The sequence below is a fragment of the Taudactylus pleione genome, unplaced genomic scaffold (assembly GCF_031769625.1).
Source record: "Taudactylus pleione unplaced genomic scaffold, aTauple2 ptg000053l, whole genome shotgun sequence".
In the NCBI taxonomy this organism is placed as follows: domain Eukaryota; kingdom Metazoa; phylum Chordata; class Amphibia; order Anura; family Myobatrachidae; genus Taudactylus; species Taudactylus pleione.
The window spans coordinates 33,620,972-33,765,150 of NW_028284455.1; the positions used below are offsets into that span (position 1 = coordinate 33,620,972).

Consider the following 144,179-nt stretch of genomic DNA (forward strand, 5'->3'; position numbering starts at 1 on the left):
TCAGCAGCCAATGAGAGTCAGACAGACTCTCATTGGTTGCTTCTGCTGCACACACATCTCCGTCAGCGCTGGCGGCGATGTGTGTGTTAAACAGCAGCCAATGAGAGTCAGATAGACTCTCATTGACTGCTGCAGCGCCCACTGCAAGAGCCGGCTCCTGCAGTGGGTAATGGGAGAGACGTCATGACGTCTCTCCCATAATGCAGAGCACGCCAGCCTGGGAAGGCTGACGTGCAGACGGCGGCGGGAGCTGGAGCGTGGATTCAGGAAAGTATTTTTCTTTTATTTATTGCTTAATTTCAGTCTGTATCCGTCGGGGGTGGCACTTATGCATCGGGGGACGACGACTATTACTAAGGACGGGACTACTACTGGGGGCACTGCTTCGGGGGGGTATTACTAAGGAGGAGACTACTACTGGGGGCACTGCTTCGGGGGAGGGCTATTACTAAGGAGGGGACTACTACTGGGGGCACTGCTTCAGGGGGGACCACTACTGGGGACTACTACTGGGGGGGACCACTACTGTGGGGACTACTACTGGGGGCACTGAATCAAGGGGTACTCCTACTGGGGCACTATATAAGGGGCTTACTACTGGGGGCACTGCACAGGGGGGACCACTACAGGGAGCACTGAAAAGGGAAAAGCACTACAGGGGGCACTGCATAGGGGGGATAACTACTGGGGGCATGCATAAGGGGGACAACTACTGGGGGCTGTGTAGTTGTCCCCCTACTGGGGGCACTGTATAAGGGGCACTACTGGGGGCCTGCATAAGGGGGATCACTCCTGGGGGCACTGTATAAAGGGCACTGCATATAGGGGACCACTACTGGGGGCCTGTATAAGGGGAACTAATCGGGGGCTGTATAAGGGGGACCACTACTGGGGGTACTGTATAAGGGGCACTACTGGGGGCCTGCATAAGAGGGACCACAACTGGGGGCATTGTATACTGGGGCTACTATATAAGGGGTACTACTGGGGGCCTGCATAAGGGGGACCACTACTGGGGGCACTGCATAGGGGGGACTGTATAAGGGGCACTGCATTAAGGTGCACATGGAAAGAAATGTCCCCAGTGACATGAAAGGGGTGTGTGTCATGTTGACACGCCCCATTTTTCTGTGGCCACGTCCCTTGTGACCATGCCCATTTTTCGCTGCGCGTGCACATAGTGTGGGGGGGGGCCCTCCATTTTAAAATTTGCCCTTGGCTCCAAATACCCTAGTTACGCTACTGGCATTAACTAATGGCTGCAGGGTTGCCATCAGAAAATGTGGGCCCAGGACAGACAAAATAAACACTCCCCCCCCTTCCCACATAGTGTGAAAACCGTGAGCCGAAACAGGGCGCGGGCTTCAGCCGACGGTGGGTACGGCAAGTACCGCCCCAGGAAATCCTGTCCTGTGCGGCCGCATACCCCTCCTTACAGCCCTATATATCGATATGCAGAGCTGTATGAACTTCAAGATGCAACTGCATTTGCACATGCAGGTGTCAATGATATATGTGCCTGGTTTGCTGCTGCTGGGTGCCAATGATATGCCCATTGAAAAAAATGACAGTTACAAGCTGATAGGTTGCCTTGGGCTGCTGCTCCACTTTATATCTCTCTAAGCTTTGATACATCTCCCCCCTTGAGTCACACCTCGCATGCGTACCGATTGTGCAGTAGCGATTTTAGACCCATGCACACAAAAGTGTATTAAAAATGCATTGGGTGTTCCTATGCCTTGGTTGGGCGGTGAGATGAGAATTCAGACGCAAGAGATGAATTGTCTTATGGGTGTGTTATGGGCGTGTCGTGGAAGTGGTTGCGTACACAGGTGCTTAATTGCTCACATTGGAGGCCAGACTCAGAAAGGAAAATCTGCACCCACCATAGGGCTGGTGTAAGTTTAATTTGATGCAACTGATGGTGGTGTCTAAAGATACACCAAGCAGTATAACAGCGTCTAAAGATGCTCAAAGTGCCCTTGCACATTCAGACGCACGGCTGTACAACAGGGGAAGGGCTTTTACCAGAACTAGCATATAGTTGCAGACACGAGTATGGCAAACATACGCTAACACAGTCACAGCAGCATGCTACACAGAATCAGCCTCTATGTGTGTGTATGTGTGTTGTTAATATAAAAATAATAATACATCTTTCATAGGTTTATGTGGGATACAGTCAGTATCCCAGCAGCCGCGATGTCGGCACTGATATTACCGGTGACCAAAATCCTGATGCCTATCACAATCCCGGCGCCGACATCCCGACCGCCGGGATACCGAAGGTAAGTAGTGGGGTGGGGGGGAGGGTTAGGGTGCGGGGTTAGGCACTAGGAGGGTTAGGCACTATGGGGGGGGGGATTTGGTTTAGGGTGCGGGAGGTTAGGTTCAGGCACTAGGGGGGTGGTTAGGGTTAGGCACCAAAGAGGCAGGGTTAGGGTAGGGAGAGGGGGAGGGTTAGCATACCGACCAACAAATGTCAGTTTGCTAGCACTGTCGGGATGCCATACAGATTCCGTGTATGTTGCCTATCCAAATTCTATACTGTTAATAAAATCTATTTAATCTTTTGCATGATGACGTTTGTGCAACCCAGTGGTTCCCAAACTGTGGGCCTGATTCGCTACGGATCGCTATTCTGCTTATATGCATGCAACGCAGTTGCTAATATCAGCGGTGATATTTAAATGTTTGCATTCGCATTGTGATCGCATCCTGACATAAGGACGCCCACTTCCCCTTACTCACATCTGTATACTTGGCCAACATAGAAAAACAATCGGTAACATCGAGTAACATTGGATCCATACGCAGTTAATGAAGCCCAGACCTTAGTCAGGAATTGCTTACCTCTGTGCACGCTATGAGACCTTAGCTGGCTAATTTATGCACGTCCATACAACGCCGTTGAAGCGCACTGGCATGCCTGCGTTCGCCCGACCACCCACAAACGACACTTCCTGTCAATCACTCTGCCATGGGTCTGCGTATGCTCTGCGATCGCATTCTCGATCGCAGTGTCTGGTTCACGCACGCGCATTGCGATGCGTATGCATGCGTAGTGCAAAATAATCGGTCGACTGCATGTGTATAAGCAACTGCGTTCCTTGCTGAATCAGGCCCTGTGTGTCTTGGCACCCTGGGGTGCCTCGGGACACATGCAGGGGTGCCTCAGGCTGGTGGTCCAGCGCCAATTCAAATTATTTATGGTCAATGTAAGAGGCAAAAATATAAAATATGTTGTCATGTCCACAATCACACAAATGAAGCTTGGGATGACAGGTAAGCACAAGCTACTTAAGCAATCATTTTTTTCTGAATTTTCTGAATCAATGACAAACTTTTGGCTTAGGGGTGCCATGACAAAAATGCTGATACTTTAGGGCGCTGTGATTCAAGAAAGTTTGGGAACCACTGGTGTAACCCATTTTGTGGCCTATGGTCTCTGATTACTTGGGCTACAGGGCCTGATTCAGAACCGGTCGCAAGCGCTGAGCGCTCGCAACCAGGTTAATGGTGGTCCAGAGCGCATGTGCACGATGGAGCCGGCTCCATCGCGCGCATGCGCGAGACCCGGATAGCGACGGGCAATCCGTCGCTCCGGGTCTCGCACCAAAGGGGGCGTGCTGTTGATGTTGAGTGACAGCACGCCCCCTTTGGTGGGCGGGCCGGGGGGTGGCTGCCCAGACGGAGGCGTTCCCATGAGAACGCCTGTTTGGGGGCGACCCCACTGACATCACAAGTGATGTCAGTGGGAGAGCTTTTGGCTCTGTTTGAGCCGAAAGCTCTCTGGGGCTTGCGGCCACGAGACCCTACCACAAGGGTCTCGTCGCAAGCCCGATGGTTGCGTTGGTCAAGACCATCGCGACCATCATCCTGGCCGCTCGTATTAGCTGTGGGCGGCAACCCACAGCAATGCGAGTGGTCAGGAGGCCGCTCCATAAAAAAAAAAAAAAGACGCCCTGATTCAGAGCGAGCGCTCTGTCAGAGCGTCCGGCTCTGAATCAGGGCCACTGTTCTGTCATCCCACCTAGGTCCTGTATGAATGTAAATTGATGATTAATGCAATGCTTCAATTAAAATATGTTCAAAAGTAATCCCTAATGTTACTAAACACCATGTTGGTGTTTTCCCTAGCATAAGCAGGTAAGGACATTTCATCTATATAATGGAATATATTTGGCTTAACCATTTGCCTTGCATCAGATGCGACCACGCCAGGCTGGGCTTTCACTGACATGGTCGCATCTGATGTGACCAGTTACAAACACCCAGTGGGCGGCTGCTCGAAGATAATCTTTAAAAAAAAAAAAATTATATATATATATATATATATATATATATATATATATATATACGACTCTGCAAAGTGTGGCACTCCACGCAATAAACACACAGGATACGGCTTGTAGAAAACGGTTAACGTTTCAATGCATCAGCATTTTCGTCAGAACAAATTCGCAGTGTAAAAAACATACCTTATATACATAAGCATAATCACCCAGTGATAATCAGCATGCTTGCTAAGGCGCGACCACACGCCCAAACTCCAGCAGCTCCCTAATGACGTCATCACGTCGCTCCATGAGTGACACATTCCCATAACCATAGTAACACAGTAACCAAATACACTGACTACACATACAACAAACAAACAACGCTGCACCATACATTTTGCAATGATGTTAACAACATTAAGTGCATTAGCACCCAATAAAGTGTAGAAGCGCTACATATATTTTGCCTACTCACCTCTATGACGGCACATATCGTGCCCAAAGACGCTGGCTATATCAATAGATATAAAGACCTATGATGTAAATCTAGCCCACTCACATATACCTATTCAATCAATTCTACAGGAATGAACTTAAGCCCAGTTGCTCATTGAGCCCTCTTGGTGCCATAGTACCCAGACGGTATATCCACCTAGTCTCACGCTGCATTAACAATCTACTTCTATTACCACCCCTAGATAGGGGGGGAACGTGATCAATCATGCGATACTTAAGCACGGACAAAGCATGTCTAGCACTGGCAAAATGCCTTGCAACAGGCTGATCACTTCTACCTCCATTGATTGCCGTTCTAATGGCACTTCTATGCGCAGCCATGCGTTCCTTGAATGTCCGCTCGGTCTTACCAATATATGAAAGACCACACGGGCATAAAATTTGATAGATTACATATTGTGAATTGCATGTCAGTTTATGCCTAATGGTATATCTAAAGCCCGAGTGAGGATGGTAAAAACTGTCTCCAGGGATCATGTATCTGCAAGTAGTGCACGTACATCTAAAGCATCCTAGTTTACCGTCAGACCTATTATCTGCCATGGGAACAGGGCTCGATATATCTGCTTTAACGAGAATATCTTTAAGACTACGTCCACGTCTATAACATGACATAATGCGCGTGTCATTAAGTTTCAAATCATGGTCACTTTGTATAATATGCCATAGCTTTTTAGATGTTTTGTTAACATAATGACTATTGCAATTATATTGGTTAACCCATGGTACACATTCAGGTTTATTAGTGCGCTGACCTTGTGCCAAAATTGCATTTCTATCAAGATTAAGCACCCTCTGTTTGGTTGTTTCCAACTCTATAGGGTCATAGCCCCTAGCGATAAATTTACGTATCATATCATCCATCCCCATTTCAACCAATTGTGGGTCAGATGTAATACGTTTAATCCTCATCAATTGGGAGTAGGGTAGCCCCTTCACTAGCGGCCTGGGATGACAGCTATCAAACCTAAGTAAATTGTTTTTATCAGTAGCCTTTTGATACAGTTGGGTTGTGATTTTGCCCTGCTTAATCGAAATATTTACATCCAAATAATTGACATATTCATTACTAATATTGTACGTAAATTTCACTGGGCTATCACTGATGTTATGTGACTCAACATGGTCAATCAGGTCCTGTTTGGGTCCCAACCAAAACAACAGCAAATCGTCAATATAGCGTACGTAAAACGCAATCCTATTAGCAATATTCTGTTGTTTGAAAAACACTTCCTCCTCTACTACAAACATGTACAGATTCGCATACGATGGGGCCGCACTGGACCCCATCGCGCATCCAACTTGTTGTAAATAATACTTATTGTCATAGAGGAAGAAGTTATGAGTCAAAATCAAATTCAACAATTCAATAACAACATCGATATGTGGTCCTTGATACAATGGATGATTAGTCAGATACTGTCTACTGGCTGCAAGACCTTCCCCATGAGGGATAATCGTATATAAGCTCCCCACGTCCAGGCTACACAGCCAAATTTCTTCATTATATGTGGGGAGTTCCACCAATTTCCTAAGCAAGGTTGACGTATCCAAAAGGTAATATGGGTGGCTCCGTATACAGGGTTGCATCAATGAATCAAGGTATATGGCTGTCGGCTGTAGTAGAGATCCCCTAGCAGTAATTATGGGGCGCCCTGGTGGATCCACCAGACTCTTATGAATCTTCGGCGTACAATACAGCAGTGGTACCACAGGATGTGCGGGAATTAGGGCATCACGGATGCATTTAGGTAAGCTTCCTCGCTGTACTGCAGTGTCCAATATCCCGATCAATTTATTCCGTACCAATCTCATTGGATCAGTAGATAGCAATTCATATGTCCTTACATCAAGCAGATGTTGGTTCACCTGTTGTTTATATTTACAGAGATCCTGGATGACCAGCGCACCACCCTTATCAGCAGGGCGGAATACCAGCTGATTGTTTTTAGCTAGATTCATCAGTGCTTGCTGTTCAATTTTAGATAAATTAAAGCGTGTAGGGGGCAACGCAGCTACAGTGGTTTCCACTTCCATTTGCAGCAGTCTCATAAATGTCTTAATAGACGCATTTGACGATAGTGGCTCAAATGTTGATCTAGGCTGTAGCTTTTGCAGTTTAGCTGGTAACTGCACAACATCGCTATGACTTTGGTCATGGGGTTTAGAAAAATACTCTTTCAATTTCAGCTGTCTGTTTAAGGCAAATTGTTCGATTTGCCATTGTAAGGGATCCATTTTCACTGTTGGCCCGAAGGACAACCCTCTGTTAAGTACTGCTAGTTCTGTACTTGATAGAGTGTAACTTGAAAGGTTCACCACTAGGTCTTGCGGGATATCGGCGGCTTTCTCCCACTTCCTCTTCCTTTTATATTGCCCACCCCTTCTGGTGTGGCACCTCCACCTGTCTCTTGGGATCTGGTAGTCATCCCTAAAGGGTAGACCCGCTGCTTATTCCTTCGTCTAGCACCAAGTTGTTCATATTCACTGTCTGATGATCTATGTTCAAAAGGTGAATCTGAGTCATGCCACTTATGCCGATTTCTTCTAAAGAATGGTTTTCTACCCTCATTGTGCATATTGCTAGTCCATCTATACACAGTGTGCAGTTCATAGTCAAGGTCCACTTTAGTGCGTTTTTCTTTTTTGAATTTTATAATATCACGTTTATACAGCTGTATCTGTGCATTGAGTTTTACAAGCCATTTGGTATCAGGATCGTTCTCTAAAGTCCCATAATGTGTTGCTTCAAAGCTCTCTATTTTTTCTTTCACCAAATTGAGTTCCTTAGTGGATTGTTCAATAATATGCTCCTGATTATTGAACAATCCACTAAGGAACTCAATTTGGTGAAAGAAAAAATAGAGAGCTTTGAAGCAACACATTATGGGACTTTAGAGAACGATCCTGATACCAAATGGCTTGAAAAACTCAATGCACAGATACAGCTGTATAAACGTGATATTATAAAATTCAAAAAAGAAAAACGCACTAAAGTGGACCTTGACTATGAACTGCACACTGTGTATAGATGGACTAGCAATATGCACAATGAGGGTAGAAAACCATTCTTTAGAAGAAATCGGCATAAGTGGCATGACTCAGATTCACCTTTTGAACATAGATCATCAGACAGTGAATATGAACAACTTGGTGCTAGACGAAGTAATAAGCAGCGGGTCTACCCTTTAGGGATGACTACCAGATCCCAAGAGACAGGTGGAGGTGCCACACCAGAAGGGGTGGGCAATATAAAAGGAAGAGGAAGTGGGAGAAAGCCGACGATATCCCGCAAGACCTAGTGGTGAACCATTCAAGTTACACTCTATCAAGTACAGAACTAGCAGTACTTAACAGAGGGTTGTCCTTCGTGCCAACGGTGAAAATGGATCCCTTACAATGGCAAATCGAACAATTTGCCTTAAACAGACAGCTGAAATTGAAAGAGTATTTTTCTAAACCCCATGACCAAAGTCATAGCGATGTTGTGCAGTTACCAGCTAAACTGCAAAAGCTACAGCCTAGATCAACATTTGAGCCACTATCGTCAAATGCGTCTATTAAGACATTTATGAGACTGCTGCAAATGGAAGTGGAAACCACTGTAGCTGCATTGCCCCCTACACGCTTTAATTTATCTAAAATTGAACAGCGAGCACTGATGAATCTAGCTAAAAACAATCAGCTGGTATTCCGCCCTGCTGATAAGGGTGGTGCGCTGGTCATCCAGGATCTCTGTAAATATAAACAACAGGTGAACCAACATCTGCTTGATGTAAGGACATATGAATTGCTATCTACTGATCCAACGAGATTGGTACGGAATAAATTGATTGGGATATTGGACACTGCAGTACAGCGAGGAAGCTTACCTAAATGCATCCGTGATGCCCTAATTCCCGCACATCCTGTGGTACCACTGCTGTATTGTACGCCGAAGATTCATAAGAGTCTGGTGGATCCACCAGGGCGCCCCATAATTACTGCTAGGGGATCTCTACTACAGCCGACAGCCATATACCTTGATTCATTGATGCAACCCTGTATACGGAGCCACCCATATTACCTTTTGGATACGTCAACCTTGCTTAGGAAATTGGTGGAACTCCCCACATATAATGAAGAAATTTGGCTGTGTAGCCTGGACGTGGGGAGCTTATATACGATTATCCCTCATGGGGAAGGTCTTGCAGCCAGTAGACAGTATCTGACTAATCATCCATTGTATCAAGGACCACATATCGATGTTGTTATTGAATTGTTGAATTTGATTTTGACTCATAACTTCTTCCTCTATGACGATAAGTATTATTTACAACAAGTTGGATGCGCGATGGGGTCCAGTGTGGCCCCATCGTATGCGAATCTGTACATGTTTGTAGTAGAGGAGGAAGTGTTTTTCAAACAACAGAATATTGCTAATAGGATTGCGTTTTACGTACGCTATATTGACGATTTGCTGTTGTTTTGGTTGGGACCCAAACAGGACCTGATTGACCATGTTGAGTCACATAACATCAGTGATAGCCCAGTGAAATTTACGTACAATATTAGTAATGAATATGTCAATTATTTGGATGTAAATATTTCGATTAAGCAGGGCAAAATCACAACCCAACTGTATCAAAAGGCTACTGATAAAAACAATTTACTTAGGTTTGATAGCTGTCATCCCAGGCCGCTAGTGAAGGGGCTACCCTACTCCCAATTGATGAGGATTAAACATATTACATCTGACCCACAATTGGTTGAAATGGGGATGGATGATATGATACGTAAATTTATCGCTAGGGGCTATGACCCTATAGAGTTGGAAACAACCAAACAGAGGGTGCTTAATCTTGATAGAAATGCAATTTTGGCACAAGGTCAGCGCACTAATAAATCTGACTGTGTACCATGGGTTAACCAATATAATTGCAATAGTCATTATGTTAACAAAACATCTAAAAAGCTATGGCATATTATACAAAGTGACCATGATTTGAAACCTAATGACACGCGCATTATGTCATGTTATAGACGTGGACGTAGTCTTAAAGATATTCTCGTTAAAGCAGATATATCGAGCCCTGTTCCCATGGCAGATAATAGGTCTGACGGTAAACTAGGATGCTTTAGATGTACGTGCACTACTTGCAGATACATGATCCCTGGAGACAGTTTTTACCATCCTCACTCGGGCTTTAGATATACCATTAGGCATAAACTGACATGCAATTCACAATATGTAATCTATCAAATTTTATGCCCGTGTGGTCTTTCATATATTGGTAAGACCGAGCGGACATTCAAGGAACGCATGGCTGCGCATAGAAGTGCCATTAGAACGGCAATCAATGGAGGTAGAAGTGATCAGCCTGTTGCAAGGTATTTTGCCAGTGCTAGACATGCTTTGTCTGTGCTTAAGTATCGCATGATTGATCACGTTCCCCCCCTATCTAGGGGTGGTAATAGAAGTAGATTGTTAATGCAGCGTGAGACTAGGTGGATATACCGTCTGGGTACTATGGCACCAAGAGGGCTCAATGAGCAACTGGGCTTAAGTTCATTCCTGTAGAATTGATTGAATAGGTATATGTGAGTGGGCTAGATTTACATCATAGGTCTTTATATCTATTGATATAGCCAGCGTCTTTGGGCACGATATGTGCCGTCATAGAGGTGAGTAGGCAAAATATATGTAGCGCTTCTACACTTTATTGGGTGCTAATGCACTTAATGTTGTTAACATCATTGCAAAATGTATGGTGCAGCGTTGTTTGTTTGTTGTATGTGTAGTCAGTGTATTTGGTTACTGTGTTACTATGGTTATGGGAATGTGTCACTCATGGTGACGTCATTAGGGAGCTGCTGGAGTTTGGGCGTGTGGTCGCGCCTTAGCAAGCATGCTGATTATCACTGGGTGATTATGCTTATGTATATAAGGTATGTTTTTTACACTGCGAATTTGTTCTGACGAAAATGCTGATGCATTGAAACGTTAACCGTTTTCTACAAGCCGTATCCTGTGTGTTTATTGCGTGGAGTGCCACACTTTGCAGAGTCGTATATCTCACCAATTCAGTGGGGGCAACCAGCTAAGTAACCATGTTATTTTGAGTGCCGGACCTTGGTATATATATATATATATATACAGTCAGGTCCATAAATATTGGGACATTGACAGAATTTTCAGATTTTGGTCTCTATTCACCACCACAATGGTTTTGAAATGAAACAAACAAGATGTTCTTTAACTGCAGACTTTCAGATTTAATTTGAGGGCAATTACATCCAAATCGGGTGAACGGTGTAGGAATTTCAACAGTTTCAATATGTGCCTCCCACTTTTTAAGGGGCCAAAAGTAATAGGACTATCAACTCAAAAGCTATTTCATGGACAGGTGTAGGCTATTCCCTCGTTATTTCATTATCAATTAAGCAGGTAAAAGGTCTGGAGTTGATTCTAGGTGTGACATTTGCATTTGGAATCAGTTGCTGTCAACTCTCAATATGAGATCCAAAGAGCTGTCACTATCAGTGAAGCAAGCCATCATTAGGCTGAAAAATCAAAACAAACCCATCAGAGAGATAGCAAAAACATTAGGTGTGGCCAAATCAACTGTTTGGAACATTCTTAAAAAGAAAGAACGCACCGGAGAGCTCAGCAACACCAAAAGACCCGGAAGACCACGGAAAACAACTGTGGTGGAGAACAAAATAATTATTTCCCTGGTGAAGAAAAACCCCTTCACAACAGTTGGCCAAATCAAGAACACTCTCCAGGAGGTAGATGTATATGTGTCAAAGTCAACAATCAAGAGAAGATTTCACAAGAGTGAATATAGAGGGTTCAGCACAAGATGCAAACAATTGGTGAGCCACAAAAACAGGAAGACCAGATTAGAGTTTGCCAAACAACATCTAAAAAAGCCATTACAGTTCTGGAACAACATCCTATTGACAGATGAGACAAAGATCAACTTGTACCAGAGTGATGGGAAGAGAAGAGAAGGAAAGGAACTGCTCATGATCCAAAACATACCACCTCATCAGTGAAGCATGGTGGTGGTAGTGTCATGGCGTGGGCATGTATGGCTGCCAATGGAACTGGTTCCCTTGTATTTATTGATGATGTGACTGCTGACAAAAGCAGCAGTATGAATTCTGAAGTGTTTCAGGCAATATTATATGCTCATATTCAGTCAAATGCTTCAGAACTCATTGGACAGCGCTTCACAGTACAGATGGACAATGACCCGAAGCATACTGCAAAAGCAACCAAAGAGTTTTTTAAGGCTAAAAAGTGGAATGTTATGCAATGGCCAAGTCAATCCCCTGTCCTGAATCCGATTGAGCATGCATTTCACTTGATGAAGACAAAACTGAAGGGAAAATGCCCCAAGAACAAGCAGGAACTGAAGACATTTGCAGTAGAGGCCTGGCAGAGCATCACCAGGGATGAAACCCAGCGTCTGGTGATGTCTATGCATTCCAGACTTCAGGCTGTAATTGCCTGCAAAGGATTTGCAACAAAGTATTAAGAAGTGAAAGTTAGATTTAGGATTGTTTACTTTGTCCCATTACTTTTGGCCCCTTAAAAAGTGGGAGGCACATATAGAAACCGTTGTAATTCCTACACCGTTCACCTGATTTGGATGTAATTACCCTCAAATTAAATCTGAAAGTCTGCAGTTAAATCACATCTTGTTTGTTTCATTTCAAAGCCATTGTGGTGGTGAATAGAGGACAAAATATGAAAATTCTGTCAATGTCCCAATATTTATGGACCTGACTGTATATATATTTTATCAAAATCGTGCTAGATAAGTTTTAAATAGATGTACTTCACTAATTCAATCATAAAAAAAACAACAATTTCTAAGCAGTTTTAGGAAAAGAATATGTGCCAGTCAAGTGGTTAAGCAATACTGTACAGTGTGCCTCGACCGGCTGTCAAGTACACCGCGTGGGGTCAGCCCAGTTAGGCCACCTTTATTAATACTTTGGGGCGGGTAAGCTCGGGGCTCTTCTGGGAGGCTCATGCAGGCCTGGGCCGTGACCTATGGAGACGTGGCGATGTGACATCATAGGTCACACACTCCACGTTGAAATTGCAGGATGCGAGGGCTCTCGTGTATGGCAGCAAGATGTCCCGCTCAGAGGAGATGCACAGGCTGACCGAGAAGGTGTATAAGGTGGAGGTCGCTGCATTACCTGCATCATGTTACCTGCTGCTGGGACAGTGCTGGGTGAGGGACGCTGTAACCCCAGGAAGCACAGTGTTACTGCAGCTCGGTGACCGGATACTTGTTGTTTCCGGGTCTCTGCGACATGCATGCAGTTCTCTCTTACCTCCAGCCCTGAGCGTGTTGTGCTGTGTGGATGTGTGCGGGGTACTCTGCTGTTACTCTCGGGTCAACTAGTGCTGTCCACTGTTCGTTTGCTGATTATTCTTCGGAATGACCCATGCAGATGAGGAACAGTCTGGATTTATCACTCTGGAAAATGTGCTTTTATCTAATGTTTGTTTTATATGGCAGAATCCTGTAAACTTGGATGTGAGATCTAAAATGCCTGCAAAGTTGCATGCGCAGCACATAGGGCTCATACATATCGCCGCATCGCTCAGTGTGTACCAGCAACTGCATGCATGGGCGTAACTACCACAGGTGCAAGGGATGCAGCTGCTATGGGCAGGTCTGTCAAGAGCGGCAGTGGGCCCGGATAACAGGGGGCGTGGCCTAATCGCAGGAGGCATGGCCACGCCCCCTCTGGGGGAAAAAAATTCAGTGGCGCTGCGCGCTGGCGAGGGAGGCGCTCTGAGCCCCCTCAGCACGGAGCAAAGCCAGGGGGCGCGATCAGTGTGATCGCTCCCCCCCAAAGGCATAGGAGACTACTGTGGTTGCTGCTCAGCAGCCATGAGCAGTCTCCCACTACAGCTCAGCACACGCTGTGTGCTGGGCTGCTGTGAGGAAGGGGGGGTGGCGGCGGACCCGGGCCCCCCGCCGGGCCCCTCAGGAAGCCCAGGCCCGGGTGATTTGTACTCACTCCCCCCCTCTTGGCGCCCCTGGCTATGGGGCCCAGAGCTGAGGAGAGCCCATCATCCTTGTCAAAGTTGCATGTATTATATATATTTTTCACCATTGGGTGGTACATAGGGGCCCTTACAAACTTCTGCTATGGGGCCTTCAAATACCTAGTTACGCCCCCGACTGCGTGCTTGCGAGGTCGCTGTCGCCAGTTTTGATGTGCTGCACAATGAAGTAACGGTGATTGTTCCGACGTTCATTAAAGTCATCCAGTGTTGATTCACAATCGCTGTTCACAGGCATTCGTTCCAACGCACAGGCATTTGTTCCGATGTTGGAACGAATGCCCGTTGCTCCAGTGTGTACTCAGCCTTATTGTGTTCTACGTGACTGGCACTTTTCTGTGCTAATTTCATCCCCGCTCCTCCTCCTTACATATGCTTTTTTATGAAACGGAATCATTTTTTTTCTAAATTAAATGGAATCTTTTGTAGAATTATTGCAATTTGCAATTGACCAGCTATTTTTATAATACATACATGGTGTTGATGCTCTTTATTTTTATTTATCTATTAGCATACTTGTAGATATTTATTTGATTATAAATTAATTACAAACATAGATTTACTGACCAAGTTATAACAATAGAAAAAAATCTATCTATAATCCTTCTTTATTGTGTTATATATCAGATCACCATCAGAACAACATAAAATCGTACATTATCATATCGTTCATAGGTCACGCATGCCGTATCGCAGAGCCGTAACTAGACTTTTTGGTGCCCTGTGCCAGAAAGAGCATTGGCGCCCCCCTCATTTTTCAAAGGGACATAATGCACCCAAAAAAGTGGAATGGCCTCATGGGGAAGGGCCAGGGAAGAGATAGGGGAGGCCAGGAGATGCTGGGGATGAAATAAGAGGAAGCTACAAGTGAGAATGATAATAAACAAAAAATTGACATTCCCAAAGAGCGCCCCCTGACCTGTGGTGCCCTGTGCGATGGCACCGGCCACACTACCCTAGTTACGGCCCTGCCACATCGCGTGCCTTGGCAATTTTAAAATCTTGTGTAGTGTGCCTCTAGTTGAAAAAGGTTGACAATCACTGCTGTACAGGCTCCTCTCCACTTTCCAGACAATATTTTTTTTTCTGCAGTTGTGTAAAAATATCCCCATTACACTGACTAACATGTAACATACATTGTAACACTTATGTCACTTAACATATAGCACACTGTGACTCTAGTATCTCAGTAGTGACAATATAAGATGTGCTGCAGAGGAATGTGAACCAGAATTACTGTATCTACCTGCTGGGAACCTGATACTGTGACCGAATCTCCCCCATTGCCTCTAAATGAACGTGATGGTTACTCCCCTGCTGGGGGTGTGACTAGCAGACGGCAGCTCTGCTCTGCCTGTGTAACACAATGCATCACTCTCACACACACACAGTGCATCCTGCCTCATTCCCACTGTACTCCGGGACAGGAGCACTGTGTATCATTTATACCTGTATCTGTGCTCTGCCTGTGCCGCTCTCAGCTACAGGCTGCTTGTTCATTGGGCTGAAGGGAACGGTAAGCACCAGATAAGTAAATATATCTCTTTGTATATGTGCAGCCCAGTTCCCTGGACTGCTTAATGTACGGCATGTACCAACTTGGAATTCCTTTAATTTACCCTTCCTATGTAAGCTACAAATATGCAAAGGAAGAAGCCATATATTAGTGTTTGTTATGTCCATTAGCTGAGAATAACATTAGTGTTCGTTATGTCCATTAGCTGATAATACCGTCTTTTTGTACCCAGCTCAGCTACGTACCGTATACCTCTGGTGTCTGCAGGGCTGGCAGTGATTGTAATTGTAAAGGTATAATCATGGTTTATTCTGATAGATTATTCCATTTTCATACTTTGGATTGTGTCATCATATTACATACACATCTCAGATATAGCTGCAAATGATAAATATGCTATAGGTTCTGTATAGTGTTTTTAAACCATGCGTGTAGCAGAACCCACTTTATTACAATGCAGGTTCTATTAGCATCTCCCAAACTGGTTGTTAAATATTACTGTTATTAGATAAGACAATTTACATCTGCATTAAGTAACATGTTAACTGTGCCTTGGTGCACAGAGTTTACTGTAGTATTGGGTTTATTGTCTCCCTATTTATGTCCCACATACCAGGAAAATACCATTATTTGTTTGATCAAGCAGTTTAAATATGCAAATGGTTTTACAGCCTCTTCTGCAGGTGCTGGATTCAGGGGCTCTGTAATACACCTTTTACACCAGAGCGAAAACCCGGGTTATTGCAGGGTTAGCCCTGGCAGCTCCTTGGTGTAAAAGGGGACAGGGTTGGATTTCCGAGTCGAGTGACCCGGCAATCCAACCCAGGTAACTTGCAGGGTTTAACACGGGAATAACCCGTTAAACCCTGCATTGTAAACGGCGCGTTCCGGGTCACGATGACCTGGAACGCGCCTCTTCCTGGCCGATTGGCCGGCTTCAGTGGCGCTTGGAGATGACATTAACTCCAAGTGTCCACTTCCACGCCGGAAGAGCGGGTTCACTGCAGACCCGGCTCCGGTGTGAACGGCGCCGACTCTGGAATTTCCTGGGTCGGTGCCGGCTAAATTCTGGTTTGCAACCCTGTTCCAACCTCCGGGTCAGACCCCGAAATTAGGTATAAAGGCAGTATTAGCTGCTATCTCAGTGCTCCAGATGATGTATTCTGCATACAAAGGGTCTGCATGAGTGTTTTAAGGTGGTAATGTGCCTCTTTTTTCAGTACAAGTCATAGTATCATTCAAGTGGGCATATAAAAATAGTTGAAAACAAAAAACTGGTTAAACATTTTTATTTCCGTTTATACCATTAGCATTAGGACATATGAACTTGATTAAAAAAAAAAAAAAAAAAAGCTGCTTGCTGAGTACAGGCAGCCACACATTGTGCTCAGATACATTGTGTACAGGCATTATGTTTCTACATGTCTTGCTAGACACCTGGCCATTGGTCCATAGCATTGGGCCTGATTCAGAGATATATACGTAATTGCGATGTTTGCGCAGTTTGGTGAAAATCAGCAATATGCGCATGCATCAAGGTACATTACTGTAGTTGCTCTTAGCGACTACTCGCAGTGTGATTGTCAGGGAGCGTTTGGGGGAGGTAACGAGGGTGGAGTCAAAGAACGTAGGCGTGTCGCAACCGTTTTCAGGGCTTGTTACTGCCTGCGTCTGCATTCCTGTACACCAGTGGTGTCAAACTCTGGCCCTCCAGCTGCTGTGGGACTACATATCCCAGCATGCCCTGCCACAGTTTTAGCATGCCCTTATAGCAAAACTCTGGCAGTGCATGCTGGGATGTGTAGTTCCACTGCAGCTGAAGGGCCCGAGTTTGACACCACTGCTGTACACAGTGAAAGTGGCTCCAGCATCTCAGTACACAAAGCCATTCTGAGCGACCGTAGGGGTACTCGGAAGCCCAATAGGAAGGATATGTGACCGATGCTGCATCTTTGTACGTAGATGTTAGGATTTGCAAAGCCGCAGGTGGGCAAAATACAATCCTCAGTGGCTGCAACATGTGCATATGTTCATACAGAAGCTACGTACGGGACCGCAGCTGTGATGGCATTAGTGTACAGTACCAGTCAAAAGTTTGGACACACCTTCTCATTCAATGGTTTTTGTTTATTTAAATTATTTTCAACATAGTAGATTAATACTGCAGACATCAGTAAAAAATAAAGCTTAATTACTCGGCGTTGCCCAGGTTTAAATCTTCAAGTTATTAAATTCTATTATGTGATGTCGTCCAGATCAGTCTACTGGAAGGCGCACTCCGCCGTGAGGTCCGACCGGGATCCCAACCACTCTATTAGGCATCCCAAACCAATTGCCACCCCTGTGTGATGTTTCTATCCAGTGGAAGGCCTTGAACAGGCTCCCCGGGTCAAAGTTCTGTCCAGCGTACACCAATGGGAGGTTCGACTGGGACCCTAGCCCCCCTAAAACCTGGCTAGGATCCAACTGGACCACCTCACGTTGGTTTCATCCCGATTGGTGCTGCTGTGTCCAAATGCATAACAGGACAAACAAAGAAACACACCAATTTATTATTATTATATATAAGATTTGTTGCTATGTGGTCTAATAGCTTACTTTTTTGATACTATGCGCACTCCAGTGGCTTCGTACGTCGTATCTTCAGATCTTCTCTACATGTAGGAAGATCTGTCAATCTTGTTAACAATTCCCCTCAGATTGTGCAGTGTGTACGCACTACTGGACGACCAGGCGATATGGTTACATTATATAGTCAACAATCTAACCACCGCAACGATGCAAGATATATTGTTTGGTAGATTGCACAGTGTGTACGCACTATATCTTTTGTCTGGGAGTTCAAGGGAAATCGTTGTCGACATTGCATTGTTTGCAAGTTGTCTAGTCCGTACCAGGCTTAAAAGTGCTGGAATAGCCTCCTGGTCTATAGGCACATGAATATATGTATATGAAGGGTCTTTGGAAGATAGGTAAATTTTTAATATTTTGTAGGAGGTTCGTTAATGGAAAGCACATGGTGGAACAGCAGACCACCTGACTGCATTATGTCATCATGTGATAGCAGGCTGCATGTGCCACACTTGTGAGGGTGCGTTTGCTCTAAACATATTTGTTGGTCCCAATTTATCATGATATTTGCAATTTCATGACTATAACCAATTAAGTAAACCTAGTTAGATATATCTTTGTATGTTGAGTTTGTAAATTAATAAAATGTATTTTCAACTGGAATTTTAGGGGCAGATTCAATCCTGTTAAAGAAGAAGAAACTTCTTGTGCACCCCATGGCCCAAACAGACACTCTGCAAACCCGTTTGCACCCAAAGTATTCCCTAATTCAGAAAGTGCGTGTTTGCCATTGGTGCCAGAGTTGCCAGACCTCATAGGAAACATTTGAGGAATGACTAGCAGGGAAGTAAGGATGTAAAATTAGGAAAAGTCATACTTTAATAACTTTGTTATGAGGGAAGTACAGATGCCTCTCCTCCTAGCAATCATTGGTGATAGGGCCCCTAGCAGCTTAGCCCTCGGCTAGCTATTATGCCAGAGTGATGCCATCTCTCCAGGCACTTCAATCATTCAGTGGTGGCAGTGGCTTATCTATTAACGTCTCTGAAATAACATTTGCACATTGCGGAGCCTAATGTATTGCCGTTTGTGATGCACGTCTTTGTGAATTCACACTGTGCATGCTCATAAAGTAAAGGCACATATATGCGGCTATTCAGACCAGAAAACATTTTACATGTGTCCAACCTTACTATACCTCCCAGTTTTAATGATTTGGTATCCAGGAGTTATTCACGCTCTCAGACATGTGCCTCCACAAAAAGGGTTGTGGCCTTGTGGAGGGGGCATGGCCTTGTTGGAAATACTGCACCTGTGAGCCACACCCCCATTTTTATCACGCTGCTGCTAATACCCCCAGACCACTCATACCCCCCACCCCACAGCTGGACACTGCAGCCCTCGGGTGGGACAGCAGGACAGTGCCCAAAGAGGGGACTGTCCCACCAAAATCTGGACGGTTTTGCCATATGACCAGAGAGGCAGAACAGTAATATGATGGGGTATCCCCATGTAGGCATGTTGCGGCCCAGCTAGGGTGTCCAAGAGGCTACTCTTCACCGCCCCAAAGTAATAGGCAGCAGCACGTCGGACAGGGAGAGAGAGGACTGAGCAGCAGCAGTCAGTCCTCTCTCTCTCCCTGCATGATGTGCAGATAGGAGTGACAACCCCCCCCCCCATGGATATGTCCCGTACTTGCCAACTCTCCCTGATTTTCAGAGAGACTCCCCAAAATAGTAGCAATCTCCCTGACTCACTGAAGTGTCTAGCAATCTCCCTAATTGTATCTTACCCCCATTGTATAAACTGTTATATACTTGGGAAGAAAAATAAATCAGAGATATATACATTCAAATGGTTTAATCAGTGCCATTTCCCTGCATTGGTTATAACTATAAGGCACAATAATCCCTAACATCATGGTTGTCGACATTCTGGCTGCCCCAGATCGGCATGGCAGGGGGCGTGTCCGGTGCAAGGGGGCGGGGCCGGACAGCTTACTGCCGTTTGTGGGCGGGGCCACGCAATCCCCTCTTTTTGCCCCCTTGCTACATAATGCTGATATCACAGTCATTGTGAAGCAGAGGACGGGGCCATAATGACGTGATTCAGCGTGAATCGCGTCACAGCCTCCCCCCCCGCTGCGGGGGTTTCTCTAGTTATCGCTATCGCGGGAGGGGTTGCCGGCCGCCGGGAGTCTTGCCTGCCTTTCTGGGGGTCCGGGAGTGGCACCCAATTTTCGGGAGGCTCCCGGTGGATTCGGGAGGGTAGGCAAGTGTGGGCTACATGCATTTTCATATGAGGTTTCTCTTGGCCACTTATATGGTACCACTTGTAAAACAGAATTCATGAGCAAGCCCTGAAAGGATCAGTGTATTTTCATCAACAAGTAGATCTTACTAACTGCTTTGGGGCTCGTTTACATTTAGATGTAAGTCAGTTTTATGACATACCCCCCAGATGTAGCAGTACACGCCCACTTTACCGCCGCGCTCATACTGTAGGTGCTGCTTTCACAATCTCCCTGAAATGCTTTTTCAAAACTAGGCAGGTATGTTAATGTGTTCATCTTAACATGCCATACACAGGCCGGTCACCGCTCACCACATAAGATATATACACCTGTTAGTAGATGTATCTTTTGCACAGTAGTATAGGGCAGGTGCAAATACACACTGATGATAATGACTAGCAAACCAGGTGTATATGCTATCGATGTACTGTACAGGCATAGGAGAGATGTGCTATTTTTTCGTTCAAGTTTCTTTTGAGTAATGTATGCCCATTTTACCTCCATCTTTGCATCAGCCCCATTGTGTCTTGTCTATGGTTGTAGAGAGCTGGACTATTGCCACGGTGCGCCAGAGTTCTGTTAGTTGTTAGATGTCCTCATCGCATGAGTGCAGCATACTGTAGGTGGTGAGTAGCATCTAATGGCACATAAGACCAGGACGTAAAGGTAGTTGTACAGTAGCCATTCAAAATGAAACGTATGTATGTTAATTTTATATTTTGACAAATGTAATAAGAAAATATTTGTGTTGGTAGTACTTTAAAATAGCACTGCCCTTCATTAGAGCTGTACATGAGTTCAGTACAAATTCTTGGCAGCAGGTGATTCCACAAATGAATTGAAGTGTAAAGGTGCATATACACTACACTAGTGTAGAACGACTGTACGATTTCAACATCGTAATCGTTCATCAAACTGTGCAATGGATAATGTGCCCACACTGAACGATATGTCATTCAGAGCAGGCACCCTCCCTCATCCCCGAACATGCATGACCTGACAATCTCGTCAGGTTGGCCTGCATGTTCAGACGATGACAGATGCTGACAACGACCAGCGGGAGCGCGAATCGCTGGTCGTTGCCGGCATAATTACTGCACGATTAATTAACGATAACAATGTCGTTATCGTTCATTTTAATTGTGTAGTGGATATGCACCTTTATACATCTTACAGTTCATAGACATATAACACCACACCAATCTGAATAGTGCATGTTTTAATATATGAATAAAACCATGTATATTACATGTCTTCATTGTTAATGATGCTGTAGGTGAGACGTATCAAGCTTTTCAGAGAGATAAAGTGGAGAAGTTGCCCAAAGCAACAATTTGGCTTTAACTGTCATTTCATAGACAATATTTGAAAAGTGACAGAAGCTGATTGTCACGATCAGGGTGACAGGCTGCCGAGATCGCGGTCCTTACCGCTCCGGGCGCTCTGGCATGGCGTCTCCGGCGGGGTGCAAGGACCTGGAGAGCAGCGCTAGGTACTGTGAGCCTCCGCAGACTAATGGCTTCCATCTGGAGGAAGGTGAGAGAGGTTGAGTCTGACAGTGCTTCTGCACACTGACCACTGAGCGCGGCCATCTTGGATTTGGGTCACATGTTGATTTGGGCCAATCAGCTAACAGCCTGGGCTAGGGAGGCTAGCAGCCAATCCTGCACTACCTGAGAGTACTAAAGGGCTGTCAAGAGGCTCCTTAGTTGCCAGTGCAACGTCTATCAGCGCATTCTGTGAGCTAGTTCTCTGTGCTCCCTTGCTCCTTAAAAGTGCCATTGCTCCAGTGTGTTCCTGCAGATTCACCTCTCAGCCTTGGTGCGGTTCTGCTCCTGTTACTACCTGTCTCCTGACACCGGCTACCCATTGTTTACCCAGCCAACCCCGGTTCTCCGAGTGCCGCCAGTGTCTCCCAGCCTGTCTCACCCCTTTGTGTAAACTATTCCTTCATGAGTCATACCCCCCTAAGGCCGGCTGCTTTCAAGTACCAGCAAACGAACCCTCACTCGCCATCCGACTCCACTCCGGGTCCAGGTGCACGCCAAGCCGTGACAGTTTGCACTGGCCAAATGGATTCGGCTAGTGGACAGGATTTGAGGGCCGACCTGCTCCAGGGTATTGCCAGTCGCCTAGAGGGTTTAGAGGCGTCGCAGCGACAAATGGCTCAGTTCCTGCAGGAAATGTATCTTCGTAAGGACACATTACAAGCCTCCCTGGTTACCGTTAATATGCCTGCCGCCACAAGACAGCCAGCAGCTCCAGTCGTTCCTGTTCCATCTGCACCTTCCGACTCCCAATAAATTTGACGGAAACCCCAAATTGTGCCGAGGGTTTCTTAACCAGTGTGACGTCCACTTCACATTATAGCCTGCGAACTTTCCATCTCCTAAATCCAAAGTGGCATATATTGTGACTCTGCTGTCCGGTTCTGCCCTAGATTGGGTTTCGCCCCTCTGGGAGAGGTCAGACCCCTTATTAGAAAACTACTCTGAATTTCTCACGTCCTTCCGAAGGATCTTCGACGAGCCCGGGAGAACAACTTCAGCTGCAGCGGAAATCCTGCGACTTTGCTAGGGGAATCGACCGGTCAGCCAGTACATCATCCAATTTCAAATGCTGGCCTCGGAGCTAAAGTGGAATGAGGAGGACCTGATTTCTGCCTTCTGGAGTGGGTTGTCAGATCATTTAAAGGATGACCTAGCCACTCGAGATCTGCCGGCTACCCTCAACAAGCTTAGCTCTCTCTGTAATAAAGTGGACCTGCGGTACCGAGAACGGCAGAGTGAGAAAAATAGGGGAGATCGCTTTAGGTTCCGGCCAACCACCCCTCTATCTGAACCTGTGGGAGACAAACCCATGTAGATTAATCGGGCTTTACTTTAGAGATTTCCCATGGTTCTAAAGTTGTTCTTTCACTCCTTGATTCAGGGGCTGCTGAAAATTTCATCACCGCCGAACTTGTCCAGAGATTTCTGATTCCCGTCTCCTCTCTCGACCATACCGTCACCCTATCTGCAGTGGATGGCACCCAGATTATCAACGGAGTCGTCTCTATACGTACTCTACCTGTGCCAGTTCGTGTCGGGGCTCTTCACACAGAAACTATCCAATTCTTGGTGATTCCGAAATGCCTCCCATGAAGTCATCCTTGGATATCCCTGGTTACGCAAGCATTCTCCCAATATTGACTGGGGTACCATGCAAATCTTGTCCTGGGGAGAAACTTGTCGAGCGTCCTGCCTTCCTCAAATCAAGCCCGTCAAAGAAATTCACATTGCAATCACTACTCCAATTCCCTTCCAGTACCGCTCCTTCTCTGACGTCTTCTGCAAAACCGGGGCCGATATTCTGCTTCCTCATCGGGAGTGAGATTGTCCCATTGAGTTGATCCCTGACAAAACTCCTCCACGTGGTCGTACTTACCCACTCTCCCTGCCCGAGACCAAGGCCATGTCAGCGTACATCCAGGAGAACCTGCAAAAAGGGTTCATTCGACCATCCTCCTCACCGGCAGGGGCGGGATTCGTTTTTGTATCAAAGAAGGATGGAGGTCTGTGCCCTTGCATCGATTATAGGGGTTTAAACGACATAACTGTCAAAACCGCTACCCGATACCCCTCATTACCGAACTTTTCGATCGAGTAAAGGTGCTGCTATTTTTACCAAACTGGATTTAAGAGGGGCCTATAATCTCATTAGGATACGAGCCGGAGACGAGTGGAAAACAGCATTCAATACCCGGGACGGTCATTTTGAATATCTTGTAATGCCCTTTGGCCTCTATAACGCCCCTGCTGTTTTTCAGAACTTCGTGAATGTGATCTTCCGGGACTTACTATATATTTCTGTAGTGGTTTACCTAGACGATATTCTGATATTCTCCTCCAATATTGACAAACATCGGTCCCAAGTCAAGGAAGTGCTAACTCATTTACGAAAGAACCACCTGTACTGTATAGCTGAAAAATGTGTGTTCGAAGTTTCCTCGGTTCCCTTTCTAGGTTACATCGTCTCAGGTTCCGAGCTTGAAATGGATCCCCAGAAAGTACAGGCAATCTTGGACTGGTCTCGTCCGAATTCTTTGAAGGCGGTACAAAGATTTCTAGGCTTCGCTAACTATTATCGTAGATTCGTCAAAGGATTCTCCACCCTCATGGTACCCATTTCCGCTCTGACTCGCAAGGGGGCAAACCCATCTCAGTGGCCTCCCGAGGCCGAAACCACCTTTCAACTTTTAAAACAGGCCTTCATTTCCACTCCTGTACTGAGACAACCTAACATTAATTATCCATTTTTTCTAGAAGTGGATGCCTCTTCCGAAGCAGTAGGGGCAGTACTATCCCAGAAACTTGAGGATAACAAGTTTCATCCTTGCGGGTTCTTCTCAAAGAAATTTTCCCTAGCGGAAAGGAATTATCCCATTGGAGAGCAGGAATTGTTGGCTGTGAAGTTAGCCTTTGAAGAGTGGCGTTATCTTCTCGAAGGTGCTACGTTTCCCATCACCGTTTATACGGATCATCGTAACCTCCTATATCTAAAGAATATCCAGTGCCTCAGTTCTCGTCTGGCCCGGTGGGCGATATTCTTCTCCTGTTTCAATTTTACTTTGACTTTTCGCCCAGGCTCACTGAATCAAAAAGCAGATGCTCTCTCTCGTTCTCTCTCCTTCGATGCATCCTCCGAAGGTCATAAGGAGACTCCAGTTCTGGACTCCAGAGTATTTGCTGTCACTCGCATTCAACCCCCTCCTGGGAAAACCTTTGTGACCCCAGATATGCGCCAACAGCTTTTGAAGTGGGCTCATACTTCTCGTTTTTCGCCGGACATCCGGGCATACGCAAGACCTTGGAATTCCTGCAACGTTCATATTGGTGGCCTGCTATGAAATCTGAAATTGAAGCTTTTATTTACTCCTGTCCACAGTGCGCTCAGCATAAAACATCCAGACAAGCTCCTGCCGGCACATTGCAACACCTGTCGATACCAACCCGTCCTTGGACACACCTATCCATGGACTTTGTAACGGACCTACCCGTTTCCAACGGGTTTACCACCATCTGGGTTGTGGTGGATCGTTTCTCCAAATTGGCAATTTCTTGAGTGGAACGTAATGAACCATCTGCTCCAGAGTTGGCCCAGCTGTACATCGATAATATCTTCCATCTCCATGGACTCCCAATTGAAATTGTCTCTGATAGAGTGGTGCAGTTTGTAGCAAGATTTTGGAGAGCTCTGTGTTCTGTCTTCCAAATTAAACTAAAATTTTCAACAGCTTATCACCCTCAGTCTAATGGATCTACAGAGAGGGTCAATCAGGACCTCGAGACCTTTCTGCAAATCCACATGTCTTCATCACAAGACAACTGGGCAGATACTCTGCCCTGGGCCGAATTTGCCCATAACAGCTCTTATCATTCTTCTACGGGGCAAACCCCATTTTTTGTAGTTTTTGGTCTGCATCCCAGAGTACCAGAGTTTCAAAAATTGCCAGTCTTCAATGTACCAGCGGTAACCTCCACACTACAGAAATTCTCTCAGATTTGGACTCAGGTTCATTCCACCTTACAAAAAGCTTCTGTTCGATATAAATTAGCAGCTGACAAAAAAAGGAGAGCGGTGCCCAACCTAAAAACGGGTGATTTAGTGTGGCTGTCTACTCGTAATCTTCGCCTTAAAGTCCCGTCCATGAAGTTTGCTTCCCGCTTCATCGATCCATTTCCCATCACTCAAGTGATCAATCCAGTGGCCTACAAATTGAAACTCCAGTCCTATCTCAAAATACCAAAGTCCTTCCATATCTCCCTGCTGAAACCTCTCATCCTGAATCGCTTTTGCAAAGTCCTGCCACGCTCTCCCTAAGTTCTAACTGAGAAGGGTGTAGAGTTTGAGGTCAAACAAATCCTGGACTCTCGTTTTCATTATGGTCAGCTTCAATATTTGCTGGATTGGAAAGGTTATGGTCCTGAAGAGCGTTGTTGGATGAAAGCTGAGGATGGCCATGCTCCTCGTCTGGTTCTTAAGTTTCATTCTGAAAATCCTGGTAAACCCAAGAAGTGTCCAGAGACCACCCCTAAAGGAGGGGTACTGTCACGATCAGGGCTGACAGGCTGCTGAGATTGCGGTCCTTACCACTCCAGGCGCTCTGGCATGGCGTCTCCGGCGGGGGTGCAGGGACCTGGAGAGCAGCGCTGGGTACTGTGAGCCTCCGCAGACTAAGGGCTTTCATCTGGAGGAAGGTGAGAGAGGTTGAGTCTGACAGTGCTTCTGCACACTGACCACTTTGCACGGCCACCTTGGATTTGGGTCACATGTTGATTTGGGCCAATCAGGTAACAGCCTGGGCTAGGGAGGCTAGCAGCCAATCCTGCACTACCTGAGGGTACTAAAGGGCTGTCGAGGCTCCTTAGTTGCCAGTGCAACGTCTATCACAGCGTATGCTGTGAGCTAGTTCTCTGTGCTCCCTTGCTCCTTAAAAGTGCCATTGCTGCAGTGTGTTCCTGCAGATTCACCTCTCCGCCTTGGTGCGGTTCTGCTCCTGTTACTACCTGTCTCCTGACACCGGCTACCCGTTGTTTACCCAGCCAACCCTGGTTCTCCGAGTGCCGCCAGTGTCTCCCAGCCTGTCTCACCCCTTCGTGTAAACCATTCCTCCATGAGTCATACCCCCCTAAGGCCGTCTGCTTTCAAGTACCAGCAAACGAACCCTCATTCGCCATCCGACTCCACTCTGGGTCCAGGTGCACGCCAAGCCGTGACACTGATTTGGTTACTTTAGGCAATTGTATCTGTCTCCAGGTTTGATAAATCTCCCTCTGTATATTTTACTAACACTTTAGCATTATAAAGCTAGCATTCCTAATATATGGTACTAGCAGAGTAGGTCATTGCCAATTGTCCGTTATGTATGTAATTAATAGCTTGGAAATAAAGCAGCAATCACAGCAGTTGCAATTTCAGTTATGCTATCATGCTGCTACCATGTACATGGTCAGAGAACACTCTGGTATATCATTACTACAAGCAATATGCATGTTTATTGGCTATAATTGTACATGTGCTTTCTCATCCATGAACTCAGATCAGTCCAACAGACACACGTAATCTATAGGCATATATAACTTTAATGTACCACTAATTAAATAGATATAAGAAGTCTAGATTCTTTTCAAATGTTTTGAATGGAGACCAAAGCATATTTTAAATAAACTTGATTTAAAAAAAATGTTTCTAATAGAGAAATGAAAATAACTGAAGACAAACACCTAAGACCAGTGGTCGGGGAACAGGGGTTAATTACCCCATTTGGGGTAAAACTGAAATTCCTGGGGGTAATGGACAAACAGCCGGGCATGCATATGAATCATTGCATGCCCGGCTGTCCGTCCATTACCCCCAGGAAAGGAGGTCACTGGCGCCGGGTGCAGCAGCGCACCCGCTGCACCTGACGTCAGTGACCTCCAGCCCGGCGCCGCAGAGAGGCTCTAAGCCGGACGCCCACTGAGATCTTATTACCAGCGGGTGCCCGGCTCCTTCCCTGCAGCGCTGTGATAGCCGGAGGCTGAAGTTCTCTTCTGAATTTGGCATAAATAATGATAAGGGCTGGGGACTGAGGATGGGGTCAGGGGATGGGGAAAGGTGATGGGGGGCTTCTGGGATGAGGATGGTGATGAGAGGCTGAATTTGACAGAGGTGATGAGGGGCTGACGACTGATAATGGCTGGCTGCAGACACCATCCCTTCTACCCCTGAGGCATCCACAGCACTGACCTCAAGAAGACCTTGCAAGAGACGGCAGACGAGAACTACAGTCTGCATCATCAGTGACAGAGAGACAGTGTGGTAAATCATAGTGTATGTTTTTTTACTTTATGTAAAGACTGGCATATCTTTCAGTTAATATTATCATGCTTCACATATAACACATGCAGGGCAGGGATGTGGGGATCGGGGGTGGTGATGAGAAGGTGGGGCCCACAGAGACAGCAGTGTACTGGGGCCCAAGATTTCTGTTGCCGGCCCTGCTTACAGACCCCTGTCACTCCAGCCTACAGACCCCTGTCACTCCAGCCCCTTAAAATATCAGTCCCCGTTATATATCAGTGTCGCCAACTCCCCCTCCCCACTGATTGTAGCGGCACTAATACCAGCACCATCCCCTATAAAACCCCTAAGTCACTGACTGCATTAAATATATAAGTGCACCCTGATTATAGCAGGCCAGCACCATCCACTATAAAATCCCTCAGCCACTGATTTCTCCTCCCTTACGCAGGGGGATGTAGTCAGCATCCCGGCATTCAGGATGCCGACAGGCAAAATACTGGCGCTGAAATCCCGACCACCGGCATCCCGAAGGTAAGTATTGGACGTTAGGGGGAGGGTTAGGGTGCGTGGTTAGGCATTAGGGGAAGGGTTAGGGATAGGCACTAGGGGGGAGGGTTAGGTTTAGGGTGCGGGAAGGTTAGGTTTAGGCACTGGGGAGGGAGGGGTAGGGGTAAGGAATAGTCTTACCTTCTGTCCTTATGGGTGTCAGGATTCTAACTGTCGGGAGCACAGGTGACCTAAGCATGGATATCCTTAAACCTTGGATTCTAATGGTGGCATTTGGGAAACTGCGTTATTGGTACAATTCTTTCTTTGACTTGTCTCTATTACAACATGACATGTCCGGGCAGGGCCGGATTATAAGGGGGGCGACAGGGGCGGTCGTCCTGGGGCCCCCACACATAGGGGGCACACACTGTTCCCGATCACATCCTCTTTATGAACATTTTGTATGAACTTACACTGAGCAGCCTGCCGCCAGGACTCCGTGCCAGTTCCCGCTTGGCTGGTGCCTTTAGTGGACGGCGGCCGCTCAGCCCATCACTTACTGACCCCCTCCCCGGACTTCCGCTGCTGCGATCGGAACTTTAAGCTCCGAACGGGCAGCTAGCACAGAAAAAAAAATGGCCGACGGGGAGCTGCCGCAGCAGCTCCTTCCATAAGCCTTTTCAGTGCCCCGGAGCCATCAGTGCCACTGACGGCTCCGCCTCCAGTTCCTCCGCAGCCCACCTCCAGCAGCCACCGACTTCACAGCCAGGCAGCAGATGCAGAACACAGCAAGGCTGCCAGCGTCCACCGGTGAGCTCTGTGAGTCCTCTCTCCCCCTCTATACTCAGCTACCTCATACATTATGCCATATATCATATATGATATAATCCACCTAATGGATGGCACTCCCATCAGCCAGGGTGTAAAGGGCTTCTGTGTATGTCACAGCAAAAATATCCTCCAATGAGCGGCACTCATCTGGACTTAGAACAAACTTCAAGAGACAGTAATGATGTTCCAACGTTTCGGATATCACTCCTTGTTCATGGAACAGACAAATACAAATATAATAAATAATTGTATTTGTCTGTTCCGTGAACAAGGAGTTATATCCGAAACGTTGGAAAAACATTACTGTCTCTTGAAGTCCAGATGAGTGCCGCTCATTGGAGGATATATATATCATATGATATGTATTACTTTATATATATATATATATTAGGGGTGTGCATCGGCCACTTTTCGTGTTTTGGATTTGGATCTTTCTTCGTGTTTTGGATCTGGATTGGTTTTGCCAAACCACCCTTCCGTGTTTTGTGTTTTGGATCTGTATTTTTTTTAAAAAAAAGCATAAAAACAGCTAAAATCACAGAATTTGTGGGTTTTTCTGCTCCTATGCTATTATTAACCTCAATAACCTTAATTTCCACTCATTTCCAGTCTATTCTGAACACCTCACATCTCACAATAGTGTTTTTATGTACAAAATCTTGCACCGAGGTAGCTGGATCACTATGCGAGTGGGCGGCACAAACACGTGGCCCATCTAGGAGTGAAACTGCAGTGGCAGACAGGATGGCAGTTTGAAAAACTAGGCCCCAAACAGTACATAATGCAAAGAAAAAAAGAGGTGCAAGATGGAATTGTCCTTGGGCCCTCCCAGCCACCCTTATGTTGTATAAACAGGACATGCACACTTTAACAAACCAATCATTTCAGCGCCAGGGTCTGCCACACGACTGTGGCTGAAATGATTGGTTCGTTTGGGCCCCCACAAAACAAGCTGGCAATTAATCTATCCCTGCACAAACTGGCTCTACGGAGGCAAGATGTCGTCCACATCCTTCTCATCCATCGATTCCTCACCCTCTTCAGTGTTGTGTACATCCTCATCCTCACAGACTATTAACTCGTCCCCGCTGGAATCCACCACCACAGGTCCCTCTGTACGTTCTGGAGGCTGGTCTCCCTGGAAAAGTTGATAATTAATTTTTATGAACATCATCTTCTCCACATTTTGTGGAAGCAACCTCCTACGCCTTTCGCTGACAAGGTTCCCGGCTGCACTAAACACTCTTTCGGAGTACACACTGGAGGGGGGGCAACTCAGGTAAAATAGAGCCAGTTTGTACAGGGGCCTCCAAATTGCCTCTTTTTCCTGCCAGTACAGGTACGGACTGTCTGACATGCCTACTTGGATGCTGTCACCGATGTAATCCTCCACCATTCTGTCAATGGTGACAGTATCATATGCAGTGACAGTAGACATGTCAGAAATTGTTGCCAGGTCCTTCAGTCTGGACCAGATGTCTAAACTTGGTCCTGCCTGCCTTGCATCACCGCCAGCGGGGTGCTTAGGATACTTACGTTTTTTCCTGGCAGCCCCAGTTGCGGGAGAAAATGAAGAAGGAGCTGTTGACGTGTCACGTTCCGCTTCAGCTGAAAGTGTGTTCACCAGCAGGTCTTTGCACCTCTGCAGGCTTGTGTCGGCCCGAAAGAGAGACACCACATAGGCTTTAAACCTAGGATCGAGCACGGTGGCCAAAATGTAGTGGTCTGATTTCAACAGATTGACCACCCTGGAATCCTGGCAAAGCGAATGAAGGGCTTCATCCACAAGTCCCACATGCCGAGCCGAATCGCTCCGTCTTAGCTCCTCCTTCACTTTCTCCAGCTGCTTCTGCAAAAGCCTGATGAGGGGAATGACCAGACTCAAGCTGGCAGTGTCTGAACTGACTTCACGTGTGGCAAGTTCGAAGGGCTGGAGAACCTTGCACAACACGGAAATCATTCTCCACTGCACTTGAGTCAGGTGCATACCCCCTCCTTTGCCTATGTCATAGGTGGATGTATAGGCTTGAATGGCCTTTTGCTGCTCCTCCATCCTCTGAAGCATATAGATGGTTGAGTTCCACCGCGTCACAACCTCTTGCTTCAGGTGATGGTGGGGCAGGTTCAAGAGTGTTTGCTGGCACTCCAGTCTTCGGCACACAGTCGCTGAATGGCGAAAGTGGCCAGAAATTTTTCGGCCCACCCAAAGCGTCTCCTGCACGCCTCTGTCGCTTTTCAGAAAATTCTGCACCACCAAGTTTGTTGTGTGAGCAAAACATGGGACGTGCTGGAATTTGCCCAGATATAATGCCCGCACAATATTGGTGGCGTTGTCAGATATCACAACTCCCCAGGGGAGTCTAAGTGGGGTAAGCCACTGGGCGATGATTTCCCTCAGTTTCTCTAAGAGGTTGTCGGCGGTGTGCCTCTTACTGAAACCGGTGATACACAGCGTAGCCTGCCTTGGAACGAGCTGGCATTTCTGAGATGCTGCTACTGGTGACGCTGCTGTTGTTGCTGCGTAAGGTGATACATCTACCCAGTGGGCTGTCACAGTCATATAGTCCTTAGTCTGCCCTGTTCCACTTGTCCACATGTCCGTGGTTAAGTGGACATTGGGTACAACCGCATTATTCAGGACACTGAGGACACTTTTTCTGATGTTTCTATACAGTCTCGGTATCGCCTGCCTAGTGAAGTGGAATCTAGACGGGATTTGGAACCGGGGACACACTACCTCCATCAATTGTCTAAATCCCACTGCACTAATGGTGGATACCGGACGCACGTCTAACACCAACATAGCAGTCAAGGCCTCAGTTATACATTTTGCTTCAGGATGACTGCTGTCGTACTTCATCCTCCTCGCTAGGGACTGTTGGAGGGTCAATTGTTTAGTAAAAGTAGTGGTGTTCCTACTTCCTCTCTGGGATGATGAACGACTCCCAGCAGCAGCAACAGCAGCAGCGGCAGCAGGAGGCGTAGCAATGCAGGATCCTCCGGAGGAATCCTGGATAGGAGAGTCAGTCATGCCAGTGACATGGCCTGCAGGACTACTTCCGATCCTGACTAAGGAGGAAATTGACGAGGAGGGAGTTGACGGTGTGGTTTGCAGGCGCTTGGATACAACAGGACAACGTGATTTAGGTGTCCCTGGACTGCTTACGGTCTTAGCCAAAGTTTCTGAACTTGACAGTAACTTTTTATGAACGCGCTGCAGGTGCCGTATAAGGGAGGATGTTCCTAGGTGGTTAACGTCCCTACCCCTACTTATTTCACCTTTACATATGGTACATATGGCAAGACAGTTGTTGTCCGGATTTGGATAGAAATATTGCCAGACCAAAGAGGTGCAATGTTTGGTCTTCTGCCCAGGCAAGACCGTGATGGGCTTTTTCATCCCACGGACAACAACTGTCTCCCCCGGAGCCTGATTTAAACAAACCACATCACCATCAGAATCCTCCTCGCCAACTTCCTCCTCAGCACCAGCTACACCAGTATCCTCATCCTGTTGTACTTCAACAGTGACATCTTCAATTTTCATTTCAGCAAGTGGACTGTGGGTGCTCCTTTCAGCACTTGCAGTGGGCGTGCAAATGGTGGAAAGAGTCACCTCTTCCCGTCCAGTGCTGGGAAGGTCAGGCATCGCAACTTCCACCACACTTGGACTCTCCTTGGGGATTTGTGATATCTTCTTAGAATGCACAGTTCTTCACTGCCAGCTTAACTTTTTTTAGCGGGAGGAGGGCTTCCATCGTCATGTGAAGCTGAACCACTAGTCATGAACATAGGGAAAGACCTTAGCCGTTCCTTGCCACTCTGTGTCGTAAATGGCATATTAGCAAGTTTACGTTTCTCTTCAGATGATTTAAATGTTTTTTTCAAGGTCATTTTCCTGAACTTTGGCATTTGGGATTGTATGTGCCCTCTACTATGACATTGGGCATCGGCCTTGGCAGACGACGTTGATGGCATGTTATCGTCTATGTCATGACTAGTGGCAGCAGCTTCAGCACTAAGAGGAAGTGGTTCTTGATCTTTCCCTATTTTATTTTTATCGGAGAAAGTTTGGTCCTCCATTTATGTTATATTGATATATACGTGCGGCTAAGGCGCACACAAACACAGAAAATATTTTTTTATTTTTGTTGGAGACTAGTGCACTTTGAGGGTTACACCACCCTTTAAGAAATGAGCCAGCCGGCTCTTTACTTATGGGACACAGGTGCACGCTTGGCACTGCTCCTTTGTTGATGCACGTGCAGCTACAGCCCACACAATTCACAAAGACAGAAGATATTTTTTTATTTTGTGTGGAGTGCACTTTGGGGGTTACAGCACCCTTTAACGGTCAAGCCAACCCGCCCTTTACCCATGACACAGGTGCACGCTTGGCAGTACTTTGTTGATGCACATGCTGCTACTGCGCACACAATTCACAAACACAAAAAAAAAATTTATTTTTTATTTTTATTTTTTTACTGAGTGCCGCCAGTTGGTATTGCTCATCTCATCAGGAGCGAGTGCCAGGAATTTGGAAGATTGGTATATATATATATATATATATATATATATATGCTAATCTATAAACACAGATTAAATGAGCTCTAAACGCTTATCACAATGGTATATAGCAAATGCCAATGTATGGCTAATGGCAAATACATGCGTGTAGATAAGTGATGAGATCAAACTAAATGTAATAAAGATATTTAATGAATAAAGCAGAGTTGTACAAAGACTTGGAGTAGTGACCGTCCACTGAATAGACCAATGGCAGTCAAAGTTCATATACTATAGAGTACTGACTGTTAAACAGTGTTCAATGGCTATTCATATAGAATGCTGAAAAAAAAAAAAGTCTGTAGAAAAACGAAAAATTAAAAATCAATAAGTGGAATTCAAGGTCTGAATTTGTATGTGGGAGCAAGGACCGGAGACCCTGGAGCTCCTGATCGGAGGTGACAAGTATCGTGGAAGTGTCAATGCTGGTGCGGCGTCCCGCACTTTAGCTTTAGGTAATTGCTGCTGGATTGCAACGGGTGCCGATGATGTCAGTGGTGTTCTCGGGGTAAGTAGTACGGAGAGCTGCCTGAGTGTATGGAGGTGTGGTGCCAAGCCCGTGTGTAACCGTGGGAGCGCGTGACGGATCTTAACCCGGGGTCACCAGGCAACCTCCGGCGCGTCCCGTCGGCCCACAGCTGGGTGTGCAGAAGGAGGGGGAGAAACGGATGTGGTGCTGTGCACCAGACGCCGTACTCACTTCCTCGACTGTGGACTCACGTCCCAGGGACTCGGCAGAGTCCACTCTTCCCCTAGCCGGCTTGTTGCAGTCGCTCCCTTCCTCTCGTCGTCACTTTCTTCCGTGTCCTTCGGTGGATGAAGCTGCTCGTCAGGTGCTGTGAGTCAGATGATCGCAGGGTGAACTTTCCGGTTCCTTGCTAGATGGACAAGTGTAGCCAACGCGTTTCGACCCACGTGGGGTCTTCCTCTGGGCGGGATTGGTGAGCTGACTGTGTCTCAAGGTTGCTTAAGTTCAGACACCCTGGGTATACCTCATCTTGGATTGTTTGATCGAGACCATAGCTACAGTCCTATGTTTAGATGGACCACAATCCCTGACATATATGGTTAATGCACTTGATTTATATGTATTCTTTGCTGATTAATTGGTTCAGATGATTATTACTAATTCTGACTATCCTTCTTGTTTTCTGTGTGGTGATATATTCATCAGACACATTATTGCTATTATGCTTGTGGTCAATTAAATCGCACAGAGAGATCACTTTATAAACATTATGATGCCAATCAGTGCAATTGATTTTATATAGGTTATTGTTTTCTATATTCCCTTAATTGTAAGGGTTAAATATGTGTTTTATGTATGTTTGTATGTAAAGTCTAGCTTCTTTTTTAGAAGTACCGTATATACTCGAGTATAAGCCGAGTTTTTCAGCACAAAAAATGTGCTGAAAAAGTACCCCCTCGGCTTATACTCGAGTCAAGTGTAGCGCTGACCGGACGGAGTTCGGTCAGCGCTACACAGTGCCAAACACACAGCGGCGGGACCAGGAGCGGGAGTTCAGGTAAGTGATTTTTTTTTTTTATCTTTTCAAGTCTCTCTCTACTAGGGGGGGGGGGACTACAGGGGGCACTACCAGGGGGCGATGACTACAGGGGGCATTATCAGGGGGCACTACCAAGGGGCATTATCAGGGGGCGATTACTACAGGGGGCACTAAAAGGGGGGATTACCACTGGGGGAACTACAAGGGGGGATTACTACAGGGGGCACTACCAGGGGGAGATTACTAAAGGGGGCACTAAAAGGGGGGATTACTACAGGGGGCACTAAAAGGGGGGATTACCACTGGGGGAACTACCAGGGGAGGATTACTACAGGGGGCACTACCAGTGGGGGATTACTACAGGGGGCACTAAAAGGGGGGATTACTACTGGGGGTACTACCAGGGGGGGATTACTACTGGAGGCACTGAAAGGGGGGATTACCACTGGGGGCACTACCAGGAGGGATTACTACTGGGGGCACAACCAGGGGGAATTACTACTGGGGACACTACCAGCTGCTGCCATTTCCAACACTAGGCTTATACTCGAGTCAGTAAGTTTTCCCAGTTTTTTTGGGTAAAAGTAGGTACCTCTGCTTATATTCGGGTCGACTTATACTCGAGTATATACGGTAATTTAATAAAAGTAATATTTTAAATTATTCAATAATCATATTAAGTAGTGCCCCCAAAAAAGTAGTCTTCTTTCTCTCTATTAGTTTATGGTAATTACATCCAAATCAGGTGAACGGTGTAGGAATTACAACGGTTTCTATATGTGTCTCCCATTTTTTAAGGAGCCAAAAGTAATGGGACAAACTAAACAATCCTAAATCTAATTTTCACTTTTTAATACTTTGTTGCAAATCCTTTGCAGGCAATTACAGCCTGAAGTCTGGAACGCATAGACATCACTAGACGCTGGGTTTCATCCCTAGTGATGCTCTGCCAGGCCTCTACTGCAAATGTCTTCAGTTCCTGCTTGTTCTTGGGGCATTTTCCCTTAAGTTTTGTCTTCATCAAGTGAAATGCATGCTCAATCGTATTCAGGTCAGGGGATTGACTTGGCCATTGCATAACATTCCACTTTTTAGCCTTAAAAAACTCTTTGGTTGCTTTTGCAGTATGGTTCAGGTCATTGTCCATCTGCACTGTGAAGCGCCGTCCAATGAGTTCTGAAGCATTTGACTGAATGTGAGCATATAATATTGCCCGAAACACTTCAGAATTCATTCTGCTGCTTTTGTCAGCAGTCACATCATCAATAAATACAGGGGAACCAGTTCCATTGGCAGCCATACATGCCCACGCCATGACACTACCACCACCATGCTTCACTGATGAGGTGGTATGTTTTGGATCATGATCAGTTCCTTTCCTTCTCCATACTGTTCTCTTCCCATCACTCTGGTACAAGTTGATCTTTGTCTCATCTGTCCATAGGATGTTGTTCCTGAACTGTAATGGCTTTTTTAGATGTTGTTTGGCAAACTCTAATCTGGTCTTCCTGTTTTTGTGGCTCAACAATGGTTTACATCTTGTGGTGAACCCTCTATATTCACTCTTGTGAAGTCTTCTCTTGATTGTTGACTTTGACACATATACACCTACCTCCTGGAGAGTGTTCTTGATTTGGCCAACTGTTGTGAAGGGGTTTTTCTTCACCAGGGAAATAATTCTTCTGTCATCCACCACAGTTGTTTTCCGTGGTCTTCTGGGTCTTTTGGTGTTGTTGAGTTCTCCGGTGCGTTCTTTCTTTTTAAGAATGTTGCAAACATTTGATTTGGCCACACCTAATGTTTTTGCTATCTCTCTGATGGGTTTGTTTAGATTTTTCAGCCTAATGATGGCTTGCTTCACTGATAGTGACAGCTCTTTGGATCTCATATTGAGAGTCGACAGCAACTGATTCCAAATGCAAATGTCACACCTAGAATCAACTCCAGACCTTTTACCTGCTTAATTGATAATGAAATAACGAGGGCATAGCCCACACCTGTCCATGAAATTGCTTTTGAGTTGATAGTCCCATTACTTTTGGCCCCTTAAAAAGTGGGAGGCACATATAGAAACCGTTGTAATTCCTACACCGTTCACCTGATTTGGATGTAATTACCCTCAAATTAAAACTGAAAGTCTGCAGTTAAAGCACATCTTGTTTGTTTCATTTCAAAGCCATTGTGGTGGTGAATAGAGGCCAAAATTTGAAAATTCTGTCAATGTCCCAATATTTATGCACCTGAATGTATATATATAATCTCAACTTCTATTGATAGGGGCCCCCACACGTTTGTTGCCCAGGGGCCCCCACAGACCTTAATCCGGCCCTGTGTCCGGGCTATGTTATCATGCTTATTTTCTTTTTTATGGAGTGTACATGATGCTGTTCTTTCTACGTACAAGCTGTAGTTCTAATTAAACAATCTTATAAAAGATATTTCATGAAATTTGGGATACCCAAGTAACCAGCAAGTCCCAAACATCAAAGGATATGTAGCCTAGTCTAACACTTTTTTTTTTTTTTTTTATCAGATCAAATAAATTATCTGAACATTCGTTGGCGGTAACAAATGTCCTAGTGGAATGTTTATGGAATCCCTGAAATAAATCTAAAAGTCTTGGGAGACTATTCATTTTGTCTGGGGTAATTCGATTAGTCCATGAAGTAAGTAATTGTTTGCATGCTGAGAGATCAACTTTGATGGTTGCTATAAGTGGAGTGTAGTTTGGGTTTCCAGCAGGGGCGTCTTAATAATGGGTGCAAGGTACGTGGTGCACACGGGCCCCTGGGTCCAGGTGGGCTCTCAGCGCACAGCCTGCACCCATAGGTAATTATACTTACCTTTCCACAGACTCCGGTTTCCTGCTCTGCAGCAAAAAATCACTGGGAAAATGGCGGCGCCCATTTTCCCGGTGACTCGCGCATGAGAAAAATTATGTCCCCGGGAAAAAGCGCGGGCGCCATTTTCCCAGAGACCTGTGCATCTGCAGTAGATTCTGGCATGAAGCCAGAATCTACTCCTCTGACAGAGAGGAGGGGGCCCAAACGGAGGCTGCACACGGGCCCCCTCCTCTCTTAAAACGCCCCTGGTTTCCAGACTGTTAGTGACAAATATACCAAAAATGTTTAATTATTACTTAAATAGAAATGTAACCACTAGTAGTTTAGTAGGGCAAAAGAAACCAAAGTTTTATCTGGGATAATTTTAGTTTAATTTTTAATTAAATTAGTGAAAGTTCAAAATGGATGGAGTTTGGACATTGTGAAGTTAATGATTGACTTAGCGATGAAGAGTAGAATGTCCTCTGCATACAAGGCTATTTTTTTGCTTTGCAGTGACTCACCTTAATATGTGATATACTGTATAATATTTCTGTCACATTCTTGCAGCCAAAGGTTCCATTATGAGAGTAAAAATGAAAGGTGATTCTAAATGATACAGAGATGTGGTTATTAATTCAAACCATAGCTGATGGATCCCAGAAAAGAGCCGATATCCCAGCCAAAAACTATCCCTCTAAACCAAATGGCTCATAAACTTGCATTATGAAGGTCCAGCCAAGACAATCAAAGGCCTTCTCTAGGTCTAATGGCATTAGTAACACAGCAGTCCTAATAATGTGGATTTGTTGTATTAAGTCAATTGCCCTTCTGGTGTTGTCCAATGCTGGGTACACACGGTACGATCTGCACAACCAACGATAGCGCTAAACGATTTCCCTTGAACTTTTCTGTAGTGCAGGACAAACGATATTGGGTGTATACACTAAAAGATATCTATGAAGAATATCTTTCAGTGAAGTCATCCTGCCACATCTATGACCATGCAAATCGTGATGAAATCGTCCAAGTTGGACTGCATGTACGGACGACCATAGATATCGTTATCGTCCATGTGGGAACGCACATCGTTGGTCGTTAGTTGGTTGTTCACTGCATAAATATGAACGATATGAATGATTTATCTTTCAACGTTATCGTTCATATCGTTCATAGATATCGTACCGTGTATACGCACCTTAAGGCCGGGTATACATGAGGCGATATATTGGACAATGTAATGTTCCGACGCAGATCGGAATGACATATCGTCCATATCGCTCAGTGTGTGCCCTCAGTTGCGCGTTCACGTGCGTCCTCAGCTACGTCATCCAATCTGATGTGCTGCACGTCATATGGGCCGACCAGTCTGACGACGGCATGCAGGTAAATGCGGGATGGAAGGGTATATCGCGCAGTCGTACTCCGGATAATGCCGTATCTATGGCCGCCTGATATATCCTGCCATCGGGGGTCAGGTCGGCTGGGATACACATAGTTCTTATGTGTATCCGGCCTAAAGCTTGTCAGCTAAGAACAAACCAAACTTGGTTGAGGGGAGTCACATTGGGGAGCCATACGTTACGCTATTGGTTAGCATTTTAGTGAAAATCTTCAAGGCAATATTCTGGAGGGAAATTGGCCTCTAATTCTAGCAAGAAGTAAGATCCGTTCCTTCTTTATGGATCACAGTGATCTTATCTGTTGTGGCTGAAGCAAAATATGTCTCATCCCCAGTTGAGATAAAAAGATCCATGCGTTTCAGGCTGAGGACAGGGAAATCATCAGTTCAAGGAGAGCTGGGGCTGACTTAATTGAGCAAATAATTACTTTCTTCCTCTAAGTAACTTTGGCCCTCATTCAGAGCCGTACGCTCTGAGCAGAGCGCATGCTCTGAATGAGGGCCGCCCTCCATAATTATGGAGCGTCCTCCTGGACGCTCGTATAGCTGTGGGTCACCACCCACAGCCTATACGAGCGTGCAGTTTGATGGCCGCGATGGTCTTGACCATCGCGACCATCGAAACTGCGAGCCGGAGCCTGCGGTTGAGGTTTTCAACCGCAAGGCCCGGAGTGATTTTGGCTCTATCAGAGCCAAAATCACTCCCACTGACATCACTAGTGATGTCAGTGGGCCGGCTTCTGACGGTAGGCGTTCCTTTGGGAACGCCCCCGTCAGGGAGGCACGCCCCGGCACGCCCACCAAAGGGGGCGTGCTGTCAATCAACATCGACAGCACGCCCCCTTTGATCAGACACAACGAGCGAAGGAAAGTCCTTCGCTCGTCGCGTCTGGCGCATGCGCACGACGGAGCTCTCTCCGTCGTGCGCATGCTCAGTGCAGACCATCGACCCACTTGCGAGCGGACAGCCGCTCGCGAGTGGGTCTGAATCAGGGCCTTTGTTTCCAGAAAATACAAACCCAGTGGTTAAGAAAATAGCATAAAATAAAAAGTAACAGACGATGTCCATCTTTAAACCTCTTGCTTTTACACTATTATGCCTTTACCTTCCAAAAACATGGCAGCAGTTTTGTGTCTGGGTTCTTGGTTAAAGTCAGAAAATAATTTATTTAGTGTGTAGTCCCAGCCAGCCCTGGCAGCATTGAAGTGCTTGGGTATGTTATGTTTTGTAGAAATCCTAGGGATACCAGTATGTATTTAACTGCCAGACTGTGCTGCACTTATTTAGAACTGCAAGCACATTGAACGTACAAAAAAGCTTTATTATAAATAAACAGTAAGGAGTAATGGAGCATACACACGGTCAGATTTGACAGATGAACGATTGAACGATTTTTGACTGCATTAAAATGAATGGAATCGTCCAAGTCTGACTGCAAACACATCAGATGTCAGATATCGTTATCTGACAAACGGGAACGCGCATCGTGCATCGTTCATCGTTCAGGCATGTCAGATATGTCAGATTTTCCTTCAGATATGAACGACTGAATGATTTTTAAATCGTTATCGTTCAGATCTGAAGGAAAAATCTGACCGTGTGTATGCACCATAAGTGTAATAGCCTGTGGACTGCAGGCATCGGTGAGTCCCGTGCAAGACTGCCTGATGTTTTAAAGTAGCAGTCATTTAAAAGGCAACTCAACCGGGTTTTGCCTTTTAAATGACTGCTACTTTAAAACTTCAGGCAGTCTCACCCAGAACTCGTCGATGCCTGAGGTCCTCAGGGGTAAATTTACTAAAGTGAGAGTTTTTAGAAGTGGAGATGTTGCCCATAGCAACCAATTAGATTCTAGCTATTGTCTTCTATAAGGTGCTAGTTAAATGTTAAGTAGAATCTGATTGGTTGCTTTGGGCACCATCTCCACTTCTAAAAACTCTCACTTTAGTAAATATGCCACTAAATCTTTATTCCACTCCTAAGTCCATATGCATTTTTAATCTTCTGAAGCAATCCATTGGATATTCAAGAGTTATCAAATACAAACATATTTACAGCACTTTATTTTGCATTTATTACATATTTGGCATACAGTCTCACACTAGCCCGTAAGGAATAGAATGTAAAATTCTGCAAAGAAGAAAAACTATTACGGGCATCTAATGGAAAAAATAAAAGGAAACAAGCAAAAACACATTTGCTATTTTAATAGAAAAAATTTAATTAGTTTTTTACGATATTAAATGAATATATTGCTCTTTGAACTGCCCACAAATGAAAAATTCACACTTCAAACTGCAGTTACAGAGATACAGATAAAAACATTAAACCCTCTAGCAGCATCAAAACATTGATTTTGTGAAAGCATCCAACATATCACTGTATCAGCCAATATCAATGTAAAAAGATCGACCAACAAACAAAAGAGGAAACAATAAACAAAAGCCAATCATACAATGTGTTCACATACATCTATCCTCCATGCGCTACAAGTTGCGTTACATATAACGTCATCTTTTTGTGTGATTTTTTTCCCCTTAAAATGCGCTTATTCGCACAGTGATGCGAATAGTATGCACAAGCAGTTTCTGCTGATTAAAATGATATGCGGCATGCCTATTGTCACGCTCTGAGGTTTTTGTGAATTTGGCCTGGGTTCAGAGAGCAGGACAAATGTGCAAGGCTTGAAAACTCTGGCTTCTTCAGGTGACTTGGGCTGAAATCGTCAAGATCTGTACTTGAGGTGAACCGGACTGGATCCAGACTTGGACTTAATAAGAATAGTACAGGAGATTTGCTGAACTGCAACAGCACAGGAACTGGGAGCAGGGTATACAATCGGCAAGCCAACTGTCACATCCCGGCGAGGGTGAAATGCCGGGTGTCTAGATGTAGACGCATGACATTTCCCCGACGCCGGGAGACCGGCGCCCGGCATCCCAATCGAAGGGATGCCGGGCACCGCGAGCGGACAGCCGCTGGGGGGGAGGGTTAGGTTTAGGGCACCCAGGGGGGACTTAGGGTTAGGCACTCCCCCGGGAAGGTTAGGGTTAGGCTAGGGGGAGGGAGGGTTAGGGTTAGGCACCCCCGGGGGGGGACTTAGGGTTAGGCACCCCCCTGAGGGACTTAGGTTTAGGCAGCGGAGAAGGGGGGAGTTAGGGTTAGGCACTTAGGGGGGATTAGGGTTAGGCACTTGGGGGGAGAGGTTAGGGTTAGGCACCCCTAAGGAGGGTTAGGGGGTTAGGTTAGTCAGTACTTACCTATCGACGATCGGGATTTCCAGCGCTGTCTACTTCCGCTGCCGGGAACTCTGCTTTGGTTGGCCATGCGGCCGGCGGTATTTCATACCGATTCTGGGAGCAGCATCCACTGTAAGGGACTCCAGAACAGGTCTCTGAGGAGCGCAGGTAGTCTGGACACAGGCAGGGCTGGGGAAGACTTTCACTGGCAACCAGACTGTGAAGCAGGAAGTCTCTTTATAGTACTGCCCGATCACTGATTGGCTAACAGGGTCATGTGTCCGCTGTAGTGAATGATTGGAGAAAGGGAACCAGGCGCTGAGTGGTGCATGGAATCATGTGACTGCTACAGAGACTGGAGGATCAGCTGTCAGCTGACAGTCGTGACGGGTGGTGATCTGGACTTTGCAAATGTGGTGAAAATAGGGAGGGGAGTGTACTGAGTGTGGGGTTATGGAGGGGGGGTGGGGGACAACTAGTGCAGCACTGTGAGTGTAGGGTTGTCCAGTCCTACTTTTGGAGCTATGTATAAAGAGGTGTATCACATGCGCTCAGGTCTGGTGTCTTGCAGATAAGGGTAGGCGGGGGGAAGAGGAGGGTGGGCAAGTATGCTGCCTAGAGGTAACACTTAGTCATGTAGGTGTATGGAGATGTAGTGGGTCAAAGGGTGATGTGGGGACAGATGACAGACAATGGATAGTGGGTCCAATATGTTTATTGGTACAGATTGCCCTTATTGGGGGATGAAGTGTTCGTAAAACAGTTCAAATCCAGTCTTAAGGTGATAAGTTGGAGCTATGGAGTGATTGGCGGTATTCGTGCTGCTTAGCTGTCTAAATCATGTAATTGCACTTGGGGCACTATGGGGCTCTTACCGGTTGAAGTATCTGAGCTCCGGTGGCCGCTTGGTGAGCCTGGCTCTCCTGTGGGTCCATGGTGAATAGGCATAGAAGGCTATGGGGACTGCTTTTACAATTGATAACTACTGCAGGACCCCCTTGTTACATTGCCCCATACTTAAATATTTCGTAAATGCTCTGAAAATTTCCATATACAAAGCTTTTACAATAAAAACTGTTCAATAAAGAGCCCCCCCCTTTGTATATATACCTTGTGTATGTACAGGGCCGGATTAACAATGGGGCAGGTGGAGCTACAGCTCCAGGCCACCCCATGAAAATAGGCCCACAGGACCTACTGCAGTGCAGGTTGCGTTGACAGGAAAAAAAAAAATTACTGTCACCACCACAGTGTTCCAAATCCCTGTCCATTCATCTCCCATTCCAGCCACGCTGCCCAAAGCCCCGTTTACCCTCGTGCCTGCTCGTATGACTGCCCTCGCCCCCAAACTGTCCAAAACTCCATCCCCGGGCATGCCAACAGTCTATTCTGAGTTGCACAAAGCTTCGCCCCCAATTCATGTTAAGCTACGCCCCCTTCAGCTGTATACTCCAGGATGCCCAAAGCTCTGCCCAATGGTCTTCTAAAGCCCCGCCCATTGACCCCTCACCCCTCCTTGGCAAATGAGCTGGCACACTGCAGCCGGACACTAGTCAGAAAACTCATGAAAGTATACATAACCAGAGGTGGGTGTAATGTCTGCGTGTGTAGATGTATGTATGTGTGTGTGTGTGTATGTATGTATGTATATGTATGTATGTATGTGTATGAATATATTTATATATGTGTGTATGTGTATACATATATATATATGCACTCACTTTTTGCGAAAATAAAAATATATAGATATATATATATTGTGTGTGTGTGTGTGTGTGTGTGTGTGTGTGTGTATATATATATATATATATATATATATGTAAATATGTATATTTGTATGTAATTATGTGTATGTATGTACAGTCAGGTGCATAAATATTGGGACATTGACAGAATTTTGATATTTTGGCCTCTATTCACCACCACAATGGCTTTGAAATGAAACAAACAAGATGTGCTTTAACTGCAGACTTTCAGATTTAATTAGAGGGTAATTACATCCAAATCAGGTGAACGGTGTAGGAATTACAACGGTTTCTATATGTGCCTCCCACTTTTTAAGGGGCCAAAAGTATTGGGACAAAGTAAACAATCCTAAATCTAACTTTCACTTTTTAATACTTTGTTGCAAATCCTTTGCAGGCAATTACAGCCTGAAGTCTGGAACGCATAGACATCACCAGACGCTGGGTTTCATCCCTGGTGATGCTCTGCCAGGCCTCTACTGCAAATGTCTTCAGTTCCTGCTTGTTCTTGGGGCATTTTCCCTTCAGTTTTGTCTTCATCAAGTGAAATGCATGCTCAATCGTATTCAGGTCAGGGGATTGACTTGGCCATTGCATAGCATTCCACTTTTTAGCCTTAAAAAACTCTTTGGTTGCTTTTGCAGTATGCTTCGGGTCATTGGCCATCTGCACTGTGAAGCGCCGTCCAATGAGTTCTGAAGCATTTGACTGAATATGAGCATATAATATTGGCCGAAACACTTCAGAATTCATTCTGCTTTTGTCAGCAGTCACATCATCAATAAATACAAGGGAACCAGTTCCATTGGCAGCCATACATGCTCACGCCATGACACTACCACCACCATGCTTCACTGATGGGGTGGTATGTTTTGGATCATGATCAGTTCCTTTCCTTCTCCATAGTCTTCTCTTCCCATCACTCTGGTACAAGTCGATCTTTGTCTCATCTGTCCATAGGATGTTGTTCCAGAACTGTAATGGCTTTTTTAGATGTTGTTTGGCAAACTCTAAGAACTCTTTAAGAATGTTCCAAACAGTTGATTTGGCCACACCTAATGTTTTTGCTATCTCTCTGATGTGTTTGTTTTGATTTTTCAGCCTAATGATGGCTTGCTTCACTGATAGTGACAGCTCTTTGGATCTCATATTGAGAGTAGACAGCAACTGATTCCAAATGCAAATGTCACACCTAGAATCAACTCCAGACCTTTTACCTTCTCAATTGATAATGAAATAACGAGGGAATAGCCCACACCTGTCCATGAAATAGCTTTTGAGTTGATCGTCCCATTAGTTTTGGCCCCTTAAAAAGTGGGAGGCACATATAGAAACCGTTGTAATTCCTACACTGTTCACCTGATTTGGATGTAATTACCCTCAAATTAAATCTGAACGTCTGCAATTAAAGCACATCTTGTTTGTTTCATTTCAAAGCCATTGTGTGGTGAATAGAGGTCAAAATCTCAAAATTCTGTCAATGTCCCAATATTTATGCACCTGACTGTGTATGTATATGTGTATATATATATATATATACATATATATATATATATATATATATATATATATATATATATATATATATATATATATATATACAATTAGGGATGTGCAGGCTCATCATCTTTCATGGACAAACATCATCTTCCATGGACTTTTGTCGGCATGCAAACTCAAACCTATCCGAGCCTGCACATCCCTAATATATATAAGTACCCTAACCCTCCCCCGCTAACGCATAACCCTAACCTCTCTTCGGTGGTGCCTAACCCTTCCAGGGTGGTGCCTAACCCTAACCGCCCCTCCCTGCAGCCTAAGCCTAATTCTCCCCGGTCGGTGCTTAACTAACCCACATCGGGAGTTCCCTAATCCTAACACCCCCCAATCCACTGGCTAAATCAGCTCATGCTTGCACAGCTGCAGAGCAGTAAGGTAGCCCTTACCACCCTAGTCCAGTATTACCATTGCAGATATATATATATATATATATTTTAATTTTTTTTTAAAAAGGAAGGGTTAAAGAAGGCAGTTAATTTATTAATTTACAGCAGTGACTAGGGATGTGAGATGAACACTTATAGAAACCATTTAGATTTTTTTCTTTTTATCAATTGCAACTATTCTAAAACTTAATGAAAGACAGACAATAGAGTTCATACCCTTTCACACAGAAAGCAACTTTTTCTTGTAACTGATCCACTATAGCCACACCCATGGCACAGGCCACACCCCCTGTGCAGACCACACCAACACCACACAGGTCACACACTCACATCACTAGTTACACCACCACAGCGACTGTCACACCCCCTGCAGCGGCACACAATAGGCCCTTCATAAATTTCAGCTCCAGGCCCATGTGGACATTAATCTGGCACTGTGTATGTAGGACTGTTTGACATACTCTGATTCTCATTCCCAAACACAAATCTGGAAATGCTTGTAAACTGGATAGGACTGGAACTGGCAGTGTTTGAAATAATATACAGTAAATAGTAAAAAGAAAATTATCCTAAATTCGGCACAGAGTGAAATGGTTTGCTATAGCAGAAGGCTACAATTTCCTGACAAAGCAGAAAACAGAAATACAGGTATAACACACAACCAAGTAAAGGTAAAATATCTGTGTCTATAAACACATTAAAAGTATATATTTATTGCTTTAAAGTGCGCTATATGTTTTGCCAGGGCTTGTTCACGTCAGCCCTGGCAAAAGGTATGTTGAGTCCCCTGAGCAGGGGCGTATTTATAATGGGTGCAAGGTGTGCGGAACAAAACACACCCTGCCCCCAATTACATATACATTACCTCTCCGTGGCCATTTCCCCGTGATTCGTGCACGTTCAGTAAAGATGTCCCGGGAACGCGGAGCGGGAGCCATGTTCCCGGAGACTTGCGCATACGTAGTAGACTCTGGCACAATTCCAGAGTCTACTGCACCGTGAGGGGGAGGGGGTTCGATCAGAGCCTTCACACGGGCCCCCTCCTCTACCCCTAGGGGTACCTTTGTGCGCACAAAAGATCAGGTATCTACACTATTACTGTTTTACTCTACTGTTTCAGTGGCACTCTCACTTTAGTTAATATACCCTGAGATCTCCACACAAATAAGTGCACAGGCTCTTTGATCTCTAGCAACTGCATAATCATTTGATTTTTTTTTATAGGGTATATAATTCTTAGCCCTACCTTATAATTGCAATTGCTGATCCCCAGGTAATCCACATAATTGTGATATATATCATTATTTATACATACCCAGGTTTTTAGTGCTAGTTTTCGGAGTGTGCCCCTTTTTGTTGAGTTCTTTTTCTGTTTCCTAACTGATATACCCATTAAAGATACAGGGAGAGACACTCTGGGCGCTACCTCAGATCAGCAGCTGGTGATTGCCCAAGTCCTATCACCAAAGGACTAGAAAGGTTACTGGAAGATAAAAATGGATGGGCAGTCACACTTAGCACTAGCATAATGGAGAAAGAGGGATTGTGATATTAATAATCCAATAACGTATAAAATTCCAGAGGTGATGAAGTTCAGCGTATTTGTTAAGCACACATAATTACACTAAGTAGGAATGTTTCAATAAAATGAGTAAAAATAAACTATACATATACATAAACATACAACTACTCTTACAAAAGGGGAAAAAAAACATTCAATGAGACAGGCACATACCCAGTGAGTGGGCTCTGGGACCCCTAGGCAGGGGCGGATCTAGACTTTTCTTTTAGGGGGGGCGGTTGCAAATTAATCCTGACTTCTCTCCTCATATACACACATACATACATACACTGCGAAATCAAATAAAAAATGTCAACTAACTGTATACACTCACACAAACACTAACTTAAAAACAGTTGGCTGCAGGGGTTCTGGTGCCGTTTGCTGATCCAATTCCATCTTTTGCTGAACTCGGTCTGGAGGTTCTGTATTATTACGCCAGCGGCTGCACATACTGTCTATCCATCCAGGACTCTCATTACAAATCCCCCAACCAAACAGAAATACCCCCCACTCTCCTATGTCCCATGTGCTCTCTCCTCCATGCTTTAGCTTTATCTCCTGCTCTTTCCTTAGTTGTCTGTTCTCTCCTAGCTTTCCCTCATTTTCCCTCTTATTGTTATGTTTCCCCTCTCCCCCTACCTCTAACACTCTCTCTGTTCTGGCTAATGCTCCCTCCTCACCTATCACCCCACCCCCCCACCCCCCCTTTTCCTCCTGCAGTCCCTGTCTACCTTTAAACTGATTTCTAAATTCCCCTTTCCTGTACATAGAGTGGCAAAGCTGCTTTGGCCAACCACAACAGGTCCAGGACAGTGGCCAATCATTAGATCCTGCAGATGAGCTCCGGCCAATTAGATCAAGTTCAAAATGCAGACTCTATCTCATTGGACACTGCTAGTCTGCCAGCTTCTAATGATTGGTCCTGTTTCTATGACAGAGCAACCGGCATTCCTGTCCGTGGGCTTAACAAGCTGCAGTTTGTGTGCAGCTGAGGACACCATATGCTACTGCATGTGAGTGTGTGACATATACTGTAGATGAGGAGTCCCAGTCTCCCAGCTGTCTCTTTTGCGGCTGCCCATCCGCCCCACACCTCCTTCGGTCCATCCTCACTCATTCTCTGTCCCGCTATACTCCTCCTCCTGCCTGCCCCACTACTCCACTGGCCTTCCAAACTCCTCTCCTAATCCACCCATGCTCCACTTCTAGCCCGACACCACTGCGCCTCCGGTCCGCCGCCCGCCCCCAATTATGCGCCCGGGATAATAAACATGCACTTGTTGGGTGGGGAACCGGGGACACGTGCCTCCCCCACCTTGATTTGGTGCCGCACATAACACAAGTTGCCCTGCAGGACGAGCACTACATCCAGTGCTCTGAGCTGCAGCAGCTGTATAGTGGTGTGTGTAGAGGTGGCTATCACCCTGATCGCCCCCCTTGGATCCGCCACTGCCCCTAGGTAACATGTTCCTTAAGTTCGGATCGTCCTAAGGGGTCAAACACATAGGGTCCCATTGCTTATCTGGCTCTGGTTCACTGCTCTGGTACTTGAATAGTAAACACACCTCTCTCTGACGCGTTTCGACCTCCTTGGTCTTTGTCAAAGCATAATGCACTCCTTAAATACTTACGGCAGGTAGCACTTTCTGTGTGACAGGAAGTGATTTGTAATGGTGATAAATAAAGGCTTACAAAACAGGTTTCTAAGTATTTGAATAAGTAAGTGCCTTACTGGTAGTAAACTGGATTAAATGTGATCCCTTAAAACAGTCAAATAATACTTTAGAAGTCCCGGAATATCGACTCCTAGAATTGGAAATGGAACATGCAGTTACTTCCGGTTTCTGCCGTTTCGTGAAAAGACTACCCTGTATGTAGTTCCTATTAGCACGTATTGCATGGAAATGTTAATTAGAAATAACTACCTTTTGTGGATGCCAACCAGGTGGGTGCCGTCATCTGGACCGATTCTATGGCTTCCAGTCACATCACTTACGGTGACAGTAGCCAAAAATGGTCGGAATCGGCAAGTCTGGGATCATTTACATGTTGAGGCTTTATGATTATCAATGTCCACCAATCTGCAGATCGGTTCGGAAGTGCAGAACGTGGAATCGGGGCTGTACTGAAATAACCATGCGTTAAACAATGGTATGCAGAAGAGGATTTCTGAAGCACAGTACATCAAACCTAAATAGATGGGCTACTGCAACAGAGGACCACGCTTGGTTCCACCCCTATCACCTAAGAAAGTGAAACTGAGAATACAGTGGGCACGGAATGGGTATGAAATACCGCCAGGGCCGGCGGTTCAGTTCCCGTCAGCGGCAGCCCGACAGGAGCAGAGAGCGACGCAGTGGAAGCCCGACAGCGCTGGAAATCCCGATCGTGGATAGGTAAGTATCCACTAACCTAACCCCCCTAACCCTAACCCTCCTTAGGGGTGCCTAACCCTAACTTCCCCCCCAAGTACCTAACCCTAATCCCCCCTCTAAGTGCCTAACCCTAACCACCCCCCTCCCCACTGCCTAAACCTAAGTCCCCCCGGGGGTGCCTAACCCTCCCTCCCCCTAGCCTAACCCTCCCGGGGGGCGGGTGCCTAACCCTAAGTCCCCCCCGGGAGCCCTAAACCTAACCCTCCCCCCCGTGGCTGTCCGCTCGCGGCACCCGGCATAACTACGATCGTGATGCCGGGCACCGGTCTCCCGGCATCGGGGAAATGCGGGCGTCTACATCTAGACGCCCGGCATTTCACCCATGCCGGGATAAGACAGTCAGGAAGCCGGCTGCCTGTATATAGGCAGTCAGCTTCCCGATTGCTTCCCGTGGGCACAGGCTCCCTAAGCTGGACAGTTGAAGATTGGAAAATGTGGCCTGGTTTGAAACTGTAAATCTCTATTTTTTCTGCAAAATGCAGCTGGTAAGGTCAGATTTTGGCATAAACCTTATGACAAAAGTTTAGATGGTGGTGATAACGTAATGGTGTGGGAATGTTTTCTTGTCACAAATTAGACACCTTAATACCAAATGAGCATTGTTTACATGCAAGAGATTACCTGAGTATTGCTGCTAACCATGTGCATCCCTTTATGGCTGCAGTCTTCCGATCCTTTAATTGCTACTACCAGCAGGATCAGTGCTGTAACTGGGCGTAATGGAGCCCTGTGTCAACCAAGCCCCCCAAGCTAAGGAGGGTGGGGCCGCCAGTGCCCAGAAGAACAGCAGTGCCGTAGCATCCTCAGGATGCCCATGGAGGCTGTATAGGCTGCAGAGTCCATGGCTGGAGCATCTGGGTAGCACCGCAGAAGCAATTCCAGACACGCTACTAGTCTGATGCAGGGATCATGGGGCAGCGACAGTGCCGCCCACAGGGCCCTGCACTCTGTGCGCCAGTAGCACTCAAACACTGCTAGTTACGCCCCTGAGCAGGATAACGCAACATGTTACAAAGCACACGTCATCTCAAGCTGGTACCACAAACATGACAATGAGTTCAAGGTCTGTGGCACTCACTGTCATCAAATGCAAGAATTGTGCCCTCTTCACAGAGTGTATTCTGTAAATGTAACTCACAAAGGTGGATCCCAGATCCCACGATACCCATCACTAAATACACTAACCAAACATAAACAGATAATGCAATGACAGTGCTTTGAAAGAAGTTGACATAAAGCCTTTAAGTAATACATATTATCATATAACATTCATATTATTATATCAAACACAATTTCTCATGAATGTAAGTACGAAGTACTATATTACCAACATGAGCATATATTACCCATATATCATGCCATTTAGTTGACAGATGCATATTTTACTGTCCTTGTGAATGAATTTAATAAAAATACTATCCATATAGTATGCCTTTTAGAGCAACTGCTATCTAAAGAATGAGAGAGGGATTTCTACAAAGAGAAACAATGGCTTAAATGCTCTTATTATAGTGCAGACACTGGAGAGAGTGATAAGGTTGCATATGATGCTGTTGCTCATTGCCATTTAATTACAATCACTTTCATATCACTTTCATATCTTAAACAAACAGTTCTGGCACTTAACTCAATTGTCAAATGTAACGTAATGAAGGACTGCAGCAGATATCAAACTCTCAGTTTGGAAAAAAGTTCGAAAGAAAAGGAATGATTATTGATGATTTATTCTTTATTTGGGATGTAGATTCACATTCACTGTCACGTTTTATAGCACAGTTGAACACTAATGACTTTAATTTGACTCTCACAAGCACGTATCTCATTTCTAGATATTTCTCTTTATGTAGAAAATGATATTATTTTCACTAAGACATTTAGGAAAGAGGTGGACACGTATAATTATTTACACTTTAATAGTTCACACTATAAACCCTGGGTACATAATATTCCTTTTGGTCAACTCAGGAGGATACGTCGTAATTGCTCTAGTGATGCCATCTTTGAGAGTTAAGCGGCAGAGATCCTTGAATCTTTTAGAGAAAGGGATTACCCTGATGCCCTTCTCAAAACGGCACTCGAGAAAACTAGATCACTTGTGAAAAATGATCTTATGGAAATTAAACCAAGAAACACAGGCGGTTTAGACCATTCTAAATTTATTTCAAAATTCAACAATTGTTCTCATAAAATCAAAGGGATTGTAAGGTCAAATTTCCAGATTCTGCTCTCTGATAATATATTAAAAGACAATATTCCAGTCAATCCACTGGTCGTCTTTAGAAAAGCTGATAACCTGAGAGATATACTGGCACCTAGTTTTTTTTAAAAACAGAATCGTACTGCCGATATAACTAACAGTAAGAGCAGCTGGTTGACCAATAAACCCAAAGGTTGCTTTAAATGTGGACGTCCTTCATGCATTACTTGCGAGTACATAGTTATTAGATGCCATGATATTGTTTCTAATAATTCAAATGAAAAATTTTCTATAAACAGTTTCATCAATTGCAATACAGCATATGTGATATACATGCTGGAATGTTCCTGTGGGACCCAGTATATTGGTAGAACTATAAGACCCCCTTAGATGTAGATTCCTTGAGCATAGGAGACTAATTATGAAAAGCGAAATCACGCACAGTGTCCCAAGACATTTTACATGTATCCATCGGTCTAACCCTAGGGACATCAAAGTTGTAGGCATTGAGCATATTCCACTGACAGTGAGGGGAGGGGACAGGTATTTTAAATTATGCCTTCGTGAAAATTTTTGGATACACAAAATGGGCACATTGTCTCCTGATGGCTTCAATGAAAATATTGAAATTGATTTGTAAAATGGATTGTTCGATTTCAAAGTATTATAATTTGTCATCTGTATTGACTGTGGGTAGGGGTGGGATTTGACGTCGGGGACCCCCGGTCCAGAGGGACCTGAGGTCTACTTTCATCTCTATGCATGTTCATTATACATATAATTTACTTACTGATATATATATCATTGATTATATTTCCATATTATGATTATAACAATTAGATTCCTAGCATTTATGTTATGGGATCTTATTTGATTTTTCTAATGGGTCCCATCTCTTTTTGATATTTTAATTAGCTATAATTCTGGTATATTTAATTGGATATTCTTTATTTATTTATTTATATACATACACATATCGGCACATTTTATGGTGACTGAATAGTCGCCTGACCATATTATATTGTAGGTCAATTATTCTGTTCTATTTTGATATAGGTCAGTTCATGAAATTATCAATATAGATAGCTGAAGTGATTGTCCTGGTTATTGATCAGTCATTTTTAATATTTAATTCTATATATATATATTTTTTTTTTTTTTTTTGTAAATCTCTTTATTAATGGTTGAACAGGACATAGTTATACAGACAATATAATATATAATTTTCTTTTTTTCCTTGCATTACAGTAGGAATTAAAATAATAATAGAAGAAAAAGAAGAAGAACAGTCACATATTCCTATTATCTATTGTACATTTAATTTTTATCAAGAGTGTATGAATTGTCACATGTATCCATATGGGCATCCTATCTTGACAAATAAAATATAAAACATAAAACACAAGAGATATATAAAGTAGGCAAAATATCACCATTCCAGAAATCAAAAAAAAAAGAAAAAAGCTAATGTGACCAGAAAATGCATCACTGCGGCATACACTACCACAGTAATCCCTAAGAAGAGCTAATAAGTTGTCTTATTACATACCATTCGGTACCTTCAAACAATTTTAAAATCGAATGTTGTGTATGATTGTCTAGTTGGTCTATAAAATAGGACCATTTTTTATAGAAAGTTTTAACTCCTTTCTCTATATTAGGCAGTGTGGATCTCCTATCGAAATATAATAGTTTTAATAGCCATGACTTAAGTTGAGTAAGAAATGGAGAATTTTTAGAGATCCATTTTTTTAATATAATCTTTTTTGCTACCGTTAATATAACTGTAAGGAGGGGAATAATGTCTCGTTTATTGGGACCTAGATCCCAATTCGAGAATATAACAAAGAGGAGTGCCAGAGGATCAGGATGAACATTAATAGAAAACAATACGTTAATATATGCCACAATCTTATTCCAAAATAGTCTAATCTTTGGACATTCCCAAAAGTTATGGTAATAAGTAGCTGGATAATGATGACATTTAGGACAGACTCCAGATTCATCCTGAACCATGTGTTTGCGTTGTTGTTGTGTTATATATGCCCTATTTATAAATTTAAAGTGGACTTCCTGAAGAAGAGCCGATTGGGCGTATTTCATGGTGGAATCAAATCGTGATAATACATCCAAGGATTCTGGGTTGCATGCCATATCTGATGCCCATCTAGCATTGGTGACCCTCCATATCTTCCTCACATTTCTGTCTAGTAAGTCTCCATAGAGAAGTCTGGTATGGTATGTGTTACTTTTAATAAAGACAAGTAAATCAGATAAGATGTCTGTGGAGTCATCAAGAGACCCTAACGAAGGAAGGGAGTTTGCAAAATGTCGGGCCTGTAAATACATAAAAAATTGGGCATGAGGTAAATCGAAAGCTATTCGAAGATCACCAAAAGATCTCAGATTTCCTCCAGGATCAAAAATATCTTTTATTTTCATTATTCCTTTGTCTCTCCATTGTAAAAATCTGATATTTTCCAAGGCAGGTGTGAAAGCCGGATTTCCCCAAAATGTAGTGTAATGAGAGCTACTGAAGTTTCTATTAAGTTTACGGTTAATAAATAACCAGGCATTGTATGTATCGAAAAACAAAGGATTGTGGAGTATATCTCGAGGAATTAATGAACGGGGAGAGTGTAGTAATGCTGCTGGTGAGAAAGGGGCTAATATAGCCTTGTCTATAGAGATGTCAGTGTATAGATCTCTGTCAAGCAGCCAATCTGATATATATCTGAAAAAAATTGTCTGCGAGAAAATTTTTAGATTTGGGAAACCCAACCCTCCGTCTGCTCGTGGAAGGTATAATTTATTCATATTTATTCTGGCCTTTTTTCCCTGCCAGATAAATTTGGAGAATGCTTGAGTGCAGGATGTAAGGTCTGTTTTGTTAAGTGATATGGGTAACATCTGTATGATATATGTTATTTTAGGGATAATTATACTTTTTATTAAAGCAATTCGCCCCAACAGGGAAAGGGGGAGGCTTTTCCAGAGGTCTAAGAGATGGAACATTTTTTTAAGTAATGGTGTGAAATTGCTTGTATATAGATGTTTCAGGTCTGACGTTATAAAGGTACCCAAATATTTCAGTTTTGAGTTAGCACGTTTGAATATAGAAAGGGGTGAGGGTAAGGGATTGTGGGTTGAGCATCCCGAGACCGTAAGAATCTCCGATTTATCAACATTAATTTTATAACCAGCGAAAGACCCGAACTCAGAAATGATATCTAAAATGTTTGGAATGGATTGTGATGGGTTGGAAATAAGTAACATCATGTCATCTGCAAAAAGACTGACTTTTAATTCTAAATGTCCAATTTTGATACCACTGAATAATTTGGATTGTCGTAAGGCCACCGCCAGGGGTTCTAATGCTAAGGCAAATAGCAGTGGTGATAATGGACATCCCTGACGTGTTCCACAAAGAATCGGGAAAGGGGAGGATAAAAATCCATTGCATAGAATTTGGGAAGATGAGTTTGAGTATAGGGATTTAAGAATATTAACAAATTCATTAGGGAAGCCAAATCTTGTCATTGTGTCAAATAGGTGGACCCATGATACTAGGTCGAACGCCTTCTCGGCGTCCAGTGAAATAAGAACACTGGGAGTCTCTGGATTATGAAGTTTTATGTAGTGAATTGCAGACAGTACTTTACGAATATTAGTCACTGAATGACGTTGCCAAATAAAGCCAGATTGGTCTTTATGAATTAGTTGTGGCATTAAGATTTTAATACGCTCTGCCAATATTTTAGTGAATAATTTGTAATCCGTATTTAACAGAGAAATCGGTCTATATGACCCTGGTAAAGTAGGGTCTCTTCCCGGTTTAGGAAGTAATTTGATCAGAGCTGCATTAAAATATTTAGGTATAATTTTATCGTTCAATATAATATTAAACACACTAACAAGTATATTTATAATCTTTGGTTCTAAAATTTTGTAATAATCACCTGTAAGCCCATCAGGCCCAGGTGCTTTCCCTGGTTTTAAAGCTTTAATGGCATTCTGAATTTCCTCCACTGTGATTGGTAAAAGCAATTTTTCTGCCAAAGTATCAGGTAGTTTTGGTATATTAATATTGGACCAAAAAGAAGTTTGATTTTTATCATCGTAAGATTTTTGGGTATATAAAGATTCATAAAATGAGGAGAAGACTGATAAAATTTGTGAGCTAACTGAAGTGATAGTACCATTAGGTTTAGTTATGTGTTTGATGGTGGTGGAAGGTAGCGAGCCCCGTATTAAGTTGGATAGCAGTCGTCCTGATTTGTTACCTAATTTGTGAAATTGGAAGTCTCTATTGAATGAGGATCGATCACCTAACTGATTAAGAATTTCTTCAAACTGTGTTTTTCTCTGGAGGTAGTCAGCCTTATGAATGGTAGAAGGGGTGTCTTTGTATTTTTGGTAGGCCTCTGTCAGGTCTCTCTGAGCCGCCATGTAAGATTTAGAGAATTCTTTTTTTGTGTAAGCAGTGTATGATAATATATTTCCTCGTAGTACGGATTTGGAGGCCTGCCAGAACAGAAGTGGGTCTTCTGATTCGTGAGTTGAGTTATTAATCTTGTATTCTTCCCAAAAAGTTTCTATTTTACTTCTAAATTTAAGAGATTGTGTTAAGTATGACGGAAATCTCCATTGTCTATGCGACCCCAAGTCAGCAGCCATAGACAACGAAAACCATACCAAGGCATGGTCCGATATAGAAATGGGTTCTATCTCTGTCGTATTAATCCGTGTAAATAAATGATCTGAGACTAAAATATAATCTAATCTGGATAAGGATCCATGTGCCGCAGACAAACATGTGTATTCTTTATCAATTGGGTGCTTAGCCCGCCATATATCAATAAGGTTAAGTTGTTCATTTATATACGGAATACCAAATTTTGGTGTCTGTGTGCAACGTCTGGACTGTGATTTTCTATCTAGTTTTGCGGAGGAAACTACATTAAAATCTCCACATATAATTAAAGAAGAGGAAGAATAAGGGAACAGTTTTATCAATAGGGACATCACAAAAGTTTTATCATATACATTCGGGGCATAGATATTACACAAAACAATGGGGGTATCATTTATTTTCATATCGGCAATTACTAATCTACCTGACGGATCACTGTACGAATTTTGTAGTTGAACATTAAGGTGTCGTTGTGCTAAAATCACCACACCTCTTGATTTTGTCGAGTAAGGAGCTGAGGCAACCACTGACCACCTCAGCATACCGAGTTTACGAATTTCAATATCTAACAAATGGGTCTCCTGTAAGCATATAATATCTATTTTTAATTTATTTAGATATGTCAAGATTCTTTTTCTCTTGATAGGTGAGTGGATGCCTCCTACATTTAAAGTTCCTACTTTAATTTGTGACATTGAAAATACCAAGGCATAATTAAATTGAACTCACGGTACATTAATTTCCATGGAAGTACATGACTGTTATAAAAAAAAGAAAAATCATTATCACACAGAACCACCAAAATGGTGATCATAATAATAAAAAAAAAATTTTGAAAGAAAAAGAAAAATGATAAGAATATGGTCTCGAACAGAGGAAACCACATTAGAATTATGTAGATATATATATATAACTTCCAGTATAAGAGCAAATAAGTAAGTTATTAAACTAAGTTATAACAAACTCTGCGACATCCGCTCCTAAACCACATCCAACTTCATTTTTAAACTCAATATATAAGAATATTAAGTGTTATGAGAGAACATTGAAGACAAATAGCATTATCAATAGCGGTAATGTCAGAAACATTACAAATTATGTTCTGAAAATGTAGGAGCATAATAAAGAAAGTATTCTTTTAAATTGTGTCATATGACAGATGCTTTGAACGAAACATAGAATACTAATATAACCATATAACAATATAATCTAAACCGGTGTCTGATGTCATGAATTGACTAGAGTCCCAGAGAGAAAAATGGAGGTGACATCCGCCACCGTCGTCACAAGTAAAAGCGAGGTGAGGTATGAAATAACATGCGAGATTGTAGGGAGATCACGAGTAGTCATTATGGGATTCATTTGCCTCTTCTGCGGTCTGTTCTTCATCCAAATATGCCTCTGCATCCATAGCTCTTGTAAAATCAATAAACGAGGAACCACTGTAGATTCTTAAACGTGCAGGGAACATTAACGCAAACTTGCGGCTTATTTTGATAAGTCGAGTACACACCGGGGAAAAGGCTTTACGCGCCTTAGTAACTTCAATAGAAAAATCTTGGAAAATGAGGAGTCTGCTATCATTCCACAATAAATTTCTGGTTTTCCTAGATGCTAGCCATAGTGCATCTTTATGTGCATAATTTAAGCAGCGAAAAATCACTACCCGTGGCCTAGGATTTGAATGATCTCGGATTGAACCAACTCTATGTGCACGTTCCACAATGATCTTAGGGTAGGAGTCAGAGATTTTCAGTAACTCAGGGAGTGTTGATTGAAGAAAAGAATATAGCTCAGCCCCTTTAAGGGTTTCTGGCAGGCCTAGTATTCTCAAGTTGTTTCTCCTGGATCTATTTTCCAGATCATCAATTTTATTAATAATCTGGTTTTGTATTTTAGTAGTTTGAGAGACAGAACCTTTCAAAGTATATACATCTTGATAAATCTCCCCCAATCTACACTCAGAGGATTCCACTCTGGTGGAAAGCTGCTGTACTTGATTCTTAATATCTTTGATTGCCTGTGTAAAGTGTGCAGTTTGCTCCTGCATTTAGGGTTTCATAGTGTCTTGTATGGCTTTCACCATAGTGTCATAGGTGATTGGAGTACTCACTGTGGCTGTATTAGGCAGTAGTGCTGGGGGAGGCTGAGTATCAGACTGAGACATAACACTGCTCAACTCCGTCTGAGACGCCAGCGATTCAGGCGCGGCCGCCATCTTGGATTCTGAGCGCAGCTTCTCAGCTTTCTGAGTCTGGTGTCGTCTGGGCATCTGTGGGGGGAAATATTTTTCCATACACCGGACGAGTGTCTCCGCTTAGTGAGGTAAGCGTTTGTTCTCCGATGGAGGCTGATAAACAGCCGTGCACGCCGTGTGAAGCTGGGTGGTAACGGAGCTGAGCGTTGAAGCGTCTCACCACATCCTCACCACAACCGGAAGTCTATATATATATTTTTTAATGGGTTCAATGGTGACCATAGGTATTTTATTTTTGTTTAGTTTATATCTAGGTGTTTACATACTTGGATATATATATTTGTTAATTTGGGTGCTGTATACTGGTGAGTAGATGTATAGATTTTTCTGTGATCGTTACTGTATGTATTATGGAGTTCTATTTTCAAATGTACCATATATCAATATCTTCATATTTTTATTTTTTATTTTTCTGTTTAGTTTTTTGTATTATCTGTATTGATTTTTTAAACGATAAGAATACATTTTGTGCGATCTGGATGGTGTTTAAATGCATCAAATGGATATTAAATTAAGGACTGATTGGTTCTGTTGATTAACTTTTTAAATATCACCTGTGGTGCTAGGTATATTTAGGTCTCAAGTGGTTTGCATCGTTACCTTTGAAAAAGTCACATGATCTGTGACGAAACGCGTTAGGCGGGACCTCTTCATCACTGGACACACCATTGCCAGTTGACACGACTCCGACACTCGGCTTGGTAGCTTCTGTTCGGGACCCTGTAGCCCTGTTATCGCACCAGCAGGATCCGGCTGGGAAGCACGCATAGTCTGCCTATATACATAGGTACGCTACAGCATTGACACACACTGCATTGGCAGCTTCTAACTTGGCCACAAGGCATAACGGACGGCGCCAGGAACCAGAGGACAGAACTGCAAGGGGGGGGCGCCACACCAGTCGGTTCTTCAGTCCGTGAGTACTCCCAGCAACACTGTGATTATGCAGTACAGCTGATCTGGATCCTTTCACCTTGGCCGTCCCTGTATGATAATAGCTCAGTGGCTACTCATGTGTTTTTAACACAGAAAATATGTTGGGTCTTTAATATTGATTAGTATATACTCGGGTAACTGCTCGGGTCTTATACATATCATTGACTTTATATACAATCAGTGTCGGAACATTGCATGAGTTGTACAGCTAAACGTGCTTTATTTCATAATTGCTGTTCTTTTAAGGAACAGAGACATTATTCCTACAATATAGCAAACTCGTATTTGTTTTGTATCCACTGGAGAATAAATATCAGCTGCATCTCTCTATATGCTACAAGAACTACTGATAGCAACTATTTTTCTCTTTGTGGAAACATTGTTATTTGGTACGATAAGAGCGCTCTGCAGTACCAGATTCAATCATTCATATTATTTTCCTTAGTCGGACTGAAACTGTGTTCAATCACAGTCACTGGCAATAAATGTTATTGTATATGTATTTGTTTGGTGATTGAATTTGTCACACAATCCTCCTTTTTTTCCTTTTTTCTTCTTTTATTGATATTGTTATGTGATGTTAATATGTATTCAATTTATTATCTATATATGCTTATGTTCACCACTTGCTTGTGTTTTAATTCATTATTAAGTAAATCAATTATTGATGTTATGTAAAGACAGCGCAGATTCTTCATTCCTTCACTTTCATATCTTCACAGATTTCTTCTTTGCTTATTTTAGAATTTATGATAACATTTCCAAGCATTGGCCAAACATAATAGAATAGCCCTGGCTATATTATATTGAGAAAAATATGTTTCAGGGAAGTTATGACCTTTAGTAGCAGCAATTCATATAAATTTATGCAAACATTTCTGAATTTATGTCAAGTTGATATAAAGTTTAGAAAAAATGCTCCATAAATCTTAAGCGCAAAAATGAGATCTCAATTATTGCAGAACTAATCCCCTTTACTTATCTTTGTTCCTTTCAGATACATTAGAAATGTAATTTTAATAGGAAATAACATTATATAGGCTAAAGTATTTCTAGTTACAATTACTGCTTGGTAGCTAAGCTGAACAGATCTTCCTTTAAGTTATGATTACCTCCCTCCAGAATCAAGGATAAAGGGGGCTGATATGAGGGGTACAGAGCTACGATTTGCGTCATTGCAGCCCCCCCTCTGCTGCAAAGTGCATCATTTGCTGCATCCAGCAGCTGGAGGTGGAGCTATAATAATGAGATTTGCTGCACATAGAGTCTGCATGCCCATGTCTTGCCCACTTTTGAAATCTGAAGTGTGGGCTATTCTGCAGGGAATCTGGGGAACCCCCCACAGTTCATAAGCCTCCCAGGAATTGGTATGATACACCGCTGGACGGGATGCCCGGCAGCATCTCGTCCACCGGCATCTTAACCGCATCCCGTCTCCCATACATTCTAAAAGAGTATGGTTTGGATGCTGCGGGAAACTGTCACCCTCAGCATAGTAGCTGCCCTGCTGATAATTCAAGAAAGCAATTAGCCAGGACAATCTTCTGTTAAATACAGTTATATTTTGGAAGTAGCTAGATATCGTTAAGCAAAAGTGATCTAAAAGAAATAGAAGCAACAGTTTGAAAATATACCTTGCCATAAGAATTAGTACGCTATTTTAATATTATTGGGGCTATTTATTCAACCGTTGGCAAACAATTCACTAACCCCCTCACTTATTAATAATAATACTTTACTGGGGATCCTTTCTTCCCACCTCTTTAGGACAGTATACAAATGGGGTCTGATATAGGCTAAAATCTAAAGCTGCCCACACATAGCGATATTTTACACGATATGGGCGATTTCGACGAATTGTGATGACAAATCGTGTACAATCTGGCCAAATCGTGAGTGTCCACTCACGATGCCAATGCGCGTCCCTACTCGTCGTACATCGCATCTTCAGATCTGCCGTGCTGTAGGGCAGATTTGCCAATCTGGGACAATGCACTGGATGCACGATAGATCTTAAGTCAGATTGGACATTTTTTACTCCAAATCGTGTGTAGGATTGCAGAGGTGCTGCCGGGGGAGAGTTCAGGGGAAATCGCACACATCGTGGGATCGTGTGCAGATCGCTATGTGTGTGGGCACCTATAGATTGCACTCATTTCAGCTGCTGTGTCTTCACTGGTCCTACCTGTATGTAGGAGCCAATCCACAGCGACTATTTCAGCAAAGCAAGTTTGTCAAGGTCAGCCTCGAGTAAAATAACATAAAGCATGCTGTATGAAAATGGGATTGGGCAAACTATGTTTGTCTATGGGCACATGGTTTTACAGCTAATAAAATATATGAATGTTATTTTAAAAGAATGCAGTGTCATTGGACTAATATACAATAAACATAGTATCCTACTATCTGATAAAACTCTAGTGCCCATGGTGTATAATGCTGACACCATTCTGGAGACCTTTTCAGAATGCAGACACCCACTTATCTGGCAACTTTACAATGAAGATCCCCAAATATCACATGACTTAAAAATGCAACCCTAAATCTCTGGTGATTATACAATTCAAATCCTCTCCCTGGTGGTTGTACTATGTAGGCCCGAAGCAGGGGTGTATCTACCCCTTGGCCATGATAACACTCCCTGGGGGTGCTGGCCGAGGGGTGATGTCAGGACTGGAAATCCCGGGTATGCCCCTGGCTCCTACCCAATGTAGATGTACAGGGCAGGGCAGCCGATGGTGCTTGCTGGCAACTGCCTGGTACAATGAATAAAAAAATTTTGAGACAAGGCGCGCATGATGTCACACGTGCCACATCGCTGTGCTGGGAAGACAGAAGGGGTTCTGGCTGAGGAGACAGAAGGGGGACTGGCTGGGGGGACTGAAAAGACAGAAGAGGACTGGGTGGTACTGGAAAGACAGCAAGGGACATCACTTGCGTATCATCACTGAGCTGTCAGACTGAGAAGTAGGACACAGAGCAAAGGGCCCAGCTACAGCCATAAGATGGTATCTGTGGGATTCAGGAGCCAGGGACTGGAAGGGCCGCCTCCAGGGGTTGGGGCACCCTGTGCTGGCCCTTGATGATGCGCCCCTACCTCGGTGCGGCGCAGCCACATGCGACGAACTTTGGGGGCATGGCCTAATTACCATAGGCCACGCCCCCTATGTGGCGTTATTTGGAGTCATGCCCGCATGGCACGCCTCTAAATAACGTCAGGCTGGGGGTAAAGCCCAGCACTCAGTCATTGGCTGGGCTTCCCCCAGCCCTCTGCCGTCAGTGAATGGATGATGCGCGCATCCATTTGCACTCCAGGGGTCCGCACAGCTGCGGCGGTGGGGGTCCCCAACCTCCCGATTTGACCACCTGCAGGCCACTTCGGCCCGCGGGTGGAACAGCGGGACAGTAGTGTCCCGCTGAAATCGGGATGCTGGGGAGGGGTGCACCCTCTACGGGTGGCGTCTCTGTGCGACCGCACTGGTCGAACACCCCTAGAGCCGGCCCTGGGGGCTGGAGCTGGGGATACAGAAGGGGGATGGCTGCTAACACAACAGGGGTGCTGGCTGGTGAGACAGAAGGGGGATGGCTGGGGAAGACAGAAAAGGTTGCTCCCTGATGAAACAGCAGGAGGGGCTGGCTGATGAAACACAGGGGCTGGCTGGGAAGACAGAAGGGGGGCTGGCTGGGAAGACGTTGTAAGTACAGAGTGTAATTATTCTGAAAATATGGGGGGAGGTTCAAAGCTCAGATTTGTACAATGCACAACATATGGCAGTATACATAAAGCAATTTTTTGTGTTTGTTTGTTTTGTACTAGAGTACTAAAGATATATTACAGGTTGAGTATCCCATATCCAAAATGCTTGGGACCAGGGGTATTTTGGATATCGGAATATTCCGTAGTTTGGAATATTTGCATACCATAATGAAATATATTGGGAATGGGACCCAAATCTAAACACAGAATGCATTCATGTGTTATATACACTACCGTTCAAAAGTTTGGGGTCACTTAGAAATTTCCTTATTTTTGAAAGAAAAGCACTGTTTTTTTCAATGAAGATAACATTAAATTAATCAGAAATACACTCTATACATTGTTAATGTGGTAAATGACTATACTAGCTGCAATCGTCTGTTTTTTAAAGGAATATCTACATAGGTGTATAGAGGCCCATTTCCAGCAACCATCACTCCAGTGTTCTAATGGTACATTGTGTTTGCTAAGCGCGTTAGAAGACTAATGGATGATTAGAAATCCCTTGTGCAATTATGTTAACAGCTGAAAATAGGTTTGCTCGTTAGAGAAGCTAAAAAACTGGCCTTCCTTTGAGCTAGTTGAGTATCTGGAGCATCACATTTGTGGGTTCAATTATACTCTCCAAATGGCCAGAAAAAGAGAACTTTTATGTGAAATTCAACAGTCCATTCTTGTTCTTAGAAGTGAAGGCTATTCCATGCGAGAAATTGCCAAGAAACTGAACATTTCCTACAATGCTGTGTACTACTCCCTTCAGAGAACAGCACAAACAGGCTCTAACCAGAGTAGAAAGAGAAGTGGGAGGCACGGTGCACAACTGTGCAAGAAGACAAGTACATTAGAGTCTCTAGTTTGAGAAATAGATGCCTCACAAGTCCTCAACTGGCAGCTTCATTAAATGGTACCCGCAGAACGACAGTGTCAACGTCTACATTGAAGAGGCGACCATGGGATGCTGGCCTTCTAGGCAGAGTGGCCAAGAAAAAGCCACATCTGAGACTGGCCAATAAAAGGAAAAGATTAATATGGGCAAAAAGAACACAGACATTGGACAGAGGATGATTGGAATAAAGTGCTATGGACAGACGAATCCAAGTTTTAGGTGTTTGGCTCACACAGAAGAACATTTGTGAGACGCAGAACAAGTAAAAGATGCTGGAAGAGTGCCTGACGCCATTTGTCAAGCATGGTGGAGGTAATGTGATGGTCTGGGGCTGCTTTGGTGCTGGTAAAGTGGGAGATTTGTACAAGGTAAAAGGGATTTTGAATAAGGAAGGCTATCACTCCATTTTGCAAAGCCATGCCATACCCTGTGGACAGCGCTTGATTGGAGCCAACTTCCTCCTCCAACAGGACAATGACCCAAAGCACACTTCCAAATTATGCAAGAACTATTTAGGGAAGAAGCAGGTAGCTGGTATTCTATATGCAATGGAGTGGCCAGCACAGTCACCAGATCTCAACTCCCATTGACGTGTTGTGGGAGCAGCTTGACCGTATGGTACGCAAGAAGTGCCCATCAAGCCAATCCAACTTGTGGGAGGTGCTTCAGGAAGCATGGGGTGAAATTTCTTCAGATTACCCCAACAAATTAACAGCTAGAATGCCAAAGGTCTGCAATGCTGTAATTGCTGCAAAAGGAGCATTCTTTGACGAAAGCAAAGTTTTATTCAAATAAAAATCATTATTTCTAACCTTGCCAATGTCTTGACTATGGGCCTGATTCAGACCCGGTCGCAAGCACTGAGCGCTCACAACCGGGTCGATGGTGGCCCACAGCGCATGCGCACGATGGAGCCGGCTCCGTCGTGTGCATGCGCGAGACCCGGCTAGCGAAGGGCAACCCGTCATTCCGGGTCTCGCACCAAAGGGGGCGAGCTGTTGATGTTGAGTGACAGCTCGCCCCGTTTGGTGGGCGGGCCGGGGTGGGTGGCTGCCCAAACGGAGGCGTTCCCGAGGGAACGCTTGCCGTTTGGGGGCGGCCCCACTGACGTCACGAGTGATGTCAGTGGAGAGCTTCCGGCTCTGTTAAAGCCGAAAGCTCTCTGGGGCTTGCGATGAACGAGACCCTACCACAAGGGTCTCGTCGCAAGCCCGATGGTCGCGATGGTCTTGACCATCACGACCATCATCCTGGCCGCTCGCTATAGCTGTGGGTGGTCACCCACAGCTATGCCAGCGGCCAGGAGGCCGCTCCTAAAAAAAAACAGGGCCTGCCCTGATTCAGAGTGAGCGCTCGCTTTTTGCGAGCGCCTCTGAATCAGGCCCTACATGTTCTATTCATTTTGCAACTCATTTGATAAATAAAAGTCAGTTTTCATGTAAAACACAAAATTGTCTGGTTGACCCCAAACTTTTGAACGGTAGTGTACACCTTATACACACAGCCTGCAGATAATTTTATATAATATTTTTAATAATTTTGTGGCTCAAACAAAATTTGTGTACATACATGAAATTCATTTATGTTTCATATACACCTTTTACACACTGTCTGAAGGTTTTTTTTTTATACTATATTTTTAATAATTTGGTGCCTTAAACAAAGTTTGTGTACATTAACCCATCAAAAAGCAAAGATTTCACTATCTCAGTCATGCTAAAAATATTCCGTATTTCGGAATATGTGGCTATGGGAGACTCAACCTGTATATATTTGTGAAAGCAGTTCATGGTCGTAGGGCTGAGCACATAAGTTCCTGTATATAAAACTAAATTCTCCCTTAGTGCAAGGTGCCAGTGAAAGCAGCATTTTCCTCAGGCTACCAATGTTAGGGGCTACCTGCTTTACAAAAGCTTAACAGGTGGCAGTCTTGGTTATAATGCTATAATGGCTTGAGTTGTTAATAGCTGTGTAAATAGACTTTAACGAGTATCCTCAATTATGTGTCTTTTATGGCTGGAAATACTAGTGACATTGAGAAATTAGTTACTATTTGCTTACTGCAAAAACAAATGAATAAATGTTTTAATATGGGAAAATGTTTGCCCTTTTGTACAATGGGCCTGATTCAGAGATGGATTCGCACAGCCACACAGAAGCGGCTGTATAAATCCATCCATCTCTGATGCAAATGCAGAAGGAGGTGACACCTCTTTGCTGCATTTGCGATCCTAGTACTGCGACCCGAGGTCGCAGGCTGATGTCACCATGGAAACCATTGGTCACGATGGTTATTCCTTTGGTAAGGCCCCGGGAGCATGTAAAAAGCCAGGAATCTGCGCCTGTCGATGCAGATCCTGGCCTTGTTGCTCCTGGAAAACAGGGTCGACACGCCCTCGTTTCTGGGAATGATGACAAGGCAAGCCCCCAATATGCACCTCCAAACAATGATTGACATGCGGCTTGGGGGGTCTGTGAGCGAGATCGCAGGACCCGTTCTGCACATGCGCAAATTGGGTCCTGTGCAGACGCAGACCCGGAATCATCAGAGATATTCAGTCCTTTGCCTGAGGGGTTTTGGTAGGGATTTCATAGACTCTCGGTTTTCTCGACACATCTCCTACCACCTCCCTCCTAAATAATGGTACAATTAGTAATCTAGGTTCTTATGACTAGATAGGTACTTGACAGGGATTTCCACGCCCTCCCTTATTTTTTAACTAGATGTTGGAGCCTGTGGTACGATTTTTGCAGTCTTGGCCAGTATTACAAGGTATCAGTGTGGGTTCTCGTTAGATCAATATGTGATTTGCCTGGGCTTGGCACTTGCCTATTAGGTGGGCATTGAAATCTATCCCTTGCTTGGCAGAACAGCTTCCAAAGAATTTTAATTCTTGGGTCTTTTCTCTTTCTGTACTTGTACAAAATGTGGTTTCCATAGAGCGCTCTTAATGTTTTTGGAATTGTCCAATCCTTAAACGGTTTTGGCTCAACATTGGGCGGTTCACTAATGTTTCCTTAGTTAAATATTTCCCTTTAGAACTGACTGAGCGATTTCTGGTAAAATCCCACGGCATATCAAGATCTCAGTAGTTGGTCGTAAATTACTTTTAGTGGTCTCTGTGCTGCTAGGAAAACTGTACTTCAGATGTGGATTCAACCAACCCTGCCATCCATGGCATTGTTTTGAGAGAAGTTATTTTACATCTTTCGCATGGATTGGGTGGAGGCCTCCTTCCAGAAAGAAAGTAACATTAAAAAACTATTTGCAATATGGGAGGGTTACATGGCCATCCTTTCAGACCCTGTAAAACAGCGCATTAGAAGTTTTCATGTGACTACTTGTTTGAAATATATATATATATATATATATATATATATATATATATATATATGAACCCCCTATTGCTAAAAATATACACACATTACGTCCGCCACAGGAAAAAAATATACACACTACGTCCGCCCAGAAACAGACAAATCTCAGGTGCACAACTACAAATTATTGATAATATATAAATGCAATAACATTTTGCAATCAATAGAGGTTTTTAGCATAATCATGGCCAAGGTTATGGGCCTACCCACCATATCCAGGTAACCTCTTTTTAGGGTAGGTCCCTAACATACTAGGTTTCAAATCCAGAGCGCAGGACCCCCCCAAACTGGCCCAGCTAAGTTGCCCCAGGGCACCGCCATAGTAAGTTGTGCACCTGAGATTTGTCTGTTTCTGTACCTGCAATTAGTCTCATCAGGTAGCACCTCCCATTATATATATATTCAGGTTGTGCAGTCCAGGAATTTTCCCTATATACAATACGTCCACCACAGGAAAAAAATATACACACTACATCCGTCACAGGAAAAAATAATACACTACGTGACCTCACCTCACAGAGCTGCAGGGAAAGTTTCAGGAGGACCTGCATAATGACTCATAGGACCAGTGATCCCGTCCCTCACTTGCCTTTAGCCCGTTGTAGCACTGGTATGCAGCAGCAGCAACCTCAGTGATTACTAGTCAGTGGCTGCACTGGCTGTGTTTGCAATGTGTGCATGGGTGGGACTAGGGCCGGCAAAAGAAATCTTGGGGCCTGACAAACTGATGTCTCTGGGGGCCCCCGCTATAAACTCCCCCTGCCAGCCCCCTCGACCTAAAATCTTCGAACCCCCACATTTAATGGCGTTATTCAATCACTTGCTACTTTTCATGCATGGTTATCCCGTTGATAATGAGTGTGAACCCATAGTGCCCACAGTTATGGAATTACCCCACGCGGTAAAACAAGTCCCAGAGGGACTTAAAGGGCCGTATTCAATTAGGCTGCGAAAAGCCGTTATCAGCAATACTTTATCGCCGATGACGTCATTTTCACAGTTCTCACTTATCCCCGTATTCAATTTTTACTACTTTCCGCCGGTGCGAAAAGTCAATGCTTCAGACCCAGCGAAAAAGTATCACCCATGAATAGGTGGCGAAAAGAAGTGCACAATTGGGGTTTTGGGGTACAAACTTCCAAAAACCACCCTGCACCCCTTGGACAGTCCTCCAAAGGTAATCTGTGTCAAAAAAAAAAAAATAAATTCCACAGGACACCCCAAAAATAGTACTTTTGTTTTGGGGGCGAAAAAAAAAAGGTGGGGGACAAACTTTAAAACTAGCGAAATAGACTCAGCAGGGTTTCCCAAGTATGCCCCAGGTGCTTTTGGATTGCAGGTGCTTGCGGCAGGTGGATTTTTCACATTAGCAACTTTAAAATATGCTAGCACCCATTTTCATGTACCCCAAATTCGATGGGACTAGTTATTTTTCCATAAAAGAGTTGCTAAATGCTATTCTTCACCACTTTCTCAAAGAAGCAAAAAAGCAGCTATTGAGACTGTTTAAAGACCCCAAATACCTTTACCAGGCCTATTCGGGGGTACCCATAGTGATTCCCCATATCAGAGCATCTTTTGGGGGGTGTCAGGCTGATTTCCCCAAAAATGACAGGACTTTTCGCTGATTTCGTTTTCGCCGGGTCCCGTTTTCGCCGATTTAGAATTGAATACGGGGATATGCGGGGACGAGTGCGATACTTTTTCATCCCTGAAGCCAGTGATGATGGCGAAAAGTCCGGCAACTGACTTTTCGCTCCAAATTGAATATGCCCCTAAGTGCAACTTCTAAAGCTTATCGCACAGTTTAGCTTATGGCAGAGCTGCACATGCAGCACGTCCCATGGCTAATTGTATGTGCCCCTCCATTTACATACAGTATCCCTTTGATCTGTATCACTGAATATTAGGAAGTAGCCTGCTCTGCCTAATAGATAACTGGCCTAGGCTCTATACAAAAGTCTGCACCCACATCTCACAAATTGATCAACTATTACACACACACACACACACATATATATATATATATATATATATAGTTTATACTGACTACAAATATACAGTATTCATATACACACACACATGTATATATATGTGTGTGTGTATAACATATATATATATATATATATACTTGCCTACTTTTGAAAAAGCATTTCAGGGAGATTGTGAAAGCAGCACCTATGAGCGCGGTGGTACAGTGGGCGTGTACTGCTACATCTGAGAGGCGTGTCATAAAATTGATTTACATCCAAATGTATATGAGCCCCAAAGCAGTTACTAAGATCTATTTGGTGATGAAAACACACTGATACTTTTCAGATAATGCATGTAACTATAGGGGATCATTGTGTCTTATAACCAATGCAGGGAAATTATACTAATGATCCCATTTTAATGTATATATCTCTGGTTTTTTTTTGTATATAACAGCTTCATAATGAGGGTAATGTGCAATCAGGGAGATTGCTGGACTCTTCAGGGATACAGGGAGATTGCTGCTATTTCAGGGAGTCTCCCTCACAATCAGGGAGAGTTGGCACGTATGGGTGTGTGTGAATGTATGAATGTATGTGTATGTATATATATATATATATATATATATATATATGCATATACACACTATGAGTGTGTATATATAAAGTGAAAATCCACTTACAGTATCTCAGAACTCCCTGTCGGTGATGATGCTGGCAGCCAGTCAGTGAGTACAGTGAGTAGAACTCAGTGCTGCTGCGGCTGCCTCTAGGCTGGGGAAGGTGGCTGCAGTCATTGGAGCAGACAGCACAGTGGTTCTGCTACTGCAGCTTTCAGCTTCCGCTCGCATCTTGTCTTGCCTCCTCCTACTGCTCTTCCTATGAGGCCGCGGTGGCAGGGAGGGAGGTAGGGACAGAAAGTCCAGTGCGGGCGGAACATCACACTTAGACACCGTGGCGGCAGCCGCGTCATTCATTACTACATCGCGCATGCGCAGAACAGTGCACTCCAGATGATGGGGGTAGCCGGGGAAGGAGTCACCGAGGCGATTAACCTGGTGGCTTCCTTGTTTGATAAAAAGTGCATGTAGCTGCCACGGCTCCTCAGGGCCCCTCTGTACCTCTGGGCCCAGGATGGGAGTCGCCGGGCCTGGGTGGGACAGGGTACGCAGCGTGACCTATGACATCACGCGACCCCCTTTAGTCACATGCACAACACAGCATTGTCCCCTGGTCCTGGAGCCGGCACCTATCGGGCTGCTTCCGCCTGCCGGAGTTTTCAGCTAGCCAGCACATTGCTCTATGAACCACCTGACACTTTCAGCGGAGCGCTTGATCCCCAAGTAATAGCCTCCGTCCAACCCTGGCAACGGGCCCCCTAGGAGCTGGCGGGCCCTAGGCGGGTGCCTTTATTGCCTAGTGGAAAATCCGGCCCTGCCTAGGAGCCGGCGGGCCCTAGGCGGGTGCCTTTATTGCCTAGTGGAAAATCCGGCCCTGCCTAGGAGCCGGCGGGCCCTAGGTGGGTGCCTTTATTGCCTAGTGGAAAATCCGGCTCTGCAGGACTGTCACATTCTGTGCCAGCATTCTAGTGGGCTGTGGCTTCCTCCACATGACTCGGAGGCTAGTGCAGTCAGTCTTAGAGTAGACTCTCAGACAGTCACATAGCGTGATTGCGTCTTGACAAAGAGGCTCCGCCTCCTGGTCACTATCTTTGAGACGTGACGTCATGATCCCACATTGCCCTTTCATGCCTCTGGGATGTGGAACAGTGTCAAGCCTCCTCCTCTGAACAGTGACACATCTAACTGCATTTCATCTGTGTTATTTATACAGCTGTCTTTATATCTATATTTCTATCATTTTCATATAACATTTAAGTTAAAATAAGCATAAATCGCATCCTAACTGAACTGCATTTTACCTCTCTCTCTCTCTCTCTCTCTCTCTCTCTCTCTCTCTCTCTCTCTCATTTTCAGATAACATTTAGGTATTTATAAACATACCTTACATTCTGAGATGTCATATCAACAGATGGCAGTACTCTAGAAAGCAGTGACCTTTCTATCAAAGTAATGCTGCCCATAACACCTACACGACCAGCATAAGATCAGATTCATCATACGATTTCCCTACGACTCCCCGTAGCTCCCTGGCAGTCCCGGCAGTGTGTTTGTTGTTTTTCTTAGCACAGGATATGTCGTATGATCGATCCTGTGTCTCACAAGTTCATAAGGGAAACAGTCATTGAAATGACTTGAATTGCTGCACGCTGGATCGTATGAACAAAATAAACGGCACGATCTGCACACGATACGATGGACAAGATGTGCTGCACATCTGATCATAAGATCCGATTATAGGAGCTGCGGGAGCGCGCATCGGATCGTATCTTACTAAAATAATACACGATTTTCACAAGATCCATCTTATGACTCATCGAAAATCGGCAATCGGCCGGAATCGTGCAGGTGTATGGCCAGCTGTAAAAAGGCTATTATGATTTAAGAAAGTCACATGATCAGCATACTTGACAAAATAACATCCTCTATCTATCTATCTATCTATCTATCTATCTATCTATCTATCTATCTATCTATCTATCTATTATCTTGGTTAAAATAAACTTATATTGCACAGTCAGAAGACATAGTAACAGATACAGTTGATAACTGACAGTTCTATAGCAAGTCACACAATCAGTTTATGGAGGTTATAAATCACATCCTACATGCTACCTGCATTTCACCTGCTGTCTGTCATTTTCATATACATTTAAGTTTGAAATAAGCATACCTTACACTGTGAGATGTCATATCAGCAGATACAGGGCCTGATTCACTACGGATTGCTATTCTGCGTGACATGTAAAAGTTTGCATCCACAGTTCGATCGCAGCCTGACATAAGGACACCCACTTCCCCTTACTTACATCTGTATACTTGACCAACACAGAGAAACAATCTGTAACATCGTACAGTTGATGAAGCCCACACCTTACTCAGGAATTGCTTACTTCAGCGTATGCTATGAGGCCTCGGGGGGCATTTGGTATCGCAGTGGATAATTTATGCACGCCCCTGCAGCGGCGTTGAAACGCACTGGTACACCTGCGTTTGACCGACCCGCCCCCCCCCCCCCGTCACCACCCACAAATTACACTTCCTGTCAATCACTCTGCTCCGGGTCTGCGTAGCCCAGGGGTGGGGTACCTTTTTTCTGCTGAGGGCCATTTTGATATATATAACATTATTTGCGGGCTTGGTGCAGGCCATGCCTCCTCCATGTGACATCACACAGGGGCGGGGTCACAATCGCCGGTGATTACAGCAATGCCTGGATGCTACGGGGAGCTATAAGGGCAGCAGTGTGACCATCTGAAGCGTCCTAAGGATGCTCCAGTCAGCACTGTTGCATAGATTCTGGCTGCAGGGTACCATTCTAGGCACAGTGCTAGCCAGAGGAGGCTAGCAGAAAAACAGCTCAGAGGGCCAGACCAAATGATTCCGGGGGCCTGAGGTTCCCCATCCCTGGCATAGCCTCTGCGATCACAATGGCTAGTTCGCGCACTGCGATGCGTATGGATGCACAGAACACAACAATCGACCGATTGCATGCGTATAACATACTTGTCTACTCTACCGGGACTGTGGGGATCCTCCCGAAAATCGGGTGCCGCTCCCGACACCCCGCAAGACTAGGCAAGTCCCCCGGAATGGCTACTGGCACCCCGCAAACCCCCGCGCCAGCCGCAAAAGTGGGCAGTCCGGGATGCATGATGCGATTCGTGTTGATTCGCGTCACAGCCCCGCCCCCTGCCTTATAATGCCAGTAATATTGGCATTATAAAGTGGGGGCGGGGCCACTATGACGGGATTATGTCAGCACGCCTCCGCTCCGCCAACTTGAACCGCCCCCACCCTCCCTGCTGGACGGACTGCCAGCCCCCTCCCTGATCCCCCTGCAGAAATGTCGGCAAGTATGGCGTATAAGAAACTGCGTTCCTTGCTGAATCAGACCCACAGTTCATAACTGACAATTACTACAAAGCAGTGACCTTTCTACCAAAGCTGTGAAATCACAAAGGTTGTTTATGATCTAAGCAAGTCACATGATCATACTATTCCTAACTGCATCTCCTCACTGCTATCTATCCATCCATCAAATTAATTGGTTTGTCGGTAATAAAAGGCAAAATCCAAATACAGAGCTAAAGTGGTGTCTATAACCTACATAATATTGGAGCAGTTTGAGTGCTTATGTGACAGGTGCAGGAAAAATAAACATTTGGGGCTACATTTGCTAGGCTGTGGTTCTTCTGAACTGCCAATTTTCAGCTGTTTGTCCACAGCATTTAAGACAGAAATAATATTAAATGCAAAACCATTGCTTTTAATATTATTTCTGTTTTGCATCCCATGGCCAAAACCTGTGAGAATCTGAGGCTTTGACAACGCACTGCTTAGTAAATGTACCCCTTGGTTCCTTCAGTTGTTTTCTTGCTATAAACTAAGGGCCTGGTTCAGCAAGGAATGCACGGATGCAATCCGCTGATGTTCACGGTATGCACATGCGTCTGGGTCGCCGTGCGTGAACCGCTCACTGCGTCCGCAAAGGCGAGCTCAGTGAATACTCGGACCCAGGGAAAAGTGTTAGACAGGAAATGCCGTTTGTGGGTGGTTACGGGGAGCGGTCAGCCGAACGCAGACGTGCCAGTGCGTTCACACCCCGTTACAGAGGCGTGCATAAATTAGCCACTGAGATGCCAGACACAGCCTGGCATCCCTCTGCGTGCAGGAAGTCTCTCAACTCCTGTGGCAGGGTCAGGTCTACCTTTAGTCTGCGTGCGGATCCGATGTTCCTGATGTTTTCTCAGCCTTGCGCATCAGTACGGACGTTAGCGGAGGGTAAAGGAAGCGACATTATGTAGTGCTGGGCGTCTTTGTACTGCGTTTGCCGTGCGTATGCAATCATTCGCATATTCCCGCAGCTGCTGGGTGCATGCGTCTGCATTCGTGGGTTCCTTGCTGAATCAGGCCCTAAGTCTGCAGTGCGCAGGAAGCCTACTTGTGCGACACCTTAGACAAAACCCATTTACTTCAACTTGAAAGCGTTTCATAGATTAACTTTTTTTTTTTTTTCAAAAAAACCCTCTCATGTGACACTAGTGTAAACTGCTGTTATCAAATTATACTATTACTACTAATTATTATCAGCTCAGGATGAACATGTTGTGGCAGACGTTCTTAGTAGTCACTGCTAGGGCTTGTCCAGTCAAGCACTTTCAGATTTTTTTTTCACGCCTCATTCCAGATTGTGACGTGAAATAATGTGCTGGATATAATTAGAGCAAAATGTCATTATACAGCACATACACATACTTTCTTTTTACTATGTAATTATCTCCAAACAAGATGAGTTATTTCAATTTGATTTATACTGCGGTGATGTCTTCCTGACAAACTTTTTTTTTTATACTTTGTATCAGCTTGTTATACATTCATATAGTTATATATTTATATTAGAGATGTGCGGTTCGGTTCTCCAGAAATTCTAATCCACCCGAATTTCGTGAATCCAGGTAAATCCGAGTCGCGGTTCTGATCTTCTATATTAAAGAATACCTCCTTGTATTGTTAACTGGCATAAAGCATTACATATCCTTGATGGCACTAGAGCAGAGGTTCTCAAACTATGTCCTCAGGACCCCACACAGTTCACATTTCCAGGTAACCTAACAGGTGCACCAGTGCATTCATTACTCACGGACACATTTTAAAATTTCCACAGGTGGAGCTAATTATTTCTCTTGCGATTCTGTGAGGAGACCTGGAAAACATGCACTGTTTGGGGCCCTGAGGACCGATTTTGAGAACCTGTGCACTAGGGGAACAGATTTACTACTTCAATGTACCGATAAATGCAGTTGCAAGCACAGACAAATTGCAGAAAGAAGGTGTACAATAATCATTCTGATTCCACCAGGCTTATCTGTATTAACAAAAAAATATGTTAATCAAAAGACATGCTCTGAGTCTCAGCTCAACTGTAATCAGGCACATCAATCCAGAGGACATATCCTTCAGCATGTATAGTTTATGGTATAACATAGAAGATGGAAAATATACATATGTGTGTGCAAGGCTTCTATTTTTCACCATTTGTCAAAGACCGTGAATGGTCAATGAGAGGGCCTCTTAGTTGACATAAATAAGTATCAAGTAGCTCTTCATCTACTTTTAACCCTGGTGTATCTTATGAGAGGTAGGGTAAGCTGGTTAATTAATAATAATTTAATCTTTGGTAGTAATGATAATTAGCTCTTAGGTACAGTACAATGTATAAAAACCTCAGTTTAAAAAATATATATGGTAATTATAAATATTTTGTACCTAACTCGGATAATTAATGTGTTATGCTCTGATATTGTCAAATATGCTGTACACCAATATACAAAACCATTTTAAATTGGTATAGTTTCAGCTATTATACAGGTATAGAAAAAGAGGAAAACTGCTCCCTCCATATGTGTCTGACACCTACTTTTGACCATATGTCACTTGGACAGTGGACGGCCATTGGGAGAGTCGGAAGCACACATCCCGGTGCATAGTGTGCTTCTGCTTTCTGTTTGTAAACACAAATGTTTATCAGCTGCCAATTGCTGTAACCAATGAGTGGGCACAGAAGGAAGTAGCCAGGTAAGTGATACCTGTATAGGTGTACTTGCTAATATGAAGACTCGGGGCGCTAGATGAGGCTCCTGTATCATCATTATTACAGGTGTATTACAGGTGTCCCATGATCCATCCAGGCCTGGTATAAAAATATTTTTGTTAATACAGATGTATTAAAAAAAAATGTTGTACACCTTCTTTGTTTAATTTGGCTGTGCTTGGAACTGCATTTATCATTGCATTGAGCTGGTACTCTAGTGTCATCAAGGATACTTAATGTTTTATACCAGGTAAGAATACAGAGAAAGATTCTTTAATGTTGTTACATTATTATAATGGTTATATACTCCTTATTCCTTGCAGCAACAGGTACAATTTTCAGTTTATGTATATTTTTTTGTTATGTTTTATGAAATTCTATTTAATTATTAAAAGTATGTTTTACATTTATAATATAGGAATTTATAATATAAGAGTGCCCCAGGAAAAAGTTTTCTTTTCCTCCATTCCAAGTCCATACATCATTACTCTAGGGAGCACTACCAGTGTCTATGATAATCTCTTGCATTTGGTATTGTACTTCCATGGCCCAAACTTTTGAGAATGACACAAGTATTGGTTTTCACAAAGTTTGCTACTTCAGTGTTTTTAGACCTTTTTGTCAGATGTTACTATGGTATACTGAAGTAAAATTACAAGCATTTCATAAGTGTCAAAGGCTTTTATTGACAATGACATTAAGTTTATGCAAAGAGTTAATATTTGCAGTGTTGACTTCTTTTTCAAGACCTCTGCAATTCGCCCTGGCAGGCATGATACAGGACGAAGACTTTTGGAGGATGGCCTGGTGTCAAGAAGGGCAGCAAGGAAGCCACTTCTTTCCAGGAAAAACATCAGGGACAGACCGATATTCTGCAAAAGGTACAAGGATTGGACTTCTGAGAACTGGGGTAAAGTTATTTTCTCTGATGAATCCCCTTTCAGATTGTTTGGGACATCTGGAAATACGCTTGTCCGGAGATGGAAAGGTGAGCGCTACAATCAGTCCTGTGTCATGCCAACAGTAAAGCATCCTGAGACCATTCATGTGTGGGGTTGCTGCTCAGCTAAGGGAGTGGGCTCGCTCACAATTTTGACTAAGAACACAGCCATGAATAAATAATGGTACCAAAACATTCCCCAAGAGCAACTTTTCCCAACCATCCAAGAACACTTTGGTGAAGAGCAATGCCTTTTCCAGCATGATGGAGCACCTTGCCATAAGGAAAAAGTGATAACTTAAGTGGCTCGGGGAACAAAATATCGAAATTTTGGGTCCATGGCCAGGAAACTCCCCAGACCTTAATCCAATTGAGAACTTGTGGTCAATCCTCAAGAGGCAGGTGGAGAAACAAAAACCCACAAATTCTGACAAACTCCAAGCATTGATTAGGCAAAAATGGACGGCCATCAGTCAATATGTGGCCCAGAAGATGATTGACAGGGCGAATTGCAGAGGTCTTGAAAAAGAAGGGTCAACACTGCAAATATTGACTCTTAGCATTAACTTCATGTAATTGTCAATAAAATCCTTTGAAACTTATGAAATGCTTGTAATTTTACTTCAGTATCTGACAAAAAGGTCTAAAAACACAACTTTGTGAAAACCAATACTTGTGTCATTCTCTCAACTTTTGGCTACGGCTGTACATATAAACACAATAATTTTTCCTTTAAGCGATACCGATGTAGGGCCGTATTCAATTAGATGCAAAAAGCCGTGATCCGTGAAAAAGTATCGCCAATTGCGACTTTTCGCCTGTCGGAAACATCTCCGTATTCAATTCCACATACTTTTCGCGTACGCAGAAAGTCAATGCAATTTAATAGGCGAAAAAGATTCGCCTCTGAATAGCAGGAGAAAAGAAGTGCTACATTTCACTTTAGAGACATTAAAAGATGCTTGCACCCATTTTCAGGTACCCCAAATTTGCCAGGACTACTTATTTTCTCAAAAATTAAAACTGCTTTGTGCCATTCTTCACCGTTTGTGCAAAGACGCTAATTAGAGGCAATTGTACCAACTTAAGTACCCCAAACAGTTTTATTAGGACTAATCGGGCACTGCTACATTGATCCCCAATATTTCTGCATATTTTGGGGGGTTCAGGCTGATTTCCCCTATTCTGACACCACTTTCTGCCTAATCTGACTTCGCGTGTCGCTGTTTTTGCTTTTTTTTAAATTGAATAGCGGGGACGCACATGATAAGTTTCCACGGCCAAAAGTCCTGATGTAGGCGAAAAGTCCGGCAGGCAGAACTTTATCACGGGTGCGAAACTGATTGAATACTGCCCATTTTTCTCTGCAATTTCTGCTGCCAGATAGTATCTAATACCTTTTTAAAAGTAGCATTGTGAGTGTCTTTATATTTCTGATATAAAATGACGACCATACAAACGTATAATAAGGCATAATGTATATTGTACTGTAACTTCTAGGAATATTAAAAGCTCTAACAGGTTCTGAAACCACATGGCTGGCCAGGTGCTTTTATACAGATCACAGAAATACAAAGTGCCTTCTTTGTTTATATACACATTTTTCTGATGACATCAGAAATCAGCATTTTTTTTTTTAATCAAAACTATTTTTATTGAAAAAAGAGGTCATACATATTCAGAGGCATTAGACATACAGTAGTGTTCTCCATACGTACCTACTCTCCCGAAATGGGCGGGAGCCTCCCCAAAATCGGGTTACGCTCCCGACCACCCAGAAGACTAGGCAAGTCTCTCGGAACCGGACGCAGCCAGCCCGCACCCCCCCCCCCCCTTGCCATCCACTTAGTATTCCAAAGGTGGCAGTCCGGGGGATCAGATGACGCGATTCGCGCTGAATCGCACCATCAAAGCCCAAGGTGGCAGTCCGGGGGATCAGATGACGCGATTCGCGCTGAATCGCGTCATCGAAGAACTGCCCCCTGCTGAACAGTGCCTGTATTACTGACTCTGCACAGCGGGTGGGCGGGGCCATGATGATGCAATTGAGCCACCACGCCCCCCCACTCCGCCCATCTGCTGTGTTCAGAGAGCCGACCTGGCTGTCCCCTCCCGGAAAGGACAGCCTAAAAGTAGGCAAGTATGGTGTTCTCCCCCAAAAAATTTTCCAGCCGGGTGACATCAAGAAGTAGGTGGGTAGGGCCTTCGCAATAATAAAATGTTTTAAACCCTGACCTTATAATGATTTAAACTTGAAATAACATTTTATATATTAATTATCCTCTTCTTCTTAGAGGCCCAGTCGTTTCCACTTTTTCATAATCAAAGTCTGTAGGATCTGGTACCTTTAGTGAAATCAGCATTAGGTTATTTAGTGCTAGCACCACTGAATTTATTTTTTATACAGCTCCCAGATACAGTTCCCCCACTTGTAGGTTTCTCAGATACTGTCCCCACTTGCTGGCACCACAGAAATTTTTTTGTTCCAACACCTGATCTACTGTTAAGACTGTATTGGTTGGCTGAATGGCTTTAATTACATAGCCAGGTTTTACATGGTAGGGATGCAGACATAAAAGTACATGAGAAGAGGCCAAACTCCCCCGGGCACGTGCATCAACTGAGCTTACCTTCTGGTGTGGGACCTTTCTACTGTGCATCTCTTTTGTGTCAGCAGGGAGGACTTCCAACTCTGGGTCCTCCTGCCTGGAGGCTCCCCTGGGATTCATGCACCCCCTGTCTGTTGTTCAGCCGCCTGACCCTCCCCTGGCACTGACAGCGCCGGGAAGACTCGTCTAACCTGAGCCAGCCAGACGGCAGCGCAAGAGATACACAGTTCCAAGGGGAGGGACACATGAGGCTTTACTTCAATCAGAGGAGTTAGTGTCTGGGGTGAGCAAGGGACTGTTAGTTACAGTTCCTGGTGCCACTCGGTGGCATAGCATGTTGGTGACTGGTATGCGGCGCCCTGCTCAGTGTAGCACTGTAAACAGCTGCTTACCCGGTGTAATGGTAGGGCCAGCCCTGACGTCTGCACAGCTTGGCGTCACATCGAGCATCTGTGTCTGTGGCAACAAGGACACATTGAGGGTGACCGTGTAACGGGACGCAGTGTATTGGGGCGGGGGGAAGTGCAGAGTGGTAGCTGTTTCTTGCCGGGTGGTACGCCCGCAAAAAACACCCTAGGGAGAACACTGTACAGTATTGAGCACTGTGATGAAGAGCCATACAATACATTACATGGGACAGGAACCAACCTTCTACTGTGACATGATAAAGATGATAGGGCATGGGTAGCGATTAAACCCAAATGAGCAGAGTGCTTGGAGTATTCTTTAAATTCCAACCATGGAACCATGGAAATCAGGTGGCAGTAAAATCAGTAGGTTTAACCTTTGAGAAGGAGATAATATCATCCATATCCATGTAATCATCAATCTTCCTGAGGGAGTAGATGTTGATTTCCATTGTGCCGGTATAACAGCCTTAGCCACGTGATATTTTAAAAGCCAGAATCCTGTGTTCTTAGGATAGGAACTAAACCCCATCCCCTTGGAATTGCTTAAGAACATTTGAAGACGTCAGACTAAAAAGGGGAGAGGGATGGGCAATCCCACCAAATATGGAAAACACTTCCGGGGGCTGCTTTACATCTCCAGCATTCCTTCGTAACCCCTGGGTACATTTTGTATACCAATGGGAGATTACTTTGTATAGAGTCTCAGTGCATATCGAGCTAGCGTAGTTATTTTGGAAAATGTTTTCCCAGTCAAAATCATAACTCCTACTGTGAAGTTCTCTTTCCCACGCCAGTGTAAAGGTAGGGGGTGAACGGAAAAGATTTTCAATAATTAAGAGTATACAGTGTGGAGATGGTATGAGAAGGTGACTGAGGAGAAACCTACAGATTCAAAAAGGGTTGGGTACCTGGAGAGGTCGGTGATCTTAAGGGAGGTGGAAATTAAATGTCGGATTTGGAGGTATTTCCAGAACTTTGACTGGGGCAGGTCCCAGGATAATTGTATCATCGTAAAGAAGTGCACCCCAGATGGACACATCAGCTGGCCCACACGAAAATATTCCTGCAGGGCAAAGTTTAAAAGAAGCAACATGGAGGCCAGGGGTGAAATCAGGGTTACATAGAAAAGATGTGAGGGGGTAAATTGTAGAGGAGATGTGAGGAAGCAATCTTAACTTCTTCCAACAGCGTAGAGTGGGAGAGATAGTGGGGTGATCTACCCTAGGAGGTTTAGGTAGTCACTGGATTATTTCTATGGAATGAGCAAAGCAGCTTTCCTACAAAGCAACCCATTGTTTGGAGTATTTCGCCCAGGTCGGGTGCCCTCAAGGATATGATTTAACAATATAGCATGATAGTAACTAGTTATGTGAGGGAGTTGTAATTCGCCATTATCATTGCGATGGAGTAAAATATCATGTTTAAAATGAGATGGCGAACGACCTCAAACAAAATGAAGGTTGAGGCGCTAAATTGCCAGAAATCATGCTGGTGGAATATGGATTGGAAGGGTTTGCATTAGATACAAAATTTTAGGTTAGGAATTAATTTTGACCACATTAATTCAGCCAAACCAAGAGAAGCGTTTGGTACGCCACTTGTTATAGTCAGTATGAATGGTCTGCAATAAATTTGTACATTCAGTGGTCATTATTAAAATGTTATTAGTTTTCTATTTTTTTTTTTCATATTTCACATATCACTGCTATATATACTGTAGCTAAATATCCTGTTATTTATAGTGCAGACAGCCATGGCTAATTGTATTGTCTTGTTTTTATTACAGATACTGGGATGCCTTTAAAGGTGAAAGTTCCTCTGATCGTTTCTATTGTGTTTCTCTTAATCAGTGTATCTGTTATCATTGCAATTGCGTATGTCCAGATTCACCATGAGCGAGCCCTCTCTCCTGGCCTGAAGGTAAGTAATGTAAACCACGATCTTTTAATCCATATAATAGTATCTTATTCAGGCTGGTCCCAAATCAGTTCCTTGCAATCACTTTACTTTTATCTTCAAATTAATACAATATCTTATTGTCAAATTTAAAAAAAAGTATAATAATTAGGAAATGCATTAAGAGACATTACAACCGTGTCAGTATTATGCCGTCTGCATATGTACTGTAGACCTAATGACTGTCAACTTAAGGTATGCATCCTGTGTAACCTGCATGTATAGCTCCTGTTCAAAGACTTAACTAGGGGTGTGCGACATGTGCCGTCACACAGGGTGAAGGGCCCTGTGGGTGATGCCATTGCTGCCCCCAAGCCCTTGTTGCTGGCTAGCAGGCTGCCTGGAACGGCACCCTGCAGCCAGTATTCCTACTGCAGTGCTGCCCGGTGCCCAGGGCCGCCCGAAGCGTCTGTGCAGCCATTCAGAGCATGTTCAGACAGTTAAGGCCCCTACACACTAGACAATTTGTTAACAATTTGGCTGCATCGGAACGTCAAATCGTTCAGTGTGTATACACTACATCGTGCGGTGCGTGCTCCAGTGCGGTCGTCGGCCGCATTGCCTAATCTTTTGTACACGCAGTCCAATCATGTGATGTGGCTGACAATCCAATGCAGCACTATGTGGCGGGGGTCGGCATATTGGGCAGTCAGGCATCGGATCGCTCAGAGTGTCTACAGACCTCCCGATATGTCGGTCCATCGGCAGAGGGGTTGTGTGTTGCATCACTGGGTACACAAGTCGTTTAGTATGTAACCAACGTTAGTCAGGACATTGTACAGGGGGAGGAAACATTTTAGCCCTTTTCATCCCCTTAGGAGACAAATTTAGAAAAATCCCTTCTTTGTGGGTACCTACGTCATGGTAGGAATATACTCCCCAATTTTCATATTTCTAGGTCCAGGAGTCAGTCAGTCAGGACATTTGATTTTTGTATATATATATATATATATATATTGCTATTGAGAGCTTCACAGCTGCGATACTACTTTTAGCGAATGCCCATTTCTATAAGTTAATTTGCTATATTTAGGAACCATTTCCCATCATGTGACCTGTAACTTCCATTTATACTGGTTTTACATTATAATTTGCCCATAGACTAATCTGATCACTTTCCCAGAAACTCATAAAGGAATTTCTCTAAAACCAATTTATCTGCACTGGGCATATTACGCGGTTGTTCCAACACTGAGCAACAAATGTGAGCAGTTGAACTAAATGAAAAGCTAATGTGTGTGTGTGTGTGTGCCTCTGGAATAACAATGTCATTGTGAACTATACATACTAAGTGCTCTGTTCCACTATGTCATTTGTCATTATGGCATCTGTCACTGTAATTAATGTGAAGCTGTTTAATATTCTTTTACATCTGTTCAGTATGGGATAGTGTTGGATGCAGGATCCTCAAGAACCACAGTATACGTGTACCAGTGGCCTGCCGAAAAAGAAAACAACACTGGGGTAGTGAGTCAGACCTACAAGTGCAATGTAAATGGTAAGAATGCAATTATTGCTCCCTATGGTGTGTCCATCTTGTGATTGCACAACGCAGGAACATATATACATTACATCTACTACAAACCTTAGTCTACATCACTTTTAACTAGAAACATGTTGATGTTTTGACTTTTATTTAATATGGTTAACGATAACACACTATATTGTGAGCAGAAATCTGCATTGTCGTAAATTAATTTTGACAAAGTGAATTAGCAAATATTTACACTTACTGTGACTTAGGTCTCTACTTTCTGTACAGTACTTCCCTTCGTCCCTGGAGGCAGCATAATAAGATAAATCTGATCTGCAGTTGGCAAATGGCACTGCCCCAAATATTGTACAGTCTATCAGCTGACACCTCCACGTTTTGTCATTGTATTTTGTCTTATTTACTACACTGAAACTATTAAATTTAGACCTCAGGCAACTAATCGGTTGTTAAAAACTGTAAATGAATTGTCATTTTTATGCATTGTTTTTACATAACTCAGAATGCTTTTGGAAACAATATGTACCTATTAGCACAGAAAGCATCATAAGGTGCATTGGTTTTATTTTTATGAGGAAGCACATGGATCTGCAGGCTAAGGGGTAGATTTACTATGCTGTGGTTTGTCAAAGCCGCCGATCATTGGTGTCTTTAAGCAATGGATTTAAAATGGCAACAGAAATAAGTGCTAATCCTAACTTGACAAACCACCCGTTAGTATAAGATGACTTACCACGGTGAAAATGTTTGCAGAGTCTGATGGAAGGAGTTGGGGGTATTCTCTTTTAGGTTGAAATAAGTCACGTGTTTGTTTTGCTGAAGTGAAATATACAATTTAAATTTGAGCAATGTGATTATTTAAATTAACCGGTGGAGATGGTGCATTATGGGACATTTTTATCAACACTGCATACTAAAAGCGGCTTTCTCTCACCACTTATGGCAGTAATGGAATTTTGGGTTTTTTCTGCCCAACTTAACATTAAAAAGATGTACTAAGCTCTAAAAAGTGATACATTGGAGAGTGATAAACCACCAGCCAGTCAGCTGCTAACTGTCATTTTTCAAACACAGCCTGTGGCATGACAGTTGGAGCTGAGTGGCTGGCAGTTTATCCCTCTCCACTTTAGCACTTTTCAGAGCTTCATACATCTACTCCCTGGAGATACAGTGCACCCGGAAAGTATTCACAGTACTTAATTTTTTCAACATTTTGTTATGTTACAGCCTTATTCCAAAATGGAATAAATGAATTTTTGTCCTCAAAATTCTACACACAATACCCCATAATGAAAACGTGTAAAAAGTTTTTTTTGAGATTTTTGCAAATTTAATTAAAAAAACCCAAAAAAGCTAAAGCTGCCCACACACATTGCGATATTTTACCCTATCTGGCCAATTCCGACACATTGGAATGACAGATCGTGTAAAATATGGCCAAATCCTGAGTAAATCGTGAGTCCCCACTCATGATCACGATGCGATGCGCGTCCCCGCTGGTCGCACATCGCATCATCAGATCTGCCGTGCAGTAGGGCAGATCTGACAATCTAGGACACGATGCACTGTATAAAGTCTGGATGCAGGAGAGATCGTATGAAGATTGGACACCAATCGTGTGCAGGTTGTGTGCAGAGCTGCCAGGGAGAGTTTCAAGGGAAATCGTACACATCGGCTGATTGTGAGCACATCGCTATGTCTGTGGGCACCTTAACAAATCACATGTACATGTATGTATTCACAGCCTTTGCCATGAAGCTCAAAATTGAGCTCAGATGCATCCCGTTTCCACTGATCATCCTTGAGCTTAATTGGAGTCTACCTGTGGTAAATTTAGTTGTTTGGACATGATTTTGAAGGCATACACCTGTCTATATAAGATCCCACACTTGACAGTGCATCTCAGAGCACAAACCAAGCATGAAGTCCGAGGAATTGTCTGTAGACCTCCGAGACAGAATTGTCTCGAGGCACAAATCTGGGGAAGGGTACAGAAAAATACCTGCTGCTTTGAAGGTCCCAATGAGCACAGTGGCCTCCATCATCCATAAGTGGAAGAAGTTCGGAACAACCAGGACTCTTCCTAGAGTTGGCCGGCCATCTAAACTGAGCGATCATGGGAGAAGGGTCCTAGTCAGGGAGGTGAACAAGAACCCGATGGTCACTCTGTCAGAGCTACAACATTCCTCTGTGGAGAGAGGAGAACCTTCCACAGGACAACCATCTCTGCAGCAATCCACCAATCAGGCCTGTATGGTAGAGTGGCCAGACAGAAGCCACTCCTTAGTATAAAGCACATGGCAGCCCGCCTGGAGTTTGCCAAAATGCACCTGAAGGACTCTCAGACAATGAGAAACAAAATTCTCTGGTCCGATGAGACAAAGATTAAACTCTTTGCCGTCAATGCCAGCGTTATGTTTGGAGGAAACCAGGCACCGCTCATCACCAGGCCAATACCATCCATACAGTGAAGCATGGTGGTGGTAGCATCATGCTGTGTGGATGTTTTTCAGCATCAGGAACTGGGAGACTAGTCATTATAGCGGGAAAAGATGAATGCAGCAATGTACAGAGACATCCTGGATGAAAACCTGCTCCAGAGTGCTCTTGACCTCAGACTGGGGCGATGGTTCATCTTTCAGCAGGACAACGACCCTAAGCACACAGCCAAGATATCAAAGGAGTGGCTTCAGGACAACTCTGTGAATTTCCTGGAGTGGCCCAGCCAGAGTCCAGGCTTAAATCTGATTGAACATCTCTGGAGAGATCTGAAAATGGCTGTGCACTGACGTTTCTCATCCAACCTGATGGAGCTTGAGAGGTGCTGTAAAGAGGAATGGGCGAAACTGCCCAAAGATAGGTGTGCCAAGCTTGTGGCATCATATTCAAAAAGACTTGAAGCTGTAATTGCTGCTAAAGGCGCATCAACAAAGTATTGAGCAAAGGCTGTGAATACTTATGTATATGTGATTTCTTAGCTTTTTTTTTTTTTATTAAATTTGCAAAAGTCTCAAAAAAACTTCTTACATGTTGTCATTATGGGGTATTGTGTGTAGAATTTTGAGGACAAAAATGAATTTATTCCATTTTGGAATAAGGCTGTAACATAACAAAATGTGGAAAAAGTGAAGCGCTGTGAATACTTTCCTTATGCACTGTACTTGCTGGCAGTGGTAAGAGGACTCTTACTGTTTCATTGGCGAGCCCTGGTCCCTTCTGTTCATGCACTACTTGGCTTTACAGATTTACATGTGTGTACTGCACTGGAAGCTCTCACTTGGGCTTCTAGTTGCTAATTCAGTAAAAATAGGAATATTTTAATAATTATTCTATTCTTGACGTCTGCTATCCTGAGATGGTGATAGTGTTTGGAGAACAGAGACCACTGCTACCCTGAGATGGTGATAATGTTTGGAGAACAGCAAACTCTGCTATCCTGAGATGATGATTAGTGTTGCTTTTTAAATAGGCTTACCTTTGCGGAGTCCCACTAGACACACTTGTACATAGGGATGGCCACCTGTGGGTTAACCATCGATTATTACCATCCTTGGTACCATCAGTGGTTGACCTTGATGGTATAACCCCATAGGCTGGCAATCGCTGATAGTTTTATCCACCTATGGTCATCCCTGCGTTAATACTTAACGGGCCAATTAGGGAGCGGTGGCGGGTCATGTTGGTGGTGGATCTATGCTCCGTGTTCCGGCACATGAGAAAAAAAAAACATTGCATTGCTCTGTGCCATCGATGGTGGAGAATCATTGGCTCGCCATCGATGGAAAAACCATCGACCATCGGTGGTTAGCCATGATTGTTAACAACCATTGGTCGATGACCATCTCTACTTGTACTCAGATAAGAAAAACCTTTAAGTACAAAGAGTGCCACATCTAATAAAGACATTCTAGCCTGAGTTTCTCATGATTAATTAAAACCATAAATGAGGGCAAATTGAGTAAACATTTAAATGAATAAAAGGGTGGTCATAAAGCACTGGTGTGTTTAACTGTAATAATTACATTTACACTTTCCACCAAGTGCATTTTCTGATGAATCTATCAACCCACATTTATAGGAACAGATTAATGGTATGAGGTTATTTCCAAAGCCCAGGAAGAGGGTGTTCAGTTTGTAACACGCTAGGCCAGGGGTGGCGAACCAGTCAGAGGCAAAGAGCCAAAAAATATCTGTAGTCAAGTTAAAGAGCCGATAGCTGTCACAAGGCCACGCCCCATTTTTGTGCACATGCCTATGGAATGACATTTGCAGGAGCATAATCTTGTGTCACACCCCCATTTTTAGTCACGCTAGGGGCGAGCCCAGCACATTAAAAATACACAATCAACTTCCCAATATATTTTTTTCACCATTGAAGTGAAAGAAAAAGCCAAAGCAATATAGAAAACCTTGAAATAGCCACGTTCACATAACATAAACAGAAACAAGTCAGATCCACATAAATTACATTTAAAAAAACCACATTCACATAAAATACATATTGAAATCCAGAACCACATAAAATACACTGAGAGAGCCAGATCCACATAAAATACACTTTGAAATCCAGAACCACATAAAATACACTTTGAAATCCAGAACCACATAAAATACATTGAAAAAGCAAGATTCACATAATACACACTTCAGCTCCTTCCTTGCCATTCCAGCCCACATTCATGTGTCATTGCAGCCCCCCATGCAACTGCAGCGGCCCCTAATGTGTCACTTCAGCTCCCCCCCAGAGATATCTCAACAGCCCCACTCTGCCCCCCATAAGCATGAAAGCAGGCACCATATCCCCCAGCTCTCAGACTGCCCCCCCATCACTGTCTCTCAGGCAGTAGTGCCCATTATGCTGTGCCCCATATGCAGTGCCCCACTGTAGATGTGCCCATTAAGCAATGCTCCCTTTAGCAGTGCCCCTTCTGCAATGGCCCCTGTAGTCATGCCCCCAGTACTAGCTCCCCCTCCCCACCCACACCCCTATGAAGAAACTTGCCTGTCTTCATGCTGGCTCCGATCCACGTAGTGAGGGCTCCTGAGTCCTGCCGACGATGCTGGTGCCAATGCCTGCTGTGTCTAACTGGATCGTGTCATGACTTCACCCGCGCACTGCATCACTGGGAATGCTGGCCTGTGAAGCGATCAGAGGCTTCTTTAGCCTCTGATCGCTTCAGAGACCAGCGTTCACAGTACCCGTGGGGTCTGCCGAGCAGTGAGCGGGGAGCCGCATCGGAAAAATAAAAGAGCCGCATGCGGCTCGAGAGGCACGGATTGGCCACCCCTGTGCTAGGCAGACAACTGGGGGAACTTGCACATCATCAATGTTTGCCTACATTTTTTGTGGTTCATAATTATATAAAATTGGTCTGGATAAAAATTGACTCTCCAGGTGTTGCGAAACTGCAGGTCCCAGCATACTCTGTCAGCTATCCGATATCTGCAGAACATTCTGGGGCTTGTAGTTCTACAACACCTTGAGAGCCACAGGTTGTCCAGACCACCTAAGTTTACAGTAAGTTTACTAAAGTTCGATTTTGTTTTCTGTTCGATTTTGCATTTGATTTTGGTTCGATTTTTTTATGGAAGGATTTACTAAAGCCTAAATCGAATGTCAAATCGAACAGAAAGATGAATTTCAAATGAAATCGAATTTCTGAAAAACATCGATGTTTTCACATAGAGGACAATAGGATCCCTTCATTTACTAAAATTCGATTTGTAAATCGAATGAAAAACAAACTCGAACAGCAAATCCCCAAATGAATTTAAGAACTTCATGCATTCGTTTTCAGCATGAACAGTTCGATTTGACACAGATACATGCATACATCAATGAGATATCTGCATGTTTCTTAGTGTAACAAGCTTGTAAAGAGTTAATGTTAAAAAAAAAAATTACGTGAAGTCCCCCCCTAAATACACAACCAGCCCCGGACTTTTCATAGCCTGGTTGTATAAGTACAGGGAAAAAATTGCGTAGGGTTCCACTGTACTAATCACAACCAGTACTGGACTCAGATCCTGTCCTGGTTCTGGAATTATAGGGGGAAAAATGCGTATTGTCCCCTTGTAATCTCCAGAACCAGCACCGGACCCTTTCTAGCGGGGGACTGCTGCCACAGCCAGGGGAGCCCTATCACTGAGCCCCCCAGCTGCAGCATCAGCTCTGACCGCTAGTCAGCCCAGGCATCCCTGGGGAGTTGGGGACCCCCCAATAAAGGGGTCCCCCTCTCCAGGGCACCCTTAGCCTAGGCTGATAGCCCGGGGCTATCCCTGCCACCCCTGGGCGGTGGGTGGCGGGTTGATAGTGTTGGTGTTGTGTAAACATAGATTAGTGTAAACGTTGTCTTTACAGTAGAACTGCAGGTGTCAGCAAGCCTCCCCCGCATGCTGGTACTTGGGGAATCACAAGTACCAGCATGCGGGGCATTAAGAGCCCACTGTAACCTGTAATTCACCTGTAAAGAAATGTTTAAATAAACACAAGACACACACGCCGTGAAAATAAAGTTTTAATACATACACACTCACACATACTCACCTACATTACCTCGACTTGTCCATTTGTCCCCGTAGCCATCCATGGTCTTCTTAAAATAAAAAAACGAAAAAACCGAGCCACACACTAAGTAACACCCACGATGGTTATTACTTCCTGACTGAAGCGCTCAGACGCGGCTTCTGCCTTTGTAGAGCCATATCTGAGCGTTCATTGGCTGAGAGAGGTCAGCCCCCGCCTCTCTCAGCCAATGAACGGCTCCCTCCATTGAAGTCAATGGTGGGAACCGCAAAGTAAACTTTAGTTACCCTGCGGCTCTCCATTGACTTCAATGGAGGGAGCCATTCATTGGCTGAGAGAGGCGGGGGCTGACCTCTCTCAGCCAATTAACGCTCAGATACGGCTCTACAAAGGCTAGAGCCGCGTCTGAGTGCTTCATTTGGGAGAGAGCAACCATTGTGATTGCTAGCTGTTGCGTGGCTCGGTTTTATTCGTTTTTTTATTTTAAGAAGACCATGGATGCCTACTTTGGAACGAAGAGGACAGATCCACGCATAGGAGGAGGTGAGTATGTTTTTTTTTGTTTGTTTTTTACCACAGGTCCCTATGGATAATCTACTGGAGAAGGGGCCGATGCAACAAGGATACATAGGTGAATATGAGTAAATGTGTGTGTACATGTGTGAGTGCTTGTATGTTTAATAAACTTATACTGTGTACGGTGTGTGTGTCCTGTGTTATTTTAATATTGCTTTTGCAGTAGAACTACAGCTACCAGCGGGCCTGCAATGCCCCGAATGCTGGTACTTCTGGTTCTCCAAGTACCAGCATGTGGGGGAGGCTTGCTGGGACCTGTAGTTTCAAAGCAAAAGACAATATTTGAAACTATTTCAAATGTACTACACCTACACTGTCAACCCGCCACCCACCACCCAGGGGTTGCGGGGATAGCTCCGGGCTATCAGCCTAGGCTAGGGGTGTCCTGGAGAGGGGGACCCCTTTATTGGGGGGTCCTAAACTTCCCATGGATCCCTGGCCTGGGCTAACTAGCGGTCAGGGCTGATGCTGCGGTTGGGGGGCTCCGCTGGCTGTGGCATCAGCCCCCGCTAGAAAAGGTCAGGTGCTGGTTCTGGAAATTACAGGGGGACCCTACGCATTTTTTTCCTTCTATAATTCCAGAACCAGGACAGTATCTGAACCCAGTGCTGGTTGTGATTAGTACAGTGGAACCCTACGCAATTTTTTCCCTGTACTTACACAACCAGAACTGGCTATGAAGTTCGGGGCTGGTTGTGTATTTAGGGGGGACCCCACGTCATTTTTTTTTTAAACAGTAAATCTTTCCAAGCTTGTTACAATAAGATACAGTACATGCAGGCATCTCACTGAAGTATGCATGTATCTGTGCAAAAACGAACTGATCATGCTGAAAGTGATCGCATGAAGCAGTTCTTTTCAGAGTGGGATTTGCTTTTCGATTTGGACATGAATATGCCAAATCGAACAGCAAATCCCTTCTTAAACTGAAACAAGATCGAATTTGAGTTGAAAATCGAAAGCAAAATCCACTCTTAGTAAATTTGAGATGAATCACAAATCAAACTTTAGTCAATTTACCCCCTAGTCTATAACAATATGATTAATGTAAAAAATGTACTTTGTTAGAATTCTTAACTAGTTTATTATTAATCCACTTTATAGTATTTACTTATCTCTGCAGGCGATGTTGTGTAAATAAATTGAAAATAGAAATGAATAAACATTTAGACTAACCATTGACGCCCCCTCACCTTATTTACATGAATATTGCACAACATGTATCAACTTCTGATCCCATTGTTTATTAACAGTCACCTTTCATAGTCATTCTCATGTTTGAACTATATACTGCTTATATTATTATGTTACTGTACTTCTTGACTTCTAATTTCTTTGGTGCATTCATAAACAAACGTTAAAATAAATTCAGACTAACCATTAATTTTTCTATGTCTTATGTAGATAAAAAAAATGCATGTACATCTAAAATGTGTTACCAAATGACAGAATGATACACAGCGTGACTTGTGTTTATAGGCCTTGGGATTTCCAGCTTTGCTAATGAGCCTGAAAAAGCAGCTAACAACATTGACAACTGCATGAAGAAAGTAATAGATACAATTCCTCTTAATCAGCAAAACAGCACCCCTGCTTATCTCGGAGCCACTGCTGGAATGAGACTACTCCGGTGAGTGATTTAGTAGATGTAACATAAGATGTCAGACCAGGATGTAGTCACAATCCAGACTGCAGAATGCCGGCAAAGGATTTATGATAGGCGTCGAAATACTGACGCCTATCCTAATCCCGATGCCGGAAACCAGGACGACGCGTGCCCGAGGTAAGTGTGGGGCGCCCGTCCTGTTAGCCACAGGGGGGAGAGTTAGGTTTGGGGCACTTAGCGGGGTTAGCTTTATGTTTGGGGGGGAAGTTAGGGTTACTCTACCCTAGGGGGGAGAGGTTAGGGTCAGGCACCCCCCGGGAGGGTTATGTTTAGGGAGTGGTAATGGGAGGTTAGGGTTAGGCACCACCCTGGGAGTTTAGGCTTCGGCACCCCTAAGGGTGGGTTAGGGGGGTGAAGGGGGAGGGTTAGATCACTTACTTGCTGTTGTCAGGATTTCCTGCTGTCTAAACAGCTGCCGGCATTTCAATCCCATTCCGTCAGGCCAGCCATTACAATATCATGTCATTTGCAGACACAGTTATAAAGAACATATGATATGAGATTAATACACCGTGAAGAAGCATACTAGCATGTACTTGCATTGAGAATCCACTTTTCTAGTTTCTCAGCATTTTGTCTCCTGTAAACCTCAGGCTGAAAAATGAAAGTGCCGCTCAAGGAGTCCTTACCAGTATTGAGAACTACTTCAAGACCCAACCCTTTGATTTCAGAGGCGCCCACATCATTACTGGCCAGGAGGAAGGCGTGTACGGATGGATCACAGTCAACTATTTATTGGGAAATTTCTTGGAGGTCTGTGGCATGCTTTCTCCTCTCTAATCTTCAGATCCATTTATCATTACTGCTGTGGCAGGTCTGAATATTTTGACACTTGTTTGAAAAAGCTCTGCGTTCAAAATACCTCACCAGCGCAGACTGTGTGATCAGCGTTCTTCCATTTAATGCATGCCCATCAGTGGCAGCATGTAATGGAACAGTCAGAGGCTGGCATCTCACACAGTATCCTTTAAGGGTATAGAAAAACTTTGGGCTTTAATTACAAAGATGGTTATTTGCGTGTTGCAAGCAGTTTGCAGCTTGTGTTAAATCTAACAATCATTTAACATTATATGTGCTTTATAAAATATATAAAACTAATAAAAATATTTTACTTATGTTGATAAAATTACAATGAAGATGTCCTAAACAAGTTATACTATGGAAAACAATTAGGAAATGAAATTTACACAAAGTACTGACAAGTAGTCTGCAGAGCCAGCCGCAGGTCTACTAGCACCTTGTGCAAGAAATTTTGGAGTACATGCATGGATCCAACTATATTCATAATTTAAAACTTTTATTAACCAAAACACACACATTGGCCCCCACAGGGAAAAAAACCCACACTCTGGTTGAAGGATTGACCCCACAGGGGAAAAAAATAAAACCCACATTGATTCATTGCGCCCTACAGGACACAAATAAATAAAACACATTGATTCAATAATTGCTCCACAGGAAAAAAAAATAAAACACATTGAGTAATTATTATTGACTCCCCCAGCGCCCTACAGAAGATTGAGGAGCTCATTCAGACCCGGATGCAACACAGCGCACTTTCGCAGCCGTCAGGGGCCGGGTATGCACATTCCGCGGCCAGGCTTAAGAACGTCCTCTATGTCTTAAGGCCCCCATACATCAGAGATTGATTGCAGCAATCGTGCAATTTGCAATCGATTGTGTATAAAAAGCTTTCCCTTTTTCAATCGATTGCAGAATTGCCACAATCGATTGAAAAAGGGAAAGATTTTTATACACAATCGATTGCAAATTGCACGATTGCTGCAATCAATCTCTGATGTATGGGGGCCTTTAGAAAGAGAAGGCAGAGTGATCGCACGCCGGTGTAATGACGCCCACTTTTCTTTCTTAGCACACGTCATCTCCAGGAAGTGTATGATTATTCAGTAACATCGAGAGCCATCGGAGCTGCTCGCAGCCCTTGAGGTAGACCATACCCTGCCGCAAGCACTGCGTTCACTGTAGGCTGAAATACGTGTACAATGACGCATCCATGCTAATTATGCACGGCCATAGAACACCGTTTTGATGCTCAGGCACGCCTGCGTTCGCTCACATCCACTCCCCCATTTTCAAGGACCTTCTCCTGTTACCACCCACAAATGGAACTGTCACTCAAAGTAGCACTCAGTGTGTGTGCTACGAGCGCAGTGACTGGCACGCACACTGCGACGCATACGCAGACGGGTGACTATCGGCCATAGCATGTGATCGTGGCTTAGCAACCGGGTCTGAATCAGGCCCTGAATGGCCTCACCTGCTGGGTTGTCAGACAGCTGTGGAGCTAATTGCAGAAGACCAGCCTCCAGACCAGTGGGTTGGAATTTGGTCCCACTCCCTCCCTCACCCAGGCCCTCAGCCATCAGCACCATTCAGCCCCCAGCACCTCAGCAATGTCCTCCATCCCTCATCAGCTCACAGCACCTCATCACTGTCCTCAGCCCCTAGCACTTTATCACTGTCCTCAGCCCCTAGCACCTTATCACTGTCCTCAGCCACTCATTAGCTCTCAACACCTCATCACTGTCCTCAGCACCAGCACCCCATCACTGTGCTCAGCCCCCAGCACCCCATCACTAGCCTCAGCCCCACATCAGTCCCAAGCACCTCATCACTGTGCTCAGCCGCTAGCACCCCATCACTGGCTTTAGCCCCACATCAGTCCCAAGCACCTATTCACTGTGCTCAGCCCCTAGCACCCCATAACTGGCCTCAGCCCCACATCAGTCCCCAGCACCTCATCACTGTGCTCAGCCCCTAGCACCTAATCACTTTCCTCAGCCCCTCATTAGTTCTCAGCACCTCATCATTGTGCTCAGCCCCCAGCACCTCATCACTGCCCTCAGCCCCTCATCAATCCCCAGTACCTCATCACTGTCCTCAGCCCCTCATCAGCCCTTAGCACCTCATCACTGTCCTCCGCTCTTCATAACCTCAGCCCTTAGGCCCTCAACACAGTCTTCAGCCCTCATCACCGTGCTCAGACTCAGCACTGCAGCTGTGCAAGCTTCCTCAGTGTCAGTGATTCACTCACTGTGCATGGGCAGGAACAACGTGTGGCGATGTGAGCTATGATGTCATGTCGCCTTGTAGCCATTTGTAGGACCGTGTCTGATCCACCTGGAAGAGCTCAGCACTGCCAGTGCCAGGCTACAAGGATAGCTTGGAGGGTGTGGGTCACAGCTACGGTGATCGCACTGCGCTGGAGGCCCTATGCAGCCGTCTGCGGTGTGACATACATGCATCATAAATGGCACAGGCAAAATTCAGCATACTACATTTTGTCTTTTGTTTTGACTACACAGAGCTGTCTTTTATGAACCCACCTTTTTTACTATCCAATAATACACATGCCTTTAGATTTTAGCTTGACATTATAATTAATGCATGGGTTTATTATGTGCAGTATAAAAGGTGTGGGAGTATGAGGTTATGTAATGACTTAATCTTGCTAGATTAGCCATGTAGTGTATTTCTATTACCATATATTTAACCATACTTTAAAACATTCCTGAAGACACAGATCATACTTCTAACAGAAAAAGTTTTCATATCTGTAGGCCAAAATAAATCCTATTAATATGTTTGTAGCTTAGTTTATAGACATCTTTGTTCTTTGCACTATTTTTCATAAATGTCTCCACAAGTTTTTAATCCGAGTTACAGAGAAGTTGTATCTCAGTGCTTAAATGCTCTGGTTGTAATACAGGCAAAGACTTGCCGAAGCTGCTGGCCAGAGATACGTGTTAGGTTATTTCTACTAACGTCTGAATGAGAACTTCATTGAGTAGATAGATTGTACCTGATAAATTCCACATCTAGCGGATTAATCAATCTGATCAGCCCCTTAAATCATGGGGACTGTAGTCTGGAGCTATCTACTGAAGATCTGAGAGCTTAGCTTTTCGGCGCTTAGTTCCGTTAGCGAACGTTATCCACTAATCTTTAGGCTATGTTCTATAGGCTATATTTTTGCATTTTTTCACCGGAAAGGGATAATTCGGATCCATGGCTGTCTGGAGTGTGCTCATGCCCAATACAAATGTCTTGTTCAAGGATGTGATAAACGTGGTGAAGGAGGGTTTAATGGAGAAAAGTTATCGCCGGAACAGCCTGTTATCGTATACACTGTCCCGGCAAGACTTCAATGATAAATAGCCACGTTAATTAGTCTGTTTTTTTCTTTGAACGTGGCAACAACAGATGTTAATTAATGTAGCAAAAATGTGGACAGTAATAAATAGAGCTCTTAGTGATATACAAAATAGTTTGATATATATAATAAATAGTTTTATTAAGAATGCATTTGTATGAAATCATTTTATTTTCTTTCATCAGAAAAACATTTGGAGCATGTGGGTACATCCTGACGGAGCAGAGACCACTGGAGCTTTGGATTTGGGTGGCGCCTCTACGCAGATATCTTTTATACCAGAGAAGTCAGATCAAAACCCCAACAGCACAGTGGAAGTGACACTATATGGCTATAAGTACAATGTGTACACTCACAGCTTTCAGTGCTATGGGAGAGATGAATCAGAAAAACGCCTCTTGGCATCATTAGCTCAGGTATGAAAACAAAGGTGTATGTACCATATTTTGTTTGAACTATAAGATGCCTCAGAGCATAAGAGTCACTGTTCATGGTCCAAAAATTTTCCTCCGTAACCCCTTTCGCTGTGACTGAAATATTGGTATCAAGCATGGAGATCTCCAATGCACAGTATCTACTCTATCTCTTACGTGAAAGTCTTTTAGGCTTCAGTACATAAAGTCAGGGGCGCAACTAGGGTAGGCTGTCAGAGCATGTGCCCTGAGTGAGAGTGGGATGGGGCGCTAGTGGGGGAGCAGCTGCTGTGATCACGTAGAAGGAGACTCGGGGTGTGCAGGGACAGTGGGCAGCTGTACATAATTATCCCCTCCCAGGACTCATGCTCTGCAACAATAGGTTAAACAGCACCTTTATCTAATGTCTCTGTATGGCTCACCTTCTCCTCGCTGACAGCAGCAGCCTAGAAAGACCTGCCAGACAGGCAGCTGTTTCATGATGCTTCCCGAATGCTGCTTAGCTGCAACATGAGAGGAAGAAGAGAGATCTCCAACAGGTAAGTTACCCTAACTTCATAACCTCGGCCCTTAGGTGGGGGGAGAGTATAGACTGTTGTCAGGGCCGTAGAGAGGTGTGCCGGGCCCGGGTAATTTTGGGGGCATGGCCTAATGTAAGGCGGCATGGCCACACCTCCTTACAAAACAAAAAACAGTATTTGCAGCTCTGCGAAACGGCGCAGCACACTCCACATGGGGGCGCCATATGCCCCTCAGCCAGGGGCAAATCCAAGGGGGTGCGCGATCAGTGTGAACCCACCCCCGCACAGCCAGAGAAGCCTGCTCAGCCCTTGTCCCATCTCAGCCCAGGACACAGCAACGTGCGCTGGGCTGGTCTCACCTCAGTACAAAAAATGTCTAATATCACGATAACCAAAAAAGATAAAATACTTCTAGATGTGACCAGGAACGTGTACCCCCACTTTTCACCAAATTCCGGGCTGGAATTGGCTTCCTGGAACTATTTAATTGTTTCATGGCTGGGTAAAATTGATCAAATGAGTATTATTCCTACTTTGTTATAACTCTTTCAAACATTTCCAGGCTGTTCCACTTACACTATTAAGCAACAGACCTCCAAGAACATCTTCAAACATATTTAAAAAACTCAACTAGATGAGGAAAAGGTCCACCATATAGTCCATGACTCCAGACTTTCCTACCATTTATCTACTGCATTTACAAATGGGTAGGATGCAAAACTAATGGCCAACTTATTGGACAATACAGGCGAGGTAACTAATATCTTTTAGGGCATTGCTGGCCATCCCTCCACCTCGGTCTCCCAAGGTTACCATCACCAAGCGTAACCTTGAGGCTGTTGATATTATGTCATTATCCTCCCTGCTCGACTCACTTCTATCCATCATTGTGTCTCTGTCTCCTGCCCTGACCATGCTGTTTCCCTGTACACTGTCTCCCTAACTTCTGCTCTAGACCATGTTGTTTCGGCAAAACTGCTATTACAAGTATTTAACTGGGCATTCGTTTTACTGCTACTATTGGGCATTCTACTAGATATTCATTTTACTGACAAACATCTTGCTGAGCATACTTGCTACTGGTTATATTTGCTACTGATGGGCATTAGTGGGATATATCATGTGCATGGGAATTTTCATCATTGTGTTATTACTAGTTATGTTCATGGTGATAAATATAATACCTATCATTTTTTCTTGGTTATCACTAGTAACTGGTAATTATCACTAGTTGCTTACAAATAGCAATAGCATATTAGAAAAATAAAGCATAAAATAAATACAATGGTATGACTTACAATGTCTCTTGTGCTGAATGTTTTGCGGAGTGACCTGCTTCATCAGGCAGTACTATGCTTTTCTTTTTTTTATTATGATATGTTCCATTTTTTATATAAAAAGTTTTATAAATCTTTTTAAACTTTATTTTTCAAAACAATAATAATTTTAAATGCTGTATCATTAGTTTTACAATTCCATCATAAAAGTATTCCTACTCCAGGATACTATTGGGCCTGATTCAGCAAGGAACGCAGTTGCTAATAGGCCTGATAGCGTTGCTTGGAAGTTAACAATTTCTGAGTAAGGTCAGGGCTTGTGCAAGTGTACATGAGGCTGCGATGGTACTCTATTGTACCAATGGTTTTGCAGTCTTGCTAAACATTACGGATGTGTAAGGTAAGGTGGGCGTCCTTATGTAGTTCTGTGTATGGCATAGGGATCGCAATTAATTAGCATACTGTCGCAGTTGAACTGCGTGCATAATCGCTATTGCATTCGCAGTTACATTCCGTAGTAAAAAAGGCCAATTGTTGGAATTTTTTTCATTTTACAATTATATGTTTTGCTGCCTGTTATAGGAGTTTTAAGCACTCCAGGGTGCCATACATTGTCAATTCAATAAAAACAATTATGTGTACTACACCTACCTCGGTTTGGACATTACCTTATTTGTGCACACAGCTCATTTATTGAGTAAAATGTAAAAAACATTAGATATTAAGTGGTTCTACACTCATTATGTTACCAATAAGATCCCTTTGAGTCAGTGTTGGAGACATCATTTTCTAATATATACATTTCTAAAAGATAATTTTGGAAGCCTTTCTTCTTCTTGGCTGATAGGCCCCAGCAATTACCCTTTCAGTCCCCTTGACCAGACATTGCTTCGCATTGAGATGTGCCCGGAATTTTTTTTTATTCAAATATTTTCAGTGGCCCTTGATTGGATGAGATTGTGTTAGAGCATAGCATATTTTCAGCATAGAGGGAAGGTGACATATATATACTGAAAGCAAAGAGAAGAAATAGGCATCAGTGGCCATGTTTCTACATGTCTCACCTCAGAACAAAAAATGTCTAGTATCACGATAATCCTGGTGTACTCTAGTAAATATTACTTGTTACGTGTCCTGTTCATTTGTAATTGTTTTAATTATAAATCCTCCTGCTTGATCTCTGAAAAAGAGTCCCAACTTTTAATCTGTAGGTATGATGTTTTTTAAATTATATCCATTAAGTCTATATATGGTGTCAGTCTCTGAACAGGAAGATGTTTATATGTGTGTCCAAGAGTGAATTACAAACTCTTAGAGGAAATAGGAAAGTTCACAGATAATCCCTGCATGGTAAAACTTGTAATGTCTGTAGGATGGGTGTTCTTATAAAAATGCTGGTAGCAACGTGAACCTCTTCGCACTCCTCTCCACCTCAAATATAATACATATGCACAGTATCAGGGACTTAGGTGAACACAATAATGCAGGATAGGTAAGTAATGTACAGTCAAGTGCATAAATATTGGGACATTGACATAATTTTCATATTTTGGCCTCTATTCACCACCACAATAGCTTTGAAATGAAACAAACAAGATGTGCTTTAACTGCAGACTTTCAGATTTAATTTGAGGGTAATTACATCCAAATCAGGTGAACGATGTAGGAATTACAACGGTTTCTATATGTGCCTCCCACTTTTTATGGGGCCAAAAGTAATGGGACAAACTAAACAATCCTAAATCTAAGTTTCACTTTTTAATACTTTGTTGCAAATCCTTTGCAGGCAATTACAGCCTGAAGTCTGGAAAGCATAGACATCACCAGACGGTGGGTTTCATCCCTGGTGATGCTCTGCCAGGCCTCTACTGCAAATGTCTTCAGTTCCTGCTTGTTCTTGGGGCATTTTCCCTTCAGTTTTGTCTTCATCAAGTGAAATGCATGCTCAATCGGATTCAGGTCAGGGGATTGACTTGGCCATTGCATAACATTCCACTTTTTAGCCTTAAAAAACTCTTTGGTTGCTTTTGCAGTATGCTTCGGGTCATTGTCCATCTGCACTGTGAAGCGCCATCCAATGAGTTCTGAAGCATTTGACACTACCGCCACCATGCTTCACTGATGAGGTGGTATGTTTTGGATCATGAGCAGTTCCTTTCCTTCTCCATACTCTTCTCTTCCCATCACTCTGGTACAAGTTGATCTTTGTCTCATCTGTCCATAAGATGTTGTTCCAGAACTGTAATGGCTTTTTTAGATGTTGTTTGGCAAACTCTAATCTGGTCTTCCTGTTTTTGTGGCTCACCAATGGTTTACATCTTGTGGTGAACCCTCTATATTCACTCTTGTGAAGTCTTCTCTTGATTGTTGACTTTGACACATATACACCTACCTCCTGGAGAGTGTTCTTGATTTGGCCAACTGGTGTGAAGGGGTTTTTCTTCACCAGGGAAATAATTCTTCTGTCATCCACCACAGTTGTTTTCCGTGGTCTTCCGGGTCTTTTGGTGTTGCTGAGCTCTCCGGTGCGTTCTCTCTGTTTAAGAATGTTCCAAACAGTTGATTTGGCCTCACCTAATGTTTTTGCTATCTCTCTGATGGGTTTGTTTTGATTTTTCAGCCTAATGATGGCTTGCATTACCGATAGTGACAGCTCTTTGGATCTCATATTGAGAGTCGACAGCAACTGATTCCAAATGCAAATGTCACACCTAGAATCAACTCCAGACCTTTTACCTGCTTAATTGATAATGAAATAACAAGGGAATAGCCCACACCTGTCCATGAAATAGCTTTTGAGTTGATAGTCCCATTATTTTTGGCCCTTTAAAAAGTGGGAGGCACATATAGAAGCCGTTGTAATTCCTACACCGTTCACCTGATTTGGATGTAATTACCCTCAAATTAAATCTGAAAGTCTGTAGTTAAAGCATATCTTGTTTGTTTCATTTCAAAGCCATTGTGGTGGTGAATAGAGGACAAAATATGAAAATTCTGTCAATGTCCCAATATCGATGCACCTGACTGTATGTACTTACCAAGTGATGCAATACGTTCCTGCTGGTACTCCTAGTCTCTGTGCTTGTAGAGGCAATGGTGAGGATTGATATATTGTGAATAAATGGTGTTATACAAATATACTATAGACTTCAGTCTAATACAACTAATTTATTCTCAAAATGTAAACACTGTGACTCGGACTTTGTCAAGGGTGCCCACCCTTCTCCGTCTAAGTCTGGATGAAACGCGTTGGGTCATGCCCCTCACACTAATACTTAAGACTTTATGTGCAGCAATGCACTATTGAACTTTTTCCTTCTTTTAAGTAAGATCCTTCTTTTTCAGCAATTGAGATGGATGTGTTATACCAATAAGACTGTGATGAGTCACAGTGTTTACATTTTGAGAATAAATTTATTGTATTAGACTGAAGTCTATAGTATATTTGTATAACACCATTTATTCACAATATATCAATCCTCACCACTGCCTCTACAAGCATCGGGACTAGGAGTACCAGCAGGAACGTGTTGCATCACTTGGTAAGTACATACATTACTTACCTATCCTGCATTATTGTGTTCACCTAAGTCCCTGATACTGTGCATATGTATTATATTTGAGGTGGAGAGGAGTGGGAAGAGGTTCACGTTGCTACCAGCATTTTTATAAGAACACCCATCCTACAGACATTACAAGTTTTACCATCCAGGGATTATCTGTGAACTTTCCTATTTCCTCTAAGAGTTTGTAATTGACTCTTGGACAGACATATAAACCTCTTCCTGTTCAGGGACTGACACCATATATAGACTTTATGGACATAATTTAAAGAACACTCTACCTACAGATTAAAAGTTGGGACTCTTTTTCAGAGATCAAGCAGGAGGATTTATAATTAAAACAATTACAAACGAACAGGACATGTAACAAGTAATATTTACTAGAGTACTCCAGGATTGTCCTAGAGCACACCACTTTCTGTTCTAAATATAGCTATTCTAAAGGGGTCGGGATACCTCTATCAGTGGAGCAGCTAGTGACATCCACACAGAGGGCCAAGAGCGCTGTATCCCTTATCTTATGTTATATATATCACGATAAGCAAAAAAAAATCAAAAATACTTATGAATGCACATCTAAATGTGACCTTTTATACAAGGAATGTGTACCCCCACTTTTCACAAAATTCCAGGCTGGAATTTGCTTCCTGGAACTATTTAATTGCTTCATGGCTGGGTCAAATTGGTCAAATGAGTATTATTCCTACTTGGTTATAACTTTTTCAAACATTCCCAGGCTGTTCCACTTACACTATTAAGCAACCTACCTCCAAGAACATCTTTAAATATATTTAAAAAACTCAGCTAGATGAGGAAAAGGTCCTCCATATAGTTCATGACTCCAGACTTTCCTATGATTATGTATATCTTGGACAGACCCACCAGATATATTCACCAATAGATTCATCACTTGCATCCATGTGAAACTTATCAACCTTGCTGGTTTTTCTAGACATGGGCAATGGCTGTCCCTCCGTACTTCAACAAAAAGTTCCCTCAAAACCACAAAGATCATTTGAATTAATCAAGAGACTGCACATTTTGTTTTCTCTTGCCCCAACTCGAAATCTTACGACACCCACCTCCTTTGAATTGGTGTGTCTAAGGTAAGGGAGTGATATCCCAACTTTATGTCCTCCTAATTGCCTCATTAATCCCTATACATAGCCATCATGATTTGGAATTAGAGAGAGGGTTCTTCAACAGATGATGGGGTCTTGTGAATATATAGTGGAGATAGGGAAACTTTCTATTTTAATCAAAACAAGGGAAACACCCTAGAAAAAGACCATAGATTGTACTACACCCCAGAGTGTTTCTTAATGCTGACCCAAGAAATTGGCAAAACTGTGGCACTTGGTACTTTGATGGTGACCCATATTTTGTGGTCCTGTTCATTGATTACCCCTTTGGAGATAGATATCATAATCTTCTCTATACTATGATGGAAGTTTAGATCACAAAAGACCCATTGATTTCCTTTCACACTGCCCAACCCAAAATATAAATAATAATTATAAAAAAAAAACTTACCTTGCATATCAGCTGTAAACTGTGTCCTAGTCAGGAGTTGGAAGAACATGTTCAACTTCCCACAATGCAAGAACTAAAAGTCACATTTGGCATATTGCCATTATGGCAATACCAAATTACCTTCATTGAGGACATGTTTTTGAGCAGATATGGAGATATCTATAGAGATAAAAAAGGAGAGAAAATTATTCCTTTATGGAGCACTCATGGACATAGTTTTTACAATTTTACAGCAAAATTGTCAACAAATTGGGGATACCACATATTGAAATTAAACATAAATTTTATGAAGTTGTTAAAATTGTTGACAGTAAAATATTAAAAACTAGTTAAAGTACCAATTGCCACCCCTCTGAAGTCCATCCAGTGGAAGGCTCAGAACAGGCTCTCCAGGTCAAAGTTCTGTGAAGCATACACCAACAGGAGGTCTAACTGGGACTCTAACCACCCTAAAACCTGACCAGAATCCAATTGGATCACCTTGCATTGGTTTCATCTCTGTGAAGTTTTCATCCCTATCCATCCAGTGGAAGGCCCACCTTAGGCTCCCCTGGTCAAAGTTCTGCTCAGCGTAAATCAGCGGGAGGTCCGACAGGGACCTAATCTTCAAGTTAGGCATCGCAGACCAATTGCCACCCCTCTGTGAAGTATTCATCCAAATCCATCCAGTGGAAGGCCCAAAACAGGCTTTCTGGGTCAAAGTTCTGCCCGGTGCTCTCTGCCATGAGGTCCGACCGGGACTCCATCAACTCCATTAGGCATCCCAGACTAATTGCCATCCCTCTGTGAAGTATTCATCTAAATCCATCAAGTGGAAGGCCCAGAACAAGCTCCCCTGGTCAAAGTTCTGGCCAGTACCCCCGGGTCAAAGTTCTGCCCAGCATAAACCAACGGGATGTCTGACCGGGACCTCAATCCCCTAGTACAGTATGTCTTCTGGGATCCAATGTTACCACTCGGTAAAGTTTTCATCCAAATCCATTCAGAAGGCTCAGAAAACGGCTACCCGGGTCAAAGTTCTGCTGAGTGTATACCAACGGGAGGTCTGGCCGGGACCCTAATCCCCATAAAAACCTGGCAAGGCTCCATCTGGACCACCTCGTGTTGGTTTCATCCCAATCGGTGCAGAAGGGTCCGACTGCATAACTGAAAAGAAAGGAAGAGAAACAAACAATCCTATAAAATAATTTTATATATAAGATTGTGCATGAAAGTTAAAGTGAAATAAAATTGTTGATGACCTCCAAAGATATTAAGGGCCGTATTCAATTACAGGTGAAAACCCGTTATCGGCAGATTACTTTATTTTCGTCTATTGTAATTATCCCTGTATTCAATTACAAAGACTTTTCTTCACTGGTGCGAAAAGTCTTTGTAAAAAAATGGGGATAAATTTTCTCCAGCCTTTAGCTGGTGAAAAAAAGTGCAGAATTGGGGTTTAGGGCTGCAGGCTTAAAAAAAATACGCTGCACCGCTGGGAATGCCCCCTAAAAACAATGTGTGTGTAAAAAAAAAAAAAAAAGTGTAAAAAAAAATCAGGACATCACAAAAAAAATTTTTTTTTTACATCTTGGGGTTAAAAAAATAAATAAAATATGGAAGACACTATTAAAATAGCTAAATTCAATCCAGAGGGGTTTCCATATATGCGGAAGGTGTTTTCTTCATTGCGGGTAGTAGCGGCAGGTGCATTTTTGAAGAATTTTAAAAATCATTTTAGGGACTTAAAAATATGCTTGCACCCATTTTCATGTACCCCAAATTTGATGGGCATAGTTATTTTTCCCAAAAATAATTGCTAAATGCTATTCTTCATCACCTTTTCAAAGCCGCATTTATGCACCTGCCGCGGCGATTTAAAAACCTGACTTCCTTCAGCAGGCAAAAACAGGGGTACCCATAGTGATCCCCCATGTCTGGACATATTTAGGGGGGTGATAGGATGTTTTCCCGAAATTTCCCATTTTTTTTCGCCGCTCCCAGTTTCACTGGGTCCCGTTTATTGCGTCCTTTGAAATTGAATACTGGGCACACGCGCGATACTTTTCCACCTGGAAAACAGGCGAAAGAGGCGAAAAGTCCAGAGTTTGTTTTCAATTATGATAACCAGCTATTGGCACTAACAAATATAAGAGAAATAAATCTATCTTGTCTCAGGGTCACAAAATGATTAACACCATGTCCATCAATCTGACACTATAGACCAAATGTAATAGGGTGAGAGTTTAGAAAATGTGAGTTTTCTCACACTTTTTAAACTCGGCCAATGTAATAGAGTCCGAGAACAAAGCAACAGAACACCTCGCATGTTTTTCAGACTCAAAAAACTCTCACGATTTAAAATCTCATCCAGATGTTTTCCCATTTTGAAGGTAAAACTCGACCAATGTGAGAGTTTACTGCTAAACTCTCAAATTTTCTAAACTCTCACCCTATTACATTTGGCCCCATGTAACCGATATAAGCTATCTAGGCATTAATATGATATTCAGCCGGTTTCATCATGTGTAACATATATGATTCGCATTGGTCCAGCCTCACTTAGCATTTAGTATGACTGGTGCAGTCACTGTATATATAGAGATAGTCATGCCCTTCCACATTCCTTTGTAGCCCTTCTTCTCTATAACCTGTTTGCTAGAATAACTTATAACCCGGGAACTCGACCTTCAACTATAATAAATATATTACTTTGCTTACAGTTCAATGAACTGCACCCCCCCTCCTCTGTTTTCTTTTCCCTCCTTCCCCCCAGTTGTTGTTGTTCACCCCATAGTCATACAAATGAGTCAGACTTGACATTTACAAAATGTATTGGAAGTAAACAATGCTATAAATGTGACTTTGTAATACATGGTCCATTTGGCAATCAACATGTTCTGCGACTTTCTTGTTAACTTGATAAAATAAAGGAGTGTTGTCCGGTGCAGGAAAACTGAAATCTTACTGGCAAATACAAAAACAAACAAAAATATGAAGATATGAGAACTGGGCAGCATTTCAGATGCCTGATGTAGGCACTAAACTCAACTGTGTCATCTACTATCCCAGTAATTATAGGTATAGGGTCTGTTATACCTTATAATACTATAATGAGCAGTGTGTTTTAGGAATTTAGATATCTATTTTCCATTTTAACATTCAATTATGTTCTGTAATAGATTTTAGTTTAACTAAGTTCTGTTGGCAATAATAATTAGAACAGACATGTGGATATTACTATTTACATAACCAATGGGGTTTTAAAGCATAATACAGGACATCCATGGAAAGAAAATCCGTTAACCATCTATTAATAAGTACAAGCTAGACTGGGACACATCTGTCTGTAGAGAGGTGTTCTGTGTCTTCTGAAGTCTGTCTCATTTGCTACTGGGTTGATGCCTACTTGTTATTTTCTATTTCCATGTGTTCATGTGTGTTCATTTAGCTTACCTTATACCTGTACCAATGGTGAGCACTTACTGGATTTCACTGGAACAACTGTACAAAGTTTGCCCTCAAGGTTTCAGCAGAGTTAATAACCGTAGAAATAGTTATGGCTATTTTGTTATGTTGCAGGAGTTTGGCCAATAGCTGGTGACCCTGCATTGCTTCTTACGGATCAAGTGGGACTTTCATACAATGCACATACTTCTACTTAATTAATCACAACTTGTTCCAAGTAAAAGACTAAATGCAGAAAACATGCCAAGATAACATGATTTGTATGCCTTCCAAGTGATGTTGAGTTTCAAGACCAGTTTACGTTAAATGTTATTTTTATACCCTACACTGTTCTTTTGTCTATCTTGTACATTTAGGGTTCCCCAGGAAAGCTCTATGTGGATAACCCTTGCTACCCTCGCAATTATAAGGTGAATTTAACAATGAGTCATACATTTGGGAGTTTGTGCTCTGCATCATTCCGGCCAGCAAATTACAACCCAGATCAGCTCATCCGTTTTCAGGGGTCAGGAGATCCAGTCCAATGTTTGGACAAAGTTTCCTCTCTGTTTAATTTCACATCATGCCATGGAGAACAAGACTGTTCATTTGATGGTGTTTACCAGCCTATGGTGAAAGGAAAATTTTCGGTAAGCATTGAGTTTTATACAATGTTCAACAACATAATATCAGGAGCCATCACAATGCAACTATCAGATATAGAGAAATACACCCGAGCGTTCTGTCTATCTCCTGATCTATTCAAGAGATATTCACACTGGTAAATACTTCTGGCTGCAGTAAATACATGTTTTAGAATGCTATGAAATTGATCAGCAGCAAGTCTTCTGTATGGGTAACTATAGCCCATAAGGTGCATGGGAGAAGTTATATATCATACACCATAAGACTGCTGTTTAGGGCCAGTTTATGAGATCATATATAGCTGATAAGTAACAGCAGAGCATAACGCCACAATAAACTTTAGTTTAGCTCTTGTTACATATATGTGGTGTTAAGTACAGATGGGCCCCGTTGATAAACAGAACATTACCATTCAATTGTAAATTCAGATAAATGCACATAACATGCTTACACTATTAAAATGAATAGAGAATACTCAATGCTTGCCTTAAAATGTGTATATTTATTGTAAGAAGGACGTTAATGTAAAAGGAGATCCTCTAGCGTGCTTCCGTTGGACTGAGAAGCAGAGCATGTGCTGAAACTAATCAACATAACACACACTGAAAAGCACTGTGTTAGCTGAATGCCTATAAGCGGGACCCTTCTGTACAACAAAGATGTCTATGATACAATAAACATGGTTTATAAATTAAATGTACAATCATGTAATATGTTAATTAGTATTTGTTTTGACACTTAAAGGTAAAAAATGTACCAAGTATCACAGTTGGATCCACGTAGCCCTTAGGTCTGTTGGTGGATTCCCTTGGAAGCTCATATAGCCAGTCTGACAGTACACACATAGACATCTCTTTCTTTGTTTTACAGGCATTTTCCGGGTTTTATTACACTGCCAGTGCTTTAAATCTCACAGGAAATTTCCAGTTAAATGAATTTAACTCAAGTATGTCATCTTTCTGCTCTCATGACTGGAGCAAGGTTTGTATAATTCTTATGCAATTGAGTATTAGTAACACATGATAAACTATTACAGGAAACAGAGAAGACTGTGATAGGTGAATCATGCCAAATGCAATAGCAGCAGCCTCTTGCCCCTCCGGCATGGATTATCTGTCCACATGTACTTTATAAACAAACACCACATGCCTGTCTTTACCCATTTTACATGGTTTCTAATAACTAAAATATATTATAATGATATCAAATCAATTAATATGATGTTACCATGTTCCCATTTGTGAACACTGTAGTTTTATATTTAAAACCGTTATCTAGTTTTGCAGATTTTTCTACTTGGGCCTTTGGGCCTGATTCAGAGCCGGACGCTCTGACCAGAGCGCTTGCTCTGAATCAGGGCCCTCCTCCATTAAAATGGAGCGTACTCCTGGACGCTCGTATAGCTGTGGGTCACCACCCACAGCATATACGAGCGTCCAAAAAGATGGTCGCGATGGTCTTGACCGATGGGAAGCCCGTCGATCACCGGGTCTCGCGCATGCGCTCGACGGAGCTCCCTCCGTCGTGCGCATGCGCTCGACGGAGCTCCCTCCGTCGTGCGCATGCGCTCGACGGAGCTCCCTCCGTCGTGCGCATGCGCAGTGGGGAACATCGACCCACTTGCGAGCGTACTGCCGCTCGCGAGTGGGTCTGAATGACCTCCTTAGATTTGAAGATTTTGCTGTCGGGTAACTTATCCATACTACAGTATCTAGATTTTTACTATATTAAGTTAGTATAAAAAAAAATTCACCTCTAATCTTTAACTCACTTCACCTCATATTTGAATCGATAACCTCCCCATGTATAGTTTGATTATTGCTCTGTAGTCATTTCAACATCTTAAACTGAACTTCTTCTATGGGGCAGATTCAATTCTCTGTGGTGCTTGTAGCAGTGCCCGGCAGGGGGCTATTCAATTGCAGCCAATTGAACAGAAATCCGTGGTAAGTAGGGATTTCTGCCCTCACCAGACTCTTAACCCAGAGTCTATGGGTTAATGCATAATAGCCATGGGCTTACCACACAAGGAAATTGGCATATGATTGATTAACTCTGAGTGGTAAGCTCCACGGCAAATTGAATCTGCCCCTAAATTTATTAAAGTCCACTAGGTCTGGATTAAAATCTGTGGGGGTGCTAGCACGACTGGTGCTACCACAGTGCGAATGAAGGCATTCACCTAGGATACCAAGGTATAGGAAGTACCTGAAACACTGCATGAATGAAATGTCACTCTTTCAGTGATTTTAAGTCTCCCTGTGGAACTTCCCCACACTCTGCATTGGCCTATGAACTTGCCAGTTGTTGCTCCTCTGTGTTGGTGATGGGCTGAGAGTGTGGCACTTCTATGATGACACAGCTCAGCGCAACACTTCCAGTCTGACAGAGGAGTGGGATGTGATGGATCCACCACGACCCCAGAAACAGGTAAAGGTGATAACCTATTATAAACCATTCTCCCACCATGCAAGCCAGTGAACTCTATGCATGGGTCACCTTATCTCTACTGTCTTTTATTTTGCAAACACATTTGCTTTGTACAGATATGTTGCAGTGACAACTAATATACATATGACTGGCATTTTAAAAGTTCTCCTTATATAGTAGCAATTAAGATGAATCTTGTGTCCCGACTGCTCTAACTCTTTCAGACCCTCCCTGTTAAGATCCCTAGATTGACTCTATTGCAACTAAGCAGATGGTTTGTACAATTCATCTGTAGGCTCAAACCACCTCGTAGTATTCGTTTTCTCACCCTCTGGTGCCCCACAGCTAATGGTGGTAATGGGTTCCCTGATGTTAACCTTTACTACCCTGCGACCCACTTAAGCCAAGCAGTGGCTTGGTTTGCGTCGTCTCATGTAGCTCGATGGGTCTCAGTGGAGGCTAACTCATGCAAAGTTCCCTCCATGGCCTCCATTCAAGGAATAGCTCTCTCGGACAGGCCCGAACCTGCACAAACACACCCAGTCATCACTTTCACTTGATCGATATGGGACCATTGTAAAACTCACTTTGACACCACTACCTACCCCTCCATCATCACACCTCTCTGATACAACCCAGCAATTCCCCCAGGTTTCAAACATAGTAATTTCTCTATGTGGTCTGCGGGGGGTGTTAAGGTGGTATCTGATCTTCTTGATTCAGGTCGTTGCACCTCTCAAGGTTCTCTGCAGAGTAATTTTAATTTGCCTCCTATCATTTGTTTTGCTTACATCCAAATTTGCCACTTTATTAACTCTCTCCCCCTTAGTTTAATTTCTAGACCGCTGACTCCGATTGAATCTCTGTGCCTCCATTATCCTCTCTATCCTTTACAAATACCTGCTTAATGTCAAATTCCCAGTCACCCCGAGCCATGAGCTTCAGCGGAAATGGGTCCAGGAGAGCTCACCTGATGAGGAGCCATGGTCTATAAAGCCTATCTCCTCTTCAATTAAGAAAAATGCTTATAAAATCTATTATAGATGGTACCTGCCCAATTACACAAAATATACAGCTCTGCCTGGTGCTGGAGGGGTTGTGGTGAAGAGGTCTCCTACTTACATATCTGGTGGTCATGCCCTAAGACCATGGTAGCCAACCCTGGTTCTCGAGAGCTACCAACAGTGCATGTTTTCCAGGTCTCCTCACAGAATCGCCAGTGAAATAATTAGCTCCACCTGTGGAATTTTTTAAATGTGTTAGAGAGCAATGAATACACCTGTGCACCAGCTAGGTGGTCTGGAAAATGTGTACTGTTTGTAGCTCTCGAGGACCGAGGTTGGCTACCCCTGCTGTAAAATAACCCAATTTTAGGATGAGGTTTCCCAATTACTCCCTGAGGTTCTCAAAGTACTACTAATAAAGTCGCCCTGGTTTGCTTTCCTTGGCTGTCCAATAGAGGGCCTCAATAAATATGCTGACAAGCTTTCTCTACATAGTTTAAATGTGGCTTGTTGTTTAATTGCTAGACATTGGAAGTGTGTTGATCCTCCTTCTCGCCAGCAACTTCTGAATAAAATGTGTCATGTCACGACCATGGAGAAAATGACTGATTATCTTCACAATACCTCCCATAGGTTCATCATGATTTGGTGTGACTGGTTTGTGTACAATAGCACCACCCCTCATGGAGGTCTTCCTTCTAGCTTTTCAGACCTTTTGCTGTGCTGTGGCTATTCCTCCCCTGCTACTGTTTTGAGTCTTTTTGTAAATCTTTCACCTCCTTTCCCCTATGACAATATTATGCATTTTCTTAGTGAATTGCTGTGTGAAAAGATACAGTGAGTCACAAACTTTATTCAACTAAAGCAAGCATACAACCGTGGTCTGCTTATGTCACCCTGGGGCACATGACTTCCCTGTCTTTTTTCTGAGAAACAGGCAGATAGACCATAGAGCTTTCCCGCTGGTGGGGGTATCGAGGCTGCCAGGACTCGTTGGGGCAGGCCCCGGCGATGCACAGACTTAGGTAGGAACTAGCTCGGGTTGGATTTCCAGTTGAATAGCTGCCCTGGTGGCAGTTTTCGTTGGTTGAGACAGTTTGTGAGTTAAAGGGTGGAAATAGCATTCCAGGTTCCTGGGGACATGCTGGTGCCATATTAGTAGTTCCAGCTGTTAAATGTGATCTGTGAGGGGACAGGTAAATGTCTGTTTACCATGGGAACTCTTCCATTACTGCAAAGGCGCAAGATAATGAGCAGACAGGTGGCTGCATCCATGGTGGGCTCCAGGCAAGTTCTTTGTCATATGACCATTCATCTGCTGTAACTTGCCCTGCCCTGCCAGTATGTTTATCTGCCTAGGGTGTTTTCTGTCATCTATAACATAATCTCCTTCAGAGACCCATGTATCAATCAGCCTCTTGCTATAATTTTTCTAGAATGTACTTGATAAATGTTGTTAGACGCTGATTGGTTGCTATGGGCAACTTCTCTACATGTCCTCTTTTGAAAGTTTGATACATCTACCCCTAAATGTCTTTCTAGCAGTGTAGAGTTAAGAGAGGCCCCCTCACAGTTCTCAGTGGCTGGTAGACAGATATGGCGAGAAACCCCAAAAAAGGCTGGAGCAGTGAAAGACAAAATTAATGTCTGTTCATTCCTGTCAGAGCCTGGAACCGGCATCCCACCCCATGAGGAAGAGAGAAGTGAGAGGGGGCAGGGTTATGATAGAGAGAGAAAAATGAGGAAGAGGGGGACGGAGACTGGAGAGACAGTGACAGAAATGAGGAAGAGGGGGACAGAGATGTGAGAAACAGAGATGAAAGGGGGGCAGAGGAGAGAGTGAGAGAAATGAAGAGGAGGACAGAGATGAGAGAGACGGTGATAAATGGGGAGCAGAGATTAGAGAAATGAGGAAGAGCGGGATAGAGATAAGAGAGAAATGAGTTAGAGGGTAACAGATGAGAGAAACATGAGGGGGGACAGAGATGAGAGAGAGAAACGAAGAAGGGGATAGAAATGAGAGAGACCGGTAAAGAGGGGGGCAGAAATGAGAGAGAGAAATGACAGAGGGGTGCAGAGATGAGGGGGCACAGATGAGAGAGACAGAGATAAAGGGGGGCAGAGATGAGATAGAGAAATGAGAAAGAGGTGCAGAGATGAGGGGGGGCACAGAAGAGAGCGATGAAAGCGGGAACAGATGAGAGAGACAGAGGTAAAGGGGGGGCAGAGATGATGGAGAGAAATGAGAAATTCGGGTGCAGAGATGAGAGGGACAGATGAGAGAGAGGGAATATCTGAAGATCATTAACTTGTTTCAGAAACCTAATGATAGATACAGTACAGAAAGTGCATATTGGTATATTTTGCAGTACCTCATACTAAAACATGGGATAGGAATAGGGCCATTTTGATTAATGATCACATGTTCATCAGATTTATTGCCATGTAGTAATGTTCCGAAAAAGTAAATGTATGATTTTATTTGCTTTTGGCACATGTGTTAAATTAGTTTTTTTTAGTCAAATAGCTTAGTGCTGTTTTTCTTCAATTTCTGTGTCATTGCTCCTGTTTTCCCATACACAAGATGGCATAATTGCACACAAACATGGCTGCCTCCTGGGTCATTGCTCATTAGGATGGTGAATAACTGTGGTTTGTCTGAAGAGAGAGAAGGATAGAGAGAGAGAGATGGGGTAGAGAGGAGAGCTAGGGAGAGAGGGAAACTGGACAGAGAGGAGAGATATTTATAGAGAGATGCAGGGGAACAGACGGGAGAAAAGATGGAGACAGGACAGAAATGATAGAGGGGCACAGAGAAGACAGACAAGAAAGAGGAACAGGCATGAGAGAGAGACACACACAGAAGAGACAGGCATGGGAAGGGGGGAAGACAGTTAAAAAAAACAAACACTGCAACGCTGGGCATGATAGCTATTTAGTTTTTCATGAAGAAATAAACATGTCTATCCCAATTACAGTACTCTAGGTGTCTGGAATCTTGATGTTGGTAATGGATGCTATTTATTTCCTTTGCAGCTTCCTCAAATCCTATCGAAATTTGATGAAAAATATGCGAGATCCTATTGCTTTTCAGCTAATTACATCTACTATCTATTAGTTCATGGATATAAATTTGACAGTGAATCTTGGCCACAAATTCAGTTTCAGAAAGAGGTAAATATACATTGAGAACAAAATGTGTAAATAACAATAGTCTTCTGCAAAAAGTAATTAGTTAAATTACTTCCATATTGTTATAAAATTTACCACCTTTTGTTTGTCATCTTCACATAACACCACTAATAAGGGTTTGGCTAAATGAGTGTGTAAAATAGAAGGTGCGTAGATTTATACTACTAGTGTACAAATGAAGGGAGGGTACAGATTTACTGTATATCTGTATCTTCCCTTCATTTGTATACTGCAGCTTTCAGACAGGGAATTCCAATTAAGGAGAAAGATAAAATAAGCTGTTAAATAACGTAAAATTTAGCATTTCTGCAACAAATGTTAAGGTATTTTTATAGCATTGACGTTGAAATGATAATTACTGCCAATTTGTTTTGAAATATTTGTGAATTGTAAATTAATTTAGTATATTACCTACTTGGAACTGTCATAAATATATTTAATTTTTAAATTTGTTATGAAAAAAGTTAAACTTTATAGCATGATTTATCAGAGTAAAATCAATTTTTTTTTTAGCAATATGTTTTTATTGATATAAACAAACTCAACATAAAAGCATAAGAAACAATACAGAATATAGAACGGTACATAAAAACCAGCATCTAGCTAACATAAGAAAGGAGACATTATAAGGATGAAAAAGACATAACCAAAATATTTATCTGAAATCAATAGAATACCATAAGGCCAAAGCAGAGCAGTGGTGAATGGAAGCCGCACACATCTGAACAGTAAAGAGAGATGCTGGGGGCAACAAAGAAGCTTGTAAAGCGCTCGACACACCCGCAACATGAAATGTAACTGGTGTGACTCACTGATGCACAGTGAGGTACAGATTCCCCCCTCGGTATAAATTATTAACAAATAATAAAGGCAATGGAAAGAGGGGGAAGGGAAAGGAGTAACAGTTGAAAAGTTGATAGTAGAATGTGGTTTACAAACACCAGAAATAGACAAGGAGATGCACAAGGCGAATACAGGAAAGTAACAGCATAACTAATGGTTTCCTTAAATTCCTTCCAAGGGCCCCAGAATTCCTCATGTTTATCAGCTCCCAACTGGAGTCATACATTGCCATATATTGCTCAAGCCTTTTAAAACAGATAAAATAAAACAAAACAGATGAGAAAAAAAAAACATTGCCTCTTCTGCTATCAATGGTGGAGAACCATGGGATCTCCACCATTTATGGAAACACCATCAATGTTAACCATTGATTAACCATCGATGATGTAGTGTACACATCAGCCTTTGGTACTGTTATGCGGAGCCCTTTGGATAAAAGTAATTCTACGACTGCACCAACCTGTTTAATAAAATACCTCTTGGATTAGTCTGGTAAATAAACCTAAAGCTAGGTCCAATAAAAGGGATACAATAGAATTCATGTTAATGCTTTTAAGACAAGAAACAGACAGATGTTTGTTTATATTTTGGCATTGAAGTGAAATCTTTGTTTTTTTGTATTGGCAGGTTGGTAATAGCAGCATTGCGTGGTCCCTGGGTTACATGCTAAATCTCACCAATATGATCCCCGCTGAAAGCCCCCTGATCCTTCTCCCCATGAGACCCACCGTCTTTGCTGGACTTCTCTTCCTGTTTGCAGCAATATCTTTACTGTGCCTGATATTCCTGGTGGTTTTACTTATCTGGCATATTAGGGAGAACATCTTCTACCTTTAAAGTTGGGATCTACATAAGGAGCAAAGTAAAAAACAACTTCAGTTTGTTTCTCCAGTCTCACACAAGGACACTGTGACTTGTTTGGGAGCGATAGCCCTCTGCACAGTATCAAGAAAACATATAGTGCCAAACAGAGGTGTGCTCCAAGAAAACCTCATTATGTGGATGTACCTCAGGGACATTGACTATGGACCATTTCATCTAGTATGACAATGATGCTAGGCAAGAGCTGTGTAAATTTAGTTTTTATGATGAACTACTTATTAATATGTTTTAATTCTCAGAGATAGTTTGTTTCCACTGACAACACTGTATGTATGTAATAATGAGTCTTATTCTTCTTTGTTGAATGATAGTTTGCTTTATGTGGCATATTTGTTATCCTAATCTCTTGAGCTATTTTGCAAACATTTCTTTGAAATTGCTCATCAGTCCAGGATTATTTTGTAGCATTGTGTTCTCTTCTGGGTACAAGTAACTGTAATAACCATGCTGAAGTGTGATATTTCCTTTCTGGTTTTCAAAACTGATGTTGGGGTCTCTGAGCTAAGGTTTATGCTCTGTCACTTATTACAGCTGGTCGCCAAGAGGATGTTCCGTAGGAAGAGTCAATGTGGAGCTACAGGCTGCATGGATGGTAAAGAGATTACTCATCAGTTACTCAGAGGTGACAGGGGTCAGGTTCAAGTGTTGAGAAACAATTCTTACAGTACATACTGCATCGCTGTGCTTTGTGGCTGCTCAGGGGCCAAATGTATATAGAGTCCATAATGTGTACACATAGTAGGAGCTTATCAGAAGTGAATATATCAAATATTTTGAAAAAAAAAATTGTGATTGTAGGGATGGGGGGGGGGGGGGCGATATTTTGTTATGGACACTTTCTGCCAGTAATCCTATTGAAGGTCACTATAGTCTGATATGGGATGGTAACCGTACAACAACTTGCAATCTCTTATACAGAAAATGTAGTGTTATTTAATAATCATAATATAACAGGCTTACCAACAACTCACTGGAAACATTTTGTGACCAAGGGGTCTATTTACTAAGCTTTGTGAGGAGATAAAGTGAACGGAGGTAAGGTACCAGCCAATCAGCTCCTAACTACCATGCCACAGGCTGTGTTTGAAAAATGACAGGAGATGATTGGCTGGTACCTTACCTCCGTTCACATTATCTCCTAACAAAGCTTAGTAAATAGACCCACAAATATAATTATGTGTATGTTCTTTTGATTTTTGTATAAATTATTTATAATGACTAAATATTTTATTTTTTACATACAGGTTCTCTATTAATATGTATTAGGTTCCCCTGGGTTTGTGTGTGTATATTAGACTCGGATTCCTCTTCTCGAGGGCTGTAGGATTAAAAAGCTTCTACTTACTGAAATTGGGCTAATAGTGCTTTTGTAATTTTGACAATTTAATTTCATAGTATTTTTTTATTTTATTTACCTTTATATAAGGACACAAAGGATTGGACAGCAATTTAATGTGTTACATAAATGCCCCATGCTCAGGTCCTACATTTCATTCTGCCCGGCCTCATTTTATTAAACCAAATGCCATTCACATTAATCCTCAACACAGCACAAAGCCTAATTTTACTATGATAGTACACTTATTCCTATTGCTATATTTTGATCCTACCAGCGGGGGCATTTTATGAATTCAGTTGGTTTGTGTGCAAGGCTAGTGTTCCCCCTCCCCTCTCATATGTGACACTGTGAGAATTCTGAGGAAAATCCCCTTCCCATATATGCTCCACATCATTCTACCTTTATCCACTGGAGAATGGCTTCACAGCAGTTTCCACCACTGCTCTATGTGGGAAGGAATGCTGAGCAGAGCACTGATAATCCCTACTGATACCAATGTTCCATGTGGGAAAGAATGCTGAGCAGAGCACTGATAATCCCTACTGATACCAATGCTCCATGTGGGAAAGAATGCTGAGCAGAGCACTGATAATCCCTACTGATACCACTGCTCCATGTGGGAAGGAATGCTGAGCAGAGCACTGATAATCCCTACTGATACCAATGCTCCATGTGGGAAAGAATGCTGAGCAGAGCATTGATAATCCCTACTGATACCACTGCTCCATGTGGGAAGGAATGGCGAGCAGAGCACTGATAATTCCTACTTATACCACTGCTCCATGTGGGAAGGAATGCTGAGCAGAGCACTGATAATCCCTACTGATACCACTGCTCCACGTGGGAAGGAATGCTGAGCAGAGCACTGATAATCCCTACTGATACCACTGCTCCACGTGGGAAGGAATGCTGAGCAGAGCACTGATAATCCCTACTGATACCACTGGTCCACGTGGGAAGGAATGCTGAGCAGAGCACTGATACCACTGTTCCACGTGGGAAGGAATGCTGAGCAGAGCACTGATAATTCCTACTGATACCACTACTCCACATGGGAAGGAATGCTGAGCAGAGCACTGATAATCCCTACTGATACTACTGCTCCACATGGGAAGGAATGCTGAGCAGAGCACTGATAATCCCTACTGATATCACTGCTCCACGTGGGAAGGAATGCTGAGCAGAGCACTGATACCACTGTTCCACGTGGGAAGGAATGCTGAGTAGAGCACTGATTATCCCTACTGATACCACTGCTCCACGTGGGAAGGAATGCTGAGCAGAGCACTGATACCACTGTTCCACGTGGGAAGGAATGCTGAGCAGAGCACTGATACCACTGTTCCACGTGGGAAGGAATGCTGAGTAGAGCACTGATAATCCCTACTGATACTACTGCTCCATGTGGGAAGGAATGCTGAGCAGAGCACTGATAATCCCTACTGATACCACTGCTCCACGTGGGAAGGAATGCTGAGTAGAGCACTGATAATCCCTACGGATACCACTGCTCCACGTGGGAAGGAATGCTGAGCAGAGCACTGATAATCCCTACTGATACCAATGTTCCATGTGGGAAAGAATGCTGAGCAGAGCACTGATAATCCCTACTGATACCAATGCTCCATGTGGGAAAGAATGCTGAGCAGAGCACTGATAATCCCTACTGATACCACTGCTCCATGTGGGAAGGAATGCTGAGCAGAGCACTGATAATCCCTACTGATACCAATGCTCCATGTGGGAAAGAATGCTGAGCAGAGCATTGATAATCCCTACTGATACCACTGCTCCATGTGGGAAGGAATGGCGAGCAGAGCACTGATAATTCCTACTTATACCACTGCTCCATGTGGGAAGGAATGCTGAGCAGAGCACTGATAATCCCTACTGATACCACTGCTCCACGTGGGAAGGAATGCTGAGCAGAGCACTGATAATCCCTACTGATACCACTGCTCCACGTGGGAAGGAATGCTGAGCAGAGCACTGATAATCCCTACTGATACCACTGGTCCACGTGGGAAGGAATGCTGAGCAGAGCACTGATACCACTGTTCCACGTGGGAAGGAATGCTGAGCAGAGCACTGATAATTCCTACTGATACCACTACTCCACATGGGAAGGAATGCTGAGCAGAGCACTGATAATCCCTACTGATACTACTGCTCCATGTGGGAAGGAATGCTGAGCAGAGCACTGATAATCCCTACTGATACCACTGCTCCACGTGGGAAGGAATGCTGAGTAGAGCACTGATAATCCCTACGGATACCACTGCTCCACGTGGGAAGGAATGCTGAGCAGAGCACTGATAATCCCTACTGATACCACTGCTCCACGTGGGAAGGAATGCTGAGCAGAGCACTGATAATCCCTACTGATATCACTGCTCCACGTGGGAAGGAATGCTGAGCAGAGCACTGATACCACTGTTCCACGTGGGAAGGAATGCTGAGCAGAGCACTGATAATTCCTACTGATACCACTACTCCACATGGGAAGGAATGCTGAGCAGAGCACTGATAATCCCTACTGATATCACTGCTCCACGTGGGAAGGAATGCTGAGCAGAGCACTGATACCACTGTTCCACGTGGGAAGGAATGCTGAGTAGAGCACTGATTATCCCTACTGATACCACTGCTCCACGTGGGAAGGAATGCTGAGCAGAGCACTGATACCACTGTTCCACGTGGGAAGGAATGCTGAGCAGAGCACTGATACCACTGTTCCACGTGGGAAGGAATGCTGAGTAGAGCACTGATAATCCCTACTGATACTACTGCTCCATGTGGGAAGGAATGCTGAGCAGAGCACTGATAATCCCTACTGATACCACTGCTCCACGTGGGAAGGAATGCTGAGTAGAGCACTGATAATCCCTACGGATACCACTGCTCCACGTGGGAAGGAATGCTGAGCAGAGCACTGATAATCCCTACTGATACCACTGCTCCATGTGGGAAGGAATGCTGAGTAGAGCACTGATAATCCCTACTGATACCAATGGCGCTCTGCACAAACTATTTTTTTTTTAGCATCACACACAATATTAATATCATCACATACACATAACTTTATGCATTACTGCAAGCAGGGGCGGATTGGGATGGAAAACCAGCCCGGAAATTTATGGAAGCAGCCCTAATTGGGGTCTGGTGTGATGAGGTGGACGGTCTATCGAGGGGGATGGGATCCCACCTCATAGGGCCTGATTCTGAGTTGGATGCAGTTGCGGCCTTCCTTGCGTCTTTTGCTGCAGTTTCATCTGTGACTTTATGGTAATGGAGCTCCAATACCCTTTCCTGGTGCACAGCCGGGTGTCCGACTATGCAAGGACTGAGACGGCCACTGTCCGTGGCTATAGACACTGCAATCATGCTTTGTGCATCTTTAGATGCCACCATCGGTTGCACCATTGATACTTTTACCAGCCGTATGCTAGGTGCAGATCATCCGTCTGAGTATGGCCTCCAATGTGAGCAATTCAGCGTCTCTATATGTAACCACTTCCAGTAACACTCCCATGTCACTCCTGTAACACATCCATACTACGCTACATCTGCGTCTGATTAGCCAAAAGCCTGAACTGCCCAGGAACGCTCAACACATTTCTAATACACTTCTTTGTGTGTGCACCTGAATAAGTACTGCGACTCTGTATGTACACCATCGGGATGTATGTGCATCTGAATAAGTACTTCAAGTCTGTATGTACACCATCAGGATGTATGTGCATCTGAATAAGTACTTCAAGTCTGTATGTACACCATCAGGATGTATGTGCATCTGAATAAGTACTGCGGGTCTGTATGTACACCATCAGGATGTGTGTGCAGTGCAAATAAGACTCAGAATCAGGCCCACAATGCTGTATACATACTACTATGCCACAGAGGTGTTTCCTATATAAAATACTGTAACTTCAAAAGGGCCATGCATATTTAAATAATGTCACTCCATACATACAGTCAGGTGCATAAATATTGGGACATTGACAGAATTTTCATATTTTGGCCTCTATTCACCACCACAATGGCTTTGAAATGAAACAAACAAGATATGCTTTAACTACAGACTTTCAGATTTAATTTGAGGGTAATTACATCCAAATCAGGTGAACGGTGTAGGAATTACAACGGTTTCTATATGTGCCTCCCACTTTTTAAGGGGCCAAAAGTAATGGGACAAACTAAACAATCCTAAATCTAACTTTCACTTTTTAATACTTTGTTACAAATCCTTTGCAGGCAATTACAGCCTGAAGTCTGGAATGCATAGACATCACCAGATGCTGGGTTTCATCCCTGGTGATGCTCTGCCAGGCCTCTACTGCAAATGTCTTCAGTTCCTGCTTGTTCTTGGGGCATTTTCCCTTCAGTTTTGTCTTCATCAAGTGAAATGCATGCTCAATCGGATTCAGGTCAGGGGATTGACTTGGCCATTGCATAACATTCCACTTTTTAGCCTTAAAAACTCTTTGGTTGCTTTTGCAGTATGCTTTGGGTCATTGTCCATCTGCACTGTGAAGCGCCGTCCAATGAGTTCTGAAGCATTTGACTGAATATGAGCATATAATATTGCCCGAAACACTTCAGAATTCATTCTGCTGCTTTTGTCAGCAGTCACATCATCAATAAATACAAGGGAACCAGTTCCATTGACAGCCATACATGCCCACGCCATGACACTACCACCACCATGCTTCACTGATGAGGTGGTATGTTTTGGATCATGAGCAGTTCCTTTCCTTCTCCATACTCTTCTCTTCCCATCACTCTTTTACAAGTTGATCTTTGTCTCATCTGTCCATAGTATGTTGTTCCAGAACTGTAATAGCTTTTTAGATGTTGTTTGGCAAACTCTAATCTGGTCTTCCTGTTTTTGAGGCTCACCAATGGTTTACATCTTGTGGTGAACCCTCTATATTAACTCTTGTAAAGTCTTCTATTGATTGTTGACTTTGACACATATACACCTACCTCCTGGAGAGTGTTCTTCATTTGGCCAACTGTTGTGAAGGGGTTTTTCTTCACCAGGGAAATAATTCTTCTGTCATCCACACAACTTTTGGTGTTGCTTTGCTCTCTGGTGCGTTCTTTCTTTTTAAGAATATTCCAAACAGTTGATTTGGCCACACCTAATGTTTTTTCTATCTCTCTTATGGGTTTGTGTTGATTTTTCAGCCTAATGATGGCTTGCTTCACTGATAGTGACAGCTCTTTGGATCTCATATTGAGAGTCGACAGCAACTGATTCCAAATGCAAATGTCACACCTAGAATCAACTCCAGACCTTTTACCTGCTTAATTGATAATGAAATAACGAGGGAATAGCCCACACCTGTCCATGAAATAGCTTTTGAGTTGATAGTCCCATTACTTTTGGCCCCTTAAAAAGTGGGAGGCACATATAGAAACCGTTGTAATTCCTACACCGTTCACCTGATTCGAATGTAATTACCCTCAAATTAAATGTGAAAGTCTGCAGTTAAAGCACATCTTGTTTGTTTAATTTTAAAACCATTGTGGTGGTGAATAGAGGCCAAAATATGAAAATTCTGTCAATGTCCCAATATTTATGCACCTGACTGTACATACATACATACACATATATATATATTTATAGATATATATATATAAAATTAGAGGTGAGCAGGTTCTGATTTCTGAAATCCGAGCCCCCCCCCCGATCCGAGGCAGATCCGAGTCAGGCTCGACTTTTCCCGCCTGACTCGGATCTGAAATCGAGGCAAAACATCATCATCCCGCCTTTCGGGTCTCGCGGGTTTTGGATTCTATATAAGGTACCCACGTCGACGCCATTTTCTCACTCGGCTGTGGACAGTGAAGAGGGAGGGTGGGAGTTAGGGCTGGCTGGGCTGTGTAGTGCTGTGCTGCGCTGTGCTGCTGTTGTCCATAGGGGCTGTGTCCACTCCTCCAAAGTCCATAGGGGCTGGCTGTGTTGTGCTGTGCTGCTGTTGTCCATAGGGGCTGTGTCCACTCCTCCAAAGTCCATAGGGGCTGGCCAGACTGTGTTGTGCAGTCAGTTGTCCATAGGGGCTGTGTCCACTCCAAAGTCCTGTGCAGTGTCCCAGTCCTAAAGGGGTGCTGTAGTGTTGTCCAGGGGGTGCTCTGTCCATCAGGGGTGCCCCCCCCCAAGTGCAAAAACAATAAATATTTTTTCTGTGTTTGTGAATTGTGTGCGCAGTAGCCGCACGTGCATCCAACAAAGTAGCACCAAGCGTGCGCCTTTGTCATAAGTAAAGGGCCGGCTGGCTTGACCATTAAAGGGTGCTGTAACCCCCAAAGTGCACTCCAAACCAAATAAAAAAATATTTTCTGTGTTTGTGCATTGTGGCTGCACGTGCATCAACAAAGGAGCAGCGCCAAGCGTGCGCCTGTGTCCTATAAGTAAAGGGCCGGCTGGCTTGTCCGTTAAAGGGTGCTGTAACCCCCAAAGGGCACTCCAAAAAAAATAAAAAAATATATTTTTTTGTGAATTGTTTGCGCAGTAGCTGCACGTGCATCAACAAAGTAGCGCCAAGTGTGCACCTGTGTCATAAGTAAAGGGCTGGCTGGCTTGTCCATTAAAGGGTTGTGTAACCCTCACAGTGCGCTCTACAAAAATTAAAAAATTCTCCTATTTTTTCTGTCTTTGTGAATTGTGCGAGCTGTAGCTGCACCTGCATCCTCAAAGCAGCAGCGACAAGTGTGTGTCTGTCTGTTAAAGGGTGGTGTAACCCCCAAAGTGCACGCCAACAAAAAAAAACATTTTCTTCTGTGTTTGTGAATTGTCTGCACTGTACGTGCATCCTCAAAGCAGCAGCGCCAAGTGTGCGTCTGTCTGTTAAAGGGTGGTGTAACCCTCAAAGTGCGCTCCACAAAGAATAAAAAATTCTTTTTTTTTTCTGTCTTTGTGAATTGTGTGGGCTATAGCCGCACCAGCAACCTCAAAGCAGCAGCGCCAAGCTTGCGTCTGTGTCCCATAAGTAAAGAGCCGGCTGGCTCATTTCTTAAAGGGTGGTGTAACCCACAAAGTTTACTAGTGTCCAACAAAAATAAAAAATTATTTTCTGTGTTTGTGTGCGCCTTAGCCGCACGTATATATCAATATAACATAAATGGAGGACCAAAGTTTCTCAGATAAAAATAAAATAGGGAAAGATCAAGAACCACTTCCTCCTAGTGCTGAAGCTGCTGCCACTAGTCATGGCATAGACGATAACATGCCATCAACGTCATCTGCCAAGGCCGATGCCCAATGTCATAGTAGAGGGCACATACAATCCCAAATGACAAAGTTCAGGAAAATGACCTTAAAAAAAACATTTAAATCATCTGAGGAGAAACGTAAACTTGCCAATATGCCATTTACGACACGGAGTGGCAAGGAACGGCTATGTCTTTCCCTATTTTCATGACTAGTGGTTCAGCTTCACATGACGATGGAAGCCCTCCTCCCGCTAAAAAAATGAAACGAGTTAAGCTGGCAAAAGCACAGCGAAGAACTGTGCGTTCTAAGAAGATATCACAAATCCCCAAGGAGAGTCCAAGTGTGGTGGCGGTTGCGATGCCTGACCTTCCCAGCACTGGACGGGAAGAGGTGGCTCTTTCCACCATTTGCACGCCCCCTGCAAGTGCTGAAAGGAGCACCTACAGTCCACTTGCTGATATGCAAATTGAAGATGTCACTGTTGAAGTACAACAGGATGAGGATACTGGTGTAGCTGGCACTGAGGAGGAAGTTGGCGAGGAGGATTCTGATGGTGATGTGGTTTGTTTAAATCAGGCTCCGGGGGAGACAGTTGTTGTCCGTGGGATTAAAAATCCCATCACGGTCATGTCTGGGCAGAAGACCAAACATTCCACCTCTTTGGTCTGGCAATATTTCTACTGCAGGGTCCATAGGGTATCCACAGGATACCTTGGGGTATAGGTGATGACGTCAGTCTTCAGGCACCACAGAGTTAAAGTTTTCAGCCTCCCAGGATGCATCTGGGTCCCTCTCCTATACCCCGCCCCCGGGTCAAGGCATCTCAGTTTTCGTCGGTACCTAGCCGGAGTCGGAGGCACTGTGCAGAGGGGGGCTATGAAGAGCCCCTGAAGTTTGTTTTAAAGGCAGCGATGGCTGCACATCTGGGAGTACAGCATGGACAGTCAGTACTGACGTCCATGCCGTCTTCCCTACACCCCGCCGTTACCAGAACGCCGGTACTGATCCGGGGATGCTGGTAAACATCTGGGGTCACGGCTAGCAGTGCCCCCAGATGCTTTGGACCATGGCTGGATCCAAGGGGATGCAGGTAAGCAGCGGGGTCTCGCTGTGGGTCCCCGCTGGTCACATGGTCCTGAGTCCCCAGGCAGGGGGCTCTCTGGGGACTGGCTGCAGCGTGGAGCCAGGCGACCAACCTACGCTTCCACTACCCCCTGGGACAGTGGGCCGCTGCTGAGCGGCATGCGCTGCGGCGTCCCAGGGGTTAATTGCATGCCAGGGGAGCGCGCTTTCCCTGTCTCACAGCCGGCGCCTCCCCCACTGCACACAGCCTCTCTGCTTAGGCTGACTGGCCATAGTGTGTCAGCGCTACTCCTCGCTGGCCATCTTTACAGCATGGTGAACACTACTGGAAGCCTGTGAGCGGTGGCATCGTGGTCTGGGTCCCCCAGCATACCTCTCCTCCGTTTGCCAGAGGTCAGTGTATGCAGCGCTGAGTCCTACCAGCCTGAGGGTCTGAGTAGTTGAGGATCAGCGCTGATAGTGCAGGGATTTGTTTCTTCTGCATTGTATGTGACTGAACTGCTAGCCCTGCTGTCTGTACTTTCACTTTCTACTGTCAGCCATATTACTGTCCCTGATCTTGCTCTGCTCAAAGCCCTTGCGGTGCGCGGAGTGCAGGGCGTTTTTCACACTATACCAATAGTATAGGTGAGGTGTGAGTGTCACATACTTTACCATCATGTCTGAGACTGATTATCCTCTCCAGCTCATGTGTACTAAATGTTATGTACCGATAGCGGAGGGGGAGGGTAACGCGGAGGGGCTATGTCGCCAGTGCCTGGCACTGTCACGGCCAATTATGGTCACGGCTCCGGGACAGGAACCTCCCTGGGCTTGTTTCGCTAAGGCGCTTACAACCCTTGTGGGCCAGCTAGCTCCGCCATCTGTGTTTACCCAGACGGGTCTGTCCCAGCAGTCAGTGGTGTCATCACCCATGCAGTGTTTCCCGAGACAACTGATGGTACCCCACAGTCTCCCCAATTTCCCTCACCAGGTTCCTCAGGAGCCTGCGTCGGTTAATACTCTGACTACATCGGTTCAGCATTTGTCCGATGTTTTACAGGGGGAGTCTGTGTTGCGGTCTCATAAGTGGCCGGTGGCGTCTCTATCTGTTCCTTATGAGGATGAAGATGAGATGTCAGATGATGGGGAGATTCTGGATCTATCTGACCAAGAACCTCTCCGTACCAAAGAGCCGGACGCTAAGTCCAAGGTGTATATCCCTGGTCTTATTCGGGCAGTCCGCACGGCTTTAGTTATTGAGGATGAGGATCCTCCGGTGGCCAAATCCAAATATGCCTTTTTTAAGTATATTAAGGGTGAGGCTACGGTGTTCCCTCTTTCTGATCAATTAGTGGATCATTTAGAGGAGGCGTGGAAAAATCCAGGAAAACTGTATCAGCCCCAGAGGTGCTTAGCCGTGGCTTATCCGTTTGCGGACAATTATTTTTCTAAGTGGGAATCCCTTCCGCAGGTGGATTCACATGTCACACGCCTAGTCAGAAGTCCCACGTTGCCTATGCCTTCGATGTCATCATTGAAGGATGTCACAGACCGCAGGGTGGAGATCTGCCTCAAATCTGTTTATTCCCTGGCAGGGGGAGCATCCAGACCGGCTATGGCCGTTGTTTGGTAGCCAGAGCTATGGAGCGCTGGGCGGATAGTTTGGAGGCGTCTTTGGACTCTGACTGTTCGGCTGAACAGGCCGAGTTGGTGGGCATTCTCCGAGACTCGGCCACTTACATCAATGAAGCAGCCTTAGATATTTGTATGCTCACCTCTAGGATTTCCTCTGCAGCTGTGGCTGCTTGTCGCACCTTATGGTTGCGTTCTTGGAAGGCGGGCGCTGATTCCAAAAAGGGATTAGAAGGTCTGCCTTTCAATGGAGAGGTTCTATTTGGTCCAGATCTGGACAAAATAGTAGCCACATTGGCAGCAGCAAAATCTGCATGTCTCCCGTCTGCTACGATGCATTCAAGTGCTGGTATGTCGTACTTTCGGCCTTACAGGGTCCAAGGTAGGCCTAAAGCACAGTCCTTTCCACGACAGGCTGGGACCAAGAAATCGTCCAAGCCCAGGAAATAGGCCTGGAGTACCAGACATCCGGCCCCTAGGTCAGATGACAAACCTGCGGCCTGATGGTCCGGGCCTCCCTTTGGGGGATCCCATAGTGGGGGGCCGCCTGCTTCAGTTCGCCCAGAGCTGGTCAAGAACTACGACGAACACTTGGGTTCAGGAGGTGGTCTCTCACGGGTATGCCCTCTCCTTCCGGCCTCCATCCCGGTTCTTTAACACAGGTCTTCCATTAGACCGGAACAAAGCCTCGGAACTGCGGAAGGTTTTGCACACTATGCTCCAGGGTGGAGTTATAGTGCATGTTCCATTCTCCCAGAGGGGCCAGGGTTTCTGTTCCAATCTATTTTTGGTGCAGAAACCCAATGGGTCTTACCGTCCAATACTCAACCTCAAGCCCTCAACAAATCCTTGAGGGTGCCTCGGTTTTGGATGGAGACCCTACGGTCCATTATTCTGGCACTGGAACCTGGGGACTACATGGTGTCATTGGACATCCAGGAGGTTTACCTGCATGTCCCTATTCTTTTGCGCCATCAACAGTTCCTCAGATTTGCAATCTGCAACGAACATTTCCAGTTACGGGTGCTGCCTTTTGGCCTGGCGACACCTCTACGTGTATTCACCAAGGTCATGGCGGTCATGGCGGCTCACCTGCGGATGCAGGGAGTCCGATTGTTGCCTTATCTGGACGACCTCCTGTTAATAGCGAGGTCTCCAGAACTACTTTTATACCATCTGGAACTGACGATTGCGGTACTGCAACGTCACGGCTGGTTGATAAACTGGCAGACGTCCAATCTCATCCCGTCTCAGCGGATCCTGCACCTCAGGGCCTTATTGGACAGGCAGCAGCGGATCTTTGTGACGGAGGGAAAAAATCCTTGCTCTACAGTTGAGGGTATGCAGTTGTCTGCAGTGTCGTCGAGTGTCGATACACATGGCAATGAAGTTGTTGGGCTCAATGGTGTCGGTATTCGACATGGTGGAGTACACCCAATTTCACTCCAGACCTCTGCAGCTATAACCAAACATCTTATTTTTATTTTATTTTATTTATTTTATTACATGAAATAGTATGAGTATAGTCATCATATACCAATTATAGGGATGAGAAGAGTTAATATTTAGATTTAAATTTTGGTAAGGGGTTGCTTATATCAAACCATGCTATACTTTTTGGATAACAATGGGATAAACTACATATCTTATTAGTTCCGTTTTGGAATAGAAGGTTATGACCATCTGAGTATAGACTTTTTTTCGGCCAATTTCGATCTTCTAATATCTATTCTTTATACATTGTTTTATACATGCATGTATGTGTATGTAAACATATACACACGCATGCTAGAATTTATATATGAGCATATATGCGCCTGTATATATACGTGGTTGCACATCTGTATATATATGCATATACCGAATTATCATATTGTTTGCTTATCATTTTTAATAAATGTTTGCTACCTATTTTTGTCTTTGACTATAGCAATTTATTTAACTTTATATTTCTTATTATTTATTTTTTATTTTATATGTTCCTCATTATTGCCTACATTAGTGTCTCTACCTGCTAATTCATTTTCTCAAATACTTTTCCAGAATCGCAAACATAGGGTTAACTTAGCAAGTGTTTTCTTATGCTCAGACTAATTAATTGAGGGTTACATTCATAGGCTACCTTGCCTGTCCATCAAGCTATACATCGACGGCATTGGTCAGCTGTGTTAAACCACACTATATCATCCAGGAAATCCTTTTCCTAGATCACCTCCGTGATCAAGCATACGGCGAAACGCGCGTTGGGGGAGCAACGGGTGCCTGCGGCTATACGGCACGAGGCATCCAAACTACTAGTTTGTGCCCAGCGGGGATTCTCCCGCACCCAGCAAAGGACATTCTGTCAGAACCCGGGGACAGCGGCTCGCGAGCACCAGTCTCGCGCGGTGAGATTATCCGGACAGCAAGGATAAATTTGCTGCATGCCCGCATATGATTTACATACTTTGTGTATACATAGTTGCCTTATTTTTATCTCACACTATTAGAACACATATAAATGATTCTATTACAATTGTGATTACTAACTTTAACATGAGATTTATTAACCTATGGACATAACATATATGTTTTAGCGACACACGTGAATGAGCTACTGTGATGAACTTTTTCCTTTCAACTTAGAGTTCGCATTACGATAATAGACAATTGTATGTCCACTTACCTTCCATCTTATTAAGGGGATATAATTGTAGTAACACTGCTGGCAGCCTAAATAAGGAGTTGATATGTGAATGAATGTTTTCATATCTTCTTGATGATATTACTCTGTATTTACAGGTGATTACTCATGAGATAGATATATGAGTAACAGAGATATACATACAGAATTTCTACAGTATGTTTAACATTTACTAGAAAGATCGGCGCATAATATTGGGTGTATTAGATTTTTTCTACTATTGAATTTATATGTAAATATAACTGTCCACTATTGCTTCTTTCATTCTATTAAACTGCGGGCAATCTCAATAAAGTAGTTCTCTCATTGGGTGTCCTATGCGACAGTATGACACCCAAAAGCAGAAATTAAATGTGAGTAAAGTCCCCGTTTATCTGTTGTTTCCAAGGGTAACCTGCTCTCCGGCAATCTCTCACTCTTCATAGATAGCTTTTAGCAGAGGTGAAGAGCAGTAGAATGAGGAGTAGCAGTCCTATGCTCTGACTTTTTCTATTTTTGATTCTATACGTATAAGTCAGATGAATGATACTAAAGGACACAAACTAATAAGCAGTTCATTTATTAACTCTTTATTGAAATGCTGATAACATTACCTTCTTTCATATTTCGCCATTGAGGAGGATATTATATTTGCTTTTTTATCTCTATCAGAGAATATTACAGTATGGATTCAATACCACTATTTTTGTGTTATATGTTGTATGTGCTTCTATATGTCATAATTTGAATGTCTTTGTTGGGTCAGATATGGTCATCAAATATATAGATGACCTATCGTTTTAATTGCTCTCATTAAAAGTTATATTTTAGGGGCCAATTATATTTCTAGTTGCCCCCATATCCATATTTATCAAGAGTGCTCACACAAGAGAGTTTCTTTTTTCCTTTTCTTCCGTTTATTTATACTGCATTGCATTAAACTCTAGTCAGCACCGCCACTCTAGTTATTAGAATAGTACCTTTTAGTTAATATCAGGTGTACTTAGTGGCTTCGTAATTTTTCAATAAAATACTTTATTTATAACAGCCTGTGTGACGTATCTCCTTTTCCCCATATCCCCTTTACTGCATAAGCTATTGATTCTGTCCAGATGGAATGGACTTTCTCAGTGTCTCAGGTCCCAGAGGTTGGTGCTTACTCCTGTCTCTAACCTGGTGATTGCAGACGACCCACCTCAACAAGGGTCGCCCGTTCTGGGTGGCGAACTGGGTCCTGTTGACAACGGACGCCAGTCTCCGGGGCTGGGGAGCGGTCATGGGTCCACACTTGTTTCAGGGCAGGTGGACTCGGGCAGAAGCGAAGCTCCAATAAACATCTTGGAACTCCGTGCGGTGTTCAGAGCTCTCCAGCTGGCACAGCCGGTACTTCAGGGTCACCCTGTGCAGGTCCAGTCGGACAACGCCACCACAGTGGCCTATTTAAACTTGCAAGGAGGAACCCGAAGTCGGACAGCACTCGCAGAAGTGTCCCGCATTCTGGTCTGGGCGGAGCGCAATCTCCCAGCAATATCAGCAGTGTTCATCCCGGGAGTCCTCAACTGGGAAGCGGATTTTCTCAGCAGGCAGGACGTGCATCCGGGAGAGTGGTCTTTGCACCAGGAGGTCTTTCAGCTTCTGGTGGACAGGTGGGGTCTCCCAGAGATAGACCTCATGGCGTCCCGACACAACAACAAGTTGCCAGTGTACGGGTATCGAACAAGAGACGAAAAGGCGTCTCTGGTAGATGCTCTGTCCGTCAAGTGGACGTTCCAATTCGCCTACCTCTTCCCTCCGTTTTTCCCTTCTTCTGCAGGTAATCCAGAAATTCAAACAAGAAGGAGGTACGCTACTGTTGATAGCTCCCGAGTGGCCCAGACGGCACTGGTTCTCCGACCTTCAGAGTCTGTCAGTAGACATTCCTCTGAGGTTACCACTACGACCGGATCTGCTGTCACAGGGTCCTTGTCTTCACCCGGACCTGACTCGGCTGTCTTTGACGGCGTGGCTGTTGAGACGGCCATGTTAAGGTCCAGTAGGGTTTTCTGGCTCTGTGGTGCAAAACATGCTAAGAACTCGGAAACCATCCTCGGCAAGAATCTACCATCGTGTGTGTCATACTTTCTTCCAGTGGTGTCGACCTAGAGGGTATTCTCCTACGGGGTTCCGCCTGTCTAGGGTGTTGGCATTCCTACAGGCTGGCCTGGATCATGGGCTTCGCCTGGCTTCTCTGAAAGTGCAGGTGTCTGCTCTGTCAGTCTGGTTTCATCGTAGGATTGCTGCGCTCTCTGATGTGCGCACCTTTATGCAAGGTGTTCTTCGCATTCAGCCACCTTTTGTTCCACCGGTGGCGCCTTGGGATTTGGCTGTGGTCCTGAGAGTTCTCCAGGGACCGCCATTTGAACCACTGGGCTCAGTGGACCTTAAATGGCTTACAGCTAAAACCATATTCCTTCTGGCCATTGCCTCAGCCAGACATGTGTCTGATTTAGGGGCTCTCTCTTGTAGAGCCCCTTTTCGGATTTTTCATAGGAATAGGGCGGTGCTTCGCACTCGACCAGGATTCCTTCCCAAAGTGGTATCCAGTTTTCACATCAATGAAGAAATTGTTGTGCCGGCTTTCAATTCACCTGGACTTTCAATGGGTGAAGCCACATTGGATGTCGTGCGGGCATTGAGAATTTATGTTGACCGCACTTCTTCTTTTAGGAAGTTGGACGCCTTGTTTTTCCTCTATGGCTTCCGTAAAAAGGGTTGGCCTGCTTCAAAGCAGACTTTGGCAGGCTGGATTCGTATGGCAATTTCAGAAGCTTATCTTCATGAAGGTCTTCCAGTTCCCTCCTCGGTGAGGGCTCATTCCACTAGGTCTGTGGGTCCTTCGTGGGCAGCTAGACGTGGTGCCTCTGCAGTTCGGATCTGCAAGGCTGCTACGTGGTTTTCTGTCCATACCTCTGTGAGGTATTACGCTTTTGACACCTTTGCCTCTCAGGATGCTTCCTTCGGGAGGCGGCTTCTCCTCTCAGCACAGGAGCATCCCCACCCTTAAAGGATACTGCTTTGGGACATCCCCAAGGTATCCTGTGGATACCCTATGGACCCTGCAGTTTAAAATAAGAGAGATGGTAAGAACTTACCCTTGTTATCTCTATTTCTACGAAGTCCATAGGGTTCCACAGGACACCCGCCCTGTCGCACCTGTACTGCAGATGGGCTTTATTCTGGTCACCGGTTTTTCCTTCTCCCTATGGTGAGAATGTGATTCTTGTGAGTGTCCAGATTTTTCTTCTCTCTCTTTCTTCTCCTCCTCCGGCCTATGGCTTGTGACGTAACTGAGATGCCTTGGCCCGGGGGCGGGGTATAGGAGAGGAACCCAGATGCATCCTGGGAGGCTGAAAACTTTAACTCTGTGATGCCTGAAGGCGGACGTCATCACCTATACCCCAAGGTATCCTGTGGAACCCTATGGACTTCGTAGAAATAGAGATAACAAGGGTAAGTTCTTACCATATCTCTTATTTTCTATCCAAATCCGCACAATAACTGTCTTGCCATATGTACCATATGTAAAGGTGAAATAAGTAGAGGTAGGGACGTTAACCACCTAGAAACATCCTCCCTTATACGGCACCTGCAGCGCGTCATAAAAAGTTACTGTCAAGTTCAGAATCTTTGGCTAAGACCGTAATGCAGTCCAGGGACACCTAAATCCCGTTGTCCTGTTGTATCCAAGCGCCTGCAAACCACACTGTCAACTCCCTCCTCGTCAATTTCCTCCTTAGTCAGGATCGGAAGTAGTCCTGCAGGCCATGTCACTGGCATGACTGACTCTCTTATCCGGGATTCCTCCGGAGGATTCTGCTTTGCTACGCCTACTGCTGCTGCTGCTGTTGCTGCTGGAAGTCATTCATCATCCCAGAGAGGAAGTAGGAACACCACTTCTTTTACTAAACAATTGACCCTCCAACAGTCCTTAGCGAGGAAGATGAAGTACGACAGCAGTTATCCTGAAGCAAAACATATAACTGAGGCCTTGACTGCTATGTTGGTGTTAGACGTGCGTCCGGTATCCACCATTAGTGCACTAGGATTTAGACAATTGATGGAGGTAGTGTGTCCCCGGTTCCAAATCCCGTCTAGATTCCACTTCACTAGGCAGGCGATACCGAGACTGTTCAGAAAAAGTGTCCTCAGTGTCCTGAAAAATGCGGTTGTACCCAATGTCCACTTAGCCACGGACATGTGGACAAGTGGAACAGGGCAGACTAAGGACTATATGACTGTGACAGCCCACTGGGTAGATGTATCACCTTACGCAGCAACAACAGCAGCGTCACCAGTAGCAGCATCTCAGAAATGCCAGCTCGTTCAAAGGCAGGCTACGCTGTGTATCACTGGTTTCAGTAAGAGGCACACCGCCGACAACCTCTTAGAGAAACTGAGGGAAATCATCGCCCAGTGGCTTACCCCACTTAGACTCTCTTGGGGATTTGTGATATCTGACAATGCCACCAATATTGTGCGGGCATTACATCTGGGCAAATTCCAGCACATCCCATGTTTTGCTCACACAATAAACTTGGTGGTGCAGAATTTTCTGAAAAGCGACAGGGGCGTGCAGGAGATGCTTTGGGTGGCGCTGAAGACTGGAGTGCCAGCAAACACTCTTGAACCTGCCCTGCCATCACCTGAAGCAAGAGGTTGTGACACGGTGGAACTCAACCCTCTATATGCTTCAGAGGATGGAGGAGCAGCAAAAGGCCATTCAAGCCTATACATCCACCTATGACATAGGCAAAGGAGGGGGTATGCACCTGACTCAAGTGCAGTGGAGAATGATTTCCATGTTGTGCAAGGTTCTCCAGCCCTTCGAACTTGCCACACGTGAAGTCAGTTCAGACACTGCCATCTTGAGTCAGGTCATTCCCCTCATCAGGCTTTTGCAGAAGCAGCTGGAGAAAGTGAAGGAGGAGCTAAGATGGAGCGATTCCGCTCGGCATGTGGGACTTGTGGATGAAGCCCTTCATTCGCTTTGCCAGGATTCCAGGGTGGTCAATCTGTTGAAATCAGACCACTACATTTTGGCCACCGTGCTCGATCCTAGGTTTAAAGCCTATGTGGTGTCTCTCTTTCCGGCCGACACAAGCCTGCAAAGACCTGCTGGTGAAAACACTGTCAGCTGAAGCGGAACGTGACACGTCAACAGCTCCTTCTTCATTTTCTCCTGCAACTGCGGCTGCCAGGAAAAAAGTTATGTATCCTAAGCAACCCGCTGGCGGTGATGCAGGGCAGGCAGGACCAAGTTTGGACATCTGGTCCGGACTGAAGGACCTGGCAACAATTTCTGACATGTCTACTGTCACTGCATATGATACTGTCACCATTGACAGAATGGTGGAGGATTACATCGGTGACAGCATCCAAGTAGGCATGTCAGACAGTCCGTACCTGTACTGGCAGGAAAAAGAGGCAATTTGGAGGCCCCTGTACAAACTGGCTCTATTTTACCTGAGTTACCCCCCCCTCCAGTGTGTACTCCGAAAGAATGTTTAGTGCAGCCGGGAACCTTGTTAGCGAAAGGCGTAGGAGGTTGCTTCCACAAAATGTGGAGAAGATGATGTTCCTAAAAATGAATTACCAACTCTGCCAGGGAGACCAGCCTCCAGAACGTACAGAGGGACCTGTGGTGGTGGTTTCCAGCGAGGACGAATTAATACTCTGTGAGGATGAGGATGTACACAACAAAGGGTGAGGAATCGGAGGATGAGGACAACATCTTGCCTCCGTAGAGCCAGTTTGTGCAGGGACAGATTAATTGCCAGCTTGTTTTGTGGGGGCCCAAACGAACCAATCATTTCAGCCACAGTCGTGTGGCAGACCCTGGCGCTGAAATGATTGGTTTGCTAAAGTGTGCATGTCCTGTTTATACAAAAGGGGGGGGGTGGGTGGGAGGGCCCAAGCACAATTCCATCTTGCACCTCTTTTTTTCTTTGCATTATGTACTGTTTGGGGCCTAGTTTTTCAAACTGCCATCCTGTCTGCCACTGCAGTGTCACTCCTAGATGGGCCAGGTGTTTGTGCTGTCCACTCGTATCTCTTAGCATAGTCATCCAGCTACCTCGGTGCAACCTTTTGGACATAAAAACACTATTGTGAGGTGTTCAGAATAGACTGGAAATGTGTTGAAATTAAGGTTATTGAGGTTAATAATAGCATTGGAGCAGAAAAACCCACAAATTCTGTGATTTTAGCTGTTTTTATGCTTTTTTTAAAAAAAATACAGATCCAAAACCCAGAACCCAAAACACAGAATGGTGGTTTTGGCAAAATCAATCCAGATCCAAAACACGAAAAGTGGCCGGTGAACACCCCTAAAATATATATATATATATATATATATATATATATATATATATATATATATATATATATATATATATATATATATATATATATATATATGACACAGTTGTTGACTCATTCTTCAGTTGAAGGCCCGTGGGTGCCCCTGCTAGTTACCATCTATACATATATACACATTACAGTAGGTGCGGCACTCCAGGCCTATGAAAAAAAGTACATCACATCTGGAGAGGTTTTCGACGTTTCAGTTAATTAACTGTCTTCAGGAAATAAAAAAAAAAAAAACATTAACATAACTTTTATAAGTTGCTCCACCACGTGATAGTCAAACTCCGGGGAGGAGGCGCTTGCGGATGACGTCGTCACGCCTACAGCGTGTATTAAACATATCCTTGTGACATACCATCACCCTGAAGATCACAATAAACAAACAGATGCCAAGTAGTCACAAAACATAATCTAGAAAAGCAGCAACTGGAATCCACAAAATCATTATATCAGTATGTAGAATTTTACAATTGCAAATAAAATCTTACAGGAAATATCAAAGAGAAAAATATTAAAGAAAACATGCCAAAGAGATGTTTTCATTTAAAACTTTTGGTTGGATCACATCTAAATGTGCAATCCAGAAGGCTTCACATTGTAACAATTTAGTAGCTCGGTCCCCACCTCTAATAAGTTGTGGAATGTGGTCCATCATTCTATAACGGAGACTTGCAAGGGGATGCTTATTCTTCATGAAATGGCGTGCGACCGGTCGCCCGCTTGTACCCGTAATCAGGGTATTACGAATGGCAGAACGATGTACTGCCATCCGCTCTTTGAATTTTCTCTCAGTCTTATCACATCACTTTACTCCAGGGATGGGGAACCTCAGGCCCCCAGAATCATTTGGTCTGGCCCTCAGAGCTTTTTTATGCTAGCCTCATCTGGCTAGCAGGGTGCCTAGAATGGCACCCTGCAGCCAGAATCTATGCAGCAATGCGTCTGGAGCATCCTTCAGACGCTTCAGACAATCACACCGCTGCCCTTACAGCTCCCCGTAGCATCCTGAGTATGCACCGGGCATTGCTGTAATCACCGGTGATTTTGGCCCCGCCCCATTTGACATCACATGGAGGGGCGTGGCCTGCACCAGGCCTGCGAATAATGTTATATATCAAAGTGGCCCTCAGCAGAAAAATGGTTCTCCACCCCTGCTTTATTCCAAACCATCTGATAGAAGTTTACTCTTACAGGCACAGAATTGTTACTCAAAAAGTCTAATTAGAGGTACTCGCAAATGATTAGAATTAAATGTATTAACCGCAATTCTGAGATGGCAGCTACACAAATTTGCTGTTTGGATCCAGAATTCAAACAACAGTCCAGTGTATGGAAACATTTCCGTTTTTTCCAAGTTTAACACAAAATTCAATCACACAGCTCTGACATAGTCATATAGACACGTCTTCCTTATCCGCCATGACGAAACGTATGAAGATCTTCCACTCGCTGTGACCAAACAAAGACGACTACGGCAGTCCAACCGCAGGTTCAGACACATCGATGTATGAGCTTCACAATAACCAAAGCACCTCATGAGAGGGGACTGGCCCAGTGGGAACTTTCCCGGAGGCCCAATCCACCCCTGACTGCAAATGACCAATATATTAGTTTTGTTCTTTAATAATTTAAGAAAGGCCCTAAACCTTTAGCCCCCCCAGAGGAAATGGATGGAGGGTGAAATAAGAAAGTAAGAAACAGGAGGGGAGGATGAAGGATGGAGAGAAGTGGAGGAGCAGGACAACTGGGGACGGAGTCAGCTGAATCAAAGAGGATGAGTAGCGGGTCAGCCTCCTGCCATGAATGGCTATACAACCTATGTGTCAGCCTAGGTTTCCTCCTCTAGATTGACAGACAGGGATCTGAACCAATCAGGACATGGGGCTGATTCTTGCTGCAAGCAGAAATGCATTGGTATGATGGTTGTGCAATGGGGAAGAGCTAGCCACCAGGAGAACCAAAATGCCAGAGCCTGCACAAAGCTCCCATCTATCTCCCTTTCTCAGTGTTTCCACTTTTGTTTTTCTGGTTTGCAGCAGTGTATCCACTTTTTTTTTTTCTTTCCTGTTTTTCTTGGTTTACAGTAGCATGTTTGCAGGGAAATCTGCAATGTTAAGGTGTAGGAAGGGACGCATTTTGAATGCATCCCTCCCTACATGCCGCCACCTACCGCATGTATGGAGGCGTTTAGTAACGCCAACAATTCCTATCTGCTGTGGTATCCAGTAGAGGAGGGTTCTTATCTTCAGGCAGCTCCCACTTTTGCTTACTCTATGTAAGAGTGCTGGTAACTCCCACTAATGATGTCACCGTGCCCTGCTTAGACCATTTACATTATGGAGCAGTACTATTATGTGTAGTGTAGTGTTGCACTCTGACACCTCCTGAAGTGGAATAGAAGAACAATATCAGATCTTTGGCAAAATTGGAACTTTTTCACCAGCATCGGGACAGTCGACAGAATGTGCTGCTCTATCCTACTTGTTCGAATAATAAGGCAGTGGTTCTCAAACTCTGTCCTCAGGACCCCACATAGTTCACATTTTCCAGGTCACAGAGCAGGTGCACAGGTGTATTCATTACTTACTGACACATTTTAAAAGATCCACAGGTGGAGATATTTATTTCACTTGTGATTCTGTGAGGAGACCTGGAAAACATGCACTGTTTGGGGTCCTGAGGACCGAGTTTGAGAACATGTGCAATAAGGTATAGGATTTATTCACCACTTGCAAAGTTGAGTAACAATGGAATACTGTAGACCAGTGTTTCACAAACGCATTCCTCAGGGAGCACTAAAGCTGGGCATCCACTATACAATTTTCTGTCAGATATCTGTCCAATCTGGCTGGTTGGAATGAAAACCTGGTAATGTATGGGAGCAAATGACAGTCGATCATATGACAGTCGATCATATGGTTTTAAACACTGAAAAAGGGACAAAAAAATTGTTCAAATTGGTTACATTTGTGTGTTTTAACCAATTTGTCTGAACAACCATTTTTGGCTATTTTCCACTGTTTGTGAGCAAATGGACGATTGACATTGGCTCCCATACACAACCAGATTTTCTTTCCAACCAGCCAGATTGGACAGATACCTGACAGAAAATTGTATAGTGGATGCCGAGCTTAACAGTGCATGTTTTGCAGGTCTCCTCACAGAATCACAGGTGAAATAATTAGCTCTACCTGTGGATATTTTGAAATGTGTCGCCTTGTAATTAATTCACCTGTGCACCAACTAGGAAACCATGCACTGTTATACCCCTCTTACACCAGAGGAAAAACCTGAGTTATTGCTGGTTCTACCCGGGTCACAGCTCAGTGTAAAAGGGTCCCTGAAAAATAACTCGGGTGAAGTGACCCTGCAATCCAACACAGCTACCAGGGTCGGACCCAGGATGGACCAATGTAATGATGCAGTGTAAACTGATGCAACCCGGATTGTCAGACCTGGGTCATGCCTAAAATTAGCTGATTAGTGGTTGTGGAGCAGTCACCTCCCACTTTTTATGACCTCACAAGTTTAGCAGGGCAGACCTGAGAATAACCCAGATCGATGGTGCTGTGTAAACGGGGTCTGACATGGGTTAGAACCATGTCTGTAAACCCAGGTCGGACCCGGGTTTTTGGTGGAAAAGAGATATTAGTGTTCTATGGCCAGGATGTACTAAAGGAAAAATGCAGTAAAAACCCTGTTTTCGGGGGTTTTACTGCATTTCCATATGTATTAAGGCCCGGCCGCACTTTTATCGGTGCAGAGGGTAACGCCAGAAAAACCTGGCGTTACCTTTTAAAAGCCTATGGGCTTCTTACTCCACCCTGCTCCCGACGGTTCGCCGCTACCCAGCACTAGCCCCCACTCACCTGCTGTCCATGGTCGCCGGCCCGCGCTCCTCCTGGGTTCTCCTCCTCCTCCTAATCTTCTGGGTGCAGAGAGGAGGAGGAGGAGCACGGGGCTTCCTGCACATGTGACCAGCAGGAAGCTCCCAGCTCTAATCGCAAGAGCTGCCCTTTGCGATACTAATCGCATATGTTAGTACATATGCGATTAGCAAGGTTGCGGTGACTGGTGGAATGGTCACCGCAACCTTAGTACATCCCGGCCTCTGAGGTATGAGTTTGGGAAACACTCCTTTTAGACCATTTTAAACTGATATCCTACACCAGCTGCACAACATATATTTCATAACATGATCAAATAAATGTGACCATTGCATTTAAAATATATTTCTTTGTTTTTACACCACCCTCTGCTGTAGTGTGGAAAAAATTTATTTGTGTTTGCAATGTATTAAAAGCTACAGGAGAGAATGTGCACAATACATTAGTCATCCATTTCCTCTTCATTCCCCCACCCCCTTATTTATCCAACTCCCCCCCCCCCCCCTTTCACCCCATTGTCCTCCCTCTTCACTTACCTTAAATACACAGGGACCGGTACAGAAATGAACGCAATTCCATTTGCACAGCCTACAGAATCTTGTATGTTTCAGCTCTGCACGTGCTCCAGAAACAAGCAGCGCTGTATGCATCTCCGGCACATCTACACTTGTGACTCAGTAGGCATAACTGGGCTGTAATAAGGCATTATTATATATGCTGGTTATTCATAATTGTGCATATGCACAAATACACCCCTTGCTGCTATTTCTGTTACACAACTAGGAGAATTGCTGGACCCTTTCACTGGATCATGTGATGTGCTGATAAGAGTGGGTTGCGCAGTGATGAGGCCAGTGTGTAGCAGCTGGAGAAAGGCAAATGGTGACAGGCCCACCCCATGAAAATAGAGTGGGCTAACAAGTTAACGTGCTGTCGCGGGGATACCCTGACTCATGGGAAGGTGTGTACTGCATACCTTGTACTCATGGTAGATATGCTACTGTATTTAGGTGACAGTTATACAATGCAAAGAATATTATAGTGTCCTGTATATAATATAGGGAGCATTCTAGTAACATCTATATAGTACAGACATCTTGTTCAAGTGACAACTACACAATACAGAGAGCACTATAATGATCTATTTGCAATACAGAGAACATAAGAATAACCTGTACACCAGCGGTTCTCAACCACTATCCTCATGTACCACTAACAGAAAATGCTTTGTAGATTTCTCTCTTTGGAAACAGGAGGGATAATTACTGCCCCAGCGAAATAGTTTAACTCATCTGTGCATAATTAAAGCAATACAGAAAACATGACATGTTGGTGGTATATACTGTACAATACTGAGAACACTCTTGTGACCGCTAGACAAAATACAATGCACACTAATGACTACTGTTCAATGCCAGCCCTGTGTTGGTGGTCACTCCTAGAACACATACATTCCCCTGAGTGTATGCAGAGTCCGCTGTTGCGTACTGGTGTGCTGGCATTAGATCCAGCGTGGGAAGTGGCCTGAAGTGAGCTCTAAAAAGGGCATCTCATGGGTGTGTTATAGGAGTGTCACAGATGTGTCAGTGAACGTGGCTGCGTTCCCAAAACACAGAGCCTCAGCCACAGAGGCCATGTTTAGCCGGAGTTCAGAAGGAGACACTGTGCCAGCCATAGACTGGTGCATATGTTGACGGTGGACAGGATGGTGGAGTTACACTGTCCACAGACATTAGACGTGGGCTCTGGGCTTGCACTGATCGGCGCACGCTAGAACAGAACAGGGTGGCTGAAGCTAGCATTAGCAAACTACCGCCGCTGCGACTCCGCAAAATACTGCAACTGCGCCCATCTCTGTATCAGGCCCTATGACAGCAGATCCATCCATTGTCATGATTTCCAGTCTGTTTCACATAATTCTATGATATAACATTTTCCTGAGCTCGGGTACAGTTAACATTCTAGATATTCTGTGTTCACTGAATTTCTACACATAAAACCACACAGCTAATTAAAGCACAACCCCTGAGGCAGCTACATCATCTTTTATAAGAGCAAGTACAGATGTTACCATCACATTTACATATTTCTTTAACATGAAGGCCGTTTTAGTAATGATACTTAACAAACAAGACATTCTTTGGAGTAGTACAGTATCATTATTTAGTTGCATATGTATCAGCAATCTAGTCTCATGTTTATGTAAATCTCTCCTGTATAGCTCAATTTACTCCTTGATATAGCAAATGAATACAAATAACATTAGGTTACCTTCCACATTACATAGAGACCATCAGCATACTGTACACTAAATGATATTCTTATATCATACTACATATTCAGTTCCTGCACTAGTCTTTTTATGCCGTCTTCATTATATGCAAACCAAACAATCAAGCAATTTTTATGGAGATTTCCATGTGTGCATGGAGTGAGATATGCAAAACAGATCAGTGTGCATTTGCATTGTG

The 144,179-nt window shown here is 44.0% G+C and overlaps 1 protein-coding gene across 2 annotated transcripts; it reads left to right on the top strand.

Moving 5' to 3' along the window:
* Positions 1-15,210: 15,210 nt before the first annotated feature.
* Positions 15,211-118,513, top strand: ENTPD3 (ectonucleoside triphosphate diphosphohydrolase 3). 2 transcript variants are annotated; one of them, XM_088462783.1, is made up of 11 exons: positions 15,211-15,391; positions 38,010-38,142; positions 83,167-83,300; positions 84,717-84,834; positions 93,410-93,560; positions 94,190-94,349; positions 97,956-98,186; positions 108,881-109,153; positions 110,019-110,129; positions 115,619-115,756; positions 117,245-118,513. In XM_088462783.1, the coding sequence occupies exons 3-11, from the start codon at positions 83,175-83,177 to the stop codon at positions 117,452-117,454; spliced, it is 1,518 nt and encodes a 505-aa protein (XP_088318909.1). In that variant the 5' UTR covers positions 15,211-15,391; positions 38,010-38,142; positions 83,167-83,174; the 3' UTR covers positions 117,455-118,513. The 2 variants fall into 2 exon arrangements, with proteins under 2 accessions (XP_088318909.1, XP_088318908.1); XM_088462782.1 differs by lacking the exon at positions 38,010-38,142.
* The last annotated feature ends 25,666 nt before the right edge of the window (positions 118,514-144,179 follow it).

Excerpts from the sequence above, each read along its gene's own strand:
- ENTPD3 (XM_088462783.1), top strand. The coding sequence starts at position 83,175 with ATGCCTTTAAAGGTGAAAGTTCCTCTGATCGTTTCTATTGTGTTTCTC. Across the intron at positions 84,835-93,409 it reads CTACAAGTGCAATGTAAATG|GCCTTGGGATTTCCAGCTTT; the intron begins GTAAGAATGCAA and ends TTGTGTTTATAG. Across the intron at positions 94,350-97,955 it reads TATTGGGAAATTTCTTGGAG|AAAAACATTTGGAGCATGTG; the intron begins GTCTGTGGCATG and ends TTCTTTCATCAG.